The sequence below is a fragment of the Heterodontus francisci genome, chromosome 15 (genome assembly GCF_036365525.1).
Source record: "Heterodontus francisci isolate sHetFra1 chromosome 15, sHetFra1.hap1, whole genome shotgun sequence".
Taxonomy (NCBI): domain Eukaryota; kingdom Metazoa; phylum Chordata; class Chondrichthyes; order Heterodontiformes; family Heterodontidae; genus Heterodontus; species Heterodontus francisci.
The window spans coordinates 18,728,750-18,872,406 of NC_090385.1; the positions used below are offsets into that span (position 1 = coordinate 18,728,750).

The 143,657-nt window shown below is 43.3% G+C and overlaps 5 protein-coding genes and 1 long non-coding RNA gene across 6 annotated transcripts; 3 read left to right on the forward strand and 3 right to left on the reverse strand.

Moving 5' to 3' along the window:
* Positions 1-2,794: 2,794 nt before the first annotated feature.
* upf3b (UPF3B regulator of nonsense mediated mRNA decay) lies at positions 2,795-19,956 on the reverse strand. The gene is made up of 10 exons (XM_068047195.1): positions 19,747-19,956; positions 18,713-18,819; positions 16,925-17,031; positions 15,698-15,823; positions 13,422-13,535; positions 8,347-8,390; positions 8,020-8,211; positions 7,791-7,945; positions 5,764-6,058; positions 2,795-4,620 (listed from the first exon to the last, which is right to left on the reverse strand). The coding sequence occupies exons 1-10, from the start codon at positions 19,855-19,857 to the stop codon at positions 4,453-4,455; spliced, it is 1,419 nt and encodes a 472-aa protein (XP_067903296.1). The 5' UTR covers positions 19,858-19,956; the 3' UTR covers positions 2,795-4,452.
* A 145-nt stretch (positions 19,957-20,101) lies between these two features.
* On the forward strand, positions 20,102-46,176 carry ndufa1 (NADH:ubiquinone oxidoreductase subunit A1). The gene is made up of 3 exons (XM_068047196.1): positions 20,102-20,297; positions 45,735-45,824; positions 46,019-46,176. Exons 1-3 carry the CDS (start codon positions 20,196-20,198, stop codon positions 46,037-46,039), a joined length of 213 nt encoding a protein of 70 aa, XP_067903297.1. The 5' UTR covers positions 20,102-20,195; the 3' UTR covers positions 46,040-46,176.
* Positions 40,289-42,236, forward strand: LOC137377843 (uncharacterized). Its single transcript, XR_010976494.1, has 2 exons — positions 40,289-41,743; positions 41,852-42,236. It is a non-coding gene; the product is annotated as an uncharacterized lncRNA (long non-coding RNA).
* A 1,345-nt stretch (positions 46,177-47,521) lies between the features above and the next one.
* LOC137377844 (putative defense protein Hdd11) lies at positions 47,522-57,128 on the reverse strand. Its single transcript, XM_068047916.1, has 5 exons — positions 56,877-57,128; positions 55,690-55,802; positions 55,467-55,582; positions 51,716-51,780; positions 47,522-47,748 (listed from the first exon to the last, which is right to left on the reverse strand). The coding sequence occupies exons 1-5, from the start codon at positions 57,088-57,090 to the stop codon at positions 47,654-47,656; spliced, it is 603 nt and encodes a 200-aa protein (XP_067904017.1). The 5' UTR covers positions 57,091-57,128; the 3' UTR covers positions 47,522-47,653.
* Positions 57,129-105,954: 48,826 nt separating this feature from the next.
* On the forward strand, positions 105,955-116,719 carry akap14 (A-kinase anchoring protein 14). Its single transcript, XM_068047917.1, has 6 exons — positions 105,955-106,031; positions 106,481-106,589; positions 111,917-112,011; positions 113,357-113,536; positions 113,997-114,049; positions 115,904-116,719. The coding sequence occupies exons 2-6, from the start codon at positions 106,487-106,489 to the stop codon at positions 115,986-115,988; spliced, it is 516 nt and encodes a 171-aa protein (XP_067904018.1). The 5' UTR covers positions 105,955-106,031; positions 106,481-106,486; the 3' UTR covers positions 115,989-116,719.
* Positions 116,720-117,213: 494 nt separating this feature from the next.
* Positions 117,214-143,371, reverse strand: nkap (NFKB activating protein). The gene is made up of 10 exons (XM_068047197.1): positions 143,157-143,371; positions 138,893-139,307; positions 135,763-135,843; positions 135,311-135,378; positions 133,769-133,885; positions 124,388-124,424; positions 122,575-122,684; positions 121,978-122,056; positions 120,814-120,963; positions 117,214-118,713 (listed from the first exon to the last, which is right to left on the reverse strand). The coding sequence occupies exons 2-10, from the start codon at positions 139,255-139,257 to the stop codon at positions 118,539-118,541; spliced, it is 1,182 nt and encodes a 393-aa protein (XP_067903298.1). The 5' UTR covers positions 139,258-139,307; positions 143,157-143,371; the 3' UTR covers positions 117,214-118,538.
* Between the last annotated feature and the right edge of the window lie 286 nt (positions 143,372-143,657).

Genomic DNA, 143,657 nt, shown 5'->3' on the forward strand with positions numbered 1-143,657 from the left:
AAGTTAGTTGTGTACAATCTTGTTCTCACCCAACAGTCACACTTTCAATGGTGGGTATTGGATACCAACTTGGAGCAAGATTGCAACCCTGTTATGTTTGTGGTGTCTGCAACCTTGTTTTCTGTTTTCCTTGCTCTTAGTTCAGTTCTTTACTTCCTGATTCTAACAGAACAAATGTCGAACTTATTATTAATGGAGACAGTGGTGCAGTGGTAATGTTACTGGACTAGTAATCTAGAGGACCAAGCTAATACCCCAAGGATATGAGTTCAGATCCCACTGTGGGAGCTGGTGGAATTTAAATTCAACTAATTACCGAATTCAATTAATTAAAAAAAAAATCTAGAATTGAAAGCTAGTCTTAGTAATGGTACCATGAAACTATTTATTGTCACAAAAACCCATCTGGTTCACTAATATCCTTTAGGGAAAGAAATCTGCTGTCCTTACCTGGTCTGGCCTACATGTGACTCCAGACCCACAGCAAGGCGGTTGACTCTTAACTGCCCTCTGAAATGGCCTAGCAAGCCACTCAGATGTCAAGGGCAATTAGGGATGGGCAACAAATGCTGGCCTGCCAGTGACACTCACATCCCATGAAGGAATATATTTAAAAAATTGACTGGACAAAGGTTTTAAATATCCCTCCTGAAATTTTCTTCATGATTTTAAGATCGATCAGGAGATTTTTTTTCTTCTTCTGTTTGATAGGTGGCAGTTGCCTTACATTCAAAGAGATTAATTTTAAGTTCAGCCCCAGCAATAGTTTGTGGTGTTTGTTAGCATGCTACAGCCTGCCATAAAGGGAAAAGCCGGAGTAGCATAGAAAGGTGTTGCACCCTGGTGCAGCCATCAAGCAGAGGAATGGCCAATTTACTTCCCGTTTGGCCTAGCCTGTGGGAGCATTATCCCCTCACATCTATCATAATGTCTTACATATGCCTCACTGTGCACACCTTTCTATTTATGCTTTCCTTTAAACCCAGATAGGTTTCCTTCCCCCTTCCCATATCCATATCGGTTTTGGACTCCAATTTACATTCAGAAAAGCCAAATCGCATAGTGTTAGCCTTCACACTTATGCTAGCCTGTACAGATGGCTGCAGTGTGCACAGGTTCACTGGATGATTGGTGGAGATTTCGAATCCGTATTCAGCAGGCAGAATTAGCACTGCTATTCACCCAGAGTTAATTACATTTTGAGCAGTGAGCTTACGCATTGAGAGATGAGCTATAATAGCTACACTGTTTTTGCCAGCATGTATAAAAGGGGCATTTGCAACAGAGATTTTGCACTCACTTCTTACTCGTGCAGAAGTATAGCAGGAGGTTCTATGCTGGTGACTGCAGTTCTTGTAGTTGGGGAGTCCAGTAATTGGCTTTAGATGAAGAGACACTGAAGGGGTGGGGCGTGGAGTTTTCTGGTCAGTCTGGGATTTTCAGGAGGAATTTAATGGCATTTTTTCCTTGGAGCAATTGTGTAGGGAGGTGGGCCCTTCGCTTGTTAAAGATCCAGCTTTCTGGACTTTGCAGGAGTGAGTTTTACCAGAAATCGGTGTCAGGGTCCAGAGCAGTCACCTTTGGGAGCCATGCCTTGTCATTAGGTTTGGTCAGACCATAAACTTCCATTGCTGATGACAGGCGCGTTGGGCCGAAGGGCCTGTTTCTGTGCTGTAAAACTGACTATACATTTAGCTTACATGGAGTTTTCAGGGAGCGAGGGAGAAACCATTTCCTCTGGCAAGTTGGTCGGGAACAAGAGGCAAAAGCTCTAGAGAGGAAATGGGGAGAAATTTCTTCACACAAACTGGGCAGCATTTTATGCTCTCCCAAGTGGCGAGTTTGGTGAAGAGGAGGGCATTTAATCAGACAGGATGGTGGTGGGTGGGGACTCTGCCACCACCCTGATTAAGTCTGCTGTGGGAAGTCCATGGATGGCCTTCCTGCCCCGCTGCCAATTGAGGCCCTTTAGGAGCAATTAATGCCCAATTAAAAGCCTCCCCACCACTGCTGGTATTGTCCCAGTGGCTGGCAGACCTGTTGCCAGGTGAGGAGCACGACATGCAAACCTGTGTGGCGTTGCTTGGGTCTCTGGGGGTGGGTAGTGTCCCTCATTTCAAGGCACTAAGTGCCTGATCGAGGGACCCAGCCTTGGGAAGAGGGGGGGGGGGCATTGAGAGCCATGCCCCTGCAGTCAACCACCCCTGCCCCCCCCCGACACCCTCCTCTCTGTGACCCCCACCCTGCAAAACCCCTCATGCTATCACTTACCTCCACGATCCAGAGCCTCTGGTGGGTGTCATTCCAGCAGCAGCCACTGCCTCCTTGGTTGTGCTGTTGAGCAAAAGAGCTGCCAGCCTCCGATTGGCTGGTAGCTCAGTGGGAGGGACTTCTGCCCTTGGGGTCCTGATCCCAGGAAAGACCTGCCAGTAGACTTTTAATTGTCTGATTGGCTCGTCATTTGGCGAGCCATTCCCCAAAGGAGGCAACGTGGTCTCTCGCTGGCTCTGCAGCTAATGGCTGAAACCCCCGTCACCTCCATAAAATTCCCCATAGGGTTGCCAAGATGTGGAACACACTACCTGAAAAGGATGGTGGAATCAGATTCTATAGGATCTTTAAAAGGCAACTGAATGTGCACTTGAGAAATTGGACAGCTCTTTCAAAGAGCCAGCACAGGCTGAATGGCCTTTTTTCTGGGCTGTAAGATTCTATAACAGTCCAGAAATACTCAAATAAATAAAGGATACTGTTATAATTGCTAATATTTCAGGACGAAACAGAACTGCACACACCTTGTCATTGGTATTTATTGATTGCAAGTGTTCAACACTGTTGAAAGTATAAACAATGCATGAAAAAAAAAACATAGCCTTGAGAATTAAAGTAGCAAAAAGTTTCCATTTTCTATTGAAGGAATCGTTTCAACAGTTCTTGGAATGTCCCAATAGCTTTGCAACCTTTCTGATGCTGCACAAAAAGTAAAGCCAACAGCGTTTGCTGCTCCAAGTTGCGTTTATTTTAAACTGTAACTATCTCTTAGACCCTGAAGGTATGTGCAATGACCACACGATGTTAAAAAAAAATAAAAGAACTAGGAACACTGCAAATCAGGGATCAAGAAACAGGCTCAATATTTACCTGCTTATTTTGCCACACATGATCCAAAACTAGTTACACACTGAGTAAATTGTCAAATAAAACTGGTTATGATTAAATTTCTTTTCTACCTTCTTCCATCAGCACTTCTCCCGCACCGCACCCGCCCCCCCCCCCCGCCCCCTACTGAATTTCAACTATTTTTCCTACTCCAGCATTAGACTGCCTTTCCAGTACCTTTGTTTAAAAGCGCGTGTGCACAATCACACAGCCTTTCCAGCCAACAGCAGGTTTCCATAACGCTAAACATCAACAAATGAAAGACTACAGCTCGCCATGATAGCAGCACCCTCTGCTGGATGGCCAGAGTGGCACTGCAGGAGACTTCCTAAGGCAATGAATGGTGCTGTGAGAAAAAGGGGGAGGGAGTTATGTTGAGAGCAAATTTTTGATGCATAAAAGGGACAAGTATGAATCATTTCCAACTATTTTCTGATAAGCTCTTATTTGCACTTTATATATGGCTGGATGATTGAGTACAATGAGTTAAAAGGAACTGGATTGCCACAGTGACAGGAAATGAACAAAGTTAGATTTTTCAAGATTTTCCCACAGGAATCACTTAGAATTTTAGTAAATAGATCTAATGGGTATAAAAGAATAGAACTGAAGCATTACATAACCTCCACAGTCCCTTCAATATAAATTGCAACTGGTACTTTTTCCAAGTTCTTAGTTATAGACATGCCTAATCCTAAAATGCAGCCCCTATGACAAGTGTGAAAGAACAAATGCTATTCTCTGCCCGCTGCGCACCCCCCCACCCCACCCCACGAGCCTTTTCATACATTCCACAAGTGAGACGATCAATAAGGCCACTGAGAATTTGGTCTCCCATACTATAATCTGTAATGGTGCAAACTTAACAACCCAGATAAGTTATTGTTAGCATTTGCTGGTATAATTCTGCTGTAGCTGACAGAACATTTCCTTTACTTGCCTCTTGCCTACTGAAGCAAATGATGGGATGTCATTAATATCATATCAAAGCTGTTGGCTAGTACATTTTCAAAGTCACTAGCACCTGTCTAGTAAGCGCAACATCTAATTTACATCCCAGTTAATCTCCAACTGCAATAATCTTGCACGTCAGTGCCCTGTCACAATCGTGATGGCAAAATGAAACCTCCATTCTTAAAATAGGGAAATTACCAGTTTCAAACATTTTATCTGACAAGCAAACCACACCAGCTTCGTTCTCTGAACTCCTCTCCAATAAGGACACTTTTGGACTTCCCCCACACTTGGTCGGTTTACCGCGACTGCTCAACCTTTGAACTAGCAGCAGCTTTTTCATTCTTCACTCTCCTTTTCTACAATATTCCTGGAAGCCTCAAATTCCTCTTGTTTCTCCTCACTTGTCTCTGGCGACTTTGTGCTACACTCACTAGACTTTGCGCATGTCATTAACCGGCTGCGGCTCCGTGCCCCTGGCTGGTACAGCTGCATAGTCGGGCGGTCCTGGAAATAAAAACAAAAATGGATCATAAAAGAGCTGAAAATATCCAGAAGAATTACACTTTTGAAAGTTGGATTAAATGCCATCACATTTCATTATAATAAAATGTGTTTTCTTTATTAAAATTATGCACAGTGGCGCAGTGGTTAGCACCGCAGCCTCACAGCTCCAGCGACCCAGGTTCAATTCTGGGTACTGCCTGTGTGGAGTTTGCAAGTTCTCCCCGTGTCTGCATGAGTTTCCTCCAGGTGCTCCGGTTTCCTCCCACATGCCAAAAGACTTGCAGGGTGATAGGTTAATTGACCATTATAAATTGCCCCTAGTATAGGTAGGTGGTAGGGAAATATAGGGACAGGTGGGGATGTGGTAGGAATATGGAATTAGTGTAGGATTAGTATAAATGGGTGGTTGATGGTCGGCACAGACTCGGTGGGCCGAAGGGCCTGTTTCAGTGCTGTATCTCTAAACTAAAAACTAAACATCACAAGCAATGCAATAAAATCTTCAGAGCAAAGTGCACAATTTATTACTATATTCCAGTGTAATACACTTACAGATTTATCAGGCACACTGCAGAACAAGGCATCCAATAATGCAATAAAACCACTGACAACATATCAGTCTTAGGTTGGATACACTCAGAGGCTAAGAGATATACCCTTAAAAGGTATTCCTCACTTTTGAAATGAAGTGGATATTGCACTGCCTTGGTTTCAATACTGCTGGGAAAAAAACTTAGCTTTTTATTAGTAGCTATAAAATTAACCTAAACATACCAACACAGCTAGGAATTTTAATGCAATTAAGCTACCAATATTGTACTCAAGATTCACTTTCATGGAATTATTAGGAGCAGGGTTCAAGTATTTAATTAGCAAATGCATTACGTTCGTGATCGCTAAGAATGTCAACCTGCAGAAAAATACAAAGAAGACAAAAAAAAAGCAATATTAAGAGATTTGAAGTATTAGGTGCCACTTTGATCAATGAAATCCAAGAGATTTAGGTGCACTACCATCAAAAGTGATGGCTGAGTATATTATATTTGTATCACAGGTGTTTTTATAGCAGTAGAAAGTGGTGTTAGTTTTACCAACATCTATTTGTTTCATTTACAAGAGTTTTTAAATGAAACATTCCAGTACCTTATTTCGGATTCGTTCCTTTTTTGCTGCACTATCCTCCTTCTTCTCCTCTTTTCCTTTGTCCAGCTTCTCAAAGCTTGGTGCAGTCTCTGAGCTTTCCTTCTTCCTGGCCTTTTCATTTGTTTCCTTCTTAATCTCTTCATCTTTTTTTCTAAAAGGTTTATCAGCCTCACATCGCTCCCTTGGCTTGCGCCGTTCTTCCTCCTGGCGTTTCTGACGCTCTTTCTCCTTCAGCCTTCTCTCCCGTTCCCTTTCCTCTTTTTCCCGGTAGTCTCTTCCACCATCGTCTTCAATCCTGTCGTGCCCAAACAAAGTAAAACGTACTCAAGGGTCGAAACAGAATTTTAAAAAAAATTGTTGTTTTGGAACATGGCAGATGCTGCCAAAGCTGCTAAATTGACCATTGCTTGTTGTCCCAAGAAGGAATGCACCTTAAATGAAGGTTTTAAACTGAATGGTTTTCAAGTATACTTCAGAGGGCATTAACAGTCAAACAGGTAGTACGACACTGGAGACACACATAGGCTACACTGGATAGGTGTACAGTTTTTCTTCAGTGAAGAACGTTAGTGAAGTAGTTGGATTTTTACGACAATCTGGCAGTTTCTCATTCATCTTTTCCTGGTGCCAGCCAATAAATTAACTGATTTCAACAAATCTATTTCACAATTCATCTTGCAGTGAACTGCATTTATTCACAGCTAATTGGTGCCAAGAGTGATAGTTTATATTCATCTGGGTTGCTAGAATAGGTGCACTGGTAAAATTGCACAGGCTAATTCCCACCAGTTCTTTTTAAACAGTGTTACAATTTGTGCTACTAGTTAACATGACTCATTACATGCAACCCAAATCTGTACCAAACACTCTTCACTTTGCTATCAACTGCGGCATAGTGTAGCACTCTCACCTCTAAGGCAGAAGGCTGTGGGTTAAAGTCCCACTCCAGTATAATACTGAGGGAATGCTGCACTGTCAGAGGTGCCATCTTTCAGATAAGTTAAACTGAGGCACTGGTTTCCCTCTTAGGTGCATATAAAAGATCCCAAGGTACTATTTGAATAAGAGCTGGGGAGTTCGTTCTGGTGTCCTAGTCAATTATCCCTCAAACAACACCCGTAAAACAGATTGAGAGAGCTATTCATGGGCCCTTTCTGTGTGCAAATGGGCTACCGTGTTTCCTACATTACAACTTAACTTCAAAAGTACCTAATTGGCTATAAAGTGCTTTGGGACACCTTGAGGTCATGAAAGGTGCTACATAAATGCAAGTTCATTCATTCACAGTACAAAGTCCACTTGAATCATACCTTATTGATCTGGATAAGGGTTTAGAGTAGTTACCAGATATCTGGTCCTTCTCCACCATCACACTCAGAAGTCTCACCATAGATTGTTCCTTCAACAGACGACTAAATTTCATACAGCTCTGCAGTACTGCAGGTTAGTAGTCCAGACTGACAAGATACAAATATGTGTCCACAAATTCCAGCAAATACTTTTACACAGGAAAGAAGGAAGAAAGTATATACAAGCCCTGTCACTCACACCAACTCCTCATGAACACTTCAAAAGATGCTTTAGCAGGTGCTAGGGTATGCCCCCATTCTATGGCCTTTGCCTGGAATTGATGCAGAATACAGAGAAAGTTTGTATAATCATTTTCTCTTCTAATACATGTAGCTGACTGCTAATGAATAGACATCTTCAAAACATTGCCTAGAAAATGCCTAGAGTTATAGGGGAAGAAAAATACCAACACAAGTTTGGTCAGGATTGACCATGCAGCACTTCTAAGCTTATACTGGGAAGAAACCAGTTCTTGAGCACTAGGTTCATGACCATATGAACTCAGAATGCACAATTACTTAGGGTTTACACCATCAAGTTCCTCCTTGATTGCAGTGTGCACGCAGACCAGTCCAACACCAATTTAGTACCATGGACGAAAGAATGTGCATGTTGAAACAAGCAACCAAATAATAAGACTGGAAAGGATACAAGCAGCTTAATTTATTCTCACTCACTTCTTTCCTTTATCTTCCTTGATGGCACTCTCCAGGCGTTTTCCCTGTCCAGTGAATGTTCTGTCCTCTTTAGCTCTTTCTCTCTCCAGTTTCTTTACTTTCTCCCTTGGCTTTTCTAAACTGGAGTCATCCCCTTTATCCGTCTTCTTCAGAAGCTATAAAATTAGACATTTTGTAAACATTTTAAATAAAAAAGTAATTTTGTTAGAATATTGACAATTTGGTGTACCTTTATCTTTGGTTCATCCTTTGATCTGTCCTTGTCTTTGTCAAATCCTTTCTCTAGCATCTTCTTTTGCTTCTCTGCTTCTCTTCTTTTCCGCCTTTCATCCTCTCTCCATTTTCTCCTTTCTTCTTCTCGCAGTCGCCTCTTTTCCAGCTCTCTTCTCCTCCTTTCTTCTCTTTTTTCCTCTCTTATTCTCTGGTATTGTGAGGAGTGAGGGGCGAGAGAATTGTGACACACAGGAGACAATTAAGGCTATATTTTGAATAAATGCAAAATTGTTTATCAAAAGACAGAACATGGGAAATCAAAGACAAAGTAGAAAGTCATTACCTGCTTATTTTTCACATAGTCCAAAAGTGGTGTGGTTTTCTTAGCTGTTAATGGAAAAAACAATTTCATCCACTTACATCAACGTAAAAAAAATTTTGATAGCATTTTGTAGGAATTCAGACATAACACTGGGAAAAAAATACATTAAAATCAAATATCAAATAGGATATTCAGAAGAAACCTCTTTACCCAGAGAGTGGTGAGAATATGGAACTTGCTACCACAGGCAGTAGTTGAGGTGAAGAGTACAGGGGAAGTTAGAAAAGTATATAAGGGAGAAGGGAATAAAGGGTTATGCTGATAGAGGTAGATGAGGAAGGATGGGAGGCAGCGACTGGAGCACAAACACAACATGGACTGGTTGGACCAAATGGCTCGTTTCTATGCTGTACATTCTACGTAATATTATACAGCATTTGGGGCAAACTGCAACTCAGAATACGACTCCATCGAGTCATGAATTGAAATTAGTGTAAAATTAACTAATGTAAATGAGCCAGCATGCAGAAAACATGGTGGGTCCACTTGTGCACGCATACTCAGGGTTGAATTTCTTAGGGGTAATGCATTTATTACCTAACATTGTTGCCTTGCGTGACTTGCTAGGATGTTTCACAGGACATTACCAGTCAACTATTTAGTGTGGACTAGGGTCACACACCATCCCAGACTGTGGAGATGTAACAGACTCCCTTCCTTTAAGGGGATTAGCGAACTAGTTGGGTTAAACAACCACCACCACAATCACCCAGCTGTTTCAATGTCATATTTTCTGGTGCTAGTCCAACAATTCATTGAATTTAATTCATGGTAAGATCGGAATTCATAACCTTGCACATACTCGTCTAGCAACATATTCACTGGACTACTTTACCTGATTTTGAATTTCAACAAGGCCATGCAAATATGTAGCAAAAAAAGGAATACAGTACAAAAACAGAAAATGGGAACTATGTTTTAAAATAATTTAAGTAGCATGCATGGAAGATGTTCAAGGTAAGGCCTGATTATGCATGCGTGATAAAGACAGATGCACTTCTGCCTCAAAGGTTACACCAAACTTTTATAAGGCAGGTTAGAATGATGTGATCCAATGTGCACCTATAGCTCATCAAGGACACAGAGTCATAGAGTCGTACAGCATAGAAACAGGCTCTTCGGCCTACCGCGTCCATGCTGACCATAATGCCTATCTGTACTAATCCCACCTGCCTGCATTAATTCCATATCCCTCTATGCCTTGCTCATTCAAGTACCTGTCCAGATGCCTCTCAAATGTTGCTACTGTTCTTGCCTCTACCACCTCCTCTGGCAGCTCATTCCAGATACCCACTATTCTTTGTGTGATAAATTTACCTCTCTGATCCCCTTTAAACCTCCTCCCTCTCACCTTAAATCTATGCCCTCTAGTTTTAGTCACCTACCATGGGAAACAGACTCTGGCTATCTACGCTTCTCATAATTTTACATACCTCTATCATGTCCCCTCTCAGCCTCCTTCACTCCAGGGAAAACAGACCCAGCCTATCCAATCTCTCTTTATAACTCAAGCCCTCCAAATCAGGCAACATCCTTGTGAATCTTTTCTGCACCCTCTCTAGCTTAATCACATCTTTCCTGCAGTGCGGCGACCAGAACTGCACACAGTACTCCAAATGCGGCCTAATCAACGTTATGTACAACTGTAACATAACGTCCCAACTCTTGTATTCAGTGCCTCAGCCGATGAAGGCAGGCATGCCATACGCCTTCTTCACCACCCTGTCTACCTGTGTTGCCACTTTCAGGGAACTATGTACTTGCACCTCAACAACACTCCCCAGGGCCCTGCTATTCACTGTATATGTCCTACCCTGGTTTAACTTCCCAAAATGCATCACTTCGCACTTGTCTGCATTAAATTCTATTTGCCAATCCCTTGCCCACTTTCCCAGTTTATCTATATCCTGTTGTAACCTTAGACAACATTCTTCACTGTCCACTATACCACCAATTTTGGTGTCATCTGCAAACTTACTAATCATGCCCCCCACATTCACATGCAAGTCATTAATATATATGACAAACAACAGAGGGCCCAGCACCGATCCCTGTGGCACACCACTGGTCATCGGTTTCCAATCTGAAAAACAACCCTCCATTACCATCCTCTGCGTCCTATCACCAAGCCAATTTTGTATCCAATTGGCGAGCTCATCCTGGATCCCATGTGTTTGAACCTTCCGGACCAGCCTACCATGCGGGACCTTGTCCAAAGGCCTTGTTAAAGTCCATGTAGACAACGTCCATCGCCCTGCCCTCGTCAATCCTCTTGGTCACCTCCTCAAAAAACTCAAATTCGTGAGACATGATTTCCCACGCACAAAGCCATGCTGACGATCCCTAATCAGACCTTGCCTTTCCAAATGCATATAAATCCTGTCTCTCAGAATCCCTTCCAATAACTTTCCCGCTACTGATGTAAGGCTCACCAGCCTGTAGTTCCCTGGCTTATCCCTGCTGCCCTTCTTAAATAAAGGCACAACATTAGCTATCCTCCAGTTTTCTGGTACCTCACCCGTGACTAACAATGATACAAAAATCTCTGCCCGGGCCCCAGCAATCTCCTCCCTTGCTTCCCATAGCATCCCAGGATACACCTGGTCAGGCCCTGGGGATTTATCCACCTTAATGCGCTTCAAAACCTCCAATACCACCTCCTTTGTAATATTGATATGCTCCAGGATATCGCTGTTTCCTCCCTTGAACTCACTAGCTTCCATGACCTTCTCCACGGTAAATACAGACGAGAAGTATTCGTTTAAGACCTCGCCCATTTCCCGTGGCTCCACACATAGATTACCACACTGATCCTTAAGGGGACCTACTCTCTCCCTAGCTACTCTTTTACTCTCAATATACTTAGGAATCTTTTAGGATCCTCCTTTATCTTATCTGCCAGGGAAATCTCATGGCCCCTTTTCACCCTCCTAATTTCCTTAAAGTGTACTCCTACATCCCCTACACTCCTCGAGGGACTCGCTTGATCCCAGCTGCCTGTAGCCGACATATGCCTCCTTCTGTGTCCTGACCAGACCCTCAATATCCCTCATCAACCAAGGTTCCCTAAACTTGCCAGCCTTGCCCTTCAATTTAACAGGAACATGCCAGCCCTGAACTCTTCCTATCTCACTTGTAAAAGTCGCTCACTTACCAGACGTCCCTTTACCTGCAAACAGCCTCTCCCATTCAAATTTTGAGAGTTCCTGTCTGATGCCATCGAAATTAACCTTCCCCCAATTTAGGAATTCCACTTGAGGACCAGTCCTATCCTTTTCCGTAACTATCTTGAAGCTAATAGAGTTATGGTCACTGGTCCCAACGTGCTCCCCCACTGATACATCAACCACCTGCCCAGCCTCATTTCCTAAGAGGAGGTCGAGTGTAGCCCCTTCCCTAGTAGGGCCATCCACATACTGCTTCAGAAAACTATCCTGGACACACTTAACAAATTCTTCCCCATCTGAGCCCTTAGCACTAAGGCAGTCCCAGTCAATATTAGGGAAGTTAAAATCACCTACTATTACAACCCTATAATTCCTAAACCTGTGATTTCCCTACATATATACTCCTCCAATTCCCTCTGACTATTGGAGGGCCCATAGTATAATCCCATCAAAGAGATCACCCCTTTCTTATTTCTAAGTTATGGCCTTGCTGGACGTTCCCCCCATGATATCCTCTCTAAGTACTGCCGTGATGTCCTCCTGAGTCAATAGTGCAACTCCCCCTCCTCTCTTACCTCCACCTCTGTCATGCCGGAAGCATCGGTACCCCGGAACATTGAGCTGCCAGTCCTGCCCATCCTTCAACCACGTTTCCGTAATAGCTATAATATCACAATCCCATGTACCGATCCATGCTCTGAGTTCATCTGCCTTACTTGTAAGGCTTCTTGCATTAAAATAAATGCAGTTTAGCCTACCAGACCTTCCACGCTCCCTGTCCTGCCTGCCTACTGGACTTGCTTGCTTTAACCGCTACATTTGCCTCAACTATCTCATCGGAGACATCACAAACCAAGGAGGAAAATAGTTAACTTTAATTGACAAAAGGAAAAAAATCATGTCAATCAATGTAGGCCTACTTTAGGGATAAGAACATAATAGGAGCCAGAGTAGGTCATTCAGCCCCTCGACCCTGCTCTGTCATTTAATAAGATCGTGGTTGATCTGAATGTGGCCTTAACTCCACTTTCCTGCCTGACCCCCTGCACCCTCCCATAACCCTAGAGTTCCTTGTTGATCAAAAATCTGTCTAACTCAGCCTTGAATATATTCAATGACCCAGCCTCCGCTACTGTCTGCGGAAGAGAATTCCAAAGATTAACAACCCTCAGAGAATAATTTCATCAGTCATCGCCATCTTAAAAGAGAAACTCCTTATTTTGAAACTATGTCTCCTACTTCTACATTCCGCCATTAGGGGAAACATATTCTCAGCATCTACCCTGTCAAGGCCCGTCAGAATCTTATATGTTTCAATATGATCTCCTCTCATTCTTCTAAACTCCAATCAGCATAGGCCCAACCTGCTCAACCTTTCCTCATAAGACAACCCCTTCATCTTAGGAATCAGCCTGGTGAATATTCTCTGAACTGCATCCAACGCAAGTATATTCCTCCTCAAGTAGGGAGACGAAAACTATACACAGTACTCTAGTTACAGTCTCACTAATGCCCTGTACAGTTGTAGCAAGACTTCCCTACCTTTATACTTCATCCCCCTTGCAATAAATGCCTACTTTTTCATTTGCCTTTCTGATTAATTACTTGCTGTGCCTGCATGCTAACATTATGTGATTCATGTACAAGGACACCCAAATCCCTCTACCGATTATGATTATACTTAGAAACAATTACTAAAATTTAATATAGGCAGTAAAAGATTTAGATTAAAGGGCACACAATTAAGATGAACTCTACAATAATTTATGGGATCAAATTCTGCAAATGTCATTTTTATCCGTGGACTATAACAGGTAAACAGATGTCAGCATGGAAAATGATCAGACTTATTAAAATAGCTCAATTTACCAGCTAACTCTTTAGTTTTGGCTTCAATTTCCTCCAGAAGCGTTTCAGGATTGTTTGAATTTTTTTCATCATCTGCATTATTATAACTCTCCAAAAACTTTTTATATTCAGGATCTGAGAAAAGAATACAGACAAATGAAAAAAAAAACTACCAATTCTAAACTAAACATAACCAAGATTCAAAAAGAAAACTTAAGACAAGGTTCTGATTAACCTGCTCCTTTCCTGGGGGGAAAAAAAAACAACTATCTTCTAATTTTCCTTCCCAGAAGTTTGTGACAAAAACTTCTCTGTCAATGGGGCACAACAAACAGTGCAGTTCAGGAACTACACTCCAATTCCTATCTCTGCGGGAGATCACAGTGTGCTCCTTCTGCACCTATCCAAATAGCAGAAGGTTGAGTGTGCATCCTAAGGTACTACACATTGTTGCTTCACCATTCTACCTTCAATATCAGTTTGATTGTTTTTTAAAAAAGCATAATAATTACAATCCAAAATATCAGTTTAAAAAAAAAGAAAACAGCTAAATTCTAATATTTTTGGTTGATAACTCTTTCAGTAGTACTTTTGTACACTATATACCTTTTCTTGGGTTAATTTATTTGGACAGTTTTTTTAGTTAGCGATAACTGGCTTGTCCGAATTTAGCTGATCTTGGTTTAGGGCACTAACAATTGGCTTCAGTGCCTCTGGATTAGGCATAGTAACTATAACATAGAATAGTAATATATAAAGACCAGAATCCCAACAACTGGCACTTGGGCGTTCCCGAACACAAAACAAATATGGCAACTCTTTTCATGCAGCTTCCTTTAGCAGGGAGGGCAGCCCAGCCAATAGACTTCTCTCCAGCAATATTGGTCCCGGAACAGCTACACGAATCCCTGTGTTATACTAGGAGACCTGTAAGGCCCATCTTGCATTAAGAGTGCTGTTATTACAAGGTATACTGTCAAGTCATCTAACTAAAGAAAACAAAACTCATGACAACTTAACATTGGCATGTTAAAATGTCACAGTGCTCTGGGACTTGAACCTGCAACATCAGCATTAACAAAGTAAGAGAACATCCTAAATCAGTTAAAGAAATTGATTACGCTGCAGATTAAAACAGCAAAACATGAGAGATTAACTAAAATTATAGCATTTTTAAACATTTTACTGGAACCGATGTATCCTTCAGTCATCGTAGCCCATGACATGAATTGTTCTGTAGCTGTTTCCACATCTAAAACATCAGCATTTCCTTGAGCTACTTTTAATTCCGTTAGTTTAATAAAAAGGACTTGAGTGATAGATTGAAAGAACAGGCAGGATTTCGAAGCCAGCTTTTAACCCAGCAAGGTTGCCAAATTTAGCCAAGCTGCTTGATATAGCCCTCCATCCAGTTCAGGGTCGAATTTTGCCCAGTTGGTGAAACAGTCAGTGTTTGCTATCATTACCTTATGAAACTGACTGGAACTTCTAGTGTCTGCAAATGTACATTTAAACTTGGAAATCTAGAAATGATAGTCAGTAATTCCTTGATCCTTCACAGGCAGCACTATTGAAGTCCCCACAAGCAGCAATCTTTAGAAATCAAGGAACTGATGGGAACATCCCCTTTTATGCTGTATATCACTGTTAAAAAGCCCCCAAAAAGTTACACCTTGTTAATGAGGTGTAAACTAGGTTTTTAAACAGTGTACTAAATCCTAACTACTGCTGAAGAACCTCAGGCCCTGAAAAACTAATTTCATGTTTGTGTAATGTCATTTTCCCATTATGATAAAAAATTTCATAGTTTAATAAAGTAAAAATTTATAACTTTCTTTTACATTTCTTTGAAATCTTTATTTCGTACTTTAAAATTTATATAAAAATGAAAGTGAAGGATAATCAGTGCAGTTTATTTCCTGGTTTGCCATCTGTGAGAATACTTTAATTTGTGCTTACTCTGCTTGATGCCATCCCAGTTCCTCTCCCTGACTGGCTCCAGATTCAAATTAGGAGAAGGTGAAATCCACACCACAGAGATCGCTGGACCTTTGTGGACAGCTTTCTTTGAGGTCAGCAGCAAGCGTCATCACTTCGCTGCTGACTGCAATGTCTGGACTTTCACTAAACACATTTCCTTATGAGGTGACAGAACAATAGTGATAAATAAATGAGTAGCTTACATTCTGCCCATCTAGCTGAAGGTCACGAAAGCAGAAAAAAGGTACAGGACGAGACATTAACAGTTTATAATGAAATGTTTACATTGTAAAAAAAATAATATAGGTACTCCATACCATCACTAAAATGTATATGATCCATACCATCTTCAATAGTTCCCACTTTTCCATCTTTTTTCTTGCTCTTCTTTTTTGGAATTTTCTGAAAAGGGGCAAATTCTACAATAGCAGGGTACTCCTGACCTATTGGTAAGAAGAGAGACAAGCATAGGGGAAAACAAATAAAGGGATTCTTATCAATTAAAAAAGGATCAAACTAAAACTTACCTTCAGCAAAATATGTTTCTGTCATCTTAAATGCATAAACAAATAGGGCAAACAAAGTGAACATTTTCTTTTTAGATCTATTAGACAGACTATGCAGTAATTTTAACCAGTAAGTTAAAATACATTGTAAAATTAAGGTAAGAGTATATGGTGCCCACTCAGTGTTGTTTTTACCAAGTGAAGTAATACTCACTAACATCTGCATCGCAGGAACTAAGTTTCTTTCACATGTGAAATAAATCCAGTTACAGAATGCTAACAGTAAAACATCTTTTATGGTTTCAAATCACACTTAAAGGGTTCCTTTTAAAAAATTAGAATCAATTAGGTGACTGTCAGGATAGCAGTCTAATTGGTGTGCAACTCCATCCTCTGAGGTGTTCCACATCTACTGATGGAAGTAAAAAGCAACAAAATAAAGTTGGACTGATCAGGACACATAACTGAAAAATTTAAACAGTTTTATTTAACATTTCCTCGCAACAGTTGTTCACAATTGCAACATGCAGAGCACCAATTTTTTAAAATAAAACGTATCTTGATCTTTAAGGCATTCACACAAGGAGAAACTTTTCATTCTAATAGGATGCTTTAAAAGCACATTAAAATGGGCTTTTAGTGATCACAGCAGTAATCATTACTAAATTATACTACTGGGGAAATCTCAACATCAATATTTCCTTTAAGCAATAAAAATATTAAAAAGGAATCATTCAACATTCTCTCCCATCCATTTTGTTTGATTTTGTTAAATAATGAGAAATATTAATAATGTTTCTAGGTCTGTGAAGTTTGCGAATGAGCTTCTAATGGAGTTTCTTTCTACATCCCCATTACATCGGTGTTGTTGAAAGTTTTTAAAAAAAAAGGCAATGCCCAGAATAGATAGACACACACAATTCCTTACATTTCTGAAAATGCACGTATGAAGGCAAAGGACTTAATAGATGCCAATTGAAGAAAGCAAAATGAAAAGATGTTAGCACGCACAGACATAGAGAGTTAAAAATACCATACCTTTGCTATCAATGAAAACATAGCCATCAAATTGATCCCTGAAGAGGACAATGTCCTCTTGGTTTTTAAAGTTGATGTATGCTCTAGAAAATATGTGGGGAAACAAGCTGTAGGAAAAATAAGAGATATAACATAAGAAACAACTTGAAAAGGTGCAATTAACCTACATTATTTTGGGGAATACTGCACATTACAAAATTTGCAGTCTTTATTTATGGTTTCGGCAACATGTAAAACAGAAAACTTCCCTCATTACAGCCAGATCATGTTTTATACATTTATTATGGATTAGAAATTGAACTCCGACCCAATATAAAAAACACAAACTGAAACATAATTTTAGGGTTCAACTCAAAAGGCTGAAATTTATTGATTGAAATTGCTGCTGTTGCAATAGTTCAAAAAATGAAAACGCTACAGTTGGAATTTCCCCAACAGGTCAGCCGAGCTGACTCATACTACATCTCCATGAAATAAAGAATACTTACAAAAATTCCACTTGTGAACACTCGCTCTCATTTCATAAAGATTAAATCCAAAAATGGCTGCCCACAAATCAGATTAATTATAGTCACAAAGTACTAACTATAATTAAGTTCAGAGCGCTATTGCAAACAAATGGTTCAGAAGTGCTGCCCATTGGGACTGTCAAAATAAGTAAAAGCAAAATGCTGGAAATCTGAAATAAAAACAAGAAATGCTGGAACCACTCAGCAGGTCTGGCAGCATCTGTGGAAAGAGAAGCAGAGTTAACGTTTCGGGTCAGTGACCTTTCTTCGGAACTGGTTGTTCTCAGTCAGCAGTAGGTTCAACAATCAGCTGGACACATTGTCCACGCTCATCACGGTGCTACACCTTTTTTGAGCAAAGTAGGACTCTGAAAACAAATTAGTTTGTTTATTTGAGACTGCAGTTAGGTTGCTCTATTGGTCTGAGACCAGTAGCTGAAGACCGAAGTGCAGCCAGCAGTGCCTAAGCGAGATAATCTGTGTTTACGTACTTACACAGAGCCAAGTTCCTCAGGACTAATTTTAAATGTTAGGATGGCTGGAAGCAGCCTCTTATTAAAGAGAGCACAGGTCATACAAGACAGCAACGTGAAGGCTTTTTTCTTTCCACAGAAAGACTAGGATCTGACTTCAGAGTCACACAGCCAGTTTTGTTAGTTGTGTATCCTAAATTGTTCTGCAGCCCATCAGGCTTACAATCAATTTGATCAGAAAACAGTTTCAGTACATAGGTGAAAATTAAACTCTAGGGTCTCTCAGTGGGGTTCTAAGATTTCATCAACTGACAACACCATGAATATAGCACCACAATATTTATTTAGAGATACAGCAATGAAACAGGCCCTTCGGCCCACCAAGTCTGTGCCGACCAACAACCACCCATTTATACTAACCCTGCAGTTATCCCTTATTCCCTATCACCTACCGACACTAGGGGCAATTTACAATGGCCAATTTACCTATCACCTGCAAGTCTTTGGCTGTGGGAGGAAACCGGAGCACCTGGGGAAAACCCACGCAGACACAGGGAGAACTTGCAAACTCCACACAGGCAGTACCCAGAATCGAACACGGGTCCCTGGAGCTGTGAGGCTGCGGTGCTAACAACTGTGCCACTTGACCCTTACCACAGGAGGTTGAAGCCATCAGTTAAGCCATCAATTATGCATTTAAGGGAAACAAGGGGCACCCCCTCTGATTTTTAAGGTAGTTTGATTATGTGGCCCTTGTGATTTTAAAAAAGGTGTTCGACAATTCTGCTGTTACAGTAACTTCTTACCTTGAATTGGTAGAAAAAAACTCAAAGTAATCATGTTCAGGCAACGGGGCAAGTTGCTCTTCTAATTGTTCTTTTGTCAGACTGGGAGGTAAACGACGGATCACCACCTAATGGGTCAAGATCAGCTACTTTAAAAAAATATATACAATGCACTTTTATCAGAACAATTTTAAAAATCATTCTAGTTTCAGAACAGATGGCTCAGATTAGGTATCCAGTATAGTACATAATCTGTGAACATCCAAATTACAGAACAAGTGCAAACATCCAATTGATATAAGTTTTGCAACAGATATAACAGTTCTATCAGGCTCTTGTGGTTGTTGTCATATAAAAGTGCATTTCTCACATGAATCACTTACAACAATAAGTTAAGCATTCATTAGAATTATGGGCACTGGAAAACAAATAGTTAAGAAAGCAGGAACTTCCAGAAAACAATCCAAGCCCAGCTGCCTTGGAGTTGTACATTCAGAGTGACAGCATCATAGCTTTAGTCCTGAGATACAATTTACAAAGCTGAACATGGGACCATTACTGTCATCTGTGGCTCAGTTGGTAGCACTCTCACCTCTAAGGGACAAGGTTCCCAGTTCAAGTCCCACTCCCAGGCTTGAGCACAAAAATCTACAGACAGTCCAGTGCAGCACTGAGAAAGTGCTGCACTGGCAGAGGTGCTGTCTTTCAAATGAGATGTGAAACCAAGGTCCCACCTTCTCACTTGGGCAGATGTAAAATACCCCATGGCACTATTTCAAATAAGAGCAGGGGAGTTGTGCTGGCCAATATTTATCTCTCAATTAACATCACAAAAAATGATCTGGTCACTATCACATTGCTGTTTGTAGGAGCTTCCTGTGCACATACTGGCTGCTGCATTACAACAGTGACTACATTTCAAAAAGTACTTCATTGGCTGTAAAGCACTTTGCGACATCTGGTGGTCGTGAAAGGCGCTATATAAATGCAAGCCTTTTTTTAAGCAACAGCAACATTGCCTCCTGAACCTGACTCAGGCCTGTTGCGCCACAAACCTTGGTCAAGGCCTCTTTCTTCTCCTTCTTCTCGGGTCGCTCTGCCCTCTCCTCATATTTAATCTCCACTTTCTGCTCCCTGGGTTTAGTATTCTCCTTGTCTTCCTTCATATTTAATGACGCACCCTGCACAGGCCTCCCAGTGACTCACTCCAACTTCAGCTGAAGCCTGGCCTTTTGCTCCCTGTCACGTCACTCATACCCGCCTCCTTTCCTGATTGGTGGACGCGTGTGGTGAGGGTGGGATCAACGTTGGCAAGTTGCCGCGAGATTTGAAGCTGCCGGTGTCCCCGTCCCTCCACCCCGGGCGAGTTCCCGCGAGGTTTCCAGCGCAGCACTCACGTGGGGCGGAGAATGGGGGTCAGAGGTCACCAGGGGGAGTAGGCGGAGCCGTTCCCGCGCATGTTTATTGCGTGCCGGGAAGGTCAGTCGGACGGAGGAGGTTGAGGATGTGGTTTGAAATTTTGCCAGGGCTTTGTATCATGGCCGGCTGTCTGACGGTACCCGGACTCGCCACTCTTTACGTGCATAGGTGGACGAATGGTGGCAAGGTAGGTCGGTCCGGAGTCGTGTTGTCGGCCCTTTAGGTGGAGTGCGGTTGCTTGGACGGTGGGTGTCGCGATGTCACCTCGCCGGCTCAACTGCATTTATATAGCGCCTTTCACAACCACAGAGCCTCCCAGAGTCTTACGCAGCCACTGTCGGAGCGGAGTCACTGCTGCAATGTAGGAAATTGCGCACGGCAAGGTCCCACAAACAAATCAGCTGGTGTTGGTTGAATAACAATTTGAATTTGTATAGCGCCTTTAACACAATAAAACGTCCTAAGTCGCTTCACAGGAATGTTGTTGAGGGATGAGTATTGACACCAGGAGAGACTGAACACCCCCAGCCAACCCCTTTCTTTGAAATAGTGCCCTGGGATTTTTATATCTATCCTTGTGGTTTAATAGAGGCTTTCAAAAGGGAATTAAACTGTTATCTGAAAAGGAAGAATGTGCAGGGTTAGTGTGGAATGGTATTAGTTGAATTTCACATTTGGATTCCTGGTGTGGATGGAGTGGGCCAAAAGGCCTCCTTCTGCAGTGTAACAATTCTGTGATTCTGAGGGTAAACACTGCTTCGTTTAGAGTGTCACCTGAAAGTCAGCACCTCCGACACACTGCAGCACTCCCTTGGTATGGCCATCATGGAGTCACAGTTGGCACCATTGCCTCAGTACCTGTGGAAAGTAAACCAGGATTCCTGTTTGTGATGGCTATCCAGTGACTTCAGTTATCAGTCTGGGTGTCATTTGAGGACAGGATAGGTTTCATTGTGGAATAGCCTTCCTGCACAGTTTGTGCCTGCATGTGGATCAACAGCAGCACCTTGTATTTATCTAGTGCCTTTAATGTAGTAAAATGTCCTAAGGTGCTCCATAGGAGTGTGATCCAACAAAATTTGGCACTGAGCCGCATCAGGAGTCATTAGGGCACCTAACCAAAAGCTTTGCTAAAGAGGTAGGCTTTAAGGAGTGTCTTAAAAGATGAAAGACAAGTAAGAGGTAGAGGGGATTAGAGAGGGAATTCCAGAGCTTAGGGTCTAGGCAACTGAAGGCACAGCCATCAGTAATGAAGTTATTAAAATCAGGATGTTCAAGGCTGGAATTATATAATTGGAAGGTTATGGGGCTGGAGGAGATTACAGAGCTCGGGAGAGGTGAGTCCATGGAGGAATTTGAAAACAAGGATGAGAATTTTAAAATCAAGACATTGTTTGACCGGGAGCCAATGGAGGTCAGCGTGCACAGGGGTGATGGGTAAACGGGACTTGGTGCGTGATGGGACGTGTGCAGGAGAGTTTTGGAAAGTCATTAAGTTTACAGAGGGTAGATTGTGGGAGACCAGCCAGGACTGTGTTGGAACAGAGGCAACAAAGGCACGAATGAGGGTTTCAGCAGCAGATGAGCTGAGGCAGGGGTGAAGTCGGGCAATGTTACAGAGGTGGAAATAGGCAGACTATGTGCTCAGCAGCTCATCTTGTGGTCAAATATGACTCCAAGGTTGCAAACAGTCTGGTTTAGTCTCAAACAGTTGCCAGTGAGAGGGATGGAGTCTGTAGTTAGGGATTGGAATTTGGAGCAGGGACTGAAAACAATGGTTTCCATCTTCCCAATACTTAATTGGAGGAAATTTCTGTTTGTCCAGTACTGGATGTTGGATAAGCAGTCTGATAATTTAGCAAGAGTGGAGGAGTCAAGAGAGGTGGTGTTGAGGCAGAGCGGGGTATCATCATTGTACATGTGAAATTTAACCCTGTGTTTTCAGATGATGCTGAAGGGTAGCATGTAGATGAGAGATAGGAGGGGGCCAAGGATAGATCCCGGGGGGACACCAGACATAATTGAGAGGGAAATAAATCCATTGCAAGTGATACTCTGGCTATGATTAGATAGATAAGAATGGAACCAGGCAAAAGCAGTCCCAGCCTGACGGGGAGGCTTGGAGGAGTATGATGTGGTCAACTATGTCAGAAGCTGCAGACAGGTCGAGAAGGACTGGTGGGATAGTTTACCATAGGATTTCATTTGTGACGGATAAGAGCCGTTTCAGTACTGTGGTGGGGTGGATAACTGATTGGAGGGATTCAAACATGGAAAGATGGACATGAATTTGGGAGCCACAACACATACAAGGACTTTGGAGAGGAAAGGGAGGTAGGAAATGGGGCAGTAGTTTGCAAGGATGGTGGGATCAAGGGTTGTTTTTTTGAGAAGAGAGGAACAGCATCTGAATAGAGAGCCATAATAATATTGGCTAGCATGGGGACCAAGAGGGGAGCTTGGGTGATCTGTAGTTTAGCAGGAATAAGGTCGAGGGAGCAGGAGTTCGGTCTCTTGGATGAGATGAGCTCGAAGAGGGCATGAGGAGAGAAATTAGAAATGAGTTCAGGGCTCGAGCAGGTGGGAGCTTTAGAGGAAGCTTGACCCGGTGGGTTGGGGAAGGGAGGGATGCGGCAGAGGCAGCTGATCAGATGGTCTCGATCTTAGTGACAAAGATGTCAATGAGCTCCTTGCTCATTGTTGGAGGTAAGTGTGGTGAAGACAGGGGAGGGAGGGGTTTAAAAAGATTTGCAGTAAAGAAGTTGAGGGTTATCTTTGTATTCCAGGATGATCCTGGAATTGTGAGCAGTTTTAGCAAACAAGTGTAGGACCCAATAATGTTTTATGTTCTCCAGCCAGATTCGGTGCTGGATGGCTAAACCAGTTGTCAGCCATATCTATTTAAGTCTGCGTCCCTTGGACTTAAGGGAGCGGAGATGAAGGCCGTACCAGGGGAACGGCCAGGATGAGAGAAAGTAATGGTTTTATTAGAGACTGGGGGGATCAAAGGTGGAGATGAGGGTATGGTTGAGCAAATTAATAGCTGCAGAAATGTTGTGGCAAATGAGGGCCAAAGGCTAGGTAGTTGGGATTTTGAAAGTGCAGGTGTAAGTGAATTGGCAGATAGTTTTTCCTGTGGCGGATACGGAAGGAGGTGGGGTTGGAGCGTGGAAGGGGGATGTGAGTGGAGAGTTATACAAGGAAGTGATCAGAGATGGCCTTATCTGTGATTGATATGATAGGACGAGCAAGACCACGTGAGATCATAAGAACTAGGAGCAGGGGTAGGCCGTCCGGCCCCTCGAGCCTGCTCCGCCATTCAATAAGATCATGGCTGATCTTTTCGTGGACTCAGATCCACTTACCCACGCTCTCACCATATCCCTTATTTCCTTTATTGTTCAAAAAGATATCTACCTTAGCTTTAAAAACGTTTACTGAAGAAGCGTCAACTACTTCACTGGGCAAGGAATTCCATAGATTAACAACCCTCTGGGTGAAGAAGTTCCTTCTTAATTCAGTCCTAAATCTGCTCCCTCTAATCTTGAGGCTATGCCCTCTTGTCCTAGCTTCACCTGCCAGTGGAAACATACTCTCTATTCCCTTCATGATTTTATATGTTTCTATAAGATCCCCCCTCATTCTTCTGAATTCCAATGAATATAATCCCAATCTACTCAGTCTCTCCTCATAAGCCAACCCCCTCAACTCCGGAATCAACCTAGTGAACCTCCTCTGCACCCTCTCCAGTGCCAGTACATCCTTTCTCAAGTAAGGAGACCAAAACTGCACACAGTACTCCAGGTGCGGCCTCACCAGTACCTTATACAGCTGCAACATAACCTCTCTGCTTTTAAACTCAATCCCTTTAGCAATGAAGGACAAAATTCCATTTGCCTTCCTAATTACCTGCTGTACCTGCAGACCAACCTTCTGCGATTCATGCACAAGGACACCTAGGTCCCTCTGCATAGCAGCATGCTGCAACTTTTTACCATTCAAGTAATAATCCTTTTTACTGTTACTCCTACCGAAATGAATGACTTCACATTTATTAACATTGTATTCCATCTGCCAGACCTTTGCCCGCTCACTCAATGTATCTATGTTCCTCTGCAAAGTTTCACAGTCATCTGCACACTTTGCTCTGCCACTCATATTAGTGTCATCTGCAAACTTTGACACCCTACACGTGGTCCCCAACTCCAAATCATCTATATAAATTGTAAATAATTGCGGTCCCAACACCAATCCCTGAGGCATGCCACTAGTGATTGATTGCCAACCAGAATAGCACTCATTTATCCCCACTCCCTGCTTCCTGTTAGTCAACCAATCCTCTATCCATGCTAATAGTTTACCTCTAACGCCATGCATCCTTATCTTATGCAGCAGCCTCTTGTGCGGCACCTTGTCGAAGGCCTTTTGGAAATCTAGGTACACCACATCCACTGGGTCCCCATTGTCCACCTTGCTCGTAATGTCATCATAGAATTCCAAAAGATTTGTCAAGCATGACCTGCCCTTCATGAACCCATGCAGCGTCTGCCCAATGGGACAATTTCTATTGAGATGCCCTGCTATTTCTTCCTTGATAATAGACTCAGGCATCTTCCCCACTACAGAGGTTAAGCTAACCGGTCTATAATTCCCCATCTTTTGTCTACCTCCCTTTTTAAACTGTGGCATCACATCTGCTGTTTTCCAATCTGCTGGGACTACCCCAGAGTCCACCGAATTTTGGAAAATTACCGCCAGTGCGCCTGCTATTTCTCCGTCATCTCTTTTAGTACCCTGGGATGCATTCCATCAGGGCCAGGAGACTTATCAATCCTTAGCTCCATTAGCTTGCCCAACACTACCTCTTCCGTAATAATGATTGTTTCCAGGTCCTCACCTACGTTCGTCTCTTTGTCAATTACTGGCATGTTATTAATGTCCTCCACTGTGAAGACCGATACAAAATACCTGTTCAATGCCTCGGCCATTTCATCATATCCCATAACTAAATTTCCCTTCTCATCCTCTAAAGGACCAACGTTTACTTTAGCCACTCTTTTTTTGTTTTATATATTTATAGAAACTTTTGCTATCTGTCTTTATATTCTGTGCTAGTTTTTTCTCCTGTTCTATCTTACTTTATAGCTCTTTTTGTGGCTTTCTGTTGACCTTTAAAGATTTCCCAATCTTCTAGTTTCATGCTGTTTTTAGCCACTTTGTATGCCTTCTCTTTCAATTTGATAGCCTCCCTTATTTCCTTAGACACCCATGGCAGATTACCCCTTTTCTTCCAGTCCTTCCTTTTCACTGGAATATACTTTTGCTGAGCACTTTGAAAATTTGCTGCTCGTCAACTGTCCCACCATAAAATCTTTGTTTCCCGTCTACTTTAGCCAAGTCCTCCCTCGTTCTATTGTAGTCCCCCTTGTTCAAGCGCAGGACCCTGGTATTGGATTTTATCTTCACACTCCATCTGTATTCTAAATTCAACTATACTATGATCACTCCTTCCAAGAGGATCCCTAACTATGAGGTCATTAATTATTCCTGTCTCATTACACAGGTCTATTATAATTATAAAGCACTAGGAACGAAATTAAGGAACAGGTCCTCGAGGGACCTATCCTGTTAGATCTAGGATAGCTTGCTTCCTCGTCGGTTCCATTACATAATGTTCAAGAAAACTATCAGGGATACACTCAACGAACTCCTCCTCAAGGCTACCCTGACTGAGCTGGTTCGACCAATCTACATGTAGATTAAAATCCCCCATGATAATTGCCGTACCATTTTTACAGGCATTAGTTATTTCTTTGTTTATTGCCCGCCCTAATGTGATATTATTTGGTGGCCTATAGACTACGCCTATCAATGACTTTTTCTTCTTGGAGTTTCTAATTTCCACCCAAATGGATTCAACCTCATTCTCCATAGAACCTATATCATCTCTCAGCACCGCCCTGATGTCGTCCTTGACTATCAGAGCTACACCACCTCCCTTACCTTCCTGTCTGTCCTTCCGAATAGTCTGGTACCGCTGGATATTTAACTCCCAGTCGTGACCAACCTGTAACCATGTCTCCGTAATGGCTACCAAATCATATTCATTCGCGATGATTTGTGCCATTAACTCATCAACCTTGTTACGAATGCTACGAGCATTCAGGTAAAGTGCCTTTATGCTAGCTTTCTTACCCTCATGATTTCCAACATCTCTAATAATAACTCCTGAGATATCCTTCCTTTCTGCTTCTTTCATAGTCTGCCTTGAGCTTAAACCCTCCTGCACACATGTTAATCTGCTGCTTACCTTTTTATTTACCATCATACTCCCTGTGATTTTCCCTTTCCCTTCCCCCCGACTCACTAGTTTAAAGTCCTAGAGACCACCCTATTTATCCGTTTCGCTAGAACACTGGTTCCAGATCGGTTCAGGTGGCGACCGTCCCATCGGTACAGATACCCCCGGTTCCAAAACTGATGCCAATGCCCCATGAAATGGAACCCCTCTTTCCCACACCACTCCCTTAGCCACGTGTTTACTTCCCTAATATTCTTATCCCTAAGCCAATGTGCACGTGGCTCGGGCAGTAATCCGGAGATTATGACCCTCGAGGACCTGTTCCTTAATTTCGTTCCTAGTGCTTTATAATCCCCAAACAGGTCCTCCATCCTAGCCTTGCCTATGTTGTTAGTCCCAACGTGGACCACAACAACTGGATCCTCCCCCTCCCGCTCCAATATCCTTTCAAGCCGGTCAGAGATGTCCTGCACCCTGGCACCGGGCAGGCAACACACCATGCGGGACTCCCGATCCGGCTTGCAAAGGATACTATCTATCCCCCTAATTATAGAATCCCCTATAACTACCACTTGTCTTTTTGCTCCCCCCTCTTGAATGGCCTTCTGCACCATGGTGCCATGGTCAGTTGGCTCATCCTCCCCGCAGCCCTTTTCCTCATCCACACAGGGAGCAAGTATCTCGTGCCTGTTGGATAAGGGAGATGGCAAGGTGAAGTGGGTGCCTGTGAATATGGGTTGGGGAATTTACATGAAGGGAGAAATTTAGGGAGGATAAGAGGGCAGTGAACTCATGAGAGAGCACGGTGAGTTGAGATGGAAGTTGAAATCACCGAGGATGAGATTTCATTTGGTGCTGAGGGAGGAAAACAGTGAAGATATCTCGGTGAAAATTTTTTTACTCTATTTGGGAGGGCGGTAGAGAACAATGATTTTGAATGAGAGATGCGAGGGGTGGAACAAGGTGACATGCTCGAAGGAGGAGAAAATGGCAGATGGGTTGGTGGAGGGGGGTTGGTGGTCAGGCCAAGGTGTGATTTGCTGATAAGTGCCACACCACAACCTCACTGGTCTTGATGAGGCAAGTGCTGGGAGATATAGCCAGGCAGGGAAGCTTCATTAAGGAGAAAGGTGTTATCACCCATCAGCCAGGTTTCTGTTAAGGCCATGACGTCGGTGCAATCATCCACAATGAGTTTATGGATTACACGAGCCTTGTTCACAAGTGAACAGATGTTCTGGAGGGAGATGTGTAGAACGGTGATGAAAGCTGATCTGCTGACAGCATCCAAGGGTCAACAGTGGGAGGGGTGAGTTGAACAGGAAGCAGATTGGTAAGATTATCCCCCAGTGGGCGCACTGAGTATGAAGATTGACAAGAGAGTGAGATAGGGCAACTGGGGTTTCTGCTCTTTGAGTCAGCCCTTCGGAGCATGCCAAGAGAGGCACAGAGGGAAGTTGTAGACTTATTTAAGAGAAAGTTAAGCCTGGGACTGGCAAGAGAGCAGGAGGTCAAGGAGTACTGAAGGAGGGTTGGGGGTCGAGAATTGGGAGGGTAGAGTACCTGTGATGGGAGAGGTGAAAGGAGGCATGACAATAGACAGGTCCAGGAGGGGGAAAGAGAAAAGAAGTAAAATAAAAAGTGCAAAAGTGGAAATAGAGTGATGGACTTGGGTCCGGAGAAGCAGCCAAAATGTGCATGCAAGTGGACTTGGAAAGCTCAAGTTACATAGGCCTGGTTGCATAAAAGTTAGATATCTGAGAGTAAATGGAAAATAAGAAATAGGAGATAATAGGTAGGAGTCCAGAATTAAAGTCAGCGGTTCTGTGGTGGGATAATGATGTAGAAAGTGTGGAGCATCGGCAAACTGTTCTCCGAGTTTGGACACGGGTGTAGCAAGTGAAGTCCAGAAGCTGTTTGTGGGTAGGGTGTCGGAGGATGCACTAATAGAGGTGTTTTTGTGGATTGAGAACACAGGAGGTGTATCGAGTCACTTGCAGGATCAGAAAGATGATGACGAAATTGAGGACACCATAAAATTCAGAAGCAGCAGATGTTTGCTGTTTAGCCCAGGCGAGTGATTTTCTGGCCAGGAACAGACTGAAGCGAAAACTCAGTATAACCAGCGCCAAGTCACAGGCTCAGCAGGAGATTGCAGTCTCTCAGTCATGGCAGTGGTGGGGGAAAAAAGCTTTAAACTGATTAAACTTTAAATGTTGCTAAAGAGCAGCAGATCAGAGACAGAAGTTGGGCCTTGTGCTATAATCAGTGAAATCATTCCTCCAATTCCCCTCTAATCCTTCTACCAATTATTTTAAATCTATGCCCGCTGGTTATTGACCTCTCTAAGGGAAATTGTTCCTTCCTATTCGCTCTATTTAGATCAGCCATAATTTTATAGACCTCAGTTAAATCTCCCCTCAGCTTCCTCTGTTCCAAAGAAAGCAATTTCAGACGATCTAATCTTAACTCTTAACCAAATTTTTCCAGTCCTGGCAATGTCCTCATAAATCTCCTGTGTATCCTCTCTAGTGTGATCACACCCTTCCTGTGATGTGATGGCTATAACTGTATGCAGTACTGTAGCTGTGTCCTAACTAGTATTTTATACAGTTCTAGCATAACCTCCCTGCTCTTATATTCTGTTCCTCAGCTAATAAAGGGAAGAATTCTATATGCCTTCTTAACCACGTTATTTACCTGTCCTGCTACCTTCAGGGATTTGCGGACAAGGTCCCTCTGTTTCAGTGCACTTTTCTGAATCCTGCCATTTATTGTGTATTCACTTGTTTTGTTTGCCCTCCCCAAATGCATTACCTCACTTCTCTGGACTGAATTCCATTTGCTACTTTTCTGCCCACCTAACCAGTCCATTGCTATCTTCCTGCAGTCTACAGCTTTCTTCCTCACTATCAGCCATAAACTACTTCATGCTCCCTACTTATAAGTCTCAATCCTTGATATATACCATGAAGACAGAGACTGTCCACGGTAAACTGGGTAGATCTGTTAATGGGCCAAACGACTGAAGAACAGTGGACAATATTTAAAGAAACATTTAATGAAATACAGAGCGAGTATATACCCCTGAGAGGAAAAAGCTCCACTTCACAGAAAAAAAACAGCCATGTACAACTAAAGAGATTAAGGATCGCATAAAACAAAAAGGGCTTACAAAAATGCAAAATGCAGCACAGATCCGGCCGAATGGGATCGATACAAAGACCAGCAAAGGGACACAAAGCAGCTTATAAGAACGACTAAAAAAGATTATGAAAGGAAACTTGCAAGGGACACCAAAATCAATGAGAAGAAATTTTATAGTTACATAAAGGGAAAGCGGGTGGTCAAGAGCAATGTAGGCCCACTAAAAGCTGGAAATGGAGATATTGTCATTGATAATGGGGAAATGGCAGACATGTTGAACAATTACTTTGCCTCAGTATTTACAGTTGAAAAGGAAGATAACTTGCTGGAAGTCCTGAAAAAATTAATAGCCGATAGGGGACAGGGACTTAATACAAATAACGTAAGTAAATCATCAGTAACAAGGAATTTAATGGAACTAAAGAGTGAGAAATCCCCAGGACCTGATGGTTTCCATCCGAGGGTGTTAAAGGAAGTAGGGGAGCGCATTGTAGATGCCCAAACTATAGTCTTTCAGAGTTCCCTAGATTCAAGATTGGTCCCTCTGGATTGGAAAGTTGCACATGTCACTCCATTTTTTAAGAAGGGTGAAAGGGGGAACAAAGAAAATGACAGACCAGTTAGCCTGACATCTGTGGTGGGCAAGTTGCTGGAGTCTATAATCAAGGATAGGGTGACTGAACACCTAGAAAAATTTCAGTTAATCAGGGACAGCCAGCATGGATTCATGACAGGAAGGTCATGCCTGACAAGTCTCATTGAATTTTTTGAAGAGGTGACTAAGGTAGTGGACAGGGGAATGTCTATGGATGTTATTTATATGGGCTTCCAGAAGACATTTGATAAAGTCCCACATAAGAGACTGTTAACTAAGGTAGAAGCCCATGGAGTTGAGAGCAAATTATAGACATGGTTGGGAAGTGTGTTGAGTGGTAGGCGACAGAGAGTGGGGATAATGGGTAAGTACTCCGATTTGGCAGGATGTGACTGGTGGTGTCCTGCAGGGATCTGTGTTGGGGCCTCAATTATTCACATTATTCATTAACTTGGATGATGGCATAGTAAGTCATTTATCCAAATTTGCTGATGATACAAAGTTAGGCGGCATTGTAGACAGTCTAGATGATAGCATAAAGTTGCAAAGAGATATTGACACTAGGTGAGTGGGCCAAACTGTGGCAGATGGAATTCCATGTGGGCAAGTGAGAGATTATCCATTTTGGACCAAAAAAGGATAGAGCAGGGTACTTTCTAAATGGGAAGAAGTTAAGTACAGTGGATGTTCAAAGAGACTTGGGGGTTCAGGTGCATAGATCTTTAAAATGCCACGAGCAAGTGCAGAAAATAATCAAAAAAGCTAATGGAATGCTCGCCTTTATATCTAGAGGATTGGAGTATAAAGAGACAGAGGTTATGCTGCAGCTGTACAAAACCCTGGTTAGACGCACTTGGAGCACTGTGAGCAGTTCTGGGCACCACACCTTAGGAAGGAACTGGTAGTAAGCTTAATAAAATATATAAAAATAAAGAAATAAAATAATTAAGTAGTTAATTGAAACGCATTGAAGATGGCAGGACATGATGTGTGATGTGTCATGGCTGAAGCATATGGGAGCTCCTGGATGCTAGAGTGATTCAGGGCAAACATGTCTGCAGTAAGTGTTTGTGGCTCTAAGAGCTTTGGCTCAGAGTCATTGAACTGGAGGCGGCGCTACAGACACTGCGATGCATCAGGGAGGGAGAAAGTTACCTGGACACTTTGTACCAGGAGGCGGTCACAATCCTTAGGATAGAGTCTCCTGATTTGGTCAGTGGTCAGGGGTACCTGCCAGCTGAGGCAGGTAAGGGGACCCATAGGGCAGAAGTGCAGGAGCCTCAGCCTTTGCAATTATCCAACAAGTTTGAGGTTCTTTCAGCTTGTTTGGACGAGAGTGGGGCTGCAGGATGGATGAGTATCTTGACCATGGCACCATGGTACAAGATGCCATTCAAGTGGAGGGAGAAAGAAGGAATGTAGTGGTAATAGGGGACAGTATAGTTAGGGGGATTGACACTGTTCTCTGCAGCAAAGAGCGAGAGTCCAGTCGGCTGTGTTGCCTGCCTGGTGCCAGGATTTGGGACATTTGCTCAATGCTGGTGGGGAACTTACAGTGGGAAGGGAAGTCGTTGTGGTCCATGTAGGTACCAATGACATAGGCAGGACAAGGAAAGAGGTTCTGCATAGTCAGTATGAAGAGCTAGGCACAAAATTAAGAAGCAGAACCTCGAGATTAATAATCTCTGGATTATTAGCTGAACCACTTGCAAATTGGCATAGGGGAAATAAGATTAGAGAAATGAACGCGTGGCTCATAGACTGGTGTGGTAGAAGTGGGTTCCAGTTCATGGGGCACTGGCATCAGTACTGGGAAAAGTGGTGGCTGTACCATTGGGACAGTCTACACCTGAACCGTGCTGGGGCCAGTGTTCTTTTTATCTGTCCCAATATTTCCTTATGTGGCTTGGTATCAAACTTTGCTTGATGACACTCCTGTAAAGCACCTTTGGATATTTTGCTACTTTAAAGGCTCAGTGGAGCATGAACACTGGCATAGACCAGTTGGGCAAATGGCCCATCTCTGCTGTAGACTCAATGTAACTCAATGATATTTCCACTAGTTGGTCATTTGATAACAAAAGATCAATTTAAGATCACTATGAAAAGAATGAAAAGATATTAGAAGTTTTTTTTAAATGCAGAGTGTTGATGGACATGGTATGCCTCAAAGGAACACTGGTGGAAACAGAATCAATAGCTTTTTTTAAAAAAGGGAAAAAGAAACATTCCAAAGGGTATAGGGAAAGGGCAAGGGAATGAACCTAAGTAGATAGTTCTTTCAGAGAGCTGGTATTGGCATGATGGATGATGGCAAATTCCAAATATTTTCATTTCTCTAACCGTAAAAGTTTTAGTCCCCATAATCTCTTTTTCCCACCCCCCCCCCCCCCCCCCCCCCCGGCCCCAAAGCTCCACAATTTAAAACCTGCTATTATCTTAATCATCCGTTGAACTCTTTCCAATACCATTTCATAAGAATGAGGCCTGAATTAAAGAACATCCACATTCACCATGTCTCACAAGTGTGAATTTGTCCACTTTGGCCAGAAAAATAGAAAAACATATTATTCAAATGGAGAGAGATTGTAGAACTCGGAGATGCAGAGGGATCTGGGTGTTCTAGTACACGATTACGAAGGCAAATGCAACGTTGTCATTTATTGCAAGGAGAATGGAATATAAAAGTAGAGATGTTTTGCTACAGTCGTATAGGGCACTGGTGAGACCACATCTAGAATATTGTGTACAGTTTGGGTCTCCTTACTTAAAGGATATAATTGCATTGGAAGCAGTTCAGAGAAGGTTTACTCGATTGTTTCCTGGAATGAAAGGGTTGTCTTATGAGGAAAGGTTGAATATAGACCCAATCTGTCCATTGGAGTTTAGAAGGATAAGTGATTTTATTGAAACACAGATCCTGAGGGGACTTGACAGGGTGGATGTTGAAAGGATGTTTCTCCTTGTGGGAGAAAATTAAACTAGGAGGCACAGTTTAAAAATAAGGGGTTTTCCATTTAAGACAGAGATGAGGAGAAATTTTTTCTGAGTGTTGTGAGTCTGCGGAACTCTCTTCCCCGGAGACCAGTGGAGGCAGGGCCATTGAACGCTTTTTAGCTGAGGTAGACAGATTCTTGACAAACAAGGCAGTCAAAGGGTCTCGGGGGTAGGTGGGAAAGTGGAGTTGTGGCCACAAACAAATCAGCCACGATCTTATAGAGCGGCGGGGCAGGTTTGAGGATTTGAATGGCCTACTTCTGCTCCTAGTTCATACGCATACATACATGTATATATGGCTATATACATTCAGGTAAAAAGTTTGCACGTGCCTCATGTATTTCACTTGAAAGTATGCATTACATTGGTACCTGATTGGTTTGAAAAATCTTACAATAGCAAATTGCAACTGAACAAGTAGGGAATCTATCGATACATAACTAGCAGATTTAAAAAGTCAGTAATTACCAAATGGTTAGTATCATCATTACTTGATATCTAAAAAGGGTATCCTGGAATTTGTAAGCAATTGCCAAGTAATGACATCAGGATACCAATGAATTGTTACAATTGCTCAGTCTCAGGAGGGGAGGTGGGATTTCTGCTTCAGCTGGTTTGTATAAACTTCCTTCAGCAAACAGCTATTAGCCTTGAGATGTGTTTGCTTGCAGCATCCTTCCATAAGCAGTTGAAAAAGATTAGATATCTGCACCAATCAAGTTAGACTTTGTGGCCTTAACCAAGTTTAAAAACAGCTGGCAACTTTCTTCAAAGCTGTCCCTTTCATGCCTGTTCGGAAAAGATGATCAAGATTTAGCCACTATTACATAGAGTCATAGACATTTACAGCATAGAAGACAACCATTCAGCCCATCAAGTCCATGCCAGCTATCCGCAGAGCAATCAAGTCAGTCCCACTGCTCCGCTGATTCTTGTAGCCCTGCAAGTTTATTTCCTTCAAATGCCCATCCGATTTCCTTTTGAAATCAGTAATTTCCATTTTCACCACCCTCGTAGGCAGCGAGTTCCAGGTCATTACCACTCGCTGAGTAAAAAGGTTCTTCACATAGTACATTGTGTTTAACATGTAACATTCCTGTGATTATAGGACAGCTTATCCTCTGACTTAAAATTATAAATGCCATGGAGATCTGCTAGTACTTGGGGGTATCTCATAAATTCTCTCAATGATCTTAAAGCATTTAATGCAGTGTGAACACTAACTGAGAATCAGGGTTATGCTATAGGAGGCAAATCTTACCAGCATTCCTCAGCAGTAGTGCCGCTATTAAGTTTATAGGATCATTTCCTCAATAACACTTACTAAGCAGTGAGGGGGCAGTGAAAAGGAGGGAAAAATATGGAAAGGAGGGAATCTTTGGGGGTGTTGGTAAGGATTCTTTTACCTCTGGGTCAGGATTGAAATTCAGTGCAGACTAAGGGCACAAAACTTTTCTTCAGTTGACTGGGACGGTCTTATGTGAAATAAGTATATTGAGTCACAACTAATTCCCAATGAGTATAAACCCACTAAACACAGAGCAGCTATTAATCTGTAGTTTTAGTCGGTGAGGTCACAAGATCAACTGGCGTGAAAAACTAACAAACAATCCCAGTGAGCCACTGGGTTTGGGCTATAATTTGGGTATGGGGGAGGAGTTTGACCCTGTATCTGTTCATGAATCAAGGAAATTTAAAACTATAATTACTTGAAAGTCTGAGTTACTGAATGCTCTATCCCTTGGCTGGAGAATGAGAAAGCCAGCAACTTGATTATTAAAGTGAAAGTCTGATGAAAACTTGCTGCCTTCTCTGTGAGTTCACAGCAAACATGAACAAAGCATTTAGGAGTTATATCAATTTTTTTTTTATAAAGACCAGATGAACTTACGAATTAGGAGCAGGAGTAGGCCACTCGGCCCCTCGAGCCTGCTCCGCCATTCAATAATTTCATGGCTGAACTGATTACTCCACATTCCCGCCTTTCGCCCCCTTGCTGATCAAGAATCTATCTACCTCTGCCTTAAAAATATTCAAAGACTCTACTTCCACTGGCTTTTGAGGAAGAGAGTTCCAAAGACTCACTGCCCTCAGAAAAAATTTCTCCTCATCTCGGTCTTAAATGGGAGATCCCTTATTATTAAACAGTGACCCCTAGTTCTAGATTCTCCCACAAAAAGAAACATCCTTTCCACAACCACCCTGACAAGAACCTCAGGATCTTATATGTTTCAGTCAAGTTGCCTCTTACTCTTCTAAATTCCAGCGGATACAAGCCGAGCCTATCCAATCTTTCCTCATAAGACAGCCCGCCCATTCCAGGTATTAGTCTAGTAAACCTTCTCTGGACTGCTACCAACGCATTTATATCCTTCCTTAAATAAGGAGACCAGTACTGTACACAGTACTCCAGATGTGGTCGCAACAATGCCCTGTATAGCTGAAGCATAACCTCCCTGCTTTTGTATTCAATTCCCCATGTAATGACCAATAATATTCTAATAGCTTTCCTAATTACATGTTGTACCTGCATACTAATCTTTTGCAATTCATGCACTAGAACTCAGATCCCTCTGTATCTCAGCTCTGCAATCTCTCACCATCTAGAGAATATGCTTATTTTTTATTCTTCCTGCCAAAATGGACAATTACACATTTTTTCACATTATACTCCATTTGCCAGATCTTTGCCCACTCACTTAACCTATCTATATCCCTTTGTAGCCTCCTTACACCTTCTTCAAAACCACAAACTTAATTTCCTACCTATCTTTGTGTCATCAGCAAATTTAGCAACCATACCTTCAGTCCCTTCATCTAAATCGTTTATATAAATCGTAAAAAGTTGAGGCCCCAGCACTGATCCCTGTGGCACACCACTCGTTACATCTTGCCATCCAGAAAATGATCCATTTATGCCTATTCTCTGTTTTCTGTTAGCTAGCCAATCTTCTACCCATGCAAATATTTTACTCCTTCCACCATGAGCTTTTATTTTTTGCAATAACCTTTGATGTGGCACCTTATCGAATGCCTTTCGGAAATCTAAGTACAATACCCCCACCGGTTCACTTTCATCCACAGCACGTACAACTCCCTCAAAGAACTCCAATAAATTGATTAAACGTGATTTCCGTTTCACAAGTTGACTCTGCCTGATTACCTTGAAATTTTCTAAGTGGCCTGCTATACCATCTTTAATAATAGCTTCTAACATTTTCCCTAAGACAGATGCTAACTGGCCTGCAGTTTCCTGCTTTCTGTCTCCTCCCTTTTTGAATAAACTCATTTACTATTTTCCAATCTAATGAAACATCCCCCGAATCTAGGGAATTTTGAAAAATTAAGACCAATGTATCAACTATCTCACTAGCTACTTCTTTTAAGACCCTAGGATGAAGTCCATCAGGACTCTGGGACTTGTCAGCCTGCAGCTCCAACAATTTGTTCAGTATCACTCTCTGGTGATTGTAATTTTCTTGAGTTCCTCCCTCCCTTCCATTTCCTGACTTACAGCTAATACTCGGAGGTTACTTGTATCCTCTATAGTGAAGAACGATGCAAAATACCTGTTCAATTCATCTATCATCTCCTTTATTATCCATTATTAATTCCCCAGACTCACTTTCTATCGGACCAACATTCACTTTGTTAACTTTTATTTCTTAAATATCTATAGAAACTCTTGCTATCTGTCTTTATATTTATAGCGAGCTGTCCCTCGTACTCTAATTTTTCCTTCCTTATCAATCTTTTAGTCATTCTTTGCTGTTTTTTTTATATTCTTTTCCAATCTTTTGACCTGCCACCCATCTTTGTGCAATTATACGCTTTTTTTGTTACGTTTGATACTATCTGTAACTTGTTTAGTTAACCACGGATGGCAGGTCCTCCCCTTGGAACTTTTCTTTCTTGTTGGAACGTATCTATTCTGTGTATTCTGAAATATCCCCATAAAATGTCTGCCACTGCATCTCTATTGACCGATCCCCTAACCTAATTCGCCAGTTCACTTTAGCTAGCTCTGCTTTCATGCCCTCAATTTCCCTTATTTAAATTTAAAATACTAGTCTTGGACCCACTCTTCTCTCCCTCAAACTGAATTTTACATTCAATCATATTATGATCGTGACTACCTAGGGGTGCCTTAACTAGGAGGTCATTAATTAATCCTATCTCATTGCATAATACCAGGTCAAGGATAGCCTGCTTTCTGGTTGGCTCCAGAACTTACTGTCCCAAGAAATGATCCCAAAAACATTGTGTACTCCTCATCTAGGCGACCTCTGCCCATCTGATTTTTCCAGTTTCTATGCAGGTTAAAATCCCCTGATTATCACTGTACCTTTCTGACAAGCTGCCATTACTTTTTCCTTTATACCCCATCCTACAGTGTGGTTAATGTTAGGTGGCCCGTACACCACTCCCACAAGTGACTTCTTGCCTTTTATGATTTCTCATCTCTACCCAAACTGCTTCTACATCCTGGTTTCCTGAACTTAGGTCATCCCTCTCTATTGCGCCAATGCCATCATTAATTAACAGAGCTACCCCTCCACCTTTTCCTCACTTCCTATTCTTCCTAAATGCCATGTACCCTTCAATATTCAGGTCTCAATCTATGTCATCCTGCAGCTATGTCTCTGTAATGGCTATCAGATCGTACTCATTTATTTCTATTTGCGCTCTCAATTCATCTGTTTTGTTTCGAATGCTATGTGCATTCATATACACAGCCTTTAGTTTTGTCCTTTTATTATTTTTGTAACCTCTAGCCTTATCTGTTGATTTACTCTTAGATTTGTACGCTCTGTCCCTTCCTGTCATAGTCTGTTTATCATTTCCCATATTAACACATTTCTCTCGCCTTGTCTCTAACTCCTTTATTTACCATATCTTCCCCAATTTGATCCCTTGTCCCCACTATTTAGTTTAAAACCCTCTCTACTTCCCTAGTTATGCGGCTCACTGAAGGTACTGTGTCCATTGGTGGAGCGATTAAAACGGGACTGCACAAGCAGCCAGAATTGAAGGAGCACGGATATAGAGTCATAGAGTTTTACAGTACAGAAACAGGCTCTTTGGCCCGACGTGCCTGCGCCGACCATCAAGCACCCGTCCAAACTAATCCCATTTCCCTGCACTTGGCCCGTAGCCTTGTCTGTATGGCATTTCAAGTGCTCATCTAAATACTTAAATGTTGTGAGTATTCCTGCCTCTACCACCCCTTCAGGCAATGTGTTCCAGATTCCAACCACCCTCTGGATGAAAAAACTTTTCCTCAAATCCCCTCTAAACCTCCTGCCCCGTACCTTAAATCTATGCCCCCTGGTTATTGACCTCTCCGCTAAGGGAAAAAGTTTCTTCCTATCTATCCTATCAATGCTCCTCATAATTTTGTATACTTCAATCAGGTTCCCCCTCAGCCTTCTCTGCTCTAAGGAAAACAACCTTAGCCTATCCAGTCTCTCTTCATAGCTGAAATGCTCCAGTACAGGCAACATCCTGGTGAATCTCCTCAGCACCCTCTCCATTGCAGTCACGTCTTTCCTATAGTGTGGTGACCAGAACTGTACACAGTACTCCAGCTGTGGCCTAACCAGCATTTTATACAGCTCCATCATAACTTCCCTGCTCTTACATTCTGTGCCTCTGCTAATAAAGGCGAGTATCCCACATGCCTTCCTAACCACCTTATGTGCTGCTGTCTTCAGTGATCTATGGACAAGCACCCCAAGGTCCCTCTGACCCTCTGTACTCCCTATGGTCCTACCATCCATTGTATATTCCCTTTACTGGTTAGACCTCCCAAAGTGCATCACCTCACACTTCTCAGGATTAAACTCCATTTGCCACAGTTCCGCCCATCTTACCAGCCCATCTATATCATCCTGTAATCAAAGGCTTTCCTCCTCACTATTTACGACACCACCAATTTTCGTGTTGTCTGCGAATTTATCATACCTCCTATATTCACGTCTAAATCATTAATGTACACTACAAACCGTAAGGGTCCCAGCACCGATCCCTGCGGTACCCCACTGGTCACAGGCCTCCATTCGCAAAAACAACCCCTGACCATCACCCTCTGCTTCCAATTTTGAATCCAATTTGCCAAATTACCCTGGATTCCATGGGCTCTTACTTTCTTAACCAATCTCGGAGGATTGTATGGCTGGGGGAAGTTTACAGTGATGGGGAGGGGCAAAGCCATGGAAGATTTCAAACAACAGTGTGAATTTTAAAATTGAGGTGTGGCTGGACCAGGAGCTAATGTAGGTCAGTGAGCACCAGGGTGATGGGTGAAGTGGACTTGGGGAGAGTTAGGATACTGGCAGCAACATGTTGAATGAGTTCAAGTTTATGGAGGGTGGAAGATGGGAGGCCAGCCAGGAGAGTGTTGGAATAGTCAAGTCTCTATAGTAATAGAGAGATACAGCACTGAAACAGCCCGTCGGCCCAACGAGTCTGCGCTGACCATCAGCCACCCATTTATACTAATCCTACTTTAATCCCATTTTTTCCCTCTCACATCCCCACCTTCCTTCAATTTTCCTACCACTTACCTACACTAGGGGCAATTTTTACAATGGCCAATTTACCTATCAACCCGCAAGTCTTTGGCATGTCTCGATGTAACAAAGACACGAATGAAGGTTTCAGCAGCAGATGAGCTGAAGCAGGGGCAGAGTCGGCTGATGCTACGGAGTTGAAAATAGGTGGTCTTAGTAGTGGAACAGATATGTGATCGGAAACTCATCTTGGGGTCAAATACGACACCAAGATTCAGCCTCAAACGATTGCCAGGGATAGGGGTAGACTTGGTGGCTAGGGAATGGAGTGTCTGGAACAATGCCGCTTGATCCCTTTTGTGGAGACCAGAGTGGTGCACTGCACACCAGGTGTGGTCTAAAAGAAGTTCTATATGTTTAACATGACTTCCCTGCTTTTCCGTTCTGCCCTTCCAGAAATGAATCCTAGTGCTTGGTTTGCTTTATTATTGTGGCCTTTATTAACCTGCATCACTACTTTTAGTGGTTATGTATTGGTACCACCAGTTTGCTCAGTTTTTTCCTGATTGACCATAATAGCTTATGCCTGCAAGCAGTAAGACATGGGCAGCATTCAGGCTTGGGCTGATAAGTGGCATGAGTGTTCCTTGCCACACAAATGCCAGGCAATCGCCATCTCCAACAAGAGAGAATCTAACCATCTCCCCTTTAATATTCAATAGCATCATCATCACTGAATCCCCTGCCGTCAGCATCCTGTGGGTAACCATTGACCAGGAACTTAACTGGACCAGCCATGTAAATACAGTAGCTACAAGAGCTGGTCAGAGGCTGGGAATTCCGCTGCAATTAACTCACTTCCTGTCTCCCTAAAGCCCGTCAGCCATCTACAAGGCAAAAGTCAGGAGTGTAATGGAATACTCTCCACTTACCTGAATGAGTACAGCTCCAACAACGCTCAAGAAGCTCAACACCATTCAGGGCAAAGCAGCCCGCTAGATCGGCACCACATCCACCGCCTTAAACATTCATTTTCTCCTCTACTGGTACACAGTGGCAGCAGATGCTACAAGATGCATTGCAGCCATGGCTCCTTCAACAGCACCTTCCAAACCCAGGAACTCTACCACCTAGAAGAACATGGCTGCAGATGTATGCAAATGCCACCACCTGCAAGTTCCTCTCCTAGCCTGACATCATCCTGACTTGGAATTATATCACTGTTCCTTCCTGTTGCTGGATCAAAATCCTGGAACTCCCCACCACCCTCCTCCCCCCCCCCCAAGCAGCACTGTGGGTGTACCTACACACATGGACTGCAGTGATTGAAGAGAACAGCTCACCACCACCTTCTCGATGACAATTAGGGATGGCCAATAAATTTTGGCCTTGTCAGCAATGCTTACATTCCCTGAAAAAATTACAGAAACTTTGTAATTTTGATCTTCTCTTAGATTCTTGTGAGACAAGAAACATGGCTGATGTTTTGCTATATTTAAAGGGAATTGATGAGGTGGATGTGGAGATGTTCTTTATGCAGAATCTAAAGAGGATTAGGGGCACAATTATAAAAAAAAATGTAAATTGAGTACTTGCTTTACAATTATATTTGAAGTGAATGCAGACTCTGAAACTTTCAAAAAGGAATTTTCACAGATTTCTAATTAAACAGTGGCCAGAGGATTACAAGCTGGCCCATTCTTCATTCCTCCATCCTTGTGTTGTAGTCAATGTTCCCTGTAAACTGTGCAGTCACGCTGCAACCTGGAGGTTCCCACACAGGCCACACACAAGTTGGCTCCTTTAAGTAATCGCACAAAAAAATTTAAAGGACCCATGCACTTAAACAAATTGTGCACACCAAGAAAAAGATGGTATGTTGGTTGTAGTCTAACCTTCCAATGGAAAGGAGTAAAATTGGAAGCAAGTCAAGAAGGACATTAGGAATTGATGTCTAGGATCACCTGGCAATGCCAGGGACTGCTCTTGTCATGCACCAACATGTTACATATTACAATCTGTTTAAAACCTGGAATTGGAATAGAATCCTCAGTTATATATTCTGTGTGTAAAATAAATAGGTATGTTTATATTCTGTTGGCAGAGCTGCGTTAATATCCTGCTCAATCTCTGTTTGCTTAGAGCTACATGAGATAAATCTTGGTTGACATGTTCATTGATTCTCATAGACATGCAGACACATACATCCACCTCTTCGTATCTGGGAAAGCACCTTGCTTCAGTTTAATGCCTTTTCCGTGGAACAGCTGAGATTGAGAACTCTCCACTTGAGCAATCACACCCTTGAAGTATAACCTCACTGTAGTATGTTAAGTACAATGCCTATGACCTAATATCTCCTTATGTGGCTCAGTGTCAAATTTTGTTTGCGCCTGTGAAGCACCTTGAGACTTTTTATTACATATAAATGCAAGTTGTATACAATTCTAGGCTGGAATAGAAAGGAATCCAGATTTTCCTTTACAATTGATAACAATGGTTTGCTGTGAATTTATTTGAAGTATCTATTTCACAGCGAAGTAGCTGTTTCCAGATTAAAGTACATCCCTGATCCTTGTCGCCTTTTAAAATACTGGCAATTTAAAAAAAAAAAAAATCCCTTTGGGATTACATTATTTGACTCTCATGAGTTTGGGATAATGTGAGGACTGTGGGTGAATATCAACCAATCAGTATCAGTGGAAGAGTCCATTGAGAACTGCTGGAGTAGTACAAGTCTTGGCCATAAGATTAGACATGTAAATTCATGGTTGGGATCTCTTCAGGGACAGGTGGGACCTGTACAAGAAGGGCGGGTTGCATCTAAACTGGAGGGGCACCAATATCCTGGCTGCGAGGTTTGCGAGCATCACTCAGGAGGGTTTAAACTAGTGTGGCAGGGGGGTGGGAACCAGAGCAGTAGGACAGCAGGTGAAATAAATGAGGGGGAACTAGTAAATAGGGCCAGTAAGACTAAGCGGAAGAGCAGGCAGGGAGATGTTGCTGAGCACAGCGGAACAGGTGGTCTGAAGTGCATTTGTTCCAATGCAAGAAGTATAACAGGTAAGGCAGATGAACTTGGAGCTTGGATTAGTACTTGGAACTATGATGTTGCTATTACAGAGACTTGGTTGAGGGAAGGACAGGATTGGCAGCTAAATGTTCCGGGATTTAGAAGCTTCAGGCGGGATAGAGGGGGATGTAAAAGGGGTGGGGGAGTTGCATTACTGGTTAAGGAGAATATCACAGCTGTACTGCGGGAGGACACCTCAGAGGGGTCATGCAGCGAGGCAATATGGGTGGAGCTCAGGAATAAGAAGGGTGCAGTCCCGATGTTGGGGGTTTACTACAGGCCTCCCAACAGCCAGCGGGAGGTAGAGGAGCAGATATGTAGACAGATTTTGGAAAGGTGTAAAGGTAACAGGGTTGTAGTGGTGGGTGAGTTTAACTTCCCCTATATTGACTGGGACTCACTTAGTGCTAGGGGCTTGGATGGGGCAGAATTTGTAAGGAGCATCCAGGAGAGCTTCTTGAAACAATATGTAGATAGTCCAACTAGGGAAGGGGCCGTACTGGACCTGGTATTGGGGAATGAGCCTGGCCAAGTGGTCGAAGTCTCAGTAGGGGAGCATTTCGGGAACAGTGACCATAATTCCATAAGTTTTAAGGTACTTGTGGATAAGGATAAGAGTAGTCCTCGGGTGAAGGTGCTAAATTGGGGGAAGGCTAATTATAACAATATTAGGCAGGAACTGAAGAATTTAGATTGGGGGCGGCTGTTTGAGGGTAAATCAACATCTGACATGTGGGAGTCTTTCAAACGTCAGTTGATTCGAATCCAGGACCAGCATGTTCCTGTGAGGAAGAAGGATAAGTTTGGCAAGTTTTGGGAACCGTGTATAACGAGGGATATTGTGAGCCTAGTCTAAAAGAAAAAGGAAGCATTCGTCAGGGCTAGAAGGCTGCGAACAGACAAAGCCCTTGAGGAATATAAAGACAGTAGGAAGGAACTTAAGCAAGGAGTCAGGAGGGCTAAAAGGGGTCATGAAAAGTCATTGGCAAACAGAATTAATGACAATCCCAAGGCTTTTTATACGTATATAAAAAGCAAGAGGGTAACCAGGGAAAGAGTTGGCCCACTCAAGGACAGAGGAGGGAATCTATGTGTGGAGCCAGAGGAAATGGGCGAGGTACTAAATGAGTACTTTGCATCAGTATTCACCAAAGAGAAGGACTTGGTGGATGATGAGTCTAGGGAGGGGAGTGTAGATAGTCCGGGTCACGTCGTTATCAAAAATGAGGAGGTGTTGGGCGTCTTGCAAAAGCATTAAGGTAGATAAGTCCCCAGGGCCTGATGGGATCTACCCCAGAATACTGAGGGAGGCAAGGGAAGAAAATGCTGGGGCATTGACAGAAATCTTTGTATCCTCATTGGCTACAGGTGAGGTCCCAGAGGACTGGAGAATAGCCAATGTTGTTCATTTTGTTTAAGAAGGGTAGCGAGGATAATCCAGGAAATTATAGGCCGGTGAGCCTTACGTCCGTGGTAGGGAAATTATTCGAGAGGATTCACCGAGACAGGATTTACTCCCATTTGTAAACAAATGAACTTATTAGTGAGAGGCAGCATGGTTTTGTGAAGGGGAGGTCGTGTCTCACTAACTTGAGTTTTTTGAGGAAATGACAAAGATGATTGAAGGAAGGGCAGTGGATGTTTATTTATATAGAGATACAGCACTCTTGTCGAAGGCTTTACTGAACTCCATATAGACAAGGTCCCTCATGGCAGACTGGTACAAAAGGTGAAGTCACACGGGATCAGAGGTGAGCTGGCAAGATCGATGCAGAACTGGCTTGGTCATAGAAGACAGAGGGTAGCAGTGGAAGGGTGCTTTTCTGAATGGAGGGCTGTGACTAGTGGTGGTGTTCTGCAGGGGTCAGTGCTGGGACCTTTGCTGTTTGTATTATATATAAATGATTTGGAGGAAAATGTAGTTGATCTGATTAGCAAGTTTGCGGACAACACAAAGGTTTGTGGAATTGCGGATAGTGATGAGGATTGTCAGAGGATACAGCAGGATATAGATCTGTTGGAGACGGGTGGAGAAATGGCAGATGGAGTTTAATCTGGACAAATATGAGGTAATGCATTTTGGAAGATCGAATACAGGTAGGAAGTATAGAGTAAATGGCAGAACCCTTAGGAATATTGACAGGCAAAGAGATCTGGGCGTACAGGTCCACAGGTCACAAAGTGGCAACGCAGGTGGATAAGGTAGTCAAGAAGGCATACGGCATGCTTGCCTTCATCGGTCGGGGCATAGAGTATAAAAATTGGCAAGTCATGCTGCAGCTGTACAGAACCTTAGTTAGGCCACACTTAGAATATTGTGTGCAATTCTGGTCTCCTCACTACCAGAAGGACGTGGAGGCTTTGGAGAGGGTACAGAAGAGGTTTACCAGGATGTTGCCTGGTCTGGAGGGCATTATCTATGTGGAGAGGTTGGATAAACTCGGATTGTTTTCACTGGAACGACGGAGGTGGAGGGGCGACATGATACAGGTTTACTAAGTTATGAGCGACATGGACAGAGTGGAGAGTCAGAAGCTTTTTCCCAGGGTGGAAGAGTCAGTTACTAGGAGACATAGGTTTAAGGTGCGAGGGGCAAAGTTTAGAGGGAATGTGCGAGGCACGTTTTTTTACACAGAGGGTGTAGAGTGCCTGGTGCTTGCAGCTGGGGGAGGTGGTGGAAGCAGGTACGATAGCACGTTTAAGAGGCATCTTGACAAATACATGAATAGGATGGGAATAGAGGGATACGGTCCCCGGAAGTGCAGAAGGTTTTAGTTTAGACAGGCATCAAGATCGGCGCAGGCTTGGAGGGCCGAATGGCCTGTTCCTGTCCTGTACTGTTCCTTGTTCTTTGTCAGCATTTAAATAATAATCCTTGGTGCTTTTTTAAATCAAGGGTTTACTTTCAGCATAATGAGTGTAAAATAATGAACGATTACTACTTGCTTTTCAAAGAACAAAATTCCTGTTAACACATTTCAGTTATTCTTTATGTTTAGGAAAAGAGGACTGCTCGTCTACCATATCATTGGGCCCTGATGGATCGAGACAGAAGAGTATCTGGTTGCAATACCTATTATAAATCAAGGGTAAATACTTGCACCCAAGCGCTGCAATTGCTATTTTCACCATGGTTGGATGCACTTTTACTGGTTAAAAAAATAAGGCTTCAGATTGCAATAAAAAAAAAAGTACCAAGTCGATTAAGATTTAAAATAGTGTAGGTTTTATAAGGTTTAATTATGTAAAACCTATGTCTTATTTAACTCATTTGTTTTAACAGGGATTAGAAAACATTGACTGATGGGCTTTTCACCTCTAACAGTGGGACCCGCCAGCCTGCAGAAGAATGTTCGCTAAAACCTGAACTTTAATCTTTGTTTCATAATGTAAACTAGATATTTAACATAAAATGGAAAATAAAAATGCAAAGTAGTTATGTAGGTTGCCTCTTATTGTAAATGAGTTCTTGGATGGGGGGTTGTTGGGGAATAGAATATTTACAAGCAAAAAAAGTAAGTGCATTAGAACAGTGAAAGTACTGGTGTGGGAGACTGTTGAACAGATTTCTGTATTTCACTTTTCAGTTACAGACCTTATCAATTTGCATTCTCTTGAACATGGAAAGATTTGATCGCCAGGTGCTAAAGGTATTAGGCAGATGTAATAAGGAAGAGGGAACACAAAATTGTAAAGAGTCATGCACTTAATTCACAAAATTGCAGGAAAGCAACTTCAAACCATACTAACTGTTAGATTAATGGTATTTTATACCCGAGTCCATTGTGTAACCATTTTGATAATTTGTTACTTAGTAAAACTATGGAAAAATGTGTCCTTGCTGCTCGTGTCAAAATCCACATCTTTAAGCTGGGATGATTGGTTTTTTAAAAATTATTTGTTCTAAAGAGTATGGGGAGGAAATCCAGCTTGCAGCCGTCCCATTTGCATCTGATAAACGGGCAACCAAGAGTTGAAAATTAGGATGGGGGGAGGGCATCTCGGCCATCCCATTGCCCAAGGAAATCCTGATGCCGTGTTTGGTGGGGGAGTGGGGGGGGGGGTGTGATAATGGGTGAACAGCCCACCCCTGAAACGGGCATGAGGTGACTTTACTATGCAAATGGGGGTTCTACACTGGTTGCATGACCCCAAAGGAAAATTCAGGTATGGGGGTGGAGCTTGCACCCCACATTCGGGTCTTGATTGATCTAACTAGCAGCCCTCAAAGGGACTGGAGGCCACTCAAAAAGAAAAAGCACCAAACTTTTTCAATGTTATATATTGTGGGGTTGGAGGAGCAGGACAGCTGCCAGCCAGGCTTAATCTTGGTTCTGTCTCCTCCCCCACACTCCAAAGAGCAATCCTGTGATCTTGGCATTGGAGCTGGATGGAATACATCAGGCCACCTGCGAGCTCCATCAAGATGCCTGTTCGGGTCTCATTTGAACGGAAACAGTAAGCTGGAGGGTGCCAATGCTGAATTTGGCTGGGTCTTAGAGTGATGGGTGGAACAGTCACTGTGCTGACCTGCCAGCTGTTCTGGGTGCAAGTCGGATTTATTTCTGCCCCACCTACATGCGTGGATGTTGCACAGAATGCTTTTGCGCCCAAAATAGCCTGCAAGTTTCCTGTCTGGAATCGCGCAGGAAAAATGGTCCCTTCAGCAAGGTAATGCAGAGTGTGTGGAACTGTAAGCTAGCACAATTCACTTCTCCAGAAAGTACAAGAAAGACAACTGGGGAAAGAAAAACACTTAGAATGCATGAAAAAGATATTGGGTCAATTCAAGGGAGAAATTATTTATTATTCCTCCAACTGAATCACATTGCAGATACTCTCATAATTGCAGCAAGTTAAGAGACAGATTATAACATATCTGCACCTTAATATCTGATTTGTTGCATATTTATGTTAGCTAGTATCCAGTGATCAGGAAGAAACTTAAAAACGGTGTAGTGATGATGCTGATTCCGTAGGAGAACTTCACACCACAACATGCAATTCCTGGAGCTAGAAAGAAATTACATAATTAATGTTCGATATTTTCAAATCCTTATTGGAAGAAATTTAACAATAGTACAGCACAGAAGGAGGCTAATCCAGCCATCAAGTCTGCGCTGGCTCTTTTGAAGAGCAATCCAGTTAGTCCCTCCAATTTTTTTCTCCAAGTATTTATCCGATTCCCTTTTAAAGGCTACCATCGAATCTGTTCCCACCACCCTATTAGGCAGTGCATTCCTAACCCTAACCACTCATTGTGTAATGAAGTGTTTCCTCAAGTTGCCTCTGGTTCTTTTACCAATCACCTTAAATCTACTCTGTTTATTGACCCTTCAGCAATTAGAAACAGTTTCTCTTTCTTTACTTTATTTAAAGCCTTCATAATTTCGAACACCTCCATCAGATCTCCTGTTAGCCTTCTCTGCTGTAAGAACAACTCCAGCTTCTCTGGTCTATCCTCCTAACAGTAATGTTAGCATTGATTGTCTAACTTCTATCAACCTTAAAATCTGAAAACTTTACACCGAATCAACAGGGGCTGTGTGTTCTTGGGAATTGGCACTAATTCTAAACGTCAGTGTGGATTTGTGAAGGGTAGGGCATATCTAACTAAATTAGTTGAATTAATTTGGAGGAGGTCACAAACATGGTAAATAGGGGAGTCTATATGGACTTCCAGAAAGCATTTGTCAAAGTTCTGCAGAAAAGATTATTGGCAAAACTAGAAGTACACAGAAGTGGACGAAACCAGTGGCATGGATAAGTAATTGGTTGGCAGGTTACGAGACAGTAGGGATATAGGGAATGGACTCTGGTGAATGTGACAAGTGATGCTCCTGGGGACCTGTACTAGGACCTAAGAATTTCACCATATATATCAATGACTTGGATAAAGGAATAGAGAGTTTTGTATCCATGTTTGTAGATGACATGAGTTAGGCACAGTAAATTGTGTGGATTGAAGCAGGAGGTGACAAAGGGACGTAGACAGATTAAGTGAGTGAGCAAAACTAGGGCAGTTGGAGTTCAATGTGGGAAAGTGAGAGATCATCCACTTTGGATGCAAGAAAGACAAATAGGAATGTTAACGGTAAGAGATATGGAATTGTGGAGGAGCAAAGGTATTTGTGTCACGTGCACAAATCACTCCAAGCTAGTGCACAAGTACAAAAAGCAATTAAAAAGGCTAAAGGAATGTTGGAATTTATCTCAAAGGGGGCTGTAATACAAAGGGGAGGAACTTGGGTTTCAGTTGTGCAGAGCCTTGGCCGGATCCCATCTGGAGTAACTGCATTCAGTTTGGGCACCGACCCATAGGAAAGGTATTGGCCTTGAAGTGGGTACAGTGCAGAATTACCAGAATAATACCAGGGCTTGATGGGTTAAATTTAGAGGCATAAACCTGGCTTGTATCAACTTGAGTTTAGAAGTTGAAAGGTGATCTATTTGAGGTATTTTGATTCAGGTAAATATAGAGATGTCCTTTGGTGGGGGAATCCAGAGCAAGAGAGCACCAGCCTTAAAATTAAAGTGAGGCCATTCAGGAGTGAAATCAGGAAGCACTTTTTTCACACTGATCAGAAGCAAGAATCTAAAATGATCTAGTGTTGGCTTTAGGTGGGCCAACACAAATTCAGTGCAGCTTTGGCTACGTTTAATTTGTATGTGTTTATCTCTCTTTTTTTTTAAAGAGGCTAGTCTAAAAGTACATAAAGCCACAGGGTCAGGATTCAACAGGTGAAAATTGGATCCACCAGGCTCTTTTCTAGTTTCTTTACACTGAGAAGCCAAGATGAAGGCTCATGTAGAACATTGCCAAAGCTTTTTATTGTTCTTGGGATGTGAATGTCACTGGCAAGCCCAGAACTTGTTGCCCATTCCTCATTGCTCTTGAGAAGGTGGTGGTGAACTGCCGCCTTGAGCTGCTGCAGTCCATGTGGCGTAGCTGTTAGGAAGGGCGATCCAGGTTTTTGACCTGGACAGTGAAGTCACAGCAATATAGTTCCATGTCAGGATGGTAAGTGACCTGGAGGGGAACTTTTATGTGGTGGTGTTCCCATGCGTCTGCTGCCATTGTTCTTCTAGCTGGTAGAGGTCATGGGTTTGAAAGGTGTTCTTGAAGGAGCATAGGTGAGTTGCTGCACTGCATCTTGTAGATGGTACACAGTGGTGTAGGGAATGAATGTTTAAGGTGGTGGATGTGGTGCCGATCAAGTAGACTGCCCTGGATGGTTTTGAGCTTCCTGAGTATCGTTGGAGCTGCACTCATCCAGGCAAGGGGAAACTATGCCATCACACTCCTGACATTGCTGTTCAATGTCAAGTTGGAGATGGTCATTGCCTGGCACTTGTGTGGGGCAAATGTTACTTGCCACTTAGCCATCCATGCCTGAACGTTGTCCAGGTCTTGCTGCATGAGGGCACAGACTGCTTCTGTATCTGAGGAGTTGTGAATGATACCGAACACTCATCAGCGAATATCCCCAATTCTGTCTTTATGTTGGAGAGAAGGTTATATTTTATTTTTATATTTTTTATTTTATATTTTAGAGACACAGCACTGAAACAGGCCCTTTGGCCTACCGAGTCTGTGCCAACCATCAACCACCCATTTATGCTAACTCTACATTAATCCCATATTCCTACCACATCCCCACAATTCCCCTACCACCTACCTATACTAGGGGCAATTTATAATGGCCAGTTTACCTATCGACCTGCAAGGCTTTGGCTGTGGGAGGAAACCGGAGCACCCAGCGAAAACCCACGCAGACACAGGGAGAACTTGCAAACTCCGCACAGGCAGTACCCAGAATTGAACCCGGATCGTTGGAGCTGTGAGGCTGCGTTGCTAACCACTAGTTAGTGATGAAGCAGCTGAAAATAGTTGGGCCTGGGATACTGTCATGAGAAACTCCTGCAACAATATTCTAGGGCATCGCTGATGGATGGTGTAAATAGGAAATTGGGGTTAACCTGGGAGCAATGATTCGATTAACACCAATGTTAGATTTTAAAAGCATAAGAATTCTAGAAGGAAAGATAGACTGATGGAGTTTAAGAGCTTCCATTATTTTAAGTGTTATGAATCTTAATTTCAACACAGTGGGGATGTGGGAGGAGGAACAAGATTATGTAAAATGGCTTATTGAAAGCTTAGAAGGGAAGGTCAGAGAAGCTTTGACTACTGTAGTATTCATAAAGGAAAACATGTTGGGGAAAGAGAGATTGGAGCAGAAGTTGAGAGATGGATCATTTAGCAGACAGGCTTTTTGTGTCCTAATTAGGAATGTGATGGATATTGTGCTGGAGTTACTTTAGGTCCCCAGTCACTCTTGCCACTAGTAGAATTTTCTATTGAAATTGATGGATACAAGATGTGCCTGCCAATAGACAGGTGGGTGCATGTAATATGTAAATAAGGGAAATAAGTAATTTGCACCAAAGCAGGGGAAGATATCTGTTTGCCTGTGGTGTCTAATGTTGCTCTGGGTGGTGGCTTTAAATTTTTTTAAAGACAATAAAAATTATGTAATTGCCAGAATATGGTATTGGAAGAAAAATTATGATCTTCAAATTGACAGCACGGAGGTTGCTGCAATATTGTCACATCCATTTTCCAGCCTTACTTGGGGTCCCACCAAAGCCTGAGGTGGCAAAATCAGCAGGAGTCAGGGGCACATCTTTGTGGTGGGAAGAAAGTCCTGGCTCACTGAAGGCAGGCCTCGACTCCTTTTAAAGAGGAAATCTTAAGTAAAGAGTTATAGTCATAGAGGATATTTTATGCGGGTTTTCTTTTAACAAGGAACCGTTATGAATGGATTTAACATCATTGCTTTTGGTCATCATAGAATGTTATATTGATGTCATATAACTTTATTTTAAAGTTAGAAGGTAATGAAAAACCACAATGTCCCAAATAATCCCAATGGTGTTATATTAAGAACTTATTCAAATTTGCATTGTTTTCACTCACCTTTGGTTAAAGGATGGGATTGGACATTAAGCCAGTAGATTTTACGAGATTGCGCCACAGTTGCCCTGTAATGGGAAGTGAGATATATCACTCAGATCAGAAGCCATTGATTAATGGGATTTATGAACCCACCCCCACCAAGTGATCAAAGATATTGTCGAGGCCATACAGAAGTTTAAAATACAATAGATGCTACAAATCTGAAATATGAACAGAAAATGGTCTGCAAGCATGACCCTGAGCTCCTGGTCACCTGCTGTTTTAATTGTCCACCTCACTCCCACTCTCATCTGTGTTCGGCCTCCTATACTGTTCCAATGAGCTGAACGTAAGCTTGAGGAACAGCACCTCATCTTTCAATTAGGCTTTATAGCCTTCCAAACTCAACATTGAGTTCAACAATTTCAGATCATAACCTCTATCCTCATTTTTTCAAACAGGTGCTGACTGATTCTGCTATTGCATTTACACCTCCTCTAGACCCATCTTATGTTTCTTTACTTGTCACATTACCAGCCCCTTGTACCACGCGCCATCATCCCTTTGGTTATTTAAGAACTCCTGCCTTCCACCCCATCACAGACCTTCCCTTTTTTGTTCTTCCCCCTTTCCTGCCTCTGTACTTGCTTAAAATCTATTGCAGCTCTAACTTTTTCGGTTCTGTCAAAAGGTCACAGATCTGAAATGTTACCTCTGTTTCTCTCTGCACAGATGCTGCCAGTCCTGCTGAATATTTCTAGTATTTTCTGTTTATATACCAAGTCATTCACACCTGCAGGCGCTATATTTGATTCCCGTTCTGTGTTGAGTTAGCTGATTTCACCAGTGGTAATGATAACTGCCCTTGGTATCTCTGGGCTAGGACTGGCATCAGCTAAACTTCTCTCTCCTGATTGCTGTTAAGTGATCTCTGGGAGAAAATACACGTGTGGACGTTAGATGAGAAAAGGGTTGTGCTTTGGCTGTGATGCTTCCCAGACACACCCGGGACTCGGCTGAGATATGCTTTTGTGGAACTGTGCCCCAGCAGGAGTTAACTGCTTCACTCAAACTAGGGAAGAAAACTGGCTAAAAGTACTATTAACATCAGCTTTTGTTTCTTTTTAATTGAGCAACCAATTGTGAAAGGTCAAGATCCACAGTGCAGAACATCAGCAAAAACAAATCATCTTTACATCATTCCTATGCAATGTTTACATATTAAATGACACATACACATTCTTACTTAGTTAAATTTTGATAGCATTTGTTATGACATAATCTATGTGCAACATTTTTACCTTAGGCCAGCAGGAATGGTTTAGAACACCAATGCGCTGTTGTTTCATATTCATCTCCTACCGGCCGCCACTGAGCACCAAGATGTAAATACTTGGAGCTGGCCCTTGCCCACCATTGACTGCAAAACACATGGTTACCACCCTCTACACCACACCCCTACAATAATATTGCAACTCAAACCCAAGAAGCTCTGGCAGCCTTAGATCGACAGGAGGACTGAAACCTATTCCACAGCTAAAGCAAGTACAACCGTCGCCTACCAAGGCCGGTAAGATTTCGATGGAAACTGTCAGGACGTCTCAGAGATTGGATACAATCAAGTCAACATCACTCCTTCTGTCCAATAGCACGTTTAAATGAATTTAACTTTGTCCTTAGTGTCTAAATGACTTCTCTAAAGGAACATTCCATGCATGTCATGTAGGTCTGAGCCACATGAATCAGGGTTGATCCCCAGTCAGAGCTGCTTTGACTAAATTCACTAGGGCAGTTGGTGTCAGTTGACAGCATGCATATGAGAAAAAGAAAATCGAGATTCCTGTTCCTGGGAATGTTTCTGTTGGAAAATGTTTACACATGGACATCAGGGGAGGACAGGATAGGCTCAGCTAGGATGCCCCTTGCAGTCGAATAGCCTACTAACCATTATCCTGGCTCTCTCACAGCAACGGACCACTTTGCAGAAGCCCAACACAAAACAATATCCTTCAGGAGAGATGGGGAGAAAGTTGGGTGGTGGGAGACAGGAGAGGAGAAGGCAGTGTTGCAAGATGGTGTCCACTAAACCAGGAACTAAAGTATTTCCGTGGCAGCGCACAGCATATGCAATCAGTCATAAACAGGGAATTTTTTATGAAACTTTGAGGACAAAGGTAAGGCCAACTTTTGACCTGTATATGGGGAACAATATACCATAATATATAATTTTTTAAAACTTCTATAAACAAAGCAATTATTGTCAGTGTCAGCTGTGGCTTAGTTCATAGCATTCTTGTCTAAGAGTGATAGTGTTGTGAGTTTGAAGGCCCACTCCAGAGACCTGAGCGCAAAATCTATACTGACATTCCAGTGCCGGACTGAAGGAATACTACAGGGTTAGAGGTACCATATTTCGAATGAGATGTTAAAGCAAGGCCCTGTTTGCTTTCTGAGGTGGATGTAAAAGATCCCATGGCACTATTTTGAAGAAGAACAGTGGAGTTATTCCTGGTGACTTGACAAATAATTATCCCTCAAACAGCATCACAAAAACAGATAACAAATTATTGGTCATTAGTAACTCCCCTCTTGACTGCCCAAAGTTTTTCCACCATCTACAAGGCACAAGTCACGATTGTAATGGAATGCTCTCCATTTGCCTGGATGGGTGCAGTTCCAACAACATTCAAGACACCATCCAGGACAAGGCAGCCTGCTTAATTGGCACCCCATCCACCACCTTAACCATTCACTCCACTAGCAGTGCCCAGTGGCAGCAGTGTGTACCATCTACAAGATGCACTACAGCAACTCACCAAGCCTCCTTCCACAGCACCTTCCATCTAGAACAACAAAGGCAGCAAACACATGGGAACACCACCACCTGCAAGTTCCCTTCCAAGCCACACACCATCCTGACTTGGAACTGTATCACTGTTTCTTCACTATCACTGCATCAAAATTCTGAAACTCCCTCCCCTAACAGCACTGTGGGTCTAGCTACACTACATGGACTGCAGTGGTTCAAGAAGGCAGCTCACCACCACCTTCTCAAGTGCAATTATGGATGGGCATCAAATGCCGGCCATGAACTTGGTGTGCACAAATTGGCAGCCACGTTTTGTACGTTACAACAGTGACTACACTTCAGAAAGTAATTCTTTGGCTGTAAAATGCTTTGGGATGCCCTGAGGTCATGAAAGGCACTATATAAATGCAAGTCTCCCTTTTCTTTCTAGTTACTGATCCAGGATTAGTGTATATCTCAAAGCTGCTCTTGGTTTTAAAATTATGACCCTGGAGTCTTGTATGATAAGACTTTTCTGCTTTTGTCACCTTGAGTTTTGAGATTTTTTGCTTTCTCTCTTTTGGTATTTTTTCCCTTTCAAAAATATTTTTCACCCCTTTGATCCTCAATGCCAGAAAATATCCTCACCTGGCAGCAGATGCAGTTGTGCCTAATTGGTACCACTAGGTGGCAGCACAACAGCCACCTCGACCATGCCACCTGAACTCTTGCACTTGGTCCTATTTGGAACCAAAGCAAAACTCTTGCAGTTCCACATCAGCACTGCAGCAAATACATTACTTTGTTATCAGGACATGCAATAAATATACTCAGCTCCAGCAGTGAAGGAGTTAAAGACTAATATTAACCAGAGAAAGCTCCTGCATTGACAGAGTTCTCTTTGGTTATTCTGATGATCAAAGATATGCAACTTAGCACTTACAGGTGACTCGCTGTGTAAAGAATTTTAAATTCAATACCTACATGAATTTAAAAGCAGCGGGACAGGCTGACTCAGGAGGGATCCACACAAAGGTGGTGGATTCATTCTTGGGGGCTGTGTTTGAGTGAGTAACTGCAGCGCCTGGGTTTCCAAAGCACTAAATTTAAAAGAAAATTGAATAAATAAATGGGTGGCAAAATAGAAAGAAATTTTGTGGAAAAAAAAACAATTTTAGATCTGGTGTTGTTTTAGTCCAGACTTTACCTGTAACAGTTGGGTGTTTTCAGGAGGGTCTTGCCAAGATCCCAGTGGAGAGGTGCTTCCATCCTTTCGAGCCTCCAGTAAGAAGCCTTGATATTGCAACCCCAGTATTCGAACTGAATGTAACATTAACATATGTGATTCATATTTGGTCCACCAAAATAGAAATCTTTTTTAAAGCCTTTCAGATTAATCTGACAGTTTCAGTACTGCTGTACTAGATCATTCATAAACTACATGCAGAGTCTAGCAACAAGCCAGCACAGACTCGCGGAGACAACTGGTCTCCATTTGTGTTGTAAATTTCTACGGTTCTATAATGCTGGTTATACAGCGTAGCCAATTCTTTGGGCTGTGCAAAAACTCTGTTGCAAATTATTGCATATTAAATTGCCTTCTGATCAACCCATACCTAAAACCCCTAATGGGCGGCACAGTGGCGTAGTGGTTAGCATCGCAGCTCCAGTGATCCGGGTTCAGTTCTGGGTACTGCCTGTGCGGAGTTTGCAAGTTCTCCCTGTGACCGTGTGGGTTTCTGCTGGGTGCTCCAGTTTCCTCCCACAGCCAAAGACTTGCAGGTTGATAGGTAAATTGGCCATGGTAAATTGCCCCTAGTGTAGGTAGGTGGTAGGAGAATGGTGGGGATGTGTTAGGGAATATGGGATTAATGTAGGATTAGTATAAATGGGTGGTTGTTGGTCAGCACAGACTCGGTGGGCCGAAGGGCCTGTTTCAGTGCTGTATCTCTTAATAAAATAAATAAATAAAACATACTGCAATGTTGTGTGATATTTTGGGACAGCTGATTTCATTATGTTGAACCAATATAATGAAATATTGAAAAAGGGTCCACCTGTATTGCCCAGGGGAACATCAAATAGCAGGTCAAGTGAAAGACTCAACTGACCAACTTGCTCTTCAGATCAACCTAATTTGATTTCAAGTCCCTGCAGTGCAGGCAGTCTCTAATACTTAATTTGAATTATGGTTCACATACTCGGTTTTAGTCCAAACTGAGATCTCTACCCCCAGCACATATCACTGAATGATGTACCTGCAAATTTTCATTTGATTTATAATAGGTGCCATGAGGCATAACAGATTTGTCTTGTCAGAAAAGGCAAAAATAAATTATCATTGCAGCAGCAGCAGCAGCAAGAGAGTAACTTCAGCATTGCACAAAAGCATACCTTGTACTGGCATTCCAGGTTGGTACGTGCTTGCTTCAGTTTCAATGGTATAAGGCGCAGCATTAGACTGTGGGACAGCTCCAGAGTGTCTAGGCATCATGCTTTCACATACAGATGAAGGAGCACCATTAGGAAAGCCTCTGCTCAAACTAGGAACTTTCGAAAACACGATGCAACACACAGCAAGCAAATTCCTACAGACCATTTCTGACATTCTATATCTGATGCTTCCAAGAACAAGACTGCAAACTATTTACGAGGTGCGCTGGTTATGTTTGCTGTTATCTTCCTGAGATTCTGTTCTGCTGACTCATTCATGATAATAAAGTCCTTTCTTTTTTTTTAATCTCCTTTCAAGCACCCTTGCAATTATTCTCAATGAGGTATTGCTTGGTTCTGAGTTACATTTGTAAAAACATTTTAATCATTGGTTAGATTTATAAAACAGACCTCTTTATCTATTAGACTGCTATGCTTGACATCCTTTTCTAATCAGTGCAAATACTTCAAAGGATAAATAAATTCCAACCTGAATATCTCAGTATGAAATGTACTGAAGCATTTATTAAAGTGAAAACCTCTCATAAGGGAAGGGTGGATTTGGATAATCAATTTGCTTTCATGCAAAGCACAGCTAAAGAAGTTGAGATACCATTAACTCTCATCAGTGCATGAGAAGACTGTGGGTTCAAATCCCACACCAGAAGCTTGAGCACATAGTCTAGGCTGTACTGAATGAATGCTGCACTGTTGGAGGTGACATCTTTCAGATGTGACGTTAAACAAAGGCCCTTTCTGGCTTCTCAGGTGGGCTTAAAAGATCCCAAGGCACTAATTTGAAGAAGAGCAGGGAAGTTCTCCCCTGCGTCCTGGTTAATATTTATCATCAACCAACATCAATAAAACAGATTCTCTAATTGCTATCTCATTGTTGTTTTTGAGAGTTTACTGTGCACAAATTGGCACATTTCCTACATTACAACAGTGACTACACTTCAAAAGTACTCAATTGTGTGCAAAGTGCTTTGGAATATCCTGAGGCCATGAAGGGCACTATAAAAATGCAAGTCTTTCTATTTCAGATGGGCAGGAAGTCTGCAGTGATGACTTTAACACTCTGTAAATCCAGTTAAAAAATACTGTATTTGTAGCTGCAGCATAGTGTTGGAGTGTGTGGAAACATTCTCCGACTCCATTGTGGTCCTGACCTCAGCAGCACTGGTGTACATTTATGCTGTTATTTTTGTTATTAAAACATTGTTAACTGGTGGTATGGGAGTGCAGTACATTTGCATTCCATTGAAATTGTCACGCTCATGAGAAGTGCAGCAATGAAAATACAGAACCAAATTGAAGAGTTATTAAAAAAATGGACTTTTCCTTTCAAAAAGTGGACAATGTGCTGAAAAATGGCTGATGAAGGTTGGGCTGACTGGGCCCATATATTCAAACTGTCTCACTGTCTGTTAAGGACAAAAGGATACATTCCAAGCTAAGCACTGTTAATTACATCCATCCTGAAAACAGCAAGAGATATTCCTGAATTGAATGGGTTCTTCTGAAACAAAGAAGGTATGAAATAGCCAAATGTTAGTCACCACATGGAGGGGGTCATGCTTCTCCTAACAAGGGCATTATGTGAGTGATTTGTACCTTAAAGAGTAGCTCTATGGAGAGAGAGAGAGAGCAGAGATCACAACAACATCACAAAAAGCCTATCTAGCTGAGAGCTGTGAGAGATCCAAAAAAAAAGGAACCCTACTGTGAATTCTACACTTCAACTTGTTGAAGCAGAGAACTGCCTCCAGACTGATCTCAACCGCCAGAAAATCTACAAACAACACACGCCTGCAACTTTAAAAGAGAAACTGTCCTCCAAGAAGATTTAACAGCTTCACCGTGAACCCTGAACATCGACCTCACTTCAAACTACGTACTGTTTTCCTCTCTATCTATCAGTTCCTGTGTGTGTGTGTGTGTGTGTGTGTGTGTGTGTGTATGTGTGAGTGAGTGAATGCATGCGTAGGTGTGGTTGCGACCATTTCATGAATGAATCTTTCTTTCTTTCTTTGGCCTCCTTGTCTCGAGAGACAATGGGTAAGTGCCTGGAGGTGGCCAGTGGTTTGTGAAGCAGCACCTGGAGTGGCTACAAAGGCCAATTCTAGAGTGATAGACTCTTCCACAGGTGCTGCAGATAAAATTGGTTGTCGGGGCTGTTACACAGTTGGCTCTCCCCTTGCACCTCTGTCTTTTTTCCTGCCAACTGCTAAGTCTCTTCGACTCGCCACTCTTAAGTCCCGCATTTATGGCTGTCCGTCAGCTCTGGCGATCACTGGCAACTGACTCCCACGACTTGTGGTCAATGTCACAGGACATCATGTCGCGTTTACAGACGTCTTTAAAGCGGAGACATGGACGGACGGTGGGTCTGATACCAGTGACGAGCTCGCTGTACAATGTGTCTTTGGGGATCCTGCCATCTTCCATGCGGCTCACGTGGCCAAGCCATCTCAAGCGCCGTTGGCTCAGTAGGGCGTATATGCTGGGGATGTTGGCTGCTCGAGGACTTCTGCATTGGAGATACGGTCCTGCCACCTGATGCCAAGGATTCTCCGGAGGCAGCGAAGATGGAATGAATTGAGACGTCACTCTTGGCTGACATACATTGTCCAGGTCTCGCTGCCATAGAGCAAGGTACTGAGGACACAGGCCTGACACACTTGGACTTTTGTGTTCCGTGTCAGTGCGCCATTTTCCCACACTCTCTTGGCCAGTCTAGACATAGCAGCAGACGCCTTTCCCATGTGCTTGTTGATTTCTGCATCGAGAGACAGGTTACTGGTGATAGTTGAGCCTAGGTAGGTGAACTCTTGAACCACTTCCAGAGTGTGGTCGCCGATATTGATGGATGTAGAATTTGTGACGTCCTGTCCCATGATGTTTGTTTTCTTGAGGCTGATAGTTAGGCCAAATTCGTTGCAGGCAGCCGCAATCCTGTCGATGAATCTCTGCAGACACTCTTCTGTGTGGGATGTTAATGCAGCATCGTCAGCAAAGAGGAGTTCCCTGATGAGGACTTTCCGTGCTTTGGTCTACGCTCTTAGACGGGCAAGGTTGAACAACCTGCCCCCGATCTTGTGTAGAGGAAAATTCCTTCTTTTGAAGACTTGAACGCATGTGAGAGCAGCAGGGAGAAGATCCCAAACAGTGTCGGTGCGAGAACACAGCCCTGTTTCACACCACGCAGGATAGGAAAGGGGTCTGATGAGGCATTGCTATGCTAAATTGTGCCTTTCATATTGCCATGGAATGAGGTGATGATACTTAGTAGCTTTGGTGGACATCCAATCTTTTCTAGTAGTCTGAAGAGACCACGTCTGCTGACGAGGTCAAAGGCTTTGGTGAGATCAATGAAAGCAACGTAGAGAGCATCTGTTGTTCACGGCATTTCTCCTTTAGCTAGCGAAGGGAAACCAGCATGTCAACGGTGGATCTCTCTGCTCGAAAGCCACACTGTGCTTCAGGGTAGACACGTTCAGCCAGCTTCTGGAGCCTGTTTAAAACAACTCGAACGAAGACTTTCCCCACTATGCTGAGCAGGGAGATTCCATGGTAGTTGTTGCAGTCACCGGGTGATGATATTGGCATCGCGCATGTCCTGTGGTACTGCTCCCTCAACCCAGCACAGGCAAAGCAGTCCGTGGAGTGTTGAAAGTATAGCAGGCTTGGCACACTTGATTATTTCAGGGGTAATGCCGTCTTTCCCAGGGGCTTTTCCACTGGCTAGAGAATCAATGGCATCACTGAGTTCCGATTTTGTTGGCTGTATGTCCAGCTCATCCATGACTGGTAGAGGCTGGGCTGCATTGAGGGCGGTCTCAGTGACAACATTCTCCCTGGAGTACAGTTCTAGGTAGTGTTCCACCCAGCAGTCCATTTGCTTGCGTTGGTCAGTGATCATGTCCCCTGATTTAGGTGGGGGAGGGGATCTTCCTGATGGTTGGCCCAAAAGCTCTCTTAATGCCATCATACATTCCTCTGATGTTTCCGGTGTCGGAGGCCAGCTGAATATGACTGCATAGGTGTTGCCAGATTTGCACAGCGCCTGGCTGTTCTTTGTACAGTGCTTCTGGCTGCTTTAAGTGCTACGGATGTTAACTCACTGGGGGCTTTCTTGTAGTTCAACAGTGCAATGCACTTAGCGGCTATGACAGGTTCCAGCTGTTCAAAGTGAGATTGAAACCAGTCTGCATTCTGCTTCACACGTTTGCCATAGGTGGTCATTGCTGAGTCATAGATGGCATCTCTGATGTGGGCCCACTTGGTCTCTGCATCCCCTGTAGGAGTGTTTTGAAGGGCTTTTTCAGGTGAATTTAGAAACTTATGTAACAGCTGTGGATAAGAAATTCTGTTAGTGTTGATGTGCGGGCGGCCCTTCTGCTTGGTGTGATGCAGCTTCTTTGGTTTGAGTCTAATTTTGCTGCACACCAGGGAGTGGTTGGTGTCCCAGTCCGCACTGTGGAAGCTGCGTGTGATTTGAATGCTGTTTAAAGAGGCTCGCCTTGTAACGATGAGGTCCAGCTGGTGCCAACGACGTGATCTTGGGTGTCTCCATGAAACCGGGTGACAGGGTTTAGTTTAGTTTAGTTTAGTTTAGAGATACAGCACTGAAACAGGCCCTTCGGCCCACCGAGTCTGTGCCGACCATCAACCACCCATGTATACTAATCCTACACTAATCCCACATTCCTACCACATCCCCACCTGTCCCTATATTTTCCTACCACCTACCTATACTAGGGGCAATTTATAATGGCCAATTTACCAACCAACCTGCAAGTCTTTTGGCTTGTGGGAGGAAACCGGAGCACCCAGAGAAAACCCACACAGACACAGGGAAAACTTGCAAACTCCACACAGGCAGTACCCAGAATTGAACCCAGGTCGCTGGAGCTGTGAGGCTGCGGTGCCGCCCCTGTGCCACTGTGCCACCCCTGCGCCACTGTGCCGCCACGAGGCTGCCATTTGCACTGGCTGGTTCTAAATCATTTCTGGAGTATTTATACTTCAACAATGTTCTGAAATACGTTCTGAAATGACAAATTTACATGAAACTTTTGGGGTCCATGACGCACCCGTATTCCACCAAGTTCCAAGCTACAATAGACTGCGATATAGAGTCCCAGTGTACAGCCAATTCACTTACCATCTAATTCAGTCTAGTAATCTTCAATTAACAATAATTCCCAGCTCTTTACGGAGAAATTCAATTTATTTGCAAAATGTTATGCTCCATTTCAGATTATCTTTTCTGACTCCTGGTGCTATTCTATAAGTTGCTCACACAACAAATAGTGTTCTAAAGAAATGATGTGCACGAGTTTGTGATGCAGAGGTTGTGATAGGTACACAACTTCAGCAGTCTCTGTCCATCCTCATTTATCCTTCCATTGCCATAGTGCCCAAGGCAGGAGGGCCATGAGTTATGGTCGGCTCCAAACCTGGCATTAAAGTCCCCCAGCAGGAACAAATGTCCGGTATTGGGAATGCTACTAATGATATTATGGAGTTCCTCGTTGAACTGGTCTTTAACTTCAGGTGGGGAGCAGAGTGTTGGAGCATAGATGCTGAGTAGGTGTACTGGACCAGAGGCGGTGAGCAGTCGGATGGACAGTATGCGTTCCGAGCCATTTGAAGTTGACTCTATCATGCTGAGCAAGGGTTTCTGATAGCGAAGCCCACTCCATGCTTTCTTGGTTCTTCAGGATCCCTACCCTGCCAGAAGAAGGTGTAGTCTTGCTCTCTTAGAGATCTGCTCACAGGGAGGCGTGTCTCCTGAAGTGCTGCAATGTCCACATTGAGTCTACTGAGCTCATTGTTAATGACGGTGGTCTTCCGAGAATCGTTGATTTGTGTAAGGTCTTCCGACAGGCCAGGACACATAGTTCTGATGTTCCAGCTTGCAAAATGAAGGGGTGGCAACTTCTTTCCTTTTTTTTGTCGTGTTGTTTGGTGCGGTGTTACAGTCCACTTGTCGGGCAATGACCCTGAGCTCCAAGCACCCATTGAAGCAGGTGGACTGTGGCAGGACAGAACCTTACTGACCGAGGGCTGCCCGGTTTGAGGCGGGCGGTAGCTGTCCAGTGAGATGTGATGACCTCTCCCACAGACAAAGGCAACCTGTGGCACCCAATCTCTACACCAATTGAGCTGGACTTATAACCCGTAACTGCTGCCTTCCATGTTGTTTTGGTTTCTGTGAGGCGACTATAGAGTGACCTCTCCATGGAGCATGCCTGGGCGGATGTATGGAGGTTGTGAGTTGCCCACGTATCAAAAGCCCACTCTTGGCCTTCCTGGTGGGGTCCAAAGGAGTGCAGAGCACGACGTTTGGCACCTGTATGGCTGCAGGGACTGCCGGAAACATGCCAAAGGTGACACATGACCGCCTTCAGGGTTCCGCTCTGGATTTTCTGTTAGGATTTACTCCCTTGTGAATGAATATTGTTTAATAAATAGTTAATCTTTTGTTTTAAACCTACAAGAAAACCTGTCACTGTTTATTTGACAAACAAAACACAAGGGGTTTAAACCCTAGTTACAAAAACACTTGCTGTGGTCAGTTGGGAGGTGAACAGTGGGAACCACTCACACCCCTTACCACCCAGCTGTAACAAAATCATCCTTTGAATAACATAATTGAATAATTCCCATTGAATAGGTTTGGTCAACAACTGTCATTGATTGTCAATCCTGATCAACATCCGCCTCAATCAATGCAAAAATCTGGCTCACAAAATCGCAAATTAATTATAGTAGAGGAAATGTAGTTAACCCAACCTTACCCATCTGGTGTGATAATCAAGATAGTCTTTATGTGAAGAACTTCCTGATATTGGTCCTAAATTTGCCTTTCCCATCAATTTGAACCCATTTCTCATCGCCTGCTTTCATGATTGACCTTAAATATCAAATACTTTCTCACTTGCCTCCTTTCAAAACAGAAGAGCTCAGGTTACTCCCATCTTTTCCCATACCCCAATCCTCAGGCACCAAGGTGGCTCATTTTTCAACCTTTCCAACCTTGAATGTTTTTTCTTGCGTCTCAGTGAACAAAACTGGAGAGTGCGATCGAGGAGCAATCGATACAGAGGACTGTATAGATTCAGTCTATGGTATTTGGATAATATTACATTGAATAGTTTCACTATTACAGTAGAAAATGAGGGTGATAGATTTTAACAAATAATAACCATTCTTGCACAAAGAGCTATACTGAATATATATATATATAAATGACTTGGATCTTGCAATACAGAGTAAGATTTCAAAATTTGCTGATGATACCAAACTTGGAGGAATGGCAAATAGTGAGGATGATTCAAATCGACTGCAATAGGAATAGATAGGATAGCAGAATGGGCAGACAGGTGGCAGATGGAATTTAATAGAGAAGTGTGAGGTGATGCATTTTGGCAGAAGGGATAGGGAGAGGCAATATAGACTAACTAGCACAGTTCTAAAGAGTGTACAGGAACAGAAGAACCTGGAGATGCACATATTGAGAGAATAATTAGCAAAGCATATGGGATCTTGGGCTTCATAAATAGAGTTATTGAGTACAAAAGCAGGGAAGATATGCTGAACCTTTATAAATCTCTGGTTGTATTGCAACCAATTTTGGTCATCACACTTTAAGGGTACTTGACAGGGTGCAGAGGAGATTTACCAGAATAGTTCCAAATGAGGGATTTTAGCTACAAAGTTAGGTTAGAGAAGCTGGGGTTGTTGTCCTGAATGCAAAGGAAATTGAGGGGAGATTTGATAGACATGTACAAGATTATGAGAGGTTTAGAGAAGGTAAATGAAGAAAAGCTATTCCTATTATCTAATGGTACAAGAACTGGGGGACACAGATTTAAGATTTGGGTAAGAGGTGCAGGGGGATGTGAGGAAGAACTTTTTTACTCAGTGAGTGGTAATGACTTGGAACTCGCTGCCTATAAAGGTGGTGGAAGTGGAGACGATAAAGAATTTCAAAAGGAAATTGGATGGGCACTTGAAGGAAATAAACTTGCAGGGCAAAGGGGACAAAGCATGGGAATGGGACTGTGTGGATTGATCTACAGAGAGCTGGCATAGTCTCAATGGGCTGAATGGCCCCCTTCTGTGCCGTAATGTCGCTATGATGTTTATAATCTCTCTATTATCGCAGGATTCCAAAACTTCCAGCCATGCTCTACTTAATTGATTTCATTTTTAAGTATCTTTAATGTCAATTTGTTTATTACATAACAACAGCTACTTTATCCTCTTCCAGCTGAAAAAAAAGTTTCTTAAGGACCTCCGTCAGTTTTAAAAGTTGCATAGTTATAAAGAATTACCATTACCTTTAATATTGTTTTGGTTATTTTGATGACCATAGCTTTACATAAGGAACAATGAGCTAACTATGGTAAATATGCCAGGGAAATGAGTCTGGGTGAACAATTTAGCCCAAAGTCGTGAATCTGACATACCTCATTGTGCGTTGATGCATAATTTGTGTGTAAATAGTTACAGTAGTGTAGTCTCCACACAACAAGCTTCCCTTCCCTCCACACCATCATTTTTCAAAACTATGCAGTCTGTAAGATCATCAGATTTCTGTCCAATTAGGGTTGGATATGCCAAGAATTCAGTATCGTACATTTTTTCTGCATGTCTTAGTTTATTAGCGTATGACTTTTGATAATTATATATAGCACTAAAAGAAAACATTTTCTTCAATGCCAGCACTAATTCACTTTGGATACCTGACAGTATCTCTCAGAAGTTAGGGCTGCTCAGGAGTGTACAGTATTGGCAAGGGATCCTCCACACAGAGAGGTGTCTCCACAGTGTCTCCCCATTAGTTACAGTGACAAACTCAATAGTGAACATCTTGCAACCATCTCACACAATATCTGCAAAGAAGGGTCGGTGGCAGAACAGCTGGTGGCTGTGAATGCATGGCTGCAGTTCACTAATTCTGCCCATATTAAATGTGGCAGCTCAGCAGGATAGCAAGAGTGCAAGTGGAGTTTTATTTAATGGTTTGCGAAAGGTTTTTATTTGGCCTATTGTTTGCAGTGGAACCCACAGTATTACTGATGCTGTTGTCAAAATTGACTTATTAAACAATGCGTTCCTTCAAATTTTAACTCCAGTTTATTTGTATTTTGCTGCTATGTGTGGAGAGAGTAATTGAAAAACTCAATCTTCAGTCATATAAAGTAACATTAATACAGACTGGCACGGGGATAAAAGATGAGGGATTGCTCTGTAGTTTGATCTTAGAATCAATAGGCATCATATTTTTACATGTTGACCACAATGACATTTCAGTTTGTGTATAAAAATGAAGTCTTCCCTTAACATCAGTTAGTATTAATGTTTCATCTTGAGTATGAGAACTTACAGCTGTTCCCTCAGTGTCTCAGTTCAGCACAATGAACAAGTAGGACTGTCAGCAAAATAGAGGTTGTAAGCAGAACATTGCCTGAAAGTAAAGTTGTTCTCAAACAACAACTTGCATTTGTAAAGCACCTTTAATCTCGTAAAACATCACAAGGTGCTTCACAGGAACATTATCAAACAAGGTTTGACATAACTATAATAAATCTAATTGATATTCCTTTATTTCCTGCCAATATTTATCCCACAATCCACACCTAAAATCGGGCAATCTGGTCATTTTCAGGTTGCTGTTTTTGGGATCTTACTGTGCACAATTGACTGCCACATTTCTTACATTACAACAGTGATCGCACTTCAAATATATGTCACTGGCTGTGGGGAGTCCTGAGGTAGTGAAAGGCACTGTATAAATGCAAACTGTTTCTTGCTTTATCACTCAATGAGAAATACTAAAAATGATAAAACAATGAATTGCAATGATGAATTTTAAGAAACAATGCAGAAGGCTGAGAAACTTCCCCTACCCACTACTTATGTCAATGACTGTTACCTTAAACTGCAAACTCAAGCACACTTTGTGCTTTTATTAAAGTTCTTTTGAATTCTTGAGAGGGAATTTTAAGCTGACATGTTTCAAATGACAAAGCCTATTTCTGAAGTACCCTTTCTGACTACAATCATAACCTTTTTCAGTCACGCTGCTCCCTCGTGAACTATTACAGCATTGCAAGCATTGGCTGATCATGTACTAGAAAGACAAAGGGTTCTTTATTAAGGTTGTGCCTATTTTTGATACCTCCCATTGATTGCTATCAATACAAGTTTCTATTCACATCTAGCCAGGCAGTTGAATTACTCCTTTCCATTCAGCAGCTAAAGAAAAATAAAAGTAGAAATGTGTTTAAAAATATCAGAGCTATGAGGGTTGAGGCCATTGCAATTTTCTGAGTGTTTCACATGCACACACACATCAGCTGTAACCCATAGAATTACCTACAGTGCACTGTATATTGCAGGAGTTTTTTTTTTAAACTCCGCTCCTTCTACAGAGGATTATTTGTGGACCTGAATCAACCTAAACAGTAATATATACACAGAGATCTTGATTTCACACAGAAATCTTGTTTCTTTGATAATTGCAAATCACAAATAGTAATTGCATACGATCTGTCTTGGAGTCTTCAGACACTCCTGGTTGATCAGACCAGTAACCATCTGCGATTTGGAGTTGGTTCTCCTTCCCTAGATGGATCTTTCTTCAGATGAGTATCTTGCTGTACCCACTGACTGTAGCCGCAAACCTCCTTTGTCTTTGCCTTATGTCGTGTTCTCCATTTCTTCTTTACATGGTCAAGGCAGCTTGCTTTGTAGCTTTTCAGTCCAAGCAGAATTTTTTTTTTACATACCAATATACGAACATATGAATTAGGAGTAGGAGTAGGCCACTCGGCCCCTCGAGCCTGCTCCGCCATGCAATAAGATCATGGCTGCTCTGATTGTAACCTCAACTCCACATTCCCACCTACCCCCAATAACTTTTCACCCCCTTGCTTATCAAGAATCTATCTACTTCTGTCTTAAAAATATTCATAGACTCTGCTACCGCTGCCTTTTGAGGAAGAGAGTTCCAAAGACTCATGACCTTCTGAGAGAAATAAATTCTCCTCTGTCTTAAATGGCAACCCCTTATTTTTAAACAGTGACCCCTAGTTCTAGATTCTCCCACAAGGGGAAACATCCTTTCCACATCCATCCTGTCAAGACCCCTCAGGATCTTATATGTTTCAATCAAGTCGCCTCTTACTCTTCTAAATTCCAGCAGATACAAGCCTAGCCTGTCCAACCTTTCCTCATAAGAGAACCCGCCCATTCCAGATATTAGTCTAGTGAACCTTCTCTGAACTGCTTCCAACACATTTACATCCTTCCTTAAATAAGGAGACCAATACTGTACTCAGTACTCCAGATGTGGTCTCACCAATGCCCTGTATAACTGAAGCATAACTGCCCTACTTTTGTATTCAATTCCCCTTGCAATACATGATAACATTCTATTAGCTTTCCTAATTACTTGCTGTACCTACATATTAACCTTTTGTGATTCATGCACTAGGACACCCAGATCCCTCTGCATCTGAGAGCTCTGCAATCTCTCTCCATTTAGATAATATGCTTCTTTTTTATTCTTCCTGCCAAAATGGACAATTTCCCACTTTCCCACTTTCCCACATTATACTTCATTTGTCAGATCTTTGCCCACTCACTTAACCTATCTATATCCCTTTGTAGCCTTCTTATGTCCTTTTCACAACTTACTTTCCTACCTATCTTTGTGTAGTCAGCAAATTTATCAACCAGTCATGTTTCTCTGCTCAGCAATTTCCCTCCCAAGTCTGCCTCCCATAATGGCTGCTTGTTGCTTTGAACAGAGCAGGCTGTTATCAGTTTCTCTCTCAAAGCTCCATTGTCTATTATTATTACATAACCAACATTTGTGCAGACACACTGGTCACACAGTCTGGGTTTCATAGACCTGTTTCGTATAAGATGTAGGAAAGAAATGTTGCTGACAAAAAGCACTAAATGTTCTTTTTCTAAGAAATAAGATTATGGTGTTTTAAACTGAAGCCTTTGGGCGAAACAGAATTGATAGGTTGCTCTTCAAATGGTCATGACTGGCATTAAAAATAAGGCAAGCTAATGTCAGAAATAGTTTCAGGTGAAGATTATGGGGTGCTGCTGTGCCAGGCCAGACAAAACAGTGTTGCTCAAATGAGTGAGTTTCTCAATGCAAATATTGGGAATTCAAGTGTGAATCCTATTTGCCACTGAGCTGAATGAGATTTGATGTGTCAGCTGCATGTTGGGGTGAGATGCCCCATCTGTAGGTACTGGAGGAAGGAAAAAAATGGACTTGTTCGGAATTAGTGTGCTATTGGCCCATCATTTTGTATGAACAATAAAGAAAGTTTACAGCCGAATCATTCCTTAACTCTAGGATAAAAGGATCACCAACGCAAAGAGTAAAACATTAAGGAGAATATAAAAATAAACCTTTTCCTATATTACAACTGTATCTACATTTCAGAAATACTCCATTAGCTGTAAAATGCTTTGGGATGTCCTGGGACTGTGAAAGGTGCTATATAAATGTAAGTCCTTTTCTTTTGATGCAACATATTTAATATAGGCAAGTTACTGATTGTTCTCAAAATGCACATAAACGATTTCTATACTGTCTGCTGGTCACGTAGAACAAGAAGCTGGCACAGGAAAGAAGTTATTCCACACAGAGGCCTTTCCTGGCTGCTCTTTCCTGGCCTGCCTCAGGCACGCGTGACGCTATAGGTCCCAGCTGGAAGGGAGAATGCTGTGTGCTAGAAGGTGACCAGTTGTCAGGTCTTGTAGCTGAGAAATACAGCAGCATTATCTGCAAGTTCCTAGGACATCACCAGAAGACCAGCTGTTTCTACTGGCAGGTCTTGTCCAGAGGTGAATGTGTTTCATTAGTAACCTTCACTTCACCTCACTTACAGAATCATAGAATGGTTATGACACAGGAGGAGGCCATTTGGCCTGATGTTTGTGCCAGCTCTCTGCAAGCGCAACTCAGCTAATCCCACTTCCCCACCCTTTCTCCATGATCCTGCAAGTCTTTTCTCTTCAGATAATTATCCAATCCCCTTTTGAAAGCCTCGATTCAATCTGCCTCCAACACACTCTCAGGCAATGCATTCCAGATCCTAACCACTTTGCTGCGTAAATAAGTTTCTCCTTATGTCTCCTCTGGTTCTTTTGCCAATCACCTTAAATCAGTGTCCTCTGGTTCTCGACCCTTCCGCCAATGGGAACAATTTCTCCCTGTCTACTCTGTCCAGATCCCTCATGATTTTGACCACTTCTATCAAATCTCCTCTTAATCTTCTCTTCTTTAAGGAGAAAAACTCCAGCTTCTCCAATCTATCCACATAACTGAAGTCCCTCATCCCTGGAACCATTCTCGTAAATCTTTTCTGCACCCTCTCTAAAGCCTTCACATCCTTCCTAAGTGTGATGTCCAGAATTGGACACAGTAATCCAGTTGAGGCTGAACAAGTATTTCCTGTGGCTGAGGAAATCCTCCCACAGACACAATATAGCTTTAGGCCTTCCAGAGGAACCTCCGACATTGTCTTTGTTGCCAGACAAATCCAAGAAAAATGCCGAGAACGACACCAGGAACTCTTCATTGCATTCATCGACCTGACAAAAGCATTTGGCTCAGTAAATCGTCAGGCTCTGTGGATTGTGCTCCAACGATTTGGATGTCCAATTGCTTCATGATGGCATGACTGCAAATGTCTTGGGTGGGAAATCTGAAACAGACGCCTTCAAAATCCAGACTGGGGTCAAGCAAGGGAGTGTGATAGCACCCATACTATTTACAATCTTCCTGACGGTGGCTATTTACCTCGTCAAAGATCAACTGCCCTCTGGTGGCAGTATTAAATATCATCTAGACGGAAAGATCTCGGTCACCTTTGTGCCAAAACTAAACTGACCATCATAGATTAATAGTGTCATAAGGAAGCCAGCCCACTGTTGCAGAAGTTGGACATCCTTGACATACAGCATGAGCACTATTAACCATAGGCATCATCCACAAGGCTAAGAAAGGATATATAAGGGAATCTGTCAAAAATGCATCTCAGTATTATAGTTTGAGAATGTATTTTTCTGTTCTTGAGAAAATAATTGTGTGAAAATCCCCAGGGAGGTGATCTAATTGTACATTTGTCTGATATTAACTGTTATTAGATTAGAGAGATACAGCACTGAAACAGGCCCTTCGGCCCACCGAGTCTGTGCTGAACATCAACCACCCATTTATACTAATCCTACACTAATCCCATATTCCTACCAAACATCCCCACCTGTCTCTATATTTCCCTACCACCTACCTATACTAGTGACAATTTATAATGGCCAATTTACCTATCAACCTGCAAGTCTTTTGGCTTGTGGGAGGAAACCGGAGCACCCGGAGAAAACCCACGCAGACATAGGGAGAACTTGCAAACTCCACACAGGCAGTACCCGGAATCGAACCCGGGTCCCTGGAGCTGTGAGGCTGCGGTGCTAACCACTGCGCCACTGTGCCGCTGTGTTATATAGAACATGGCATGCCACAAGAATATTCTGACACTACTATGGAAAGTACAGTGGTGAATGAATTACTCTGGAAGCTATGTGTAGTGACAATGCAAATACATTCGTCTATATTCCTTACATTACAACAAATGGCTACATTTCCAAAGTACCTCATTAGCTGCAAAGCCCTTTGGGACATCTGAGCCTGTGAAAGGTGCTATGTAAATGTACATGCTTCCTTTCTTTCTCTGGTTGGCACTTCCAGCTAAATCATAAATGCATTAAAGAAAATCTCATTCAAAGAGAAGTTTGGAGTGTGGGCCCTTTGGGAACAATTCTCTTGGTGCACATTCCAGTGTGTCTGCAGATCCTTCCTAAACAGGAGCGAGTTAGTGTTCCAGCCAGGCAGGAGCAAAGCAAGTTAACCAGGAGTTTCTACCTGGCAGGAATGTGACTTGCATCCACCCGCAGTGAGCACTCAGTGCACTCCAGTGGGAACTACAGAAATTGGGGGTTACATCTTAGTGATAACTTTTAGTCATACATCTCCCAATCTCTGTATTTCTGGTTAATCAAGTGCCTGACTTGTTGGTGTTTCATTTTGGAGTTTCATAGATAGTTATGGAATCATAGATAGTTATAACACAGAGAAAAGCCATTCATCCCATCAAGTCCATGCTGGCTCTCTGCAAGAGCAATCCAGCCAGTCCCATTCCCCCACCCTTTCCCCATAGCCCAGAAAACTTTTTCCCTTCCAATACTTATCTAATTCTCTTTTGAAGCCAAGATTGAATCTGCCTCCATCATCCTTTCAGGCAGTATATTCCAGATCCTAACTGCTTGCTGCGTAAAAAAAAGTTTTCCTCATGCTGCCTTTGGTTCTTTTGTAAATCACCTTAAATCAATTTCCTCTGGCTCCCGATCCTTCCACCAATGGGAAGGTTTCTCCCTATCTCCTCTGTTAGATCCCTCATGATTTTGAACACCTTTATCAAATCTCCTCTCAACCTTCTCTTCTCTAAAGAGAACAGTCCCAGCTTCTCCAATCTATCCATGCAACTGAAATCCCTCATCCCTGGAACCATTCTCGTAAATCTTTCCTGCACCCTCTCTAAAACCTTCACATCATTCTTAAAGACCAGTGCCCAGAATTGGACACAATACTCCAGTTGTAGCCAAACCAGGTCTTTATAAACGTTCACAATAACTTCCTTGCTTTTGTACTCTATGTCTCTATTTATAAAGCCCAGCATTCGCTATACTTTATTAACCGCTTTCTCAACCTGCCCTGCCACCTTTAATGATTTGTGCACATATACCCCCAGGTCCCTCTGTTCCTGCACCCCCTTTAGAATCGTATCCCTTATTTTATATGGCCTCTCCTTGTTATTCCGACAAAAATGAATCACTTCACACTTCTCTGCACTAAATTTCATCTGCCACTTGTCTGCCCATTTCACCAGCCTGTCTATGTCCTCTTGAAATTTAGCACTATGCTCCTCAGTTCACAATACTTCCAAGTTTTGTGTCATCTGCAAATTTTGAACTTGTGTCCTATACACCCAAGTCTAAATCATTAATATATATCAAGAAAAGCAGTGGTCCTAATATCGACCCTTGGGGAACCCCATTGTAAACCTTCCTCTTGGGTGACACAGACCGATTGTTCCGCCCTAATAAAATGACATTATAATTAATATTGAATCAACTGCAAAAGACGTAAATTGGGAGAAAACAGTTCTTGCTTCCTAGAAGAACGTTACAAAACAGGAATGTAACTTTGAGGCAATTTGAAATACTGCGAGGAGAGGACAGTTTGCAGTGCAAATATTGCACAGTGCAGTGGAAGTTGGGAGGGTGCAGGACTGGAAGAACTGGCCAAAATGACAGAACTATCAGTGTCAGACACAGACAACCTACCAAACGCATCTTCCCCTCCCTTCCCCTGTCAGCATTCCAAAGGGATCGTTCCCTCCGTGACACCCTGGTCCACTCCTCCATTACCCCCACCACCTCGTCCCTTTCCCATGGCACCTTCCCCTGCAATCGCTGGAGGTGTAATACCTGCCCATTTACCTCCTCTCTCCTCACTATCCCAGGCCCCAAATACTCCTTTCAGGTGAAGCAGCGATTTACTTGTACTTCTTTCAATGTAGTATACTGAATTCGCTGCTCACAATGCGGTCTCCTCTACATTGGGGAGACCAAGTGCAGACTGGGTGACCGCTTTGCGGAACACCTCCGCTCAGTCCGCAAGCAGGACCCTGAGCTTCCGGTTGCTTGCCATTTCAACACTCCCCCCTGCTCTCATGCTCACATCTCTGTCCTGGGATTGCTGCAGTGTTCCAGTGAACATCAACGCAAGCTTGAGGAACAGCATCTCATTTACTGATTAGGCACACTACAGCCTGCTGGACTGAACTTTGAGTTCAATAATTTCAGAGCATGACGGGCTCCATTTTACTTTTATTTTTAGTTATTTTTTCTTTTTCCTTTTTTTATATTTTTTTGTGTTTATTTTATTTTATTTCATCTTAGTTTGTTCAGTTTGCTTACCCACTTTTTTTTCATGTGTGTACTTGCGGCTGTTCAACTTTCAGTCTGTTAACACCCTATCTGTACTAATGCTTTGTCTTTCAACACACATATTGTTTGCCTTTGCTCCACCACCTTCTGGTCAGCTATTCTGTGACCTTGTCCTATTTACACCTCCTTTGTTATCTCTTGCCCCAGCCCCGCTTTACTTGCTTATAACCTTTTACATTTCTAATATTTGCTAGTCCTGAAGAAGGGTCACTGACCCGAAACGTTAACTCTGCTTCTCTCTCCACAGATGCTGCCAGACCTGCTGAATATTTCCAGCATTTCCTGTTTTTATTACAGACAGGCTCAGCTCCTGGCCCGGGCTGCATGAATGAATTCGATAATCTGCATAATTCTTCCACTTACTGTCTAATTGTTGCTTTACAAACAGAAACGCGGAGGATGATGCCCCCATATATGAAGCTATTTGCTGGGCTGTTATAGTTGATGGGGCGGACTCCCAGTTTTCAGTGGAGCTGTGCTGCTTGTCCTGATGGTGTTGATGTTCAGTCACCCTGCGGCGCTGGCCTCAGTTGCATTGTGAAGCAGGTTTTCGATGGGGAAAGGCGAGTGAAGCTGTGAGCCCCGGACACGGCACCATGGGCTGCACCCCGTCCAAAGCAAGGACTGTCTACACTCAGGACAATGTGTGCAAGGACCTCGACACTTGCTCTACCTTCGTGTCAAGCTTGAAAACTTCTTCTACCACAGAGAGACCCTCCCAGAAAGAGCAAATGAGCAAAACAGAGACGAAGACAACCTTTTTAAATGGTAAGAGCCTCAATCAGTGTGAGAAATAACCTGAAGACAATGGATGTGTATAATAGTTGAAAAGGAAAAGAATGGCGGGGCTATGGGGAAAGTGGGGGAAATTGGGGTTAATTGGATAGCCCTTTAAAAGAGTCGGCATCGGCACAATGGACCGAATGGCCTCTTTCTGTGCTGTATCATTCTATGATTTCGCTTAATGTTACAATAGAGACACTGAATAACTTCAGTACTGTATTAAACTGTAGTGTTCCATCTGTTTCCACAAGGATTATATCACATTGAAGTTTTTCTTTGACACAAAAGACTAATTTCGGGATCATTATTACACCAAACGAAAGGGACAGAATAACACTAGAATATCAACTCCCAATGTAGTACACATCCGCAACAAATTTCCCACTGTTATTCTAAACGCTCAGAATATGGTACTCATCACCCACCCGAGTTTCCGAGAGAGTTCTCGGTGCGCCCGCCGCCAGCGCAAAGTCGGAAATTTACCGCCAACGATCCATTTGGATGTGATTCATGTCACCCTGTCATATGTTTGACAAGGAATGGCACTGTCAAAGTTTGATCCACAAACAGCATTAAAACAGAAATCCAATTGGCGGACGATTTACTCTTGATTGAGGAGAAAGGTGAATTCCTGAAATTCTGAATTTGCACCAAATGACAAATAGGAGAGTTTCCCCTGAACATCAGGACCCTGTGCCGTATTGTCACTGGGATAATGGCCCGAATTTTACGCCCCACAACGAGTGGGCTGCTGGTGGTGGGGAGGAGGTAAGAAAAATTGAGTGGGAGGCCTGGGTGCTGTTCCCAAGACATTTAAAAAGACATAATGCAATCAAACAGAGTCAACATGATTATATGAAAGGGAAATCATGTTTGACAAATTTGTTAGAGTTCTTTGAGGATATAACAAGCAGAGCGGATAAAGGGGAACTGGTAGATGTAGTGTATTTGGGTTTTCAGAAGGCGTTCGATAAGGTGCCACATGAAAGGTTATTGCACAAAATAAGAGCTCAGCGTATTGGGGGAAATGTATTGGCATGGATTGAGGATTGGCTAACACACAGAAGGCAGCGAGTTGGGATTGATGGGTCTTTTTCAGGTTGGAAAGCCATAACTAGTGGGGCGCCACAAGGATCGGTCCTAGGGCCGCAAATATTTACTATCTATATTAATGACTTGGAGGAAGGGACAGAGTGTAGTGTATCCAAATTTGCTGATGATGCGAAAATAGGGTAGAAGGCATGTTGTGATGAGGACACAAAGAATCTGTAAAGGGATATAGATAGGTTAAGTGAGTGGGCAAAAACTTGGCCGATGGAGTTCAATGTGGGAAAGTGAGGTCATGCACTTTGCTATGAAGAATAAAAAGGCAGATTATTATTTAGATGGATAAAGACTACAAAATACTGCAGTACAGAGGGATCTGGGTGTTCTTGTACATGAAACACAAAAGGTTAGCATGCAGGTGCAGCAAGTAATTCGGAAGACAAATAGAATTTTGGCCTTTATTCTTATGGGGTTAGAGTTTAAAAATAGAGAAGTCTTGTTACAACTGTACAGTGTGTTGGTGAGGCCACACCTGGAGTACTGCGTACAGTTTTTGTCCCCCTAATTAAAGAAGGATATACTAGCATCGGAGGCAGTTCAGAAAAGGTTCACTAGGCTGATTCCTGGGATGAAGGGGTTGTCTTATCAAGAACGGCTAAACAGGTTAGACCTTTATTCATTGGAGTTTAGAAGACTGAGAGGTGATCTCATTGAAATATATAAGATTCTAAGGGGGCTTGACAGGGTAGATGTTGAGAATATGTTTCCACTGGTGGGAGAATCTTGAACTAGGGGACATGGTTACAGAATAAGGGGTCAGACTTTAAAACTGAGATATGAAGGAAATTATTTTCTCAGAGGGTGGTGAATCTCTGGAATTCTCTGCCTCAGAGAGTTGTGGAGGCGAGGTCACTAAATGTATTTAAGGAGGAGGTAGATAGATTTTTGAAATCTCAGGGAGTTGAAAGAGGCCTGAAAGAGATGAGGCCTGGGACAGGTCAGCCATGTTCTTATTGAATGGTGGGGCAGGCTTGAAGGGCTGAATGGCCTACTCCTGCTCCTATTTCTTGTGCTTATATTCTTATTTGCATTTTCCAGCAGCTGTTATTGGATAATAATTAGAATCATAATAGTTCTCCCAGATTAAGCAGGGGGAAAAATCAAAGGCCAATTATAGTCTTCCCACCACTGTCCTGGCTGAGATCTAAACACAGACCTTACCCTTCTGACCCCGATGGTGTCACTGGCTAATGTAATTGGGCCACATTTCTGGGTAGAGCCCAAATTCTCCAACAAAAGCCTGGCATTCAACCACCATATTTAAACACTATGGGCAGAAATGATTGATTGACCAAGAATGATGATGTTATATGTTGACCGTGTGTACTGCACATTTACATGTAAGCACCTTTAGTGTGTCATTGATACAATGGAACCTCTTTGGTTAATGTAGGCTATTGGATTGATAGTTTATATATATATTCATTCTTGGGATATGGGTGTCGCTAGCAAGGCCAGCATTCATTGCCCATTCCTTGGAGATGTGTCTGGGATATGCTTGATGCATTCTGGAGAAAACACAGCTGAAATACAAGAAATCACACCTGTAATCTTGTGCCCGACTATTGATTAGCTCAAAATCTGTAATGCTGTGATGATCTTGTACTTTTAATAGCAATGTAATTAGTGGCGAATTACTCTGGGTAGTAAGAGCACCCATTTTTAAACTTAATGAACACGCTGCAGGTTTAGAAACACAAATAAGTGGACATCTGATTACAAATAGTTTGATTATTTTAAATGTAGCTGTCACTTATTGCTTTTTGAGCATTGCATGAAACACAGAATTACAGAGTAACAATCATACAATACATGTTATTGTCATAATTCATTTTATTTTCTTTCACATGTGCATCATCATATGTGAATCAGCTGAAGTTGCTTTCTGATGAAAAGTGTACTCGTATTCTTTCAGTTCCAATGAACGACTTCCATAGGTGTGGTGTGATGCACTTACTGAACACGGACTCCCAGCGCACCCCGTCCTGCAGCAAAGAAAGCCTCAGTGACAATGACTCATCAAATGAAGAGCAGAGCACCAAACATTGACCAATGAATGCAGGAAGACAAAAAAAAAACAAGCCAGTGACTAGTAATGAAGTTATTGTAAAAGATTCTAAGATATGACGTGAGTGGCAGGTAGGGCAATACTGAAAGTTAAACAGCTGTTAATAAAAATTAATTGAGTTGTTTAAAAAAATGCCTAATGGCTTTGTTGGTAACCTAGTGAACTTTGTTGCAAAATGTTGTGTACAAAACACAAGGGACCATGACAACTCAGTTACCAAATGATACAAAGCAGTGCAGTTATTAGGCCTTAATTAATGACAACTGTTCTAATTTCAAGAGTGCAGCTATTGTTTCTGCCTGCCTGTCTGTCCATCCCTAACAGGCAATAGTTATGAAACAAAGGCAAACTATGTTCTTTGATTGCTTGTAGAATGAATGTTTTGATCTAAAATCCATTATGTACAAAGTAATCTTGAAAGGAATCATTTGGTGTAATAAAAAACACAATGGGCCAGAGTTTTCTGTCAGCAGTGCTACTCATTACATTTACACTTTCCCATAAACTTTCTATGGGGTTTTGGGCGGCAAGTTTATAGCAATCAGCTCTCCGAAAAGTGCAGTGCTCTTTATAGGGCATCTGGAACCTGTGTGAACAGGGCAAGCAACTGCATATCGAATCGATAATGAGCAGTGTAAAGTCTGAACCAGGAAGTGTAAGTTAGAGTGAGTGAATTTCATGTCAAATCAGGTACAGAAAGCAAAATTAAGAAAGGGAAAGAAAGATTCGGTGAAGAGAGATATAAAAGAGACAGCAAGAAAACGTTTTAAAATGTTTAATTTTAATTTTTTAAATCTTCAGCAATAATTTCACACTTGTAAAAGGTAATTTTCAGTGCCAGGGAGGTTGATTGGCAGTAATTAAGATATAAGACACTGTTAAAAGGGTACTTACACTGCAAAAGACAAAGCCCAACTTTTTATGCTGAGTTTAATTCATACCTATGACGTCAATACAGGAACTTCCCACTGCTTAATGAATTGCAAGTATCTCAGTGAGATACTGTCATTGTGCAGCTTTTGAAGGAGCAGGGCTTCTCGAATAGCAATTTCCTGATTTTCACATTTAACTGTGCAAATGCGGTTGCTGAAGTTGCTGTTCAATTTCCACGTAAACAACAGTGAGCGGTGTTAGGCTCACTGTTAATTCTACTACAAAGTCCGCTACATTGAGTATCAGCAATTAGATCAATCAGGCTAATACTACCCTTAAAAAAATCAGTTTTTCTCCCTTTATCCACGTCTGTCAACAGGAATAACCTTTCTGTGAGTGGCAGCAGCACTTTCACACAAGTCGGCATCATTTAAATGTATAAAGCTAGACAGTGATTGTTGGCATGATTTTCAACCATATCATTGTCGCTAAACCCCAAGTTTTCATCATCTGGCGTGCGCGCGCATACATAGAAAGACACACACACACAGAAACACACACACACACACACACAGAAACACACACACTCACACAGAAACACACACACTCACACACACAGAAACACACACACTCACACACACAGAAACACACACACTCACACAGAAACACACACACACACACAGACAGAAACACACACTCACACAGAAACACACACATACACACACTCACACAGAAACACACAGACACACACACAGAAACACACACACTCACACAGAAACACACACACTCACACACACAGAAACACACACACTCACACAGAAACACACACACACACAGACAGAAACACACACACTCACACAGAAACACACACACACAGAAACACACACACACACACTCACACAGAAACACACAGACACACACACAGAAACACACACACTCACACAGAAACACACACACACACAGAAACACACACACACACACTCACACAGAAACACACAGACACACACACAGAAACACACACACTCACACACAGAAACACACACTCACACACACACACAGAGAAACACACACACTCACACACAGAAACACACACACACACAGAAACACACACACTCACACACAAACGCACACACACACAGAAACACACACACACTCACACACAGAAACACACACACATAGAAACACACACACTCACACACACAGAAAGACACACACGCACACACAGAAAAACACACACACACACAGAAACACACACACACACAGAAACACACACTCACACACAGAAACACACACACACACAGAAACACACACACTCACACACAGAAACACAGACACAGAAACACAGACACACACAGAAAAACACACTCACACAGAAACATACACACACACAGAAAAACACACTCACACAGAAACATACACACACACACACACAGAGAAACACACACACTCACACACAGAAACACACACTCACACACAGAACCACACACACAGAAACACACACACACAGGAACACACACACACAGGAACACACACTCACACACAGAAACACACACACACACACAGAAACACACACACAGAAACACAGACACACACAGAAAAACACAGAAACAAACACACTCACACATAGAAAAACACAGACACACACACACACAGAAACACACATGTACACAGAAACACACACACACAGCGAAACACACACACACACAGAAACACACACACACACACAGAAACACACACACACACAAAAACACACACACAGAGAAACACACACACACACACAGAAACACACACACACAGAAACACACACACACACACAGAAACATACACACACACAAAAACACACACACACAGAAACACACACACACACACACCCCTCTTGCAGAAGTTTCTCAATAGCAATTTGGAATTTATTTCTTGCTTTCCTAGTCTGGGATACTGAGTAGTGACAAGGTTCTCAGTTATGAGGAAAGACTTGGGAAACTTGGGCTTTTTAGCCTAGAAAGGATGGGTGGAGTCTTCCCAGCCCTGCTGAAGCAATTTTGGAGGTGGGACCAGGAGCAAAGTGTGAAACTTACACATTGGTTCGGCTCCCTGATGAGTTCCCACCAAGCGATCTTGCCAGTGGCAGGGTCGACGCTGTAGTGGAGGATAGCCAATTAGGCCAATTAAGGGACCAACTGGAGGCAGGTTGCTGATGCCACTGGGATCTTCCCAGCGTGGATCTTTCCCCGGCCGAGTTGGGAGGCTGGCAGCAGCCGAAAGGGCTGCCATCCATCCAGTGCTCCAGGACTTCATATTGGGCCTCCTGCCTCAGGAACTCACCCGCTGTTCTTAATTGGATGGCGAACACAGAGGCAGCCTGTTAAGGAGCCAACTCCCAGAAGATTCCAATTGTCAGCGCACCTCTGACCTATTTGGGGTTGGGATGAGGAAATGGTCGCAATGCCTGAAATTTTTGATAAGATTCTACCTGATATGTAACCAAGATGACCTGCTAGGGATATATAAGATTGTTAAAGGAATGCAAAAACTAAACCTGGAATATTTCTTTAAGTTTAAATGCAGGAGTAGAACTACAAAACCAAGGTTCAACCGGTAATAAGTAATTCTAGGACTGATAAGAGGGAATTCTTCTTCATGCAAAGAGTGATAGACTTACAAATGGATTAGTGGAGACAAAAACCCTGGAATCATTTAAGTAAGAAGTGAATGCTGCAAAGGGGAGACTTTCTGAATGGATACATTCAGACAGACCAAATAGTTTTTCTCATCTGTAATTATCTCGTGACCAACTCTGGCCATCTTCCTGTGTTCAACAAATTTGGCAAAAGCCACAAATAGAACTTAGGATCTTCTTTACCTCAGTGCCATATCATAACGTGTGTTACACCTCATTATAGGGTGTCTAATCCTGCCATTTATAAGTTCAAGATGCTTCCTTACTCTCTTTTTATTTCTCCACTTTTTCTAAATTGTCAGACTGCTTGTCCATCATCCAGTTCTGGAGGAGCAGAAATGTCTTCCAATTAAGTATGGGGAAGACCGAAGCCATTGTCTTCAGTCCCCATGACCAACTGCATTCCCTAACCACCGACTCCATCCCTCTCCCTGGCGGAATTTGACCCCAAAATGAGATTCTGACCACATATCTGCACCAAGACTGCCTATTTCCACCTCCATAACATCATTCGACTTTGCCCCTGCCTCAGCTTATCTGCTGCTGAAACCCTCATCCATGCCTTTGTCACCTCTAGACTTCACTATTCCAACACCTGCCATCCTCTCATGTTCTGCCCTCCATAAACTCGATGTCATCCAAAACTCTGCTGCCCATATCCTAACATGCATCGCCCCGTTCACCCATTACCCCTGTTCTCGCTGATCTAAGTGGCTCCTAGTTAAGCAGCGTCTTGATTTTCAAATCCCTCCTTGGCCTGGCCTCTCCCTAGCTCTGTAATCTCCTCCAGTTCCATAACCATCTAATTCTGGTTTCTTGAGCATCCCCAGTTTTAATCTTTCCACCCTTGATAGCCACACCTTCAGTTGCCAAGTCTCTAAGTTCTGGAATTCCCTTCCTAAATCTCTCCACCTCGCTACCTCTCTTTCCTCCTTTAAGACACTCCTTAAAGCCTACCTTTTTGACAACATCTATCCTAATATTTCCTTATGTGGCTTAGTGTCAAATTTTGCTTTACATTGCTCTTGTGAAGAACCTTAGGGCATTTTATTAGGTTAAAGGCGCTATATAAATATATGTTGTTGTTCTTGTATCTCTCCCTTTGGAACCTGGGGTGCTAAACTCAAGGATTGAATAATGCAGCTGTTATATAAAATGTCACACAGATTCATGCTGACAGTTATGTAGTAGAGATGGATGTTACTGTTGGACTTGGGCAGATATCACGGAAATCCTTCTTTCATGAAACACTATCTAGAGGATGTTGAAAACCATCTATTAAAATTAGTGCTTTAAAATGGACACCACAAATATGATCCTTTGAGCCATTAGCCTCTGGCCTCTCCTTCATAGTGCCTTGCTCACCAAAATTCATGAGCCAATTTCCTGCATTAGTGCACAATCCGTGTGCATTACCAGCTGTCATTGAAGCAGCTTATTGGCACGAAGAGCAGCATTCAGTCACACTGAGCTAGCCTGCTGCTCAGTATCCATTAGTTCCACCTCCCTGTAAAATGTTGAGAAGTTAAGTTGTTCTATATACACATCAAGTATTGGAGAAGTGGTTGCTGGCTGTTGCTGTCTTGACTGTTGTGGTTGTTGTTAGTTGTAGTAGTTTTGTACTATGATGACCAAAGCTTCAACCAAATTAGGAAATCAATACAGATAAATAATTCCAGTCTCTACATTTAGGCTAGTGTGTGTATGTGTGTGTGTGTGTATTTATTCTCAGATGCCACTTCATATATTATCAAACATCATGCCTTGTTCACAAACAATGGCTCCAGTGTTATGATTCACCCAAATTAGGAGATACATCCAAAAGAATAGTTCGAGTATCCATGTTTCAGCTACAAGATTGTGAATGGGTTTACATTAAGACATTGATAGAAGTATTTTACAAATAGCAGTGTTCAATCATTTGCAGCTAGACTTGGCACTGGGCATGTAATTGTGTGGGCTGAAGTCTATTGTAACTTCATTGTTATTTTTTTAATGAGGGTGACACAATGCCACAGTGTTTTAGAACTTCAAAGCAGTTTGGCCTCAGCTGGAGTATTGGTGTCCAGTTCTGGGTGCCACACTTTAGGAAAGATGTGAAAGCATTGGAGAGAGTGCAGAAAAGATTCCCAACAATGGTTCCAGGGGTAAGGAACTCCAGTTATGAATACAGATTGGAGAAATTGGGGCTGTTTTCCTTAGATAAGGCTGAGAGGTGATTTGATAGAGGTATTCAAATTCATGAGGGGTCTAGACAGAGTAGATAGGGAGAAACCATTCCCACTCGTGAAAGGCTCAGGAACAAGATGGCACAGATTTAAAATAATTGGCAAGAGAAACAAATGAGAGATGAGGAGAGTCTTTTTCACGTAGCGAGTGGTTAAGGTTTGGAATGCACTGCCTGAGAGTGTGGTGGAGGCAGGTTCAATTGAGGCATTCAAAAGGGAATTAGATAGTTATCTGAAAAGGAAGAATCTGCAGGGTTGCAGGGAGAAGGCCGAGGAATGGTACTGGATGAATTGCTCATTCAGAGAGCCAACCAGATGGGCCGAATGGCCTCCTTCTGTGCTGTAATAATTCTGTGATTCTGTGAATACCACGAGCAACTGAAAAATATTGCACAGCCACATGCCCATTAGGAACAAGGAAATCTTGAGAACAAGTCCACCTCATTAGTTGTCTGCAGAAGAACAGTCTTAAGGAAGGAGTCTAGAATGTAATATACAAAGACAATGTACTGCCACTATAGGGTAAATTCACCCATCCTGCACCCACAACAGCAAACTGCACTCAAAGGGAATGGGGATTTTAAGGCTACTGTAGAGCTGATTTTCTGACCTACACTTCATTTGAGTGTAGTTCCCCACAGGGAGTGTGGGATCAGTGAATTAACTCATGCTTTAGCACAGACTATAACATCTAGATTTCTACTATATATATAAAAAAAACATATCTGTATGCAGTTACTGAGTACAGAAACTTTCCTTGTTGTACAAGTTTCAAGGCACTTCAGTCTGATGAATAATATATGAATTGCACCCATAACATTGACAGCTCCAAACATGCAAACACAAGAGATACCAAACTGTATGACCATAAAACTAATCAGGCCTCAGTCAGAAATGTCTTGATGATTGATCATTTTTTCTTATTTTTGTAGATAGAGATTTTGTTCTGGAAATGAAATGGGTCAAAGGTCAAACATGGAGAGCTTAAAGCCTTCAACCTCAGGACAGCAACTTCAGAATTGCCACACAATTATCCATTCTATAAAACAAGTTGTTCTCTCAGCGTTAGAATGGGAGTGTTTCTGTATTGTGGACTTACTCACAAAAAAGGTATAGGTTGACCTCTTACAATCCAAATGACTTCCAGTCTTTTTCAGTCACACAGGACTTTTTGATTATCCAAATTTAGATTTAAGTTCACAGTTTGAGGGAATCTGGGTTTATAATGTATTATAAGATCACAAGATAAATACAGATGAGGAAGATTGTTTGATTTACTTCAGTTCTTCTTCTTCTTCTTCTTTGGCCTCCTTGTCTCGAGAGACAATGGGTAAGCGCCTAGAGTTCACCCATTCAGAAAGACTGCACTGTCCCCTCATTGCAGCACACAACTAGTTCTTCATAATTCAGGGATTTTTGTCTCTGCAGCTCTACCCAGAAGTCCAGGCTATGTGTTAATCATTTTGTGTGAACAAGCACTTCCTGATGTCAGTCTTAAATTTGCATTTTACTACTTTGAATCCGTATCCTCTTATCTGACTCCAACAATTTAGTTTGAATTTGTTTTTTTTCATAGTTACCTCTTACATATCATTTATGTCTTGTAAACCTCTAGAAGATCCCTTCTCAGTCATCTTTCAAGGCTGAAAAAAAGATGAACTTTCTCCAGTCATTCCTCATAACTCAGTCCTCTTGATGCCAGGCTTCAGCCTTGTGGCTATTCTCCAAAACAATGCCATTGCTTAGAGCGATACAGCACTGAAACAGGCCCTTCAGCCCACTGAGTCTGCGCCATCCAACAACCACCCATTTATACAAATCCTACATTAATCCCATATTCCCTACCACATCCCCACCATTCTCCTACCATCTACCTACACTAGGGGCAATTTACAATGGCCCATTTACCTATCAACCTGCAAGCCTTTGGCTGTGGGAGGAAACTGGAGCACCCGGCAGAAACCCACACGGTCACAGGGAGAACTTGCAAACTCCGCACAGGCAGTACCCAGAACCGAACCCGGGTTGCTGGAGCTGTGAGGCTGCGGTGCTAACCACTGTGCCGCCCCGAATACCTTCCTTGTATCACATTGACCAGAATGGACACAGCACTTAGGGCTTTGTACAATCAGAACACTCTGCAATTTGAGGACACCACGTCTGATTTGTACCCTACTGTTTAGCTTATATAGTGGAGTAATTGGACATGGTGGCCATTGAGCCTACCAGGATTCCTAGATCGATTTCAGTTTTCTTAGCAATTTCAATACCATTCATGGAGTATATGTTGCTTATTTTTATTCCTATGTGCCATGCTTTAGCCTTGTCTGTACTTAATTTACCCGCCTGTTTACATATTTAGTATTTTCTGAGATGCCAGCATAAAATCAACTGCCCACAAACCCCTGCCCCATCCCCCTCCCCATTTTAGTATCATCTGCAAATTTAACTAATTTGTATTGTGCTTTTGAATTCAAGTCATTGATGAAAATTAGAAACAGTAATGGTCTAACACTTGATCCCTGTCAACATTCCTCCCCTTCACCCTTCATCCTGAAATAACTTCTGCATTTAATACTTGATGTTTTTTTACCCTTCAACCACATTTCTTACACATTCCCAGGTTTATCTCACTGAGCCTAACTTATCACCTTTCACGCTGAACTTTGTCAGCTAATTTTTTGGAAGCCTGAGTTCCCCATATCTTGGTTGCTTTCCACAATCCACATTGTAAATACACTTGAAAATGTTTAAGGACATGAATGTTTCAGCTGTGTTATGACACGCCTGCATTTTCCTACCTACCAGTAAAAATGTATTTTCTGTTAATGCTGGTGTGTTTTAATGTCTTATGTAACCTGATTTAAAAGTATTAATTATAGCTCAGAGTTGTGTTTTGTTACATGATGTTGAGAAAAACATATTATTCGACCACATTCTATGTGGTACCCATTTTATTCAGGGTATCCTTATCTATGTATATAAAATTACTGTGAACTGTGTACGCCAGTGTTAAATTTTCCCAGAAAACAGTAAGGCAAAGTAATAAAATAGGTCTCAGCCTTAAATATAGGATCAGTTTGCAAAGAAATGAGATGGGAATAAGTTTTTATAATGACCAGGTGTCCAGTTTAAGTATATTTCATGAAGTCAATAAAGTGGGTAAGGTTGCTATTTAATCTTTTTGCATCAGATGGAACTTGAATGTAAATGGTCAGTCATGTTTGGATGAAGCTATAGATTTAAATAAATAACTGGTGAGAATGTATCGTTGGGTATGTTTTACTGTAAGGTACTCAAATCTAGTGTAATGTCACTTTAATTGTTTAACCTTTGCCATTTTCACTAGGTTTTAATTTACTTGGATAGCAAGACTGGAAAGTATTCATTGAGATTTAAATTTTGGAGATGTTCTTCATTGTTCTTTGAAAGGTATGAAGATTTTCAACACAAGAAAATATATTGAGCTAATTACAAGCTTGTTAGATTCTGGTAGGAATGTATCATTCAGTAAGAGAACTTTTAACCCATAGAAGAAAAAAATACATGATTCACCTTTGTAAGTTCTCTTCCTATGTTTTCTCCTTCATTGCATCATGTATGTTATGCAGAAGAACAAAAGTGTGTCAAGAATCTGTGTTAATTTTCAAGGGTACACTTAATTCACAAATAGAAGACAAATGGAATTTAAAAAAATTAAAATCCAAAAGTAACAGAAATGTTTCTGATGATTGCAAAATTGCAACACTGATTGCCTCAATCAGTTTAATGTAATTGAGGAGTAATTCTATTGCCAATTAACCTGCATTTAATTAAATAACTTCAAAGGATGAAAGAACAATACTGTTATTAAACAAGTGCACATGGTTAGGTTTTATTCATGTGCTTTACTCTACATGCAACCATGTTTGTGGCTGCAAGAAATGCAGCAAGGGCTTTATTGTGCACACTGGTAGCGTACAAAACACAAAGTGAAAATCTGGATACTGGGATAACTTGTTTAGCTCTCCATGGCAACAGTGGAATATGATTTGTTTGGCGTTCCTTCTTTAGCCTCTGTAGGAAGGATGGATGGGAGATCACCTAAAGGCCTGCCATTCAAAGTTTACTAAAATATTAAAGATTCTTGCAACTTGGACTTTTGGCTGTTAGAGAACAATTAGTTTGTGGTCTATCCTTTGCAAACTTAGTTATGGAATCAGAAAAGGGAGTGGGTGTGGGATTGGAATTAGTTAAGATTCCTGCTCTGGACCATATCCAGTGACTGCTGCTGGAAATTGCTTGTGTGTGCATATTGAGCAAGGGCATGATTAGGCCTGACTGGGATGTCTCCAATAGTGGACTAGCTTGAGACACTCACTGTCTTGGCTCACATACAAAGAGTGGATAGCTAGTGTTATGACCGACCGCTCCAGTCAAATCCCCCAATCAAAATATACGATTCCAATTGTGGTGGGAGAAACACACTGTTAATTCAGTCCTATCGCTCCACAAATCGCCTAACATATCATTTAAAACTTTCCAAATTAAAGACCCAGCCAAATTGTACCATATATTAACCCCCGAATGAGGCTAACCAAACCAGGTGTCTTTAAATCAACAAATTAACTCTAATTAGAAGAACTAAATTCTTAAACACTATGAAGATATAAACAGCATTTCAAATAGAAAAAATTAGAGTCCTTGCAAATTTAGAGCCCAATGTTGCTTGAAGTCCTCACAGAATGTTGCTTGAAGTCCTCACTGTTGCCTGATGTGAAAAAAAGGTTCTTCTACAGTAGAACAGTCTGTAGTCTAACTCCAGCAATAGGTGATGCTTTCCTTCTTCTGCGATGGATTTCAACAATTAACAACTTGCTAACACTTTCAATAGAATCAATCTGACTTTAGAGTTTTTGAGGGATAAAAGATTGTCACAGTCTAACTTCCCTTCCTTCAGTTTAAATTACCAGAGATCTCTGTTTTGGCTTAACTTTTTTTTAGAATTTTAAGAGATAATAATTAAACAGACTAAAATCCTCTTCCTTCAGTTTAAACGATTGAGAGTTCTTTTTCCAGGTGCTGTCACCACAGCTGTCTGTCTGTGTGTCTCTGTGTCTGTGTTCTGTTAGAACAAACTGTCTTCAACTAAAAAGCCAGTTAAAAATTGAATTGTAACAAATGTATCGCTTAATACTCACTCCCAGTGGCTGTATCTATGGTAACAAGAATGCACCCTTTGAATCGCAATCTCCAAATGGCTGTTTCTAAGGCAACGAAAATACACCTTTCTATAATTCCTGAGGCTTGCTGGTTCTTAAAGCAATACTGATCCTTTGCAAGCCTGAAAGGCAAACCGCATATTCCTGGAAAAAAAAATTACAGGATCATGACACTAGTCAAGGGACTGGTGGATGACTGACCACTGACTGTGGAACTCCATCCAGTCAAGCAATCAGACCATTCAGGAGAAGGGGAAAATGACAAAAATACTCATCCAGCATCTTGGCAGTTCAATATTAAAGAATAATTTACTGATCTATCTTTGATGATTTAACTGTCTAGAAACAACTCATTTTTTTTAAGTAAACAAGGAATCTGCAGCTTCATAAAGAAAACATCCTGGGGATTACCATTGACCAGAAATTGAACTGGAGCAGCCACATAAATACAAGAGAAGGTCAGAGGCTGGGCATTCTGAGGTGAGTAACCCACCTCCTGACTCCGTAAAGCCTATCTGCCCATCTACAAAGTGCTTTCATTTTTTGTTAAATATTTTTTGAGGATTCATATTCAAATTGTGGACATGAATTCATTTTTTGGAAGGTTGAAGATTTCATAGATGCTGGACTTTGTTTTTGCTGAAAAAACTCCATGGACATATTTTTTACAAGGGTCACTGAGAGGTCTTGTTTGAAAACAACCTTTTACTGGAAGTCACATGCCTTAAGCTCAATAAACAACAGAAACCTTGGTACCTGGGGAAGATGTTTGCAGAGAAGAAGTGACATGTCAAGATTTATGAGGGTCAGGAGGTTCTGACTTGCTGTTTAGTTTCGCTTCTGAGTTATTGTTTTGGTTCAGCTGGGGTGTGGACTGTGGTTTGAAAGCAGTTGGAGATCAACCTGCAAAGAGAAAAACACCCAGCTTGCCTCCTTCCTCTTGTCTCTGTGAAATGCCATGTTTCTCCTGAGGAGCTCCTGGAAAACTTGCTGGATTAATTCTCAATGCCACCCGAAAAGAACTTCTCCAGAAAAGATCCCAGTGACCCGTCTATGTGTACTGTGATGCCAGACTATATGCCATTTTAGGACACAACATATCTTATCCATTTTCTTCAGGAATTAACAAGTATTTGGCCAAAGTATTCTCTTTTTTTTTGTAAAAGAGCACTGCAGAGAATATCTCTATTTTTCGGTTAACTGGTGTGTGTGTGTGAGGGGCTAAGGTAAAAAGGGACCGTTCATATTTCTATCTGTCTGTTAATGCATCATTATGGCATGTCATTTTTTAAAAAATAAACTGATAATTTTGTTGTTTATTAAAGATACCTGGTTGCTATATTTTATTTGGGGATAAAGAGTAGAGTATATAATTGACCGTATCAGTTATTTGGTAAACATTTAAATATATCTTGTGACCTGTGGAGAAGTGGAACTAGAGAAAGACAATGCAGTCCTCTAGCCTCGGTCGTAACACAAGGTACAAGTCAGGGGTATGATGGAATGAATACTCTCCACTTGCCTAGATGAGTGCAGCTCCACAACACTTAGGAAGCTCAACACCATCCAGGACAAAGCAGCCTGCTTTGATTGGCACCCATTCCACTACCTTCAACATTCACTCCCTTTACCACCGATGTCCAGTGGCAGCAGTGTGTACCATATACAAGATGCACTGCAGCAACTCACCATGCCTTCTTCGACAGCACCTTCCAAACACATGACCTCTTCCATCTAGAAGGACAAGGGCGGCAGATTTGTGAGAACACCACCATCTGAAAGTTCCTGTCAAACCCACACACCATCCTGACTTGAACTATATCGCCTTTCCTTCGTTGTTGCTGGATCAAAATCCTGGAACTCTCTCCGTGACAGCACTGTGAGTGTACCTGTACCTGATGGAGTGCAGCAGTTCAAGAAGGCAGCTCACCACCACCTTCTCAACAGCAACAAATGCTGCAACAGTAGTAGACTCGGCAACTTTAAGGGCATTTAAGTGGTCATTGGATAGACATATGGATGAAAATGGAATAGTGTAGATCAGATGGTTTCACAGGTCGGCGCAACATCGAGGGCTGAAGGGCCTGTACTGCGCTGTAATGTTCTATGTTCTATGTTCTATAACGTAGGCACTGGGAATTGGCTGATGCGCAGGCAAGTAATGCTGTGATTTTGCTAACCTCTTATCTTTCAGAAATGTAACTGAGCTGCTTCCCCATTTTCTGCCACTTGACTTCAAGCACACAGGAGCCTTTGATCCCAGCTGATCTGGTCTTGACACTCGCTGCTGCCTCAATGTTGAAAAGGAATAGAAAGATTTCAGAGAAGCACAGCAAAAATAGGTCTCAAGCCTTGCCCATCTTTTTATTCATTCATGGGATGTGGGTGTCACTGGCAAGAAGAGCACTTATTGCTCAGCGACAGCGAAAGAACGGCAATATAGTTCCAGTGCCTAGGTCAATGCAATGTTGTCCGTCTGGTTTAGTTCCTTATCGACTTTGTAGTGGTTAGATACTACTGAGTGGCTTGCTAGGCCATTTCAGAGGGCATGTAAGAGTCATCCACATTTCTGTGGGTCTGGAGCCACACGTAGGCCAGACCAGGTAAGGACATTTGTGAACCAGATGGGTTTTTACAACAATCAACAATGGTTTCATGGCTATCATTAGACTAGCTTTTGAGATTTATTAATTGAATTCAAATTCCACCTTGTGCCATGGTGGGATTTATACCCATGTCCCAGAGCAATACCCTGGGTTTCTGGGTTCCTAGTCCAGTGACAATACCACCACAGCACACTGCCGCCTCCCTCCTTGAAATGGCTAACACAATTAAATCAGTTCTGTTCTACAGAATAGCACATTCCACTGATGATTCAATGAGTAGATTAACTGTTCAATTTGAAACCGAAACATAGAGACCAAGCAATTGCCAGCTTTGATCTTCAGTCTCTGCTGAATTAACTAATCTCAATTGGTTGGCATTCCCACACCTGATGCCTGATCACTACCCAATGCCACCTGCTTGAAAGGGCACAGGTAACCTGCTGTGAAACCCCACTGACTACCTGGGGGTCATAAGTAGAATCACTGATATCATGGAATTGTACACCAACAAGAAATTATATCTTCAGTAGAGTAGCAGAAAGGAGAACATTGTAGGGGGGAAAAAACGAAATGGAACATTTATAAGGAGTTTAAAAAAATGGAGAATATCGATAATACTCAGAAATTGGTTTCCACCCGGATTGGACACAAGTCCAATATCAGCCACAAGCTACTGCGCTGGAACCGATAAGCAAGAGGACTTCATGAAATTGATCCAATTACACGATCAGGTTGCGCCCGACGAGTTGGGACACGGGCACTAGATCGACTATGAGTCTGGGGTAGGGGGTCCAGAGGTGTCTGGCTGTGACCCACATTTCTGATATAGAACCAGCTCCACATTCAGATAAGTAAACAATCTTTTGGCTGGCAGCCTCCAATGCCCCTTTAAAGACAGTTGGTTTTACCTGCACAAACTGCCGTGTGTACACTGCATGCTGGCGTCCATTGCGATTGGGAAACGGCCTGAAATAGACATTAGGTGCCCGATTTACATTGGCAATGGTCTTAATGGCAGTTCTAAGCAGCTACTGCGGATGACTCCAGTGCGCCCTAACCAATATGGCAAGTGGAATGAGAGCGCCAACATGGCACACAATATTGGAGCTTTCATCGCCTGAATAACATGCACTACGTGATCAAATTTCTAGGTCATTCCTCTTCGCACTTGGACGTTAATGTACAGGATAGATTGCCACCTAGTGCAATGAGAGCTAAACATGGAAAGTTTCAATGGACAAAGTATATAGATTCCAGATTCAAAATGAGAATTGGAAAATGTGGGCTTGGAAATATGGCAAGATATAATGCGCACTCAAGCGACTTCAGGATCCATAGCAAGGTTATTCTGAGAGCCAGAACTCCCTAGACCAAAGGAGTGGCCTTTTATTCTGCAAGGCAGGGTTGGGGACTCAATGCCCGTGCAAAATTCAGAATTTTATATGTGTAACAATGTGATCTAATGCCTATTCTATTCATTGATTTATTTTCATTGCAAAATCTCGGGATAGCACTAAAGATATATTTGATAAAGCTAACTTACTTCATTCAACAGCCTCACTCTGGCCCAGATACAATAAGGCAGGAATATTAATTTTACATAGTCAATAGAAGTAACTGTCTCCCAGTATCTCAGCCACTCGCCTTCTTTATTACTTCCTGGCTTTGGGTAGAAGATTCACTTCACAAAATGTTCTACAAGTTTCATGCAGTGTTGATTCTAATGAAAACAGAACATTTCACTTGTTTCCCATACTCTCCCTTTCTGTGTTTTTCTGCTGGATGTGTCTCTGCTGCTCTCTCAATTATACTGTTTCCTACCAGTTACTCTCTCTCACTGGGTTTCTGTTACATTCCCTTTTTTCTCTGTGTTTCTAGCTCTGATTGTTCCTGGTGCTTTCTCTGTTACTTTATCAACCTTTATGTGTTGTTTTCCCTCAATGATTTTCACTGCTGTTCTTTTCTGTTAGAAATCTCTTCCAGCTCTGCTCTCTGGACAGTTGACAATGCAGTATAACTGTTCCTCTACAATCTGGACCCTGAATCGCTAATCTGTGTGTCGATATAATTTAACAAGGTTTCAAATATAAATCCATTAGACAAAAAGTGCAGGGGGAATATGAGGAAGCACTTTTTTACGCAGCAGGTGGAACTTGCTGTACAGGGTGGTGGAAGTGGAGATGATCAATGACTTCAAGAAGAAGTTGAATGGCCACCTGAGAGAAATAGATTTGCAGAGCTATGGGGATCGAGCCGGAGAGTGGGACTAACAGCATAGCTCCGTGGAGAGTTGGCATAGACTCGATGGTCAGAATGGCCTCCTTCTGTGCAATAAATAAATGATTCTATGACTTCCATAGCTCCTCTTAAGTTGGAAACAATGGCACCTTCAGCATTGCAGTTGTGTACAGATCCCAAACATGGACCTAAATGAATGGTCATGTCCTATTCCTAACTCTTACATGATTATAACTACCATCAATTCCACGCTGCAGTCAGCTAACAAGTGCATGATCTTAGTTTCATTGCTGTCGGTGTGAACACTCTGTTCTTCAAGGTGCTCCACCCAGTGAGCAGCTGTGAATCAATGAACAAGAAAGAATGAACAAAGTAGCATTTGTAGGGCACCTTTCATCATTTCAGGACATGTAAATGTGCTTCACAGTCACTGAGTACTTTTGAAATGTACTCACTGTTGTAATGTAGGGAAACGCGGCAATCAATTTGAGCTCAGCAAGGCCCCACAAACAACAATGAAATAAGTGATTTTATTGGTGATAATTGATTGCAGGACAAATGTTGTTCAGAAAACCAACTTAATCCCCTGCTGTTCTTCTAAGACTTCAATATGGGTATTTTCCCATTTTAAAACATGTTTGATGTGTTATTTGGCTCAATCCTAGGTAAATACATTGTATTTATCAATTCATTCCTAACCATAAACACATTTGGAATCATTCCTAGCACATTCCCTGCTCTGGAAGTGAACACCATATGACAATATTACTACTGCAGTCCAGCTGGATGGATTTGAATTGACTTCACAGTTACAGTATGTGAATAAAATGGGATCACTGACTACAGAGACACTTGCCAAAGACTTGCAGGTTGATAGGTAAATTGGCCATTAGCAATTGCCCCTAGTATAGGTAGGTGGTAGGGAAATATAGGGACAGGTGGGGATGTGGTAGGAATATGGAATTAGTGTAGGATTAGTATAAATGGGTGGTTGATGGTCGGCAGACTCGGTGGGCCAAAGGTCCTGTTTCAGTGCTGTATCTCTAAACTAAACTAAACTAAACTAAACAAAATTAACTCACCATGGGAAAGAAAATAACTATTTGTGAAGAAATGCAAAAATATGAAAGCAAAGATATAAATTATATACAAATACAACATGCAGCCAACATAACTATACTATCAGAACTTTAATAGAGCTAGTAAGGTTTTTAACCACTTCTGATTACAGTGAGATGAGTGTTGATGGGAAAAAAAAGACAAAAAGCAAATGAAATATTTACTGACAAGGATTCAGGTTAGATTAGATTAGATTAGATTAGAGATACAGCACTGAAACAGGCCCTTCGGCCCACCGAGTCTGTGCCGAACATCAACCACACATTTATACTAATCCTACACTAATCCCATATTCCCAACAAACATCCCCACCTGTCCCTATATTTCCCTACCACCTACCTATACTGGTGACAATTTATAATGGCCAATTTACCTGTCAACCTGCAAGTCTTTTGGCTTGTGGGAGGAAACCGGAGCACCCGGAGAAAACCCACGCAGACACAGGGAGAACTTGCAAACTCCACACAGGCAGTACCCGGAATCAATCGAACCCGGGTCCCTGGAGCTGTGAGGCTGCGGTGCTAACCACTGCGCCACTGTGCCGCCCAGTTGCCGGTTGTAGGGATACAGATGTTGCAGTGACTCGTGGACCTGAACAGGAGCTAGCCAAAGAAAGGTAGTCACTACTCTATATTAATTAATCAAAGTTATCTCTTAATGATTTAGCATTGCACACAGCATTACAACAGTTTACACAAGCGTAAAGACAGCACAAGCAATACATACCACCTTTAAACTAAGGATTTCAGCATCAGTGTAGCAGAATGAGCAGCTCTTGCATGGCACTTGATTTTTCTTCTAATGGGATGTCCTCCTGTAGACTGAGTTTCGTGAGACTCTCAGTGACTGCTGTGACTGATCTGCCACTGTGTCCCATTATATGATTCTTGCTCATTGCCATGTGAGTGAGTGAGGGGGGAGTCCCATTCTATACAATCCCCCCACCCTGATGCCAGACTTCAATAGTTAGCAGCCTCAATGATGGACATTTGAACAGAAAATGCAGGAAACACTCAGCAGGTTGGCAGCATCTGTGGAGAGAGAAACAGAGCCAATACTTGAGGTCCATGTCCCCTCTTCAGAGTTGACGATAGACAGTTGTGCTTTTGCATTCAGCTCAGCTTCTCCTCGATGTTTAAGCCAGATGTAATTATCTCACTTGGTTTCATGGATGATTGGAATGTGTCGGCCACATTTTATCTGGGTGCAGACTCTCCAAAAGTCTCGTGCATGACCAATGCATTCAGTCTTTTCTAACTCCCTTTTTGACCATTTGGTCCTGTGGAATTTGCCTCCTTTCACCCTTATTTGTTTTTGCAAACCAGAGGCCTGCTAGTATCAAAGCTTCACGGAGCCTCTTTTGTGATTTCTACATATTGCTGTCATGGCAGTTTAAACTCACAATGTCCAAATGTTCAAAAGGGGTTATTAAATCATTTCCTTCAGGGTCTGTGAATTTCTACCAGGTAGTTCCCATAGAAAACCAGATTAACTTCTCGATGACATTTTAATGCTTCTAAACAAGGTCTCTCCTTCCAAAAGTTTATTGCTTTTGATCATCAGTTAGATTGTTTTCTCTCCCCATAATATCCTCTATGCCATTACTTTTATTTTCTCCCTCTCGATTTCAAAAGCCCAAATACAAACTAAATTAGCAAATGAATTAGATATGCATCAATAATATAATTGGCCAAATGCGTACAGAACAAGATCCTCTCCAAACAATGTAAGCTTCGGATCCACTAATAAATGCAAATGAGAACATCAGGCTTTGTGTTTACTTGCTGAGAGCTGGAAAGTATTTTAACCAAGAGTAGAGTATCAATATGGAAATAGCATGCTTGGTTATTGAACAAATAATTGCATTTTCCTTTGTTTTGATTTTCCATTGTCTAGTTTTAATCCTTTGAACCCATCAACATTGATAAATATACGCAGACCTTCCTTAAAGTAAACCAGCTTTGATATAATTTTATAGCCATATTTGGAATTTGCTGTGTAGAACATCAATTTTTAAATATGTAAAACTGTTTAAAGGCAAAAACTCAGATAATTCCCTATAATTATGACAGTTCAAATTGACAGGATTGTGCAAAAAAAAAAGGTTCTGCAAAAATATTAAACAATGTGTTTTGGAACATTGAAATTGAAAGTTTATGGAATTTTTTATTCCTATCAATTTTGTTGGTTACTTTTTTTCTTGTTCCTATTGGAAGATATGGATAGTTTTACATACCTGGGTATTAAACAGGTTAGATGGAAATATATGTGCTGAGCTATAAACTCACATTGGAAAAACAGCAGCATTCTTCAAGAAATTCAGCACCATATGAAGGTCGATTCTGTGGCGGGGGGGGGGGGGTGGGTGTTGTTGGCCAATTAAAATAATTTACATATGCATCCTCCTACTAATTTTTCACAAGTGCATGAATGCTTTGGCTATATGTGGACTTGGAATAAGGAAAAAAGCAGCTCTTAAATGGCTGCTGTTCTTTTCTAGCTGTTCATTATGTTTTGCTTGATAGTTAAAAGGACCATGGCATCTTAGAGAGATACAGCACTGAAACAGGCCCTTCAGCCCACTGAGTCTGTACCAACCACCCATTTATACTAATCCTACAGTAATCCCATATTGCCTACCACATCCCCACAATTCTTTTACCACCTACCTACACTAGGGGCAATTTACCATGGCCAATTTACCTATCAACCTGCAAGTCTTTGGCTGTGGGAGGAAACCAGAGCAGCCAGCGGAAACCCACACGGTCACAGGGAGAACTTGCAAACTCCACACAGGCAGTACCCAGAACTGAACCCGGGTCGCTGGAGCTGTGATGCTAACCACTGCGCCACTGTGCCGCATCTTGCTAGAGAACAAGTGACAGAACTCTAAGTGGTTACTTGAAATGAGGAAGCGATGGATGATTTGGTCGGAGGAGAGATAGAAAAGAGAATTCAAATTTGGGAGATCCATTGTGCTGCAAATGTTTTTTTTAAAATCTGTTCTTAATATCTGGATGATGCTGGCAAGGCTGAATTTTATTGCCTAGTTACCCTGAGAAGGCAGTGTTGAGCCTTCTCCTTGAAACACTACAGACCTTGTGATGATGGTGCTCCCACAATGGTCATAGTAAGGAATTCCTAGGGAGGGAAGAATATGCAGATGCATGGGAACACCACCTCCTGTAATTCCCCTCCAGAGCTCTCACCATCCTGACTTTAAAATATAGAGTTCACTGTCATTGGGTAAAAATTCTGAAACTCCTTCCCTGACAGCACTGTGGGTGTATCTACACCACAGAGAGTACAGCGGTTCAAGAAGACAGCTTGCCATCATCTTCTCAAGGAAATTAAATATGGGCAATAAGTGCTGGCTTTCCCAGCGATGCTCACATTTTCTGAATGAATAATAAAAAAAAAACAGAATTCTTCTTTGGCCTCCTTGTCTCGAGAGACAATGGGTAAGCGCCTGGACGTGGTCAGTGGTTTGTGAAGCAGTGTCTGAAGTGGCTATAAAGGCCAATTCTAGAGTGACAGACTCTTCCACAGGTGCTGCAGATAAAATTGGTTGTCGGGGCTGTTACACAGTTGGCTCTCCCCTTGCACTTCTGTCTTTTTTCCTGCCAACAGCTAAGTCTCTTCGACTCGCCACACTTTAGCCCCACCTTTATGGCTGCCCGCCAGCTCTGGCGATCGCTGGCAATTGACTCCCATGACTTGTGGTCAATGTCACAGGACTTCATGTCGTGTTTGCAGACATCTTTAAAGCAGAGACATGGACGGCCGGTGGGTCTGATACCAGTGACGAGCTCGCTGTACAATGTATGCCGCTGGCTCAGTAGGGTGTATATGCTGGGGATGTTAGCCGTCTCGAGGACTTCTGTGTTGGAGATATGGTCCTGCCACCTGATGCCAAGGATTCTCCGGAGGCAGCGAAGATGGAATGAATTGAGACGTCGCTCTTGGCTGACATACATTGTCCAGGCCTCGCTGCCGTAGAGCAAGGTACTGAGGACACAGGCTTGATACACTTGGACTTTTGTGTTCCGTGTCAGTGCACCATTTTCCCACACTCTCTTGGCCAGTCTGGACATAGCAGTGGACGCCTTTCCCATGCGCTTGTTGATTTCCGCATCGAGAGACAGGTTACTAGTGATAGTTGAGCCTAGGTAGGTGAACTCTTGAACCACTTCCAGAGTGTGGTCGCCAATATTGATGGATGGAGCATTTATGATGTCCTGTCCCATGATGTTCATTTTCTTGAGGCTGATGGTTAGGCCAAATTCGTTGCAGGCAGTTGCAATCCTGTTGATGAGTCTCTGCAGGCACTCTTCAGTGTGAGATGTTAATGCAGCATCATCAGCAAAGAGGAGTTCCCTGATGAGGACTTTCCGTACTTTGGTCTTCGCTCTTAGACGGGCAAGGTTGAACAACCTGCCACTTGATCTTGCGTGGAGGAAAATTCCTTCTTCTGAAAACTTGAACGCATGTGAGAGCAGCAGGGAGAAGAAGATCCCAAACAGTGTAGGTGTGAGAACACAGCCCTGTTTCATGCCACTCAGGATAGGAAAGGGGTCTGATGAGGCGCCGCTATGCTGAATTGTGCCTTTCACATTGTCATGGAATGAGGTGAACTAGTAATGATGAAAGAACCACGACTTATGTCCAAGCTAGGATGGTGTGTGACATTTGTGCTCTTGTCCTTCTAGGTGATAGGGTGCACAGGGACGGGAGGTACCCTTGGTGAGTTGCTGCAATACATACTGCAGCTATAGAGCACAGGGGATGGATATTGAGTACTGCTCTTTCCTGAATGATTTCCAACTTCTTGGTCATCCAATTCCTAACTTGAGTTTTCTGTATGGTGGACAGACTTTGAGGAGTGAGCCAGTCAGAAATACATTACCCACCTTCTGCCATGCCCTCGTGGTCAGTGTTGATATGCCTGATCCAGTTCAGTTTCTGTTCAGTCATGACCTCCAGGATGTTAATGGTGGAGAATTAAGCTCTGGTGCTGCAGTTAAAGATCAAGGTGAGGTGGCTGGGGTTTTCTTGTTCAACATAGTCACTACCTGACACTATATAGCACAATCATTACCTGCCATTTGTCAGGGTATATCTGGTTGTTATTCAAGTTCTGTTTATGCTGGCAAGAGCTGTTTGCTATCAAAGGAGTTGTATATTGAGCTGAATAGAATCATAGAAGGATATAGTCCAGTAGGAGGCCATTCAGCTCATCGTGGCTATACTGGTTCTTTGAAGAGCTATTCAATTAGTCCCAGACCCCTGCAGGTTCCCTATAACCCTGCAATGTTCTTCTCTTCAAGTATTTAGCCAATTCCTTTTGAAAGTTATGATTGAATCAGTTTCCACTGCCCTTTCAGGTAGTGTATTTCAGATCACAACAATTGGCTGCGTAAAAAGATTTCTCATCTCTCCTCTGGTTCCTTTGATAATTATATTAAATCTATGTCCTTTAGTTACCAACCCTCATGCCAATAGAAACAGTTTCTCCTCATGTACTCTAACAAAACCCTTCAGTAAGATTCTTCAATATCATTAGGAAAAATACAGAAATATAAAAGTAGAGCTGACAATGATTTTATCTCTAAATGTTCTTCTTTCCAAATGGTTGACTGCATTTTGCTTTGCAATTGGTTATTTTCTGTATTCTGAGTTTTCTGATCAACTGGGTATGGTAGTATAGTGATGTTACTGCACTCGTAATTGGCTAGTAGGTCTATACTAATAATCAAGAGACATGGGTTCAAAAACTATCATAGCAGCTGGAGAATTGCAATGCAGTTAATTAAATAATTCTGGGATTAAAAAGCTGGCATCAGTATTGGTGACCATGAAACTACTGGTTTATAATCTGTGACTTTTCTAATATTTGTCAGTTCCGAAGAAGGGTCACTGACCCGAAACGTTAACTCTGCTTCTCTTTCTACAGATGCTGCCAGACCTGCTGAGTGAATCCAGCATTTCTTGTTTTTGTTTCAGATTTCCAGCATCCGCAGTATTTTGCTTTTATTTTAGTGTTTAATTCACTGCCACTTCTCTTCCAGGAATGCCTACCTTGAAGAAGTTCTGCTCTTCTCTCCGACGGGATTTTCGTTTGTCTCTTTTACCTTGTTCACCTTCATTGCTTTCTATTTCCCTCCTGGTGTTTGATAAGGTATCTACCAAAACTCGTTTTCACAGCCACATCTCCTTCCTCAGTGACTGTCTCCGGCTCCGACTGATTCCACGTGGATTCCAACTGCAGTTTCACCCATCATGCTTTGAAACCACCCAGGATCACAGGTATCTCCGAGAAATACAACGTTCCTCGGACTGCTACTCTCGCCGCATCCTGAGATCTACACTCAGTGCTATGCGCCGCCATATGCACACACTGGACCTCTCTCTCCAGCAGCACCGTCTCACCTTATCTCAAAGCTGTTCTACTCCGCAGTTTCATTTCATCTTTCGTCTCATCCGACGCATTAACAAAAAAATTTTTTTCTTCCTTTCAGGTGTTAAGGAACGCAAGTTCCAGCAGCTGATGGGGACTAATGCCCCTCCAGATCCTCCTTCCGCTTCACTTCCCTCTGACCCCACCCCTTCTGATCTGACCCCTTGCCGTGTATTCACTATACCCTCTGACCTGCCCCTCTCTGATGCTGAGCGTTCTGTACTCAGCAAAGGACTCAGTTTTATCCCCTTACGCCCCCACCTCAATGAATTTCGCGCTCGGCATGACGTTGAGCTCTTCTTCCGTCGCCTCCGCCTCCGGGCTCACTTCTTTGACCAGGAGTCCTCCCCCCGACCAGTAGACCCATTCACCCGCCTCCAGTATTCTCCCTCTACCTGGACCCCTCACCCTGGCCTCTTACCCGCTCTTGATCTCTTCATTGAAAACTGTCGGCGAGACATTGGTCGTCTCAATTTCTCTGCCCCCCTCACTCACTCTAACCTGTCCCCCTCTGAACTTGAGGCACTCCGTTCTCTCAGGTCTAACCCTGACATGGTCATCAAACCTGCAGACAAGGGTGGTGCTGTTGTTGTATGGCGTACCGACCTCTACCTTGCAGAAGCTCAACGCCAACTCACAGACACCTCTTCCTACCTCCCTCTGGACCATGACCCCACCACCGAACATCAAGCCACCGTCCAAAGGACTGTCACTGACCTCATCTCCTCTGGAGATCTTCCCTCTACAGCTTCCAACCTCATAGTCCCGCAACCCCGGACAGCCCGCTTCTATCTCCTTCCCAAAATCCACAAACGGGACTGTCCCGGCAGACCCATTGTGTCAGCCTGCTCCTGCCCAACTGAACTTATTTCTTCCTATCTAGACTCTATCTTTTCTCCGCTGGTGCAGTCTCTTCCCACCTACATCCGTGACTCTTCTGACGCCCTACGTCATTTTGACAATTTCCAGTTTCCTGGTCCCAACCGCCTCCTCTTCACTATGGACGTCCAATCGCTCTACACCTCCATCCCCCACCAGGATGGTTTGAGGGCTCTCCGCTTCTTCCTGGAACAGAGGCCCAACCAGTCCCCATCCACCACCACCCTCCTCCGCCTGGCTGAACTTGTTCTCACATTGAACAACTTCTCCTTCAACTCCACTCTCTTCCTTCAAGTAAAAGGTGTCGCTATGGGTACCCGCATGGGTCCTAGTTATGCCTGTCTTTTTGTGGGATATGTCGAGCATTCTTTGTTCCAGTCCTACTCAGGCCCCCTCCCCCAACTCTTTTTCCGGTACATTGACATTTTCCGGTACATATCGGTGCCGTTTCCTGCTCCCGCCCCGAACTCGAAAACTTTATCAACTTTGCTTCCAATTTCCACCCTTCTCTCACCTTTACATGGTCCATCTCTGACACTTCCCTTCCCTTCCTCGACTTCTCTGTCTCCATCTCTGGGGATAGGTTGTCTACCAATATCCATTATAAGCCCACTGACTCCCACAGCTACCTCGACTACACTTCTTCACACCCTACCTCCTGTAAGGACTCCATTCCATTCTCCCAGTTTCTCCGTCTCCGACGCATCTGCTCTGATGATGCTACCTTCCATGACGGTGCTTCTGATATGACCTCCTTTTTCCTCAACCGAGGATTTCCCCCCACTGTGGTTGACAGGGCCCTCAACCGTGTCCGACCCATTCCCCGCACCTCTACCCTCACCCCTTCCCCTCCCTCCCAGAACCGTGACAGGGTTCCCCTTGTCCTCACTTTTCATCCCACCAGCCTCCATATCCAAAGGATCATCTCCGCCATTTTCGCCACCTCCAGAGTGATGCCACTACCAGTCGCATCTTCCCCTCCCTTCCCCTGTCAGCATTCCGAAGGGATCGTTCCCTCCGCAACACCCTGGTCCACTCCTCCATTACCCCCACCACCTCGTCCCCGTCCCAGGGCACCTTCCCTTGCAATCGCAGGAGGTGTAATACCTGCCCATTTACCTCCTCTCTCCTCACTATCCCAGGCCCCAAACACTCCTTTCAGGTGAAGCAGCGATTTACTTGTACTTCTTTCAATGTAGTATACTGTATTCGCTGCTCACAGTGTGGTCTCCTCTACATTGGGGAGACCAAGCGCAGACTGGGTGACCGCTTTGCGGAACATCTCCGCTCAGTCCGCAAGCAGGACCCTGAGCTTCCGGTTGCTTGCCATTTCAACACTCCCCCCTGCTCTCATGCTCACATCTCTGTCCTGGGATTGCTGCAGTGTTCCAGTGAACATCAACGCAAGCTCGAGGAACAGCATCTCATCTACCGATTAGGCACACTACAGCCTGCCGGACTGAACATTGAGTTCAATAATTTCAGAGCATGACAGCCCCCCACTTTACTTTCATTTTTAGTCATTTTTAGTTATTTTTTCTTCCTTTTTTTTGCATTCCTTTTTACATTTTTTGCATTTATTTCATTTCATCTTAGTTTGTTCAGTTTGCTTACCCACTGTTTTTTTCAGGTTGTTTTTCTTCAGGTTTGCACTTGCTGATGTTCTATATTCAGTATATTCACACCTAATCTGTACTAATGCTTTGTCTTTCAAAACACCATGAACATATTGTTTGCCTTTGCTCCGTGACCTTTTGGTCAGCTATGTGGCCTGGTCCAATCTGCACCTTCTCCTTTGTTATCTCTTGCCCAACCCCCACCTCACTTGTTTATAATCTGTGACTTTTCTAATATTTGTCAGTTCCGAAGAAGGGTCACTGACCCGAAACGTTAACTCTGCTTCTCTTTCCACAGATGCTGCCAGAGCTGCTGAGTGAATCCAGCTTTTCTTGTTTTTGTTTCAGATTTCCAGCATCCGCAGTATTTTGCTTTTATGAAACTACTGGACTTTTGTAAAAACCTTTCTTGTTCATTAATGTCCCCCATGGAAGGAAATCACCTGTCCTCATCAGGTCTGGACCTTATGTGGCTCCAGACCCACAGCAATGTGGTTGATTCTTAACTGCCCTCTGAAATGGCCTAGTAAGCCACTCAGTTGTCTTCAAGAAGTCTCACCACCACCTTTTCAACAGCAATTAGGGATGGGAAATAAATGCTGGTTTTACAGTGACACCCAAATCTCATGAATAAATTAAAAAAAAAGTTCCATACATAAAATGAACAATCACATTCTACAAACAGCAACCAATCAAATCCCAGAAACCAGATGATGCTCACCCTGGGGCTACAATATAACTAAAATGTTTTAATAACTCCAAAATTTTGGGAATGTAGAAACCACTCTGGAATTTAGTCATAGAGTCATACAGCACTTAAACAGGCCCTTCAGCCCACCAGGTCTGTGCTGACCAACAACCACCCATTTACACTAATCCAACATGAATCCCATATTCCCTACCACATCCCCACCATTCTACTTCCACCTACCTACACTAGGGGCAATTTACAATGGCCAATTTACCTATCAACCTGCAAGTTTTTAGCTGTGGGAGGAAACCGGAGCACCCGGCGGAAACCCACGCGGTCACAGGGAGAACTTGCAAACTCCGCACAAGCAGTACCCAGAAGCGAACCCGGGTCACTGGAGCTGTGAGGCTGCTGTGCTAACCACTGCGCCGCCCCAGTACCATAGTACCTGACTATAGAATATTCCCTTGTCATTTCTTCTCATTTTGTTTCCTAGTTTTTACCAATTGTATTCAAGCCAATACGTGTTACACTGATTGGCGACACACCTGGACCAACCAAATTCAAATGAACAAAACTGCCCTCTTTTTAAAGGAGCACAAATAATAAAGTCCAAATTGTCAGTAGTAAAAAAAGGAAAGATTTGTTAAATCATAAAATAATCAACTGTGTTGACTGCACACTCTAGTCCCTCCGGTGCCTAACAGTTCAAGATCTCAAGCATACCAGCAGATACCACATACTTCCTCTCCAGGGACACCCAGCCATAGACATAGCAGACAGACAGTCAATTCAAACAATCCCCTTGACTGGGCATTGCTCAGAACTGTTAACAGCCATCTTGGGTCTGCTTCCTGATTTGCAGTTGGTTGATCCTCATGTATCTGATCTGATTTTTTAAAATTAGGGTAATTAGTCATGAATAAAGAAGCAATTTAACAAAGGTGCCCCCTATTTAAAAGGGGCACAAACAATAAGCTCCAAATTATGAATAAAACGAAAGAAAATCTATGCAATCAAAAGCATCATATTATTGTATGAGAACAGAAAGTGCCGGAAATACTCAGCAGTTTGTCAGCTTCTGTGTAGAGAGAATCAGAATTAACATTTCAGGTCTGTGACCCTTCATCATATTGTGATCTGTATTTGAAGCTGCAAGATATGAATGCACGAAGATTAATGAATTGCAAATTAATGGGTATTAGAAAATTTGGTTCATTGAGGACGATACGATGGTTCGTATTTATAACATATTCCCTACTCCGACGTGTTCCTATTGGACCGTGAGACATCTCGACCTCCGGTCAATTTCATTGGTTCTGATTTAATTTTGCTACACGTCAGACGCGTTCTATTGGTGGAGATCGGCGTTGTCCTGGTTATCGTTGCCAATGTATACTTTGCGTAACCAGGATACGTTGTTGTTCAGGGAATCCGGGGAGTGAATCAAACTTCTCGGTAAGGGCAGCACACACACAAAGCTGAACAGCTTCGTAAAACCGTTATTATATCAATCTAAACATAGCGTTACCGATAGGAATAACTAACTTTTAAAGGAGGTGAATGTATGTCCCGAAACCTTACAGGCCAGACAGTATTTATGGAGTGAGGTCGATGACCTTTCATCAGAATTACAGAATTGAGTTCTCATTGACCTGAAAAGTTAACTCTATTTTCCCTCTGCACAGATGCAGCCAGACCTGCTGAGGATTTTCCAGCATTTTTATTTTCAGGTTTCCGCCATCCGCAGTATCGCACTCCTGTTCCAACAGCTGCAGTAGCTTTTTGATTTGAAGTTGGTTAATTGACTAAGGGAAGTGGGCTGCGCCACTTAGGAAAAATAGTGTAAGCAACTAGTGTTTGTTAATGGTTAATCAAAACAACAAGAAAGGTTTTATTTTATGCAGGGCGTCATGGACCTTTTCACCCAGCTATTGACGAAACAGGCTGAAATCATCATAAAGGGTGTTCTGGAAGATGCCAAGAGGTACCTTGAAGAGTTGTTGAGAAGAGAAGGTAAGGAAGATATTCCCAGGTGGGCATAAAAGATCGCATGGTACTATTCTGAAGAAGAGCAAAGTAGTTCTGTCCAATGTTCAGGACAATATTTATGCTCAACCAACATCACTGCAAACAGATTGTTTTGTCATTATCTCATTGCTATTTGTGGGAGCTTGCTGTGCGCAAATTGGCTGCCGTGTTTCCTTCAACAGTGACTACGCTTCAAAACATTTAATTGGCTGTAATTTGTTGTGAAAGGTGCTATATAAATGCAAGACTTTCTTTCGCAGCCTGTTGTTATACAGGCAAACTGGGGAATAATTCTGTGCACAGCAAAGTCCCAACTCCAATCAATTGGATGATCAGTTACTTTTGGTAACTTTGGTTGAAAGATGTTAGCTGGGGTATCAATCTCCCTGCTCTCTTTTAATACTTCTGTGAGATCTTGAATGTCGACCTGATCCACTGGATCAGGCAAACAGAGCCTTTGTAAGGGATATAACCCACTATCATCAGAGTGCCCAAAATGTCAAATTGGCAGCCTTTGCCAAGCTGGGTGCAATGCTGCAAGTTCAACATTAATCGCTGCCCCAGTTGCGAGGCCAAGGTTTGAAACCCTGTCAGTGCTACCCAATGAATAACAAGGCTAATGTTTCATATGAATGATGGCATGCTGAAAATATAGCATCCCCCACCCTCCCCCAGATTGCTCTCCAAATTTCAGCCTAAATTATGCACTTATGCCCTAGAGTTGGGTTTAAATCCACAAGCTTCTGATGTGAAAGGAAGACTGCTGCCGTCTGATGAGCAGATGGTTATAAGCATCTGGCAACCTGCAAACTTCCTGCACCAACAGAGTTTACAGCAATTAGGCTTTATGGCCTTTAAGGTAAAGGCCATTTTAAGCACATTTCTACCATTATAGGCAGAGAAATAGAATGTATATAGTATGATAGTTCTATAGTTACAAAACTATGCATCATCCAATTTATCATGAGTAATACTGTATGAATTACCTCTTGCATTATAACAGGCATTTGATAAAGTGCCACATAACAGGCTTGTCAGCAAAGTTGAAGCCCATGGAATAAAAGGGACAATAGCAGCATGGATACAAAGTTGGCTGAATGACAGGAAATAGAGAGTAGTGGTGAACAGTTGTTTTTCGAACTGGAGGAAGGCATATAGTGGAGTTCCCCAGGGGTTGGTATTAGGACCACTGCTTTTCTTGATATATATTAATGACCTAGACTTGGGTGTGCAGGGCACAATTTCAAAATTTGCGGGTGACACAAAACTATGAGGAGGATAGTGACAGACTTGAAGATGCCATAGGCTGATGGAATGGGTGGACTCATGAGAGACGAAATTTAATGCAGAGAAGTGTGAAGTGATACATTGTGGTGGGAAGAACGAGGAAAGGCATTATAACTTAAAGGATACAATTCTAAAGAGGGTGCAGGAGCAGAGGACCTGTGGGGTGCTTGGTATATGTGCACCAATTGATGAAGGTGGCAGAGCAGGTTGAGAAATCAAATAATAAGGCACATGGGATCCTGAGCTTTATAAATAGAGGCATAGGGCTGGATTTTATGGGCACCCCTGAGGCAATGTCAGAGGCAGGGGGCACAGAGAATCACGATGAGTGGCAGGGAGCTGAGGGCCCATCACCAAGTGATCTTACTGGGAGCAGGATAGGCCGTTGACAGCCTTCCCACCCAGAGGCCAATTGAGGCCCTTCAGTGACCTATTAACTGCCAATTAAGAGCATCTTCCCGCCGCTGCTGGGATCTTACCAGTGGCAGGGGTGCCTCCACCACATGGGCAGGGTGGCTTGTAACACGAGGCACCATCCCTGTGGGCTTGTGGGGGGTGGGTCCCTCCTCCGTGGGCAATCCTCGCTGGGAACTACTCACTCCCCAGGACCCCCTTCCAGGACTGCACAACCACCCGCCCACCCCACCTCACTTACCTGAAGTCCAGGGTTCCAGTGCTGGGCCTGGGCCCAAGGCCTCTGCAGTACCAGCAGTGGCCACCGCTCCCATTGGGGCTGCTGATACTGCTGAGCTGCTGACCCTCTGATTGGCCGGCAGCTCTTGCTGGCGGGATCCCCGTCTTTAAAGAAACTGGGATCCCAGCTCCTGAAACTTGGATTTAAAAAGACTGGAAGGTTTCTCCAGGGAGCATGATAAGGCAGAGGTGGGCTTTCCCCCACCTTTTCAGTCTGGTGCCAGGAGCCCTGCCTCCAACACAAAATCCAGCCCACAGAGTACAAAAGGAAATTATGATGAACCTTTATAAAACACTTGTTCGGCCTCAACTGGAGTATTGTGTCCAGTTCTGGGCACCACACTTTAGGAAGGATGTGAAGGCATTGGAGAGGGTGCAGAGAATGGTTCCAGGGATGAGGAACTTCATGGATAAATTGGAGAAGCTGGGACTGTTCTCCTTAGAGAGTAGAAGGTTGAGAGGAGATTTGATAGAGATATTCAAAATCATGAGGGGTCTGGACAGAGTAGTTAGGGAGAAACTGTCCCCATTGGTACCAGTGTCGGGAACCAGAGGACACTGATATAAGATGATTTATGATGATTTGTGGCAAAATTATCAGCGGCGACATGAGGAAAATCTTTTTTACGCAGCGTGTGGTTAGGATCTGGAATGTGGTGGAGGTAGATTTAATCAAGGCATTCAAGAGGGAATTGGATAATTATATGAAGCGAAAGATTTGCAGAGCTTCGGGGAAAAGGGTAGTGGAGTGAGACTAGCTGAGTTGTTCTCACAGAGAGCTGGCATGGACATGAAGGAATGAATGACCTGCTTCTGTTGTGGTCATTCTATGATTGGATGTAAACCAGCAGCTAAAAACAGTTCCATGAAGACTATGCCTGCATAAAATATCAACATTAAATAAGTCATTAGTCAAGAAAATAAGAATTAAGAAATTAAGAAAATTAAAAATAATTTTTTAGAAGCTCTCCTACAACAATTTACATTGTGCATAGCATCACCTGTCAGAGATACGAAAGAAGACACCAAACAGGTAGAAGAATGGCTGGCGAAGGAGGGGGTTAAAGCTTCATCAAATAGAAAGTTTTTTTTAAAAGGCTTTTGAAGGAAGTGATAATGTGGTGAAGCAGATTGTTATACAGTGTTTCACAGGGTCATGTTGCAATAACTGAAAGATTAACCACTGATGGCATTGCCGACAATGTGAGGGAAGAACAGTAAGCCAGAGTGAAGGGAGCGGAGAATGTGTGTTCAGATATGTGGTTGGAAGATATCATGTAGGTAAGAAAGGGCAAGCCCATAGATGAATTTGCAAACAAGGATTTCAAAGCTAATACACACAGAGCTGCAGGCGATTAATGGGGAAAAAGCTTTATTTTGATAAATCTGCATGCGCAGCGTGTCCTCTGTTCTGAGGTGTCTTTAGATGCCACTAATATGACTCTTTTTATTTTGGACCAGAGTGTGATGTTAATCTAGACAATCACAGTTGAGACAAAAGACCACTTTTCAAAATGGGCAATGTACAGGTTCCATGAGATCTTTTACATAACTGATTGAGGGACCTGGGTGTATATGTGCATAAGTCATTGAAGGTGGCAGGACAGGTTGAGAGAGTGGTTAATAAAGCAAAGAGTATCCTGGACTTTATTAATAGGGGAATAGAGTACAAGAGCAAGGAGGTTATTTTAAACTTGTATCAGACACTAGTTTGGCCTCAGCTGGAGTATTGTGTCCAGTTCTGGGTGCCGCACTTCAGGAAAGATGTGAGGGCATTAGAGAGAGTGCAGAAAAGATTCACGAGAATTGTTCCAGGGATGAGGAACTTCAGTTATGAAGACAGATTGGAGAAGTTGGGACTGTTTTCCTTGGAGAAGAGAAGGCTGAGAGGAGATGTGATAGGGGTATTCAAAATCATGAAGGGTCTGGACAGAGTGGATAGGGAGAAACTGTTCCCACTTGTGAAAGGATCGAGAACAAGAGGGCACAGATTTAAAGTAATTGGCAAAGGAAGCAAAAGTGCCTTGAGGAAAACTTCTTCATGCAGCGTGTGGTTAGGATCTAGAATTCACTGCCTGACCGTGTGATGGAGGCAGATTCAATCGAAGCATTCAAAAGGGAAATAGACTGTTTTCTGAAAAGGAAGAATGTGCAGGGTTATGGGGAGAAGTTTGGGGGAATGGCATTAGGTGAATTGTTCATTCGGAGAGCCGGTGCAGACACGATGGGCCGAATGGCCCCCTTCTGTGCTGTAACAATTCTGTGACACTGACTTTTGTGTTAAATCAGCTTTTTGTTGCTGTTGTTGGACACAGAGACCTGAACACACACATATACTGGGACTAGAAAAATGTCACATGAATAGGTCCAGCGAAGCAGAGAAAGATCCAGGGAAGACAATACTTCTGCCCACGCCCCTGGAAGAGAGTAAACCCATGGAGAAAAATTTACAGGGCTAATTTCTAGCAGTATATGGGCATTTTTATGAGCACGTTTAAATATTCTTTTATGAATCATTTAAATTTTGAATGCATTGTCATGTTACAAAAGTTATTTTTTAGTACTTGACATAAGCTTTCAAAGAAACTGGAAAACAAAATATTTGAGCAATCTGGTTGCTTTTGTGGGAGTTGCCAGTTATTGATTGGTAACTTTGTTTTTTGATTATCATCAATGCTTCTGAATGAGTGCAAGTGTTCATAAAAATATCTATCTTTTCATGCAGTTGTTTTCATTGATTTTTAAAAAATCAATGGGACATTTGAGCCAATCTCCTGATTCATAAAACAGATAGTGGTTTGCATTTCTTAATCAATTGTACATTTGAGTCTACCGTAATATTTTTTCTTAACAGAATCTTTCAAGGTGTGATACCTTACAGATGCATATGAGGCACAAGTCTTTTAACAATGTTGATAGATAATACAAGTTTAACCATTGGAGCTCAGAGAGATGAATATTTTTGTTGTGTAGTGTATCTTACAAACCACTGACCACCTCCAGGCGCTTATCCATTGTCTTTCGAGATAAGGAGGCCAAAGAAAGTATCTTACACTTATTCCAACATGTAGGATTGTACTTTAAATATTCATGAAAAAAGACTTGCATTTATATAGAACTTTTCACAATCACCAGATATCCCAAAGTGCTTTACAGCCAATGAAGTAATAATTAAGTGGTCATTATGTGAAATACATAGCGATGTCTTGATGTGATAAGCTGTATATATAAATTCCACTGTTCTCATTTTATGAAATTAGTGTTTTGTGTCACTAATGTCTTCAGAGAATTCTTTAATCACTTATACCATTTGCATATTTTTCTTTTGAAAGGAGAAAGTTCTTTTGAGATTGGCAACATCCAGTGGATTACATCCAAGGACTTCACAGTTGCCATTGGAGCGAAACAAATAGAGGAATATATTTCTGTAAGTTTCACATGTAGATAATGAGTGATCAGCAGGGTTGTTTTGTGTCGTAAATTTTTATGCTTGTTTATTTTAGTAATCTTCTTCCCTCTCCTTTTTTCAGTCCCCTTTATACCAGTGTCCAGATGCAGCAAGACTTGGACAACATCCAGGTTTGGGCTGATAAGTGGCAAGTACCATTTGCGCCACATGAGTACCAGGCAATGACCATCTCAAACAAGAGAGAAGCTAACCATCTCTCCTTGATGTTCAATGGCATTACCATCGCTGAATCCCCTACGATCAACATCCTGGGGGTTACCATTGACCAGAAACTGAACTAGACCAGCCACATAAATACTGTGGCTACAAGAGCAGGTCAGAGGCTGGGAATTCTACGGCGAGTAACTCACCTCCTGACTCCCCAATGCCTGTCCACTATCTACAAGGCACAAGTCAGGAGTGTGATGGAATACTCTCCACTTGCCTGGATGGGTGCAGCTCCAACAACACTCAAGAAGCTCAACACCATCCAGGACAAAGCAGCCTGCTTGATTGGCACTCCCCACCACTGACGCACAGTGGTAGCAATATGCACCATCTACAAGATGCACTGCAGCAACTCACCAAGGCTCCTTTGACAGCATCTTCCAAGCCTCTACCACCTAGAAGGACAAGGGCAGCAGATGCATGGGAAGACCACCTGCAAGTTCCCCTCCAAGCCACACGCTATCCTGACTTGGAACTATATTGCCATTCCTTCACTATCGCCAGGTCAAAATCCTGGAACTCCCTTCCTAACAGCACTGCCAGTGTACTTACACCCCAGGGACTGCAGCAGTTCAAGAAGGCAGCTCACCACCACCTTCTCAAGGGCAATTAGGGATGGGCAATAAAAGCTGGCCTAGCCAGCAACTCCCACATCCCATGTACGAATAAAAAAAACATTCTGCAATAGAGATAACAGATAGGGATCCCCTGCCCAAGCCTCAACCTTTCCCATTCTCTGATCAGCTTCTCAAATGTGTCCAACTAGAAACCAAGGTAACTCACTCCACCCATTTCCTCAACTGTTGAGGACAGCATTACCAGCATGGGGAACTTTCCATGTGGAGAATCATGGGTTTAACCCTAAATACTATCATACAATTAACCAGTTCTGATGCTGTGGAGATAGTAATGTATGTTAATATATGACACAATGGTATATGTTTTATAAAGTTTAAATTTAACTGCATCAAGTGAATGCAAGGACAGTTGTGAATTGTGCAGTTTTCATAAGTTAGTTCTGTGACAACTCTTCAAAAAAGTAATGATGACTAACCTTAGCAATTTCATTAACAAGAATATTGCTGTGCTCTAACAGACATGGGAGTTTTCTAATTGCTGGCTTCACTGCCTGGACTATCTGAAAGAGGAGGAACTAGAATACCATATTCATCATCATTATCGTGTACGGTGGAGTATACCAACTCGAAGGAAGCCCATCCCACGAGCAACAGCCTGTACTTACTTTATCATTGAAATCTCTAAAGTTAAGCCACCTGTGAGTAAATGTGTACAGTAAATCAACATCTTTATTCTGATGAATTTGGACGCTATATATGATTAGTGCTACAGGGTTTCCACAGAGATGATTAGACTTGCAAATCTCTGTGTTCATTGAGTTGACCATGGTTGTTATGCGTTGACCATGACTGAGATTACAGACTTCAATTGGCCTTTCAGAAAAATGGGAGAAATGTTCCATGCTGTTCTGATCCTTGAGCTCCAGCTCAATGCTCATTTGACACATGTCTCAGCAGTGGCAACACTTGAAATAATTTGCAACTTTACCACTTTCTACCTTTTGAATGTCTGATGCACTGAAGTCCTGAAGGATTAAACAAAACCAGTGACAAGCGCACAAAAGCATTAACCCGTTAAATAGTGAATGTTACTTGCAGCTTTGAAAATGGACATAGTATTAATCATTTCATTGAATATGAACCTTTTCATGTTTTTAGATTTTTCCTGTTGAAGTTTACTTCTTTTTTGAATCAAACAGACTTCTGCACAGGTAAATAATTTTATTTATAAATTATAACAATTGTCACATATAGGCCAGATTGGGCAAAGACAGCAGGTTTCCTTCTCCAGGATATCAGTGAACCAGTTGGGTTTTCATGACAATCTGACAGCTTGATGGCCACTTTTACTAATACCAGCTTTTTATTTCCAGATATATTGAAACTGAATTCAGTTTTCAAACTGCCACATTGGGATTTGAAATTGTCTGATTCCTAGTTCTGTAACACAGATCACAATCTTACCATATCCCCGACCCTCATTTCCGAAGGCTTCAGCTTATCTGGGTACAGTAGAATCATAGAATGGTTACAGCACAGGAGGCCATTCAGCCCATTTTGTCTGTGCTGGCTCTCTGCAAGAGCAAATCGACTAGATCCACTCCCCAGCCCTTTCCCTGTAGCCCTGCAATTTTTTTCTCTTCAGGTGCTTATCCAGCAGTGGCATGTAATCCCAAATGTCAGCACAATTCCTGGTCATGAAGTAAGTTCTCTTTTATTGGTGGGACAAAGTAATACATACTGCAGGTATATTCAGCCTGCAGTCAATATTTTAAAAATGCATTTCTTATTTGTTAGTTCCAGTTATTTTCCAAGAAGTGATTATATTGTTAGATCATGTGATATTGTCCTGCATGGTTTTTCAGTGTAAGATGGGTGTGGGGGGGAGAGAGGGGCTGGGAGGAGAGAAGAGGGTGGTGAAGCTGTACAGCAGAGCTTAAACAAAATTCTTCCCTGCTGCCAAGTCCTTCAATAAATTGGCAGTGAGCCACTTCATGCAGTGTTCCTTTATTAACCAACCAACCAAGAAAGAAAATGATCTGTCCGTCTCCAACTTCCCTCTTTGTGACAAGTTTCACTATGTGTATGGTGGTGGTATAATTTTGAATCTGCTTGACACCTGCTATATTGTACTGTGACAGTAATACAACACAAATCAAGTCCTTGTCATAGTCATAGCGAGATACAACACTGAAACAGACCCTTCAGCCCACAGAGTCTGCACTGACCAACAACCACCCATTTATACTAATCCTACATTCCCTACCACATCCCCACCATTTTCCTACCACCTACCTACACTAGGGGCAATTTACCATGGCCAATTTACTTACCAACCTGCAAGTCTTTGGCTGTGGGAGGAAACCGGAGCACCCGGCGGAAACCCATGCAGTCACAGGGAAAACTTGCAATTTCCGCACAGGCAGTACCCAGAACCGAACCCGGGTCGCTGGAGCTGTGAGGCTGCGGTGCTAACCACTGCGCCGCCCCTGTGTGAAGTCTTAAACCATTAAACATAAATCATATGCTATCTGTAATGTAAAAGTATTAATTTCCACAAAGGTTCAAATTACATTGTAAATGCAAAACAAAGGTCAAGCACTGAGCGGCTCAGTAAGATTAAAACTCTGAAATCACTCACGGGTATCTTAGAGAGAGACTTTTTCCCCCCTGTTGTTTGTGGACAGATGTCATGTTGGAGATTGGCAGCTAGTGCTCTGTGCTTGAGATACATTTTTGAAGGATTTACAGCTTTGATACAATCACAGCTTGAGTGAGCAATCCAAAGCCATTTATACTCGAGCACTTGTGTAACCTGGGATGGGGTCAAGAGCGAGAAGAAAATTTACCTTATCTATCCCTTGAAAACCATTGGTTTGCACCAGTTACAAACTGTACTTCATGATATCTATAATAACGTGTTTACCAATATCTGTCCCTTAAGTTTACTGGCCAATTACATTAACAAGTGAAAATGATTTTTTCCCCACAAACGTTTTATTCAGGACTGTACTGAAGATTTTATATTAATAGCAGGAAACTAAGAAGGATTTTTTTTTTTTTAGACCTGGTCAATCAAGATTCAGAGAAAAATGGCTAAAAGACATCATCGAAAGCAAAATTCTGCTAATGGAAAAAGTGACCTTTTAGTATTTTAAGTGTGTGTGTGTGTGTGTATATATATATATATATATATAATATATATATATATTTAGTGTGTGTATAAAGGGGAGAAACTAAATCAAACTTTATCTCTGGTTGGTTGTTTTTCATGTTTCCTCAAACTCTATCCATTTAAAAAGTATGGCCTACTTGTTGGGATGGTTCCATGGGCTCCAGTTGCTCTCTCTCCCTGCCTAAGTTCCCAATATCAATTTGAGACCTGATAATGAGGTGCCAGGCTATTCATCACTGGTAATCAGCTCCCCGCCCGAGGATGCTGACTCATTCATGGCTGTAGTTTCAAAAACTCCTGCTTGCCTCATCCAAATGAGCATTCTTCTGCGTGAATTACAAGTGTCTGAAAGCTATTCATCAATGAGACATCACAGCTGCCCCTGCCCTTATCTGCTGTCCATTTCTCCGTGGAGATTACCAAGAATAATGATTAAAAGCTGGAGCATTGGTTGGCTTTTCCTCACCCTAGCCCAGACACACTTGACAATATAATGCCAGTACCCCAGCTAAGATAACACAACACAAGCCAGGAATCAAAACCAGGGCATTTCGGTCTTGTATAGCCCTCTTGATAATGCACTTACCTGGCTGAGCCATCATGGAGCAGAGAATTATTTTTCACACTGCGTTATTTTCAAAAATCAACGATGAATGTAAAAGAATTTAAGAAAAACATTTCCATATTTTTCATTCTATGGCTAAATAAACCAGTTTTATATAAGATCCAGTGTTGCTGTTTTAATAAATGAACATATGATCGAAGACATCTAAATTGATGGGAGCCAAATTAGTTTCCGATTGAACATTTATTTGGGAGATATCTTGCTGTTTGTTTAGGAGGTGCGCAACCATGATGGAAGGGGTGGTGTGGGGGAAACTACACAATTTTATTTCTTGCCTATCAACTAGGCATCACCAGTACACTTCATAAGATCATTGGGCTGAACTTTGCATTCAGTGGTGAAGCAATGGTGCTTGCCGTTGACCTCAAAGAAAGCTGCCTGCAATGATCCAGTGATCTCCAGGTGTGCAGCAGCAGTGATGTCAGCAATTAGGATCAGCAGCCAATCACATTAAAGTATTCAGACAGCAAACCAGGAAGTTAAAAGCACTTTATTCACTTTTAATTTCAAATTTCAGATAGCAAAATAAATGATTTTATCATCTTTGGATTGATAGAAGCTAAACAAACTTTACGAAATTTTAAAAATGTGGAATTTTATTATAGTGGAGAAATCTGACATCCACAAGTATAAAATTAGCTTTTCAGGGCTAGTGAGGGTGTTTATCAATACTTATGAAGTTAGTATGCCATTTAACACCCAGTTCCAACCCATTCAACAAGGTGCAACTTTTTCAAGGTTTTTACAGCGAGACCAACAACATAAACGTGGAAGTTTTTATCAATTCAGTGATTGATTTGGGATTGTACACTGGGGAGGACCTCAACAGTGCACCCTCTGGAGGGGTGTAGACTCACTGACAGCAACTTTGGGATTTCGGCATTATTCTGAACGTGTGCAGACTCCCGAGGTTGCTGTCAGTTTCAGCGGAGTAATGACAGTGAATGCCGACAACTTCAACATAATTTTCACAGCAAAATATGGGCTATTAGCTCAATATTTGGGGAAGCCATGTATGAATGTTAAACAAAAACAAGAAATGCTGGATTCACTCAGCAGGTCTGGCAGCATCTGTGGAAAGAGAAGCAGAGTTAACGTTTCGGGTCAGTGACCCTTCTTCGGAATGTTAGCTGATGCTTAGATCTTTAACCAGATAGATGGGAGCCCTGAACAATTCACTTGTGTTTTCCAAACATTAAACACCATCTCCGTACATCAAAAGTTTACCCAGTAACAGCTGTAGCATAGCCACATCAATCTTCACAGTCCTGAGCTTGTCTGCTTTTGTGCTAACTTTCAGCGAATCCAGAGTTAACCTTGCCACTTCATGAGATCTCAGATCACAATTTACATCAGCACCAGTCAGAGTGGAATATATTGAACATTCCTTTGGAGGTTATTTGAGTTGTTTGATCTGTTTACTGGTAGATTCAGGGCATGTGGGATGCATTCTCCTTTCCATTGACCAATTGATTTGAATGTAATACAAAGGAAAAGTAATCTGTCACACCACAAGATATATTAATAATTTTATCATAATTTTACAGCATGTTAGCATTGAACTGAAGTTATTTTATAAAATTTTAGAAAGGCAATAGGAAATTAAAGTATACAATGTTAACATTTAATTTCAACCAACCACTAACAAAAACAGAATGAATTTATAACATTCAGGGCTGAGCTTTTAAAAAGAAAAATTATAAATGCCGGAAATGGAGATAAAAAACAGAAAAAGGCAGAAATACACAGATCATTTAACTTCTGAAAGGAAATATATTAACATTGCTATCACCCACCTGAAACAATCTCTTCTCTTTCAGATGCTGGTTGACCTGCTATGCATTTAACCATTTTCAGTTTTTAAACACAATACTATAGACTATTAAAAAAGAACAAATCTCTATTTTTCCTCCTTTCCTTTAGTCTTTCTGTGCACCATCTCCCTGAAGCCAGACAGGATCTTGTTCTCTCTCTTTAGTCGCTCCTCCTTGTTAAACGAAGCTAAAGCTCTCTTCTCATCCGCACTGTAAATCTGGTTCTCTTTACGGAGACGCACAGCCTCCATACGCCGATGTCTGGACACAAAAAATATTGAAACTCACAAATGAGAAGTTAAGTACAAATGACATCATCAGGATCATTCATGGAAAAAAAAATTGCAACACTGAAGAATCCAACTATATCTCTGCGCACTTTTAAAGCAATGTAGTAAATTAAAAAGATGCCTCCAAGTTTTTGAGGTGTTGTAATTTTCTTATATTTTCAAATCTCCACTCTCTGGTTGATGTTTATTTTTATGCTTCCATCTTTCACCTGATGTTTTAAACAATTGAGTTTGTTGCACAGGTTTTTACAGGTTAACCAATAATTTTGTGGCAATTTTTTTTACAATTCAGCATACCATGTGCTCTGCAAGTTTTTGTTTTAATTGAATCTATTTTAGAACACATCAAACACCCAATGTTTTTGAACAGGAGGCACAACACAAGCTCAAGACTTTAGAATGCAAGGTGCTAAAACATTGCACAATATGGCAGTATTTCTCTACTCAAATCTTCCATCGAAGCTATCAGCTACAAGAGTAAAGATGTGCATTTTCAAAGGAGGTCACGCCAACATTTGAAATGGGAGCCATTCAGCCCCTCAAGCCTGGTCCAATATTCAATGAGATCATGGCTGATCATCTAATTTAGCTACACCTTCCTGCATTATCACCATATCCCTCGATTCCCTTAATATCCAAAAATCTGTCAATCTCTGACTTGAATATACTCAACAACTGAGCACCTACAGTTCTCTGGTAGAGAATTCCAGAGGATCATGACCTTTTGAGTGAAGAAACTTCTCATCTCAGTCCTAAGTGGCCAACTCCTTTTTCTGAGACTGACCCCTAGTCCTAGACTCCCCAGCCACAGAAAACATGCTCCCAGCATCTACCCTGTCAAACCCCTAAGAATTTTGTGTGTTATAATGAGATCATCTCTCATTCTTCTAAATGCTAGAGAATATAGACCAAGTCTATTCAACCTTTCCTCATCGGACAATCCTCTCATCTGAGGAATCAGTCTAGTGAACCTATGTTGCACTCCCTTCAACGCAAGTATATCCTTCTTTAGGTAAGGAGGCCAAAACTGTGCACAGTCCTTCAGATGTGGTCTCACCAAGGCCCTAAACAAATGCAGTAAGACTTCTTTGCTCTTATACTACCATCCCTTTGTAATAACGACTAACATACCATTTGCTTTCCTAATTGCTTGCTGTACATGCTAACTTTGTGATTCATGTATAAGGACACTCAGATCCCTCTGAATACCAACATTTCCCAGTTTCTCACCATTTAACAAATATTCTGCTTTTCTATTTTTCCTACCAACGTGGATAACTTTATATTTCTCCACCTATTATTCCATCTGCCATGTTCTTGCCCACTTTTGCCTAAATACTTTAGCAGCCCCTCTGCATCCTCCTCACAGCTTACAACTTTGTACATAGTCTGCATTCATATTTTATTTTTAAACATTCTTTCATGGGATGTGGGCGTCGCTGGCAAAGCCAGCATTTGTTGCCCATCCTTAATTGCCCTTGACAACTGAATGGCTTGCTTGGTCATTTCAGAGGGCAGTTAAGAGTCAACCACATTGCTGTGTGTCTGCAGTCACATGTAGGCCAGACCAGGTAAGAACAGTAGATTTCCTTCCCTAAAGGACATTAGTGAACCAGATGGGTTTTTACAACAATCAATGATAGTTTCATGGCACCATTACTGAAACTAGCTTTCAATTCCAGATTTTTATTAATAGAATTTAAATTCCACCAGCTGCCGCCACATCTGTAGTTCTGCTGACATTTAATGGATGGTGTGTAAATATATAGCTTATTTTAACCAAAGCTTGCAAGAGCTCTGATAAACACTGGGGGGAAAGGAAAAATAAACAGTGATTTGACTATTGTTTTGCTGATTTGTACACCAAATCAAGTCTTAAAAAATGCCTATTTTCACACAAATTTCATGTTTCCGGGTATACTATACCTGAACAGTTTTATTCTTGTTTTACCACTGAAAATGCAAAGCTTGGTTGTATCTGTGCATCGGACATCATTCTTTCCCCCTCCCTGCAACATATTTATAGATTTAAAACATTGTCCTCAACTATTCGGAGGGAGCTTAATCTTACCTGCTACCACTCATTACATAGCCAGAGTGTTCAAAAGCAGCAATCTGATCGCTCGTCAAGCCGATTTCACCTCTTCGTGGAATACGCTTCCCAGCTTTCACATACTCAGCCATGGCAGCACCTTCACCAGGAAGCAGAGCGTGGCCATAACTAGAAGACAGAGACTGTTAAGTATATGAGCAATACAGCAAAACTTGGCAAAATAGACATAAAATATGCCACACAATCACTTTCACCTGGAAATTTCTCAGCTTTTCATACACATCTTAAAAACTATAAGATTGCAGAAAGATTTCATACACACATGAACAGCATATGTATCTATTAAATACAGAGGAATAGGAACAGGAGTAGGCCATTCAGTCCCTTGTGCCTGTTATGGCACTCAATGGCTGATCTATATCTTAACTCCATCTACCCACTTTGGTTCTGTAACCCTCAATACCCTTGCCTAATGAAACTCTATCAATCTCAGATATTGGAGAAGTAAAATTGATTTATCAGTTGTCTAATCAGGGGATTTGGGCAACACTTTGTGAAAGTGAATCTCAAATGGTTAACTATCAACTGGGGTTCAATTTATGTCTTGAATGTTGCTTTCTAATAGCTCTAAGTGTTACATGGTATGCTGCTGAACTATTCAGAATTGGAAGGTCTCAAGTTAGATCTCTGCTCTGTGTGGAGTTATCTGATCTCTCCTGATGGTTAGGACTATAGGAACAGGAGTAGGCCATTTAAACCACTTAGGTTAAAAGAAAGCATTACATGCGGCTTGGTGCTTCCGCAAGGAGGGGATGAGAATGGCAGATGTTCCTGCTCGGTTTAAAATGAAATCTATCATATCATAGTATTTAAATTCAAAGAGCCAACAGACTAAACAAATACTCTTATTTTTAAATTTACATACCAGTCCATAAAATGGTGTTTTTCACGTACAATACTATAGGTTAAGCAGATAAAAGGGTATCCAAGGTTCAGCCCTGGTAGCCCATTTCCAAAGTGGGAATGAAGACAAATTTGACACAAAGGGGCACACAGTCAGTCTTTTAAGCTCGACTTTAATAAATGATCCATTCATTACTGTCTGAATTTGAAAAGCTAATCATTCATCATTTGAGCTGAGAATTTGCTTCAATTTACTCAAAACAAGAAAAGGTCACTCACTTCAAAGGTTTGTCATCATCTTGAGCAGACTGTTGCATTGGAGCCTCGGGTCCGACCATAACCTTTCCATCTTGTGCACCTTCACAAAGAAAATATATTTATAATCAATTTTATGATGAAGGCGAGCTCTTTTTAGCCATGAGGAAGCTATTAATTAAACTGCACGTTGAACATGAGCAGGCCAAGCTTGGGACAGACTGTCTACTTTTTAAAGTTCTGCATATCTAGAAAGATGTTTACTAGTACAAAATAGAAAAGGCACCATGGATTATCATTCAAGACAAAATGAAAATGACAATTAACTAAAGGAACATTGATAAGACTTTGAAATAAAAACAAAGTGCTGGAAATACTCAGCAGGTCTGGCAGCATCTGTGAAGAGAGAGGCAGAGTTAACTTTTCATCTGTGACTTTTCATCAGATAAAGGGTCACTGACCTGAAATGTTAACTCTGCTTCCCTCACCATAGATGCTGCCAGACCTGCTGAGTATTTCCAGCACTTTATCTTCATTTCAGATTTCCAGCATCCGCACTATTTTGTTTTTACTATATTGTTAGACTTTGATTGTACAGGTCTCTTCTAACTAAAAACTTACAGGTTTTTTCTACCCAGATAGCATCATTATTTGCATTTTCTTCCTCAGACTCTCCACTGCTGGATTCAGATACCTTCTTTTTGTTCTTTTTCGCTTTCTTTGGCTTCTTCCTGTTAAATTAAACCCAGAGTTTTAAATACTATTTTGCTGTCTCACCCCAATCATAATTGTTCAAATTAAAAGATGTTGGGGTGGAGGGTGATGCACAGGGTAGAGATAGGATGCATAATGTAACCTGTATCTACAGTTTGGTTACAAGAATTTATTTTTTTATTACTGGTACTGGATAAATCCAGTGAAAGGTAATATTAAACTACTGAATTTGCAGTATTGCTTTCACCTTTACACACATTGGCTATCCTTCCTGCCAGTCAATAGACCAAGCAGTGGGATTCATCTCACCAATCATGAATGCCATTTCACGATTTGATATAAATAGAGTCTAGTTCCATCTATCATTCCCTGAAATGATGCCAATCAGAAACTGTAAAAACAGTTAAGGGCAGATGAATTTAAACATACATCTGAGCCCAAGAGTTAATCATGTACATTTATATTGCAGCCCTAACCACACTACTTTATCTTTCGAATGTGCAGCTCTACTTCCTGTAAACTGGCTGCAGCAGGTGAGGCTGCTGTTCTGTGTATGTGAAATTTGGCGGTGACATTTAGACTATGCTCATGTATAAAGTAGTGTTGTCACCGCCAGTGCACATTGCACACCATTGGAACAGGGCAGTTACTGGCTCCAGAAGGACTGCTGAGCCAGGAGGATTGAGTGAAAAAAAAAAGACCTTCTTGGCTGGTGGCCCAAAAAAATTCCAGGTATATTTTAGTGCGGCCGCCAGTTGCTATGGGAGATAAGGGTTGAAGACCAATGTAAGACAGCTGAGAATACCAAAACTGTTGATTCCAATTCTCACTCATTTCGTTAAGCTTTTTCATTCCCAGGCACAGAGATAGTTCTTTTTCTTGGATACAGTACTTTTCCAAGTAATTGATCCAAAAATGATCACTAAGAAAACGCTTAAGAAATGTAATAAGTAAAATGATGATTCAATTGAGTAGTATGATGTGGGCGGATTCTCATGAATCTCTGCCAGGCTACGTGAAGAGAGGGGAGAAAACATCTGCCACTTTCACTCCCCACAAATAGAATTGAAAGGTGGCCTAGCGGTTGGTGAGGTACTGGTTGGGAAATAGTGCATGACACAGGGAAACATAAGAAAAAGGAGGGGAAAAAATGTTAAAAATGTATCGGAGGAAGGAGAAATATAAAAAAGGATTCACATTTTTGATATGGATATATAAGTCAAATTACACGATAGTGCTGTAACATTTATTTACTAAACTTAGGGAAGGTATTTATTTCCAACTTGCAACTAAGATCAATGGAAAAGCTTTTCGGAAATAAGGTAGCTGTATCAAGCCACTTGCACTGCTGATTAGTCCACTTTTGCTGGTCATTTTACCATCTTTTAATGAAACCAGTTGTAAAAGTGATGACTCTCATTCAAAGAAATTCTCAATTTGTTGATCACCCCAAAAATCTGCTTCTGGGATTTTCCAAGGTTTACAAAATTTGTTCCAGTCTACATATTAATATGAATTTCTCACTCGAATATGTAAACTGATTTTCAGAGCTTCCTACTTCAACAATTTTTAAAGCTGAGACATGTTATTTTACTTCAGACTGTGCAACAGCAGATGCAGTTAGTATTATAAATCAACAGTAAAGTAAATGTCAAACAGGTTAACTTGCATTAGGTGAAGCTGATAAAAGCTAGATTCAAATACAAAATAAATGTGTTACTTTTTATGGGATTTCTTCTTTTTCTTTTTGCCTTGATCTAAAAAAATATAAATTAGAACTAAATTCAGTACAAAATTAGTACAATTACTCATAAAAGTTAAGAAATGACAAGATACAGACATAGGGCCTAAAGTCTTGAAATGACAACTCACATCATCCATTGCAACAGAATAAATAAAGACAGTTCTATTTTCATCCAACAAGGTGAACACTTTAAAGTTAAATAACACATTGCTTAGGTCAGTAAAGAAATTGCTGAGCTGCTTAATACCCAGCTAGCATTTAAAAAGACAGGACTGTACAACTTTGGTCATCATTGCGACATGAAAAGGGAGATTAAATCTACCTAGTAAAAACAGCTTTTTGATGCCAACTTTTTGCAGCATTTTATTCCCAACCTAATTTTCCATTGCATTCTTGATCATCTTGTGCAAATTATACATCGATTTTAATTTATATAAAAGTCTGCTGTGTACTCAATTAAATCTTTATACGCATTGTTAAAACAGAAAAACTAATTCTTATATAGCACCTGATCAAATCCCCAGGCTGTTGCAAAGTGCTTCATATAAGATCAGGAACATAAGAAATAGGGTAGGCCATTCGGCCCTTCAATCATGCTCCGAGAGCGCGAACGGGGGGGGGGGGGGGGGGGGGGGGAGAGGGGGGCAGAGGGAGAGCGAAACGGGGTAGGGGGGAGACAGAGAGAGAGCGAACGGGGTGGGGGGGAGACAGAGAGAGCGCGAACGGGGTGGGGGGGGAAGACAGAGAGAGATCGAACGGTTGCGGGGGGGGGGGGGGGGGGAAGAAGAGAGACAGAGAGAGAGCGAATGGGGGGGGGGGGGGAGACAGAGAGAGAGCGAACGTGCGGGGGGGGGGGCGGAACAGAGAGAGAGCGAACGGTGGGGGGGGGGGGGGGAGACAGAGAGAGAGCGAACGTGGAGGGGACAGAGAGAGAGCAAACGGGGGCGGGGGGACAGAGAGAGAGCAAACGGGGGGGGGGGGACAGAGAAAGAGGAGTGAACGGGGGGGGGGGGGGCAAAGAGAGAGAGCGGACGGGATGGGGGGGGAGCGGAGGGGGGGGAGGGAGAGAGAGAGAGAGAGAGAGAGAACGGGGGGGACAGAGAGAGAGAGAGAGAGAACCGGGGGGAGAGAGAGAGAGAACGGGGGCGGGGGACAGAGAGAGAGAGAGATCGGGGGGGACAGAGAGAGAGAGAGAGATCGGGGGGGACAGAGAGAGAGAGAGAGATCGGGGGGGACAGAGAGAGAGAGAGAACGGGGGGGGGACAGAGAGAGAGAGAGAGAAAACGGGGGGGACATAGAGAGAGATAACGGGGGGAACGGAGAGAGAGAGAAGGGCGGGCAGGGAGAGAGGGAGAGAGGGCGGGCAGGGAGAGAGGGCGGGCAGGGAGAGAGAGAAGGGCGGGCAGGGAGAGAGAGAAGGGCGGGCAGGGAGAGAGAGAAGGGCGGGCAGGGAGAGAGAGAAGGGCGGGCAGGGAGAGAGAGAAGGGCGGCAGGAGAGAGAGAAGGGCGGGCAGGGAGAGAGAGAAGGGCGGGCAGGGAGAGAGAGAAGGGCGGGCAGGGAGAGAGAGAAGGGCGGGCAGGGAGAGAGAGAAGGGCGGGCAGGGAGAGAGAGAAGGGCGGGCAGGGAGAGAGAGAAGGGCGGGCAGGGAGAGAGAGAAGGGCGGGCAGGGAGAGAGAGAAGGGCGGGCAGGGAGAGAGAGAAGGGCGGGCAGGGAGAGAGAGAAGGGCGGGCAGGGAGAGAGAGAAGGGCGGGCAGGGAGAGAGTGAAGGGCGGGCAGGGAGAGAGTGAAGGGCGGGCAGGGAGAGAGTGAAGGGCGGGCAGGGAGAGAGTGAAGGGCGGGCAGGGAGAGAGTGAAGGCGGGCAGGGAGAGAGTGAAGGGCGGAGAGAGAGAGAGAGAAGGGCGGAGAGAGAGAGAGAGGCAGAGAGAGAGAGAGAGGCAGAGAGAGAGAGAGAGAAGGGCGGAGAGAGAGAGAGAGAGAGAGAAGGGCGGAGAGAGAGAGAGAGAGAGAGAAGGGCGGAGAGAGAGAGAGAGAGAGAGAAGGGCGGAGAGAGAGAGAGAGAGGCGGAGAGAGAGAGAGAGAGAAGGGCGGAGAGAGAGAGAGAGAGAGAAGGGCGGAGAGAGAGAGAGAGAGAGAGAAGGGCGGAGAGAGAGAGAGAGAGAGAGAAGGGGCGAGAGAGAGAGAGAGAGAGAAGGGCGGAGAGAGGGAGAGAGAGAGAGAGAGAGAGAAGGGCGGAGAGAGGGAGAGAGAGAGAGAGAGAGAGAAGGGCGGAGAGAGGGAGAGAGAGAGAGAGAGAGAGAAGGGCGGAGAGAGGGAGAGAGAGAGAGAGAGAGCGAAGGGCGGAGAGGGAGCGAAGGGCGGAGAGGGAGCGAAGGCGGAGAGGGAGCGAAGGGCGGAGAGGGAGCGAAGGGCGGAGAGGGAGCGAAGGGCGGAGAGGGAGCGAAGGGCGGAGAGGGAGCGAAGGGCGGAGAGGGAGCGAAGGGCAGAGAGGGAGCGAAGGGCAGAGAGAGGGAGCGAAGGGCAGAGAGGGAGCGAAGGGCAGAGAGGGAGCGAAGGGCAGAGAGGGAGCGAAGGGCAGAGAGGGAGCGAAGGGCAGAGAGGGAGCGAAGGGCAGAGAGGGAGCGAAGGGCAGAGAGGGAGCGAAGGGCAGAGAGGGAGCGAAGGCAGAGAGGGAGCGAAGGGCAGAGAGGGAGCGAAGGGCAGAGAGGGAGCGAAGGGCAGAGAGGGAGCGAAGGGCAGAGAGGGAGCGAAGGGCAGAGAGGGAGCGAAGGGCAGAGAGGGAGCGAAGGGCAGAGAGGGAGCGAAGGGCAGAGAGGGAGCGAAGGGCAGAGAGGGAGCGAAGGGCAGAGAGGGAGCGAAGGGCAAGAGGGAGCGAAGGGCAGAGAGGGAGCGAAGGGCAGAGAGGGAGCGAAGGGCAGAGAGGGAGCGAAGGGCAGAGAGGGAGCGAAGGGCAGAGAGGGAGCGAAGGGCAGAGAGGGAGCGAAGGGCAGAGAGGAGCGAAGGGCAGAGAGGGAGCGAAGGGCAGAGAGGGAGCGAAGGGCAGAGAGGGAGCGAAGGGCAGAGAGGGAGCGAAGGGCAGAGAGGGAGCGAAGGGCAGAGAGGGAGCGAAGGGCAGAGAGGGAGCGAAGGGCAGAGAGGGGAGCGAAGGGCAGAGAGGGAGCGAAGGGCAGAGAGGGAGCGAAGGGCAGAGAGGGGAGCGAAGGGCAGAGAGGGAGCGAAGGGCAGAGAGGGAGCGAAGGGCAGAGAGGGAGCGAAGGGCAGAGAGGGAGCGAAGGGCAGAGAGGGAGCGAAGGGCAGAGAGGGAGCGAAGGGCAGAGAGGGAGCGAAGGGCAGAGAGGGAGCGAAGGGCAGAGAGGGAGCGAAGGGCAGAGAGGGAGCGAAGGGCAGAGAGGGAGCGAAGGGCAGAGAGGGAGCGAAGGGCAGAGAGGGAGCGAAGGGCAGAGAGGAGCGAAGGGCAGAGAGGGAGCGAAGGGCAGAGAGGGAGCGAAGGGCAGAGAGGGAGCGAAGGGCAGAGAGGGAGCGAAGGGCAGAGAGGGAGCGAAGGGCAGAGAGGGAGCGAAGGGCAGAGAGGGAGCGAAGGGCAGAGAGGGAGCGAAGGGCAGAGAGGGAGCGAAGGGCAGAGAGGGAGCGAAGGGCAGAGAGGGAGCGAAGGGCAGAGAGGGAGCGAAGGGCAGAGAGGGAGCGAAGGGCAGAGAGGGAGCGAAGGGCAGAGAGGGAGCGAAGGCAGAGAGGGAGCGAAGGGCAGAGAGGGGAGCGAAGGGCAGAGAGGGAGCGAAGGGCAGAGAGGGAGCGAAGGGCAGAGGGAGCGAAGGGCAGAGAGGGAGCGAAGGGCAGAGAGGGAGCGAAGGGCAGAGAGGGAGCGAAGGGCAGAGAGGGAGCGAAGGGCAGAGAGGGAGCGAAGGGCAGAGAGGGAGCGAAGGGCAGAGAGGGAGCGAAGGGCAGAGAGGAGCGAAGGGCAGAGAGGGAGCGAAGGGCAGAGAGGAGCGAAGGGCAGAGAGGGAGCGAAGGGCAGAGAGGGAGCGAAGGGCAGAGAGGGAGCGAAGGGCAGAGAGGGAGCGAAGGGCAGAGAGGGAGCGAAGGGCAGAGAGGGAGCGAAGGCAGAGAGGGAGCGAAGGGCAGAGAGGGAGCGAAGGGCAGAGAGGGAGCGAAGGGCAGAGAGGGAGCGAAGGGCAGAGAGGGAGCGAAGGGCAGAGAGGGAGCGAAGGGCAGAGAGGGAGCGAAGGGCAGAGAGGGAGCGAAGGGCAGAGAGGGAGCGAAGGGCAGAGAGGGAGCGAAGGGCAGAGAGGGAGCGAAGGGCAGAGAGGGAGCGAAGGGCAGAGAGGGAGCGAAGGGCAGAGAGGGAGCGAAGGGCAGAGAGGGAGCGAAGGGCAGAGAGGGAGCGAAGGGCAGAGAGGGAGCGAAGGGCAGAGAGGGAGCGAAGGGCAGAGAAGGAGAGCGAAGGGCAGAGAGGGAGCGAAGGCAGAGAGGGAGAGCGAAGGGCAGAAGAGGGAGCGAAGGGCAGAGAGAGAGAGCGAAGGGCAGAGACGGGAGCGAAGGGCAGAGACAGAGGAGCGAAGGGCAGAGACAGAGAGAGCGAAGGGCAGAGACAGAGAGAGCGAAGGGCAGAGACAGAGAGAGCGAAGGGCAGAGACAGAGAGAGCGAAGGGCAGAGACAGAGAGAGCGAAGGGCAGAGACAGAGAGAGCGAAGGGCAGAGACAGAGAGAGCGAAGGGCAGAGACAGAGAGAGCGAAGGGCAGAGACAGAGAGAGCGAAGGGCAGAGACAGAGAGAGCGAAGGGCAGAGACAGAGAGAGCGAAGGGCAGAGACAGAGAGAGCGAAGGGCAGAGACAGAGAGAGCGAAGGGCAGAGACAGAGAGAGCGAAGGGCAGAGACAGAGAGAGCGAAGGGCAGAGACAGAGAGAGCGAAGGGCAGAGACAGAGAGAGAGAAGGGCAGAGACAGAGAGAGCGAAGGGCAGAGACAGAGAGAGAGAAGGGCAGAGACAGAGAGAGAGAAGGGCAGAGACAGAGAGAGAGAAGGGCAGAGACAGAGAGAGAGAAGGGCAGAGACAGAGAGAGAGAAGGGCAGAGACAGAGAGAGAGAAGGGCAGAGACAGAGAGAGAGAAGGGCAGAGACAGAGAGAGAGAAGGGCAGAGACAGAGAGAGAGAAGGGCAGAGACAGAGAGAGAGAAGGGCAGAGACAGAGAGAGAGAAGGGCAGAGACAGAGAGAGAGAAGGGCAGAGACAGAGAGAGAGAAGGGCAGAGACAGAGAGAGAGAAGGGCAGAGACAGAGAGAGAGAAGGGCAGAGACAGAGAGAGAGAAGGGCAGAGACAGAGAGAGAGAAGGGCAGAGACAGAGAGAGAGAAGGGCAGAGACAGAGAGAGAGAAGGGCAGAGACAGAGAGAGAGAAGGGCAGAGACAGAGAGAGAGAAGGGCAGAGACAGAGAGAGAGAAGGGCAGAGACAGAGAGAGAGAAGGGCAGAGACAGAGAGAGAGAAGGGCAGAGACAGAGAGAGAGAAGGGCAGAGACAGAGAGAGAGAAGGGCAGAGACAGAGAGAGAGAAGGGCAGGACAGAGAGAGAGAAGGGCAGAGACAGAGAGAGAGAAGGGCAGAGACAGAGAGAGAGAAGGGCGAGACAGAGAGAGAGAAGGGCGGACAGAGAGAGAGAGAAGGGCGGACAGAGAGAGAGAGAAGGGCGAGACAGAGAGAGAGAAGGGCGGAGACAGAGAGAGAGAGAAGGGCGGACAGAGAGAGAGAAGGGCGGACAGAGAGAGAGAGAAGGGCGACAGAGAGAGAGAGAAGGGCGGACAGAGAGAGAGAGAAGGGCGGACAGAGAGAGAGAGAGAAGGGCGGACAGAGAGAGAGAGAAGGGCGGACAGAGAGAGAGAGAAGGGCGGACAGAGAGAGAGAGAAGGGCGGACAGAGAGAGAGAGAAGGGCGGACAGAGAGAGAGAGAAGGGCGGACAGAGAGAGAGAGAAGGGCGGACAGAGAGAGAGAGAAGGGCGGACAGAGAGAGAGGAAGGGCGGACAGAGAGAGAGAGAAGGGCGGACAGAGAGAGAGAGAAGGGCGGACAGAGAGAGAGAGAAGGGCGGACAGAGAGAGAGAGAAGGGCGGACAGAGAGAGAGAGAAGGGCGGACAGAGAGAGAGAGAAGGGCGGACAGAGAGAGAGAGAAGGGCGGACAGAGAGAGAGAGAAGGGCGGACAGAGAGAGAGAGAAGGGCGGACAGAGAGAGAGAGAAGGGCGGACAGAGAGAGAGAGAGAAGGGCGGACAGAGAGAGAGAGAAGGGCGGACAGAGAGAGAGAGAAGGGCGGACAGAGAGAGAGAGAAGGGCGGACAGAGAGAGAGAGAAGGGCGGACAGAGAGAGAGAGAAGGGCGGACAGAGAGAGAGAGAAGGGCGGACAGAGAGAGAGAGAAGGGCGGACAGAGAGAGAGAGAAGGGCGGACAGAGAGAGAGAGAAGGGCGGACAGAGAGAGAGAGAAGGGCGGACAGAGAGAGAGAGAAGGGCGGACAGAGAGAGAGAGAAGGGCGGACAGAGAGAGAGAGAAGGGCGGACAGAAGAGAGAGAAGGGCGGACAGAACGAAGGGGGACAGAGAGAGAGAAGGGGGGGACAGAGAGAGAGAAGGGGGGGACAGAGAGAGAGAAGGGGGGGACAGAGAGAGAGAAGGGGGGGACAGAGAGAGAGAAGGGGGGGACAGAGAGAGAGAAGGGGGGGACAGAGAGAGAGAAGGGGGGGACAGAGAGAGAGAAGGGGGGGACAGAGAGAGAGAAGGGGGGGACAGAGAGAGAGAAGGGGGGGACAGAGAGAGAGAAGGGGGGGACAGAGAGAGAGAAGGGGGGGACAGAGAGAGAGAAGGGGGGGACAGAGAGAGAGAAGGGGGGGACAGAGAGAGAGAAGGGGGGGACAGAGAGAGAGAAGGGGGGGACAGAGAGAGAGAAGGGGGGGACAGAGAGAGAGAAGGGGGGGACAGAGAGAGAGAAGGGGGGGACAGAGAGAGAGAAGGGGGGGGACAGAGAGAGAGAAGGGGGGGACAGAGAGAGAGAAGGGGGGGACAGAGAGAGAGAAGGGGGGGACAGAGAGAGAGAAGGGGGGGACAGAGAGAGAGAAGGGGGGGACAGAGAGAGAGAAGGGGGGGACAGAGAGAGAGAAGGGGGGGGACAGAGAGAGAGAAGGGGGGGACAGAGAGAGAGAAGGGGGGGACAGAGAGAGAGAAGGGGGGGACAGAGAGAGAGAAGGGGGGGACAGAGAGAGAGAAGGGGGGGACAGAGAGAGAGAAGGGGGGGACAGAGAGAGAGAAGGGGGGGACAGAGAGAGAGAAGGGGGGGACAGAGAGAGAGAAGGGGGGGACAGAGAGAGAGAAGGGGGGGACAGAGAGAGAGAAGGGGGGGACAGAGAGAGAGAAGGGGGGGACAGAGAGAGAGAAGGGGGGGGACAGAGAGAGAGAAGGGGGGGGACAGAGAGAGAGAAGGGGGGGGACAGAGAGAGAGAAGGGGGGGGACAGAGAGAGAGAAGGGGGGGACAGAGAGAGAGAAGGGGGGGACAGAGAGAGAGAAGGGGGGGACAGAGAGAGAGAAGGGGGGACAGAGAGAGAGAAGGGGGGGACAGAGAGAGAGAAGGGGGGGACAGAGAGAGAGAAGGGGGGGACAGAGAGAGAGAAGGGGGGGACAGAGAGAGAGAAGGGGGGGACAGAGAGAGAGAAGGGGGGGACAGAGAGAGAGAAGGGGGGACAGAGAGAGAGAAGGGGGGGACAGAGAGAGAGAAGGGGGGGACAGAGAGAGAGAAGGGAGGGACAGAGAGAGAGAAGGGAGGGACAGAGAGAGAGAAGGGAGGGACAGAGAGAGAGAAGGGAGGGACAGAGAGAGAGAAGGGGGGACAGAGAGAGAGAAGGGGGGACAGAGAGAGAGAAGGGGGGACAGAGAGAGAGAAGGGGGGACAGAGAGAGAGAAGGGGGACAGAGAGAGAGAAGGGGGACAGAGAGAGAGAAGGGGGACAGAGAGAGAGAAGGGGGGACAGAGAGAGAGAAGGGGGGACAGAGAGAGAGAAGGGGGGACAGAGAGAGAGAAGGGGGGACAGAGAGAGAGAAGGGGGGACAGAGAGAGAGAAGGGGGGACAGAGAGAGAGAAGGGGGGACAGAGAGAGAGAAGGGGGGACAGAGAGAGAGAAGGGGGGACAGAGAGAGAGAAGGGGGGACAGAGAGAGAGAAGGGGGGACAGAGAGAGAGAAGGGGGGACAGAGAGAGAGAAGGGGGGACAGAGAGAGAGAAGGGGGGACAGAGAGAGAGAAGGGGGGACAGAGAGAGAGAAGGGGGGACAGAGAGAGAGAAGGGGGGACAGAGAGAGAGAAGGGGGGACAGAGAGAGAGAAGGGGGGACAGAGAGAGAGAAGGGGGGACAGAGAGAGAGAAGGGGGGACAGAGAGAGAGAAGGGTGAGACAAAGAGAGAGAGAGAGAGAGAGAGAGAAGGGGGACAGACAGAGAGAGAGCGCAGGGGGACAGAGAGAGAAAGAGGATAAAAGGGGCACACAGAGAGAGGAAAAGGGGACAGAGGGGGAGGGGGAGGGGGCAAAAGGGGACAGAGAGAGGGAAAGGGGGACAGAGAGAAAGAGAGAGGGAAAGGAGGGCAGAGAGAGGGGGGGGGAAAGAGGGACAGAGAGAGAGAGGGAAAGCGGGACAGAGAGAGAGAGAGAGAGAGTGGGAAAGGGGGTCAGAGGGAGAGAGAGGGTTGGAGAGAGGGGGTCAGAGAGAGAGGGAGAGAGAGTGATTAAGATCACTCCTGACAGAATGGCACGATCCAGAATACTCTGCAGCACTACAAGAAGTGTGCAGGCAAACACTGACTACTTGCGCAAGCAAAATAATGCCAGGTATCTCACTAAATCAGTGTCCAACATAGTGACCGCAACGTAAGTCAATAAATTAGTCTTCTCATTTAAAGCTTCTTCACAAAAATGCACCTTTGTTGTGTTTTGATTAAAAGTAAGATAAATTTTAATGCCTTTATCTTTACAAAATTCTCTCACCGGCCCCCATGTAAGACAAAAATTGTAATGTGCTCCTCCAACCCACGAGAAAAGGTTGGACAACCCTGGTCTAGATCATAAGATCATCAAAAGTAGGAGCAGGAGTAGGCCATTTGACCCCTCAAGCCTGCTCCGCCATTCACTAAGATCATGGCTGATCTGATGGTGGCCTTACCTCCACTTTCCTGCCAGCTCCCCATAACCCTTGACTCCCTTGTAGATCCAATAACTTACCTTTAAAGTGGTCACTGTTATAAAGGGTTTCCAAAGAAAACTAAGAGAGAAGTTGTTCCCAAATCCTTAGATGATACAGCATAGGATATTTTATTCCTTTCAGTGGTAACATCTTACCATTTAAGTCACTTTCACTGTTAGACTCTGATTCACTTTCTTCTGAACGCTTATGATTTTTCTTCCTTTTTTTCTTTTTATTCTTCTTCCTTTTTTTCTTTTTCTTCCTTTTTTCCTCTACATATAAACATTTGAAATCATGAGATATTACATTGTACACACTCTATTTACTTGTGCTGAATGATGGCGTTGCTTTGTTGAACAAACACCGAACCCCACCAAAGAAACTATATTACCGATTGGTAAAATGGTTCTGCGTCAGATTCCCTGATGTCCCAATGGATTGAATTCAGCGAGCAGCTGAGCCAAATAGACGAAGGAGGTCAGAGGTTTGATTACGAGTCTGCTGTTAATTGATTCCAGTCACCGGTCGTAGAAGCCTCAGTTTGGCTAATTTGGGCAGCGATTGTTATCCTACTGAAAGTGTACTTGTGTGGTTATTAGAGGAGGACAAGATCAGGTTTAGCTAGGCTTTGTTGCTCTGTGATCAATTAGCTGACATTCACCGTCAAGGCTCACACACAAATAGTGATCACTTGGGCTAAGTACTGAAAGGTGCCTTGTGCCCAAAGAACTGTATCCCAGCAAACAGTCAACCCTTTTTGGGTGGGTTGATGCAAAACGAAACAAGATTATGACAAAACCAGTTTGTATTGATATTTAGAAAACAGTGACAGAAACCAACATTACAAATTAAACTAAGAATTAAATTCCAAACCAAAGCAATCAATAAAATCTGGAGTTCCAAGCTCTTGTTTAGATTGGTCTTCTTTTAAAAAAAAATTGACTCCAACTTTAATGTTGTAAAATTTATCAAGTTCATGCCTGGCTCATTTTAATTAATTCAGTCACATGAAGACATTTTCAGTGTCAAAAGTGTGTTTAGGACACTTGGGTACAACACTACGTCACAAAAAGTGTGTTCCCAATTCCCCATGCAACACATTTGGACTTCTGATAGACTGTCCATGAAGTACTTCTAAATAAGTATGAAGAAACAAAAATACAAAGCCCACTTCAGGTATGAACAGACCTGTATAGTCACATAATGGCACTCTAAAGCCTGGGAACGGTTCATCTGGGGAATGGTGACTGGTGGAAGTAGAGACACCAGCAGGAATCATAACTCTGATTGACCACTGATGTTAAAGCGGATCACCCGCTCATTTAAAAATGGTTCCAGTGTTTACAGAGTTGAACAGGTGAAATGGTCTCTTACATCAAATGCTTGCTACCATTGGGTTAGTATGCAAAGGACAACAACAATTAACTATTAAAATAAAAAATAGATATGATGCACTTGATAAACATTATAAGAAGCTGGAATCTTTCATTAAGAATCCAACTTAAACGTTGTGATTTCGGCTCGAGCTTTTTGAAATTTTCCCTGTTAGCGGCACTCTGCCAGCTGGGTGGTTTACGAACAGTTCAATCTGTTTCCAATGCAAAATGCACATTTCTCAATTATCTGTCAATTTCTTGTATCCACCATGAGGGCCCACTAGAGCTTTCCTTAAAATGCAGTTATGTATAAAAAGTTACCTTCTGCACTGGAATCAGAACTGCTGCTCTTGGCTTGCTCACCCTCAACCGGAGTATGCTCATCAGAACTAAAACAAGAAAGTAAAATTACACTTTGTTCTAAGAGAAATCTATTTTTTGTTATCTGTTAACGCAAATGCACTCAAACCTAATCATAAATTAATGGGAATTTTCAAGTAGTTTACCCCTTAAAAATTTAAATGCAGAAATAAAGTGCATGTGGCGTGCAGCTATATATAGCTATCCTGGCTATATTTATTTCAAGCAATTTTTTTGGAATCATTTTATTACTTCTGAACCAATAACTGCTCCTTGTCTTCCGGTCAGGTTTCAAGAAGACCCAAATATTTAAACATAACCCACAAACTGAAATGATAAATATTAACTAGTTGATCTACAAATTGTAAAGAGCAATTGCAATTTAAACCAGTGATAGTGGCAAAAGCACTTACTCTGGTTCTGGGACCTTTGGAGATAAGCCCCACACTTCAGGTGCTCCAAGTTCTCCAATTCGCTCTCTTTCCTTTAGACGCCTGCAAGAAACACATATATAATGGTCACTATTTGTTAATGGACTGAATTATCATTTCAACATTTCTTAGAAACAATCTATTCAACTGAAGACTTGCAATCACTTTAAAAAAAAAGTTATTCTCTTTCCCCTCCCCCCTCCAATTTTCTTCCCTCACATGAAGGCACTAGGTCTCTCAATATCTCATCTCTGGCCATTAGTCATATGATAGAATGTCAATAGGCTATTCCACTTTGGGAGCATCACAATGAAGCCTAATTCTGTTCTCGCCCAATGTCCACACTAAGATGATAATCGGATGTAGGAACACTGAATGATTTGGCCAAGCTAAGGTGAACTAAAATTAATTACAGCGGAAACTTGATTATGCCACAAAATATGGCCACGTTTCCTTGCACCCACTGCCCTACTCCTGCTGGATAATTAAACTGCCAGGAAAGCAATGTGTCCGACTTCAACTGGTCCACCTCATCCAACACAATTCCGTCAAAAGTTGCAGCCCTTCTTAACTGGACCAGTCATATCAACACCATTGCTACAAGAGCAGGGCAGGAGCTGGGTACTTGCCTCCTGACACCGGAAAGCTTTTCTATCATCTCAAAGGCTGAAGTTAGGATTGTGGTGGAGTACTCACCACTCACATGAATCAGTGCAGCCATAACACTTGAGACACCATCCAAGACAGAGCAACTCACTTGATCGGTGCCTCTGCCACTGTACTGAGTATCCACAGCCCCCACCACCATGGCTGCAGAATGTATGACACTGGGGATGAGCTGCAGCAACTCATCAAGGTTACTTCCATAGCACCCTCTACCACCACCAAGAAGGACAAAAGCTGCAATGTCAAGGGACTACCATCAACACTAAGTGACACAACATCCCGACCTGGATGTGCAATATCATTCTACCATTGTCACTGGAATTCCTTACCTAGTACCATTATAGAAGCATCATCAACACAGACTTTAATAGCTTAAGGGGAAGGCCCACCACCACCTTCTCAGTACAACTAGGAATGGCCAGGGTTGCCAAAATATCCAGAATAAAGAATAAAACATTTAGGTAAAAGACCACCAGCACTACCCCTGCCCGCACCATTGCCCCCCACCCCCCACAACTGCCAACTAGTTACAAAATGAAAAAAAGGATTCAAGTTCCAATGACTTGCGCAAGAAAACACCTGACCTAAAACTAGAGTCCAGCAGTCAAAAGGCATCACCCAATCAGAAGCCACTTTGCTGGTCTTGATTGAAGATAGTTCAGTCTCTACCATGTATGATCATCTGTTTTCATTCATAATCACAATGCAAATTATGAATGGCTTGAAATATGAAATTATTTGTTTCATTCATTCCAGTTCTTTTAACATTAAAATTAAGTTAAATTCTATATGTGGCCTGCTTTTTATCATAATCAAAGTTACAAAAAGTAAAATTAAAGATGTATAAAAAAAACTGCAGATGCTAGAAATCTGAAACAAAACCAGAAAACCAGGCGGCGCAGTGGTTAGCACCGCAGCCTCGCAGCTCCAGCGACCCGGGTTCAGTTCTGGGTACTGCCTGTGTGGAGTTTGCAAGTTCTCCCTGTGTCTGCGTGGGTTTCCTCCGGGTGCTCCGGTTTCCTCCCACATGCCAAAGACTTGCTGGTTGATAGGTTAATTGGCCATTATAAATTGCCCCTAGTATAGGTAGGTGGTAGGGAAATATAGGGACAGGTGGGGATGTGGTAGGAATATGGAATTAGTGTAGGATTAGTATAAATGGGTGGTTGATGGTCGGCACAGACTCGGTGGGCCGAAGGGCCTGTTTCAGTGCTGTATCTCTAAACTAAACTAAAGAAAATCAAGCCCGGCACAGCATCTGTGCAAAGAAGTGACAAAGTAAGATTTCAGGCATAACCTTTCATCAAAACTGGAACATGTGTAATGTTAACTTGTCATTTCTATCCAGAGATACTGTGCATGACTTGTCAAGTTTTGTCTGCTTTTCTTGGTTTTTGTTTTAAATTAGAAGATATGTTTTGTGCCAATGAATTGAGTAGTCAGAGAAAGTATTGCAACATCTTCAACTATACATGCTCATAAGTACACCGTATCAGATGTACCCCTCCACATCTCTAATAAATGTGTTGTGCATTTTAAGCTGTTTCATTTTACCCAGCTATGTCCAGCACTCAGTTCAAAGCTGGTAATGAGAAAGACTACAGACAGTCAAGCTATGAGGCTAAGAGAACACCTGTTACAATTTTTGTGATAGCCAGCAGGAGAGAGTTTACAAAGAAGAAAAGCAGGACTGCAAGAGAGGACAGAATGCTGACCATACACAAAACAGAAACAGCATGCTCGAGAACCAGAGAAATAAAAGCAACAAAAATCAGCAGAACTGGCTACAAATGGAAGAATGGATTTAAGATTCAGATTAATCAGTAGACACTGACTATTCAGCAAAATAAATTAAATTGATACAATATATAAGTTCTCTCATTTCTGCTGTTGGGGTTCACTGATTACATTTTAATTTCAAAAATGTGGGAAAGAGTTGAGGTTAGCTTCTAAAGTAAATGACTTACTCGAAGCATTGTTTTATAGAAGATGTTTTAAAAAGTCCTCCACTGACATGAAAATTGGTGTTTATGCCCAGTAAATAAACAAGCATAATCTGCAGTACTGGAGTCAAAAGCCTACAAGAGAACCACACTGTTGCTTTGGAGCTAGAGATTCGAATCCCAGATACTAACACAGTCAGAACTCATGGAATCTTAATAGTGTAGCCTTTGGGCTACCCTGAAGTTGCAGATAAACTTGCAAATAAATTGAAAAAGTATCAGGATGCAGCTACAGTTGAGGTACCTGGGATACAAAATAACTAAGGAATACAACTACAGTGGAATCTTGGAAGTTAAATCTGGTCCACACCTCTAGAAGTCAAGACGAAGAGTTAGAGTGCCCTGTGGGTTATCTTTTGGATTTGGGGACGGTTCAGTGAAGTGTTTTCTAAAAAATTCTACACATTGGGGCATTAAACATATTGAACTTGTTAGGACCAGACCTGGCAATAAAAGCATTGTGTCTCTGTCGGAGTAGATCTTCTTGCTCTTTTCCATAATGTTCCATATGTAGCTTGTTGTAGTGCCCATGGTGCGAACGTGAATTTTGATCTCTTGATCTTGACCTAGAACGGCTCTGGTGTACACCATTTTGATATTTATGTATGCTGGACCTTTCTCTCGACTTAGATCGGGATCTTCTTAGCTTTTTGTCGACTGATGGAGATTTACGGTGTTCCGAGTGATGTCTGTTACATTTTGCTGGAGGACTCTCAGTTCTGCTGTCATTGCTGCTGCTATGTCGTCTTCTCTTAGGGCTGACTGACGGGTCTGGACTGCCACTCCTTGAGCGACGCACTGGAGGCATTGTTTATCCTCAGGTTCAAAGAGTGTTGCTCATTTATTTTCCAATATCAGCTGCAAAATAAAACGTTACAAGAATTGTGTAATTAACTTAAAATGTTCTCTTACCATTGAAGTACCTAATTTAGGATGTTTTTTTCTTCTGACTTAAATTCTTAGGTAATAAACTATTACTTACAAATGTGTTACTTTACATTGTTACAACCATTGACAAGGCAAAAATACATTATAAATTTATTTTACCTGTATTGTATTTACTGGCATAACTCAGAAAAACTTTATATAGACTATTATATACAATCATTTAGGTTCATTTAAAAGAATACAGGTGTAACAATTCAAAGTGATGGTGCCTCTGCTAACTCAAATAATTTTCATTTACAGAGGTCCTGCAAACATCCATTTTGAGCAGTTGATGAGGAGTGGCTTGCATGGCTGACATCTATTAAAGGAAAAACAGAAAATGCTGGAAATACTTGGCAGGTCAGGCAGCATCTGTGGAGAGAGAAACATAAGAGCTAACATTTCAGGTCAATGACCATTCATCAGAACTGGCAAAGGTTAGAAATGTAATAGGTTTTCAGCAAGTGAAAAGGGGGAGGGGCGGGGGAAGAAAAACTAAAGGGAAGGTCTGTGATGGGTTGGAGGGCAGGGAAGATTAAATGACAAAAGGTTTCATGGTACAAAGCCAAGCAAAGAAACAAAAGATGCATCTGGATAAGGTGTAAATGGCAGGGGAGCAGCCGTCTGAACACAAAGTGATTAAGAAGGAAATGGGGGGGGCTGTGATGGAGAAGTGGGGGGGGGGGAACAAAAAAAGGGGGCAGGGGTTACGATCTAAAATTATTGAACCTTATGTTGAGTCCTGACGGCTGTAAAGTGCTCAGTCGAAAGATGAGCCGCTGTTCCTCAAGCTTCCGGTGAGCCTTCTGGACTCAACACTGAGTTCAATAATTTTAGATCATAACCTCTGTTCTCATTTTTTTTCTTGCTGGTTTGTTTTTTATTTGCTTCCCCCCCCCCAACCATGAGTTCTTTCTTAATCTCTTTACTTTGTGTATTGGACAACTGCAAACCTGCCATTTACACCTCATCCAGCTGCATCTTCTGTTTCTTTACTTGGTTTTGTATGAAGAAACCTTTTGTTATTTAATGTCTCCTGCCCTCCACCCTATCACAGACCTTCCCTTTTGTTCTTCTTCCTCCCGTCTGCCCTTTCACTTGCTCAAAACTGAATATATTTCTAATTTCTCCCAGTTTAGATGAAGTCAGCAACCTGAAACATTAACTCTGTTTCTCTTTCCACAGATGCTGCCTGACCTGCTGAGTATTTCCAGCATTTTCTGTTTTTCTTTCATTTTCCAGCATCTGCAGAATTTTGCTTTTGTACCTGTTAAAGAAACCCATTCACCAAGTACATTTCGCAGAAAAGGGATCTCTTGTTGCCAGTCTTGTAGAAATGATTGTTTGTCTCCCTCCATGTTCCTACCTAATGTACTCCTTAGAATGACTGCACTTCAGGGTCCTACTGGCCTGAAATCCCCCAAATGCATCTGCTCCAGACTGCCTGGCAGAAATAATGCTTATCAGATTTCATAAAGAAATCTTCCTAATTAAAATTATTGAATATAGTAACAGTTAGAAAACTTACCTAAGGCCAAGTAAAGAAAATCTGTTTGAATAATTACAACGATTGTGTCTACTTATAACTTACTTTCCCTTTAAGAAGTCTCATGTTATTTGCTTTCAAATAGTTACAACATTATTTCAATACCTCCCATTTGCTGTTTTAAAATCACAATTCTTCTCCCCTCCTGAAAGCATTCTAATCCCACCTTCCAGCATTTGGTCCGTAGTCTTGCAGATTACAGCATGAGGGTCACATCCAGACTCCTTTTGAATGAGTTGAGGGTTTCTGCCTCAACTACCCTTTCAGGCAGAGTGTTCCAGACCCCCCCACAACCCTCTGGGTGAAAAACCTTTTCCTCATCTCCCCTCTAATCTTTCTACCAATCACTTTAAATCTATGCTCCCTAGTCACTGACCCCTCTGCTAAGATAAATAGGCACTTCACCTCCACTCTATCCAGGCCCCTCAAAATTTTGTACATTTCAATCAGATCTCCCCTCAGCCTTCTCTGTTCCAAGGAGAACCACTCCAGCCTGGAAACTTTCCTATCTAAGCCACATAAACTGAGGCAATGGTATTAGCTGTTGCTTACTGGTAGCACTATTGCCTGTGTCAGAAGATTGTGGGTTTCAGTCCCACTCGAGGCTGACACCCCAGTACAGTACTGAGGGAGTGCTGCATTGTTGGAGGTGGCGTTTTTCGGCTTAGACATGAAACTCAGGCAAGTGTAAAAGATCCCATTACATTATTTTGGAGAAGACCAGGGGAGTTTTCCTGCTGTCCTGGCCAATATTTATCCTTCAATCAACATTACTAAAACAGATCATCTGGTCATTATCTGTTTGTGGGACCTGGCTGTTCGCAAATTGGCTGCCGTGCTTCCTCCATAACAACAGTGACTACATTTCAAAGGATTTCATTGGCTGCAAAATGTTTGGGATGCCATGAAAGGCACTATATAAATGCAGATTGGTTTCCTGTTAGGTGCAGCTCATCTCAGCTGAGATCAGTTAACTTGGCACAGATTGTGGGTCAAACCTGGAACTTTCCTGATTTGTAAGACTTAGTCACTTAGTGACCAGCTAGAATCTGCATTTCTGTTGATTGCATGTGTCAAGATCACAAGTGGATGGTAGAGTTACCAAGTGCACACACACTAAATGAGTTTAAGGACTGTGCTAGTTTACATCTACCAATAAGTATATTTTTCTAAATTATGAAAAGCTACGTCAGCTAGTTGAGTCCTTTGTGATCTCAACCAGACTCATCAATTTAGAACAGTATTAACAAAGTATACTGCACAATTTCAAAGCTTCACAATTTTCCTTGTTGCCAGACCTAGTTTCTACACTAGTGTGCTGTATAATGATCAAAATACATATTCAATAGCATCTATAAGGAAAGAAAGGACTTGCATTTTTCTAACACCTTTCATGACCTCAGATCATCCCAAAGTGCTACCCTGCCAATGAAGTATTTTTGTACTGTTGTAATATAGGGAAACATGGCAACCAATTTGTGTACAGCAAGGTTCCACACAACAGCAATGTGAGTGTTACCGGATAAAGTTTTAGCGATTTTTAATGAACCCCTGCTGTTCTTCAAATGGTCTCATGGGATTTTTTTCTGCACTATCTTTTGGATGAGACTTTAAATGAGGCCCTGTCTGCCCTCTTGGGTGGTTATATGGGCTTGAACCTACAGCCGTACTGGTGGCTGGGTGATAGAGGGTTTTAGTTTAGTTTTTAGTTTAGAGATACAGCACTGAAACAGGCCCTTCGGCCCACCGAGTCTGTGCCGACCATCAACCACCCATTTATACTAATCCTACACTAATCCCATGTTCACTACCACATCCCCACCTGTCCATATATTTCCCTACCACCTACCTATACTAGGGGCAATTTGTAATGGCCAATTTACCTACCAACCTGCAAGTCTTTTGGCATGTGGGAGGAAACCGGAGCACCCGGAGAAAACCCACGCAGACAGTACCCAGAATTGAACCCGGGTCGCTGGAGCTGTGAGGCTGCGGTGCTAACTACTGCGCCACTGGGGAATCGGAGCAGGGCTAGTGGGATTGGGGGAAGGGCTGGGGTAGTGGGTCAAACATTGGGGGGGGGGGGGGGGGGGGTTGAAGAGCTGTTGGGGGTAGGGGGATAGGATGGTAGAGGTGTTAGGTGTAGGGTACTGGAGGGGTGGATTTGGGGGCCGGACGGTCTCAGTGAGGTTGCCCGGGAGACTTTGAACCGAAGCTGCGCGTCCGCCACTTACACTGTCAACAGCTTCAAATATTGAAAATACACTTTAATTCCCGTCACTGCGACATTCCTTTTGGGTTTTTTTTTTGCCAAAAGCGTTGTTTGATTTTACAGGAACATTATTCAAAACTTTAAAAAAGAAAAAAAGCTTCCAAGATCTCAACAGCTAACGACAGTCACACAGGAAGCAATTGGGAAGCGACAGGGTCAACAACACGATACCCGGATATTACCCAGGCTTCCCATTGGCCCCGCCCCCTCCGGCGTCTTGACGTGTTTTTGTGCGCGTGTCAGTCAAACGCATGCGCAGAGCGTTTCTTAGCCCTGGCGGCGGCTGGGTGGTGTCCACGTGCTAATGGCTGTAGGAATGGAAGAGGCAGAAGCTTTGCTAACCGAGAGAAATAAAGCAAAGCCTCAACTAGAGGCGAGCTGACCATCTCTCCTCAGGTTCAGAACTGTTTTCTCCCTTTTGCCTATGTACATCCTTTCAATGGTCACCCAATAAAGTGCATTT

What these genes read in the sequence shown, in the direction of transcription:
- akap14 (XM_068047917.1), top strand. Translation starts at nt 106,487, where the DNA reads ATGGACCTTTTCACCCAGCTATTGACGAAACAGGCTGAAATCATCATA. An exon ending in AGAGTTGTTGAGAAGAGAAG is followed by an intron (nt 106,590 to 111,916) that starts GTAAGGAAGATA and finishes TTCTTTTGAAAG; the next exon opens with GAGAAAGTTCTTTTGAGATT. An exon ending in TCTCTAAAGTTAAGCCACCT is followed by an intron (nt 113,537 to 113,996) that starts GTGAGTAAATGT and finishes TCATGTTTTTAG; the next exon opens with ATTTTTCCTGTTGAAGTTTA.
- nkap (XM_068047197.1), bottom strand. Translation starts at nt 139,257, where the DNA reads ATGCCTCCAGTGCGTCGCTCAAGGAGTGGCAGTCCAGACCCGTCAGTC. An exon ending in CACAATGCTTTTATTGCCAG is followed by an intron (nt 135,844 to 138,892) that starts GTCTGGTCCTAA and finishes TGTTTCTTGCAG; the next exon opens with GCGTCTAAAGGAAAGAGAGC. An exon ending in GATGATGACAAACCTTTGAA is followed by an intron (nt 120,964 to 121,977) that starts GTGAGTGACCTT and finishes TCTGTCTTCTAG; the next exon opens with TTATGGCCACGCTCTGCTTC.
- LOC137377844 (XM_068047916.1), bottom strand. Translation starts at nt 57,090, where the DNA reads ATGTCAGAAATGGTCTGTAGGAATTTGCTTGCTGTGTGTTGCATCGTG. An exon ending in CCCGCTGCTTTTAAATTCAT is followed by an intron (nt 51,781 to 55,466) that starts GTAGGTATTGAA and finishes TTCCCATTACAG; the next exon opens with GGCAACTGTGGCGCAATCTC. An exon ending in ATCCCATCCTTTAACCAAAG is followed by an intron (nt 47,749 to 51,715) that starts GTGAGTGAAAAC and finishes ATTTCTTTCTAG; the next exon opens with CTCCAGGAATTGCATGTTGT.
- upf3b (XM_068047195.1), bottom strand. Translation starts at nt 19,857, where the DNA reads ATGAAGGAAGACAAGGAGAATACTAAACCCAGGGAGCAGAAAGTGGAG. An exon ending in TCATATACATTTTAGTGATG is followed by an intron (nt 13,536 to 15,697) that starts GTATGGAGTACC and finishes TTCTTTTCTCAG; the next exon opens with ATCCTGAATATAAAAAGTTT. An exon ending in AGGAACGAATCCGAAATAAG is followed by an intron (nt 4,621 to 5,763) that starts GTACTGGAATGT and finishes TTTTATTTCCAG; the next exon opens with GACCGCCCGACTATGCAGCT.
- ndufa1 (XM_068047196.1), top strand. Translation starts at nt 20,196, where the DNA reads ATGTGGTTTGAAATTTTGCCAGGGCTTTGTATCATGGCCGGCTGTCTG. An exon ending in GGTGGACGAATGGTGGCAAG is followed by an intron (nt 20,298 to 45,734) that starts GTAGGTCGGTCC and finishes CTTTATGTTTAG; the next exon opens with GAAAAGAGGACTGCTCGTCT. An exon ending in ATACCTATTATAAATCAAGG is followed by an intron (nt 45,825 to 46,018) that starts GTAAATACTTGC and finishes TTGTTTTAACAG; the next exon opens with GGATTAGAAAACATTGACTG.